General features: G+C 40.2%; 3 protein-coding genes and 2 long non-coding RNA genes across 7 annotated transcripts; 2 read left to right on the top strand and 3 right to left on the bottom strand.

Moving 5' to 3' along the window:
* Window positions 1–2313: 2313 nt before the first annotated feature.
* LOC124281708 lies at window positions 2314–7672 on the bottom strand. Its single transcript, XM_046717657.1, has 2 exons — window positions 7404–7672; window positions 2314–3273 (listed from the first exon to the last, which is right to left on the bottom strand). Exons 1-2 carry the CDS (start codon window positions 7579–7581, stop codon window positions 2564–2566), a joined length of 888 nt encoding a protein of 295 aa, XP_046573613.1. The 5' UTR covers window positions 7582–7672; the 3' UTR covers window positions 2314–2563.
* A 27738-nt stretch (window positions 7673–35410) lies between these two features.
* LOC124281710 lies at window positions 35411–47874 on the top strand. Its single transcript, XR_006899965.1, has 3 exons — window positions 35411–35555; window positions 36018–36021; window positions 47864–47874. It is a non-coding gene; the product is annotated as an uncharacterized LOC124281710 (long non-coding RNA).
* A 12894-nt stretch (window positions 47875–60768) lies between these two features.
* On the top strand, window positions 60769–90438 carry LOC124281689 (ATP-dependent translocase ABCB1-like). Of its 3 annotated transcripts, XM_046717643.1 has the most exons (27): window positions 60769–60780; window positions 66688–66690; window positions 67740–68084; window positions 69383–69525; window positions 70543–70791; window positions 71845–72016; window positions 72800–72924; window positions 74937–75108; window positions 75619–75843; window positions 76346–76471; window positions 77429–77632; window positions 78008–78178; window positions 80603–80764; window positions 81072–81099; window positions 82036–82217; window positions 82784–82933; window positions 83036–83143; window positions 84187–84264; window positions 84374–84457; window positions 84569–84769; window positions 85298–85398; window positions 86233–86373; window positions 86713–86869; window positions 87432–87629; window positions 88863–89069; window positions 89321–89467; window positions 89960–90438. In XM_046717643.1, exons 3-27 carry the CDS (start codon window positions 67866–67868, stop codon window positions 90170–90172), a joined length of 3963 nt encoding a protein of 1320 aa, XP_046573599.1. In that variant the 5' UTR covers window positions 60769–60780; window positions 66688–66690; window positions 67740–67865; the 3' UTR covers window positions 90173–90438. The 3 variants fall into 3 exon arrangements, with proteins under 3 accessions (XP_046573599.1, XP_046573597.1, XP_046573598.1); XM_046717641.1 differs by lacking the exons at window positions 60769–60780; window positions 66688–66690 and adding an exon at window positions 62346–62518; XM_046717642.1 differs by lacking the exons at window positions 60769–60780; window positions 66688–66690 and adding an exon at window positions 63782–64072.
* A 6463-nt stretch (window positions 90439–96901) lies between these two features.
* On the bottom strand, window positions 96902–134049 carry LOC124281702 (sodium- and chloride-dependent betaine transporter-like). The gene is made up of 14 exons (XM_046717653.1): window positions 133779–134049; window positions 133219–133351; window positions 130994–131060; window positions 130026–130573; window positions 129697–129798; window positions 115191–115325; window positions 112294–112397; window positions 111078–111202; window positions 110239–110351; window positions 109795–109926; window positions 109278–109377; window positions 109011–109111; window positions 106734–106907; window positions 96902–97666 (listed from the first exon to the last, which is right to left on the bottom strand). The coding sequence occupies exons 1-14, from the start codon at window positions 134030–134032 to the stop codon at window positions 97535–97537; spliced, it is 2220 nt and encodes a 739-aa protein (XP_046573609.1). The 5' UTR covers window positions 134033–134049; the 3' UTR covers window positions 96902–97534.
* A 305-nt stretch (window positions 134050–134354) lies between these two features.
* Window positions 134355–141025, bottom strand: LOC124281707. The gene is made up of 3 exons (XR_006899964.1): window positions 140918–141025; window positions 135148–135364; window positions 134355–134486 (listed from the first exon to the last, which is right to left on the bottom strand). It is a non-coding gene; the product is annotated as an uncharacterized LOC124281707 (long non-coding RNA).
* Window positions 141026–144179: the final 3154 nt, after the last annotated feature.

The following is a 144179-nucleotide window of genomic DNA, read 5'->3' as shown; positions in this document are numbered from 1 at the left end:
CAGGACCACGGGGAAAATCAACACAGAGAAGAGGATGGAGAGGAGGATATCATGAAGTCGCTCACAATGAAAGATGCCATCGGATTCATAGTGTTATAGGTAATGGAACTAAACGATCGAATGAAACAGAACTCGTACGATATTGACATGAAGAATGATGGGAAGTTTGACGATGAGGAGAGTAAAGTGTGCCTTAGAAGAGAGAAACAAATACTTGGTAAAGGCTGAAAGGGGAATAGAGAGAACACATAATGTGGAAATAAAACTAAGAGGTGATGTACAAATACTAGTACCATAGGCAGGAGATCAGGACTCTTCTGAGGGATTAAATAAAAACACCCACAGAAGAGGTATCGCATGTATAGACAGAGAAACAGAGTAGACAACATCAACTTTCAATTTAGAGATATGACAAAATCGGACACATAAGTTTTACACCCAAATAAGGAAGGTAAAGATACAGAGCTAACATTTGCTGATGTTCTTAAAACGCCAGTTAAGTTCCAAAACCTTCCAGGGAACGTCCCCCGAAGTTAGACGCAAGAGGTATGTTCTGTCTTGTGTAAGCACCGACAAATCCTTTGAAATTGTTAAGGATTCTATAGCAGCTTATGCTAAGAAGCGCGATGTTCATATCAAATCACAACCCTCCTTAAAAAGTGGGAGGGATATAACTGTAAATACACTGTTCGCATAAATGTAGACAATAGATCAGTAGAGAAAGTAGCAGAGCCCGGATTTCGGCCAAGGACTGTACCACAGACATTAATGACTCTTACTGACAAAATGACAATCGTCTTTACACTGATTCTTATGTTTAGTGTTGGTACTTGGAATACTAGAGCTGCCATGTACAATGGACAGCAACTTGACAAGCTATATGTGTAGTGTTTACTATTACGTTGTAACCTGAATGTTTTACAAACTTTCTTAACATCAGGGAAAAAACACGCCAGGCCGTTGAAATGTCATTAAGTTCTTTAATGTTCGATATATTTTGTTACAAATGGCACATTGTTTATTCAGAGTGTCAATATGGAAATCCACCTGCCACTTAATGTCAATGATTTGCACGTGCAAGTGGCTCTTTCTATGGAGTGTGGAGGGCAATACACATGCACCTGTTTGAAATCGCAGCTTAAAATGAGACGTTTTGGACACTTGCAGAACGGGGTCAGGCTATAGGCGTTCTTGGAATCTGGTCAAACTCAGCGACAGATTGCTGTCCGCTTCAGTGTGTCAGTGTGTTATATGGCAGAGATTTCAAGCCAATGGGTCCACGTATTTGGTGGGGTTTAGCAAAGGTTTTTGACGCCTATCATAGAGTGTTTGAAAGTCATTTTGCTGAAGAGAATAGGGTGGAGTAATGTAAAGAAAGCACATCGTCGAAACAATGTGTAAGGTACACGTGTTACGAAGAGTGAATGGTTGGGTTGAGAAAGACAGGACTATGAATAATGCCCTGCCTCGGGAAAACTGAAGAACTTCCAGTGCCTTAGCCCCTAGAGGTGAAACCAAATGACAATTATTAGAATGTCTGATTTTCAGTTGATCTGTCTTTTTAAGTATGTTCCCTGAAAGCAAACTGCTGATGGCTTCAAATCTTGTGATAATGATTGCAAATCGTTACTATTGTTCCGAAGTCCTCTGCTGTTCCACTGTCGTACATGGTGATAATAGTGGTTCAGCTGATAATGGTGAACGTGATGAACGTCTCCTCCCCGAAATAGTCCATATGTTTGCTTAACTGATTATTTCAACCAATGAATTGACAGGTAAGCACCTCAAGTAGTGATTACTGTATGAGGGTGACAATCGCTACATGCCATACATAGATGGTGGAGATAAGGGTTTCCCGCAGCCTTCATTCAACGTCATATTCTGTGAAATGGTTCTTTGTAAGGAAGCTTTTGTATGCAGAGCCAACCATGTGCATTGGTCCAAAATGTTTATAAAAACAAGTACCCATTTTTTTCCACTTGACATAGGAATGTATGTCAGTGGATGGAATAACTTTGCATGGTTATTTTATATGACGTTGATACAACATACAATCGGAGTAAATCTGCCCTTTGTTCGACACAAACTACCTGATAAATTCAGGTTGTTCGACGTTAAGCATAAACAAACCATGAAACGTAGAGTTGTAGATCATATCAATATGTCTCTCGTGGGAGGTACAGCTGTACAGTCACTTTTAGTGGATGAGTGGTTAATGTAGGGCCAGCCGGGATAAAACCGGACTGCCAATGTTATTCTTCCCTGTAATCTGTTACAACAAACTGTGGACATCACTGCATCGTAACAACACTATAAATTTGATATTATTTTATTACGATGAAAACTTTGGAGTACACTTCCAATGTTTACACTTGAGATTGATTTTATTACAATCGATGCAAATATATCATTTCAATTTTTTCTCACATCAGATTTGTATTTTTGTTGCGTGTGATATACGTACATTGCCTTGTACATCCCAACATTAAGGCAGAGTCCTGATGATGTAGGCTCACATCTAGAAGAGGATGGAGACACGCTTAAATATTGGAGTGGAAATGTTTCATACAACAGATAATGAAATGGCGGACAAGGAATACAAGCGTTCTAGGTTTCGGGGCACCATTTGTTTACTGTACATTTTATGAAGAGTTATAACGTTTGTCAGAGGAGCATTGCCAATACTCTCCATTGCTGGTGTATTTTCTGATATGATAAAGAGATGAACGGTGTCTTTTGGATCCAGGTGTTGCAAGAGTTGTTTCAACAGTGCCCACGCAATGATTTCGCTATCAGCATACAACGGTGCAATCTCATTGCAGTATTCCGTCTCCCGCAAACATCCGTATCCGACTACACGTCCGGTATCTGATCGAGCAATGAGAATGTTCTTTGCATGGCTGATGATCCAGTTTTTCAAGAAATAGTCCCTCTCACTTCCAGATACCTTCTCATCGTACGCACTCAGCTCCGTAAACATGGCCTCTTCATAGGGGACTGTAGTGACACCCAAGGTCGTTCCTGCTTTAGGAATGGCCCCCAAGATGACTTCCACTGGTCCACGCCTTAGGTGTACGTCATAGTAGAACGTGAAGCCATGGGTGTCGTACAGGTTTACGTAGGTGGCTGAAATGATGATGTTGGCGTCAGCCACTGCCTTGAGGGATTGCAGGTTCACATTACGTCCCACTCCTTTTCCTCTGAGGTCTTTCCTTATAAGATAGATACCACCAGCTACTGTCTCCTCGTTGAAATACACCAAAACCCTGCAACCTGTGAAACAAACACAAGGTATAGTGAGTGAGTAAAATGTAACGTCACATCGGCAACATTTCAGCCATATGATGATGAGAGTGAGTGAGTTTAATTTTACGCAGCAATATTCCATCTATATGGCGGCGGTCTGCAAATAATCGAATCTGGACCAGACAATCCAGTGATCAACAACATCAGTATCGATCTGCGCAACTGGGAACCGATGACATGTGTCAACCAAGTCAGCGAGACTGACCACCCGATCCCGTGCAGAACAATACAATATATAATAGAGTTACAGATCGCCAGCAGCTGAGGGTAGATCACCCTACCAGGGGCATATATCTTGAAAAACATGAGATTGATGTTTGGTGAAAAGTCTTTGGTTTATACATATAATACTACATGCATTTGTTTAACTACAGTCACGAGTTGCCATTAGTCTACGTAATGAACCTGATTGTCAGGCTTGCTGAGAAATCTTTGACGTTTGGTTTGACCGTTGTTTACCGCTGATGCCATTATGTTACGGGCTACGTGACCTCGGTCTTGTGATTGACAGCTTGAGCATAGTTCTACTAAATGGGATACGATGTCGTGCATCAACCGAATCTACAAGCCTGACCAACTGATTCAGTAAGTCGCCTCTTAAGTCCAGTTCTAACCCAGATCTTCACGAGGGTTGGGGGGTGGGGGGTTTACCATCGCTCTCCGTTGGAAAGGTGATGATAGTGATCGTTTTCCTGACGCCGTCATATTGCTCAATATTTCTGACTATGACGTTACAAAATACAACGTAAAGTCGCACTATGAGTTACTGACACTTTGAGTCTGATAAAGAGTAATGCCGAAACAACTCTCTGATACTTTAACCCCTGACACTTTTCAGATGGATTAACAGGCTTTCGCCCAGTTAGATTGCCTGCCATCTTCATTATTATGGACTATAAAACACAGGTTTTTATATACACGGCGGAGCCTCCTACCCCGGGAAAGACAAATGCCTGAGATACCTGGGTCCAAGGGCTGCTGGTCCACGGGGACGAAGTTGCTATGAAACCAACGCATAATTGCTAATTCCCTTCTGAAGGAAGTAAGTGAAAACGATGTTTTCAGTTTTGTGTGACTTTAAGGGGTAAATAATGTATATTTCATATGAACCCAGTTTGGCGTTGTTTGCAGTTTTCTCGCAAGAGGGTGTCGTTAGTACTATAAGCGCGAGTCTCGAGATGAAGATGTGAGAGTTGGCAAGTATGATAAGAGGGAAAGGCCTGAATATATGACTGTTTATCTCACACAGGTCAAGAAAATAAGTCAAACCCAAAATACGTGACGCCCGCTATATCTGTTAAACATTTGTAGAGCTACGGTCGTCTATGGCCATGACCGTAGGTTTAAATATATGTTTGTGCTGATTATGGTTCCTGTTTTGTCTGATCCACACCACGGATCAGGCGCGTAGCAAGCCAATTGTTTTTCGTGTAAGCCCGATAGGTTGCAAGGCTTCATATGTACATATTATTGAGGGCTTGCCCAACCTTTTAGCAACAATCATGTGTAAGCCCGGGCTGTTTTATAATGGTAGCTATGCCCCTGGTGATCGTGGATATCACGAATTGATAAATATGCAGGACCTGTATCAGTTCTGGCTTTCATCCCATGTCCAACTTCTACATTTAGTCTTTCATTAACTCCTGCTTCTGCTCTCTACCCAATAAACTTTTGTCTTTTAAAATATCAAAAGAAAGATTGTTCCTAGAAGTGTTGATGGTCTTACACACAATAGACATTAATTCTAAAACTGATGTAGGATAAATAGTGAATGCTGGTCTTACACACGAGGACTTAAGGCTAAAACTTATTTACAACAGCTGGTGCATGCTGGTCTTCCCCCAAAAGTAAATTGGCTCTTTTGTAATGATGCAGCATTTCGCCACAGACCACCTTTAACGTCTGTCAACATGTACGACACGTAGTATACACCGCATCTAGGCTACAGATAGCGGTGAAAGAAGTACACTGACCTTCCCATAATCCAAGGTTACCGTGACCTACTGACGAGATACACTTCCATAAGCAGGTGTGTACATAACATGAACAGGCAAAGTATCATGAAGATAGTTACCTAGTCTGTCTCACAGTCCCTGAACCACATTAATTTCCCTACTGCCAAGACCTCTCTGCAGTGCTAAAGCCCTAAATAAAGCAAGTCTAGATTTCCACAGGTTCAGGATCTCTGGTCTCCCTAGGGCTCCTTTTCAATATAAATGGGCTTGTTTGTTACTACCAAAATTATACATATTCAGAGACTAAGCCTTAGTCTAATAGTTACCCATTGTGTCTCCCTGAAACAACTTTTCACGTCCAAATCTAAAACCTTTTGACAAAGCGCTATTTGATACTCGACTGTCAAACCAATGCAATGACCACGAGGTCGGGTTTGGTCAGATGTTTGTTTGGTTGGTCTGTTGTTTAATGCCGCAATCAGCAATACTCTAAGTATATGGCGGCGGTCTGTAAGAACTCGAGCGTGAACCAGACACCCCAGTGGTCAACAGCATAAGCATCGATCTCATGTGACAACCAAATCAGCGAGCCTGACCACCAGATCTCGTTAGTCACCCCTTCTGGACCAATTCTAACCCGGATCTTCACAGGTATTGGTCAAAAGAGACAACGATGGCAACAGTGGTCAACTTTATGTTTGCATATCTAGTCCAAATAGCATGCCAATCGACGTATGAAATAGCTTTAGCTATGTGCAAGGAATGACTCAAGGCTTCTATCATTCTAGAATAGACATAATATACAGTGAGTAATCGAGATTGACTTGAGTCAAGTTTAATTGTTGTTCTACATTTGTTTTTACAGTTATAGGAAACGAAATCATAGTGGTGGTAGTGATTATAAGGGCTCCTGGAAGTCATTGCATGTGGTCAGTGTAGGATAAAAGACGACTCCGAGGTTTGGGTGTAGAATGTAAAACCTCAGGGGAAGGAAATTTCCTGACACTGAGGTTTTACATTCTCAACCAAAACCGAGGGGGAGTCTTTTATCAAACTTATAAACCGTCTAAGACAACAAAAATTACATATGTATTATTTTCAATTTGTGCATGTACTGAGTAGAACAACATTGATGGAACAGCCCGCAAATGATGGAACAGCCGGTGTCAACTGGGATGCGACTGGCAGCCAACACCTTGCCGCGCTCGCGCAATGGTCGTGCTCTGCACGCGCTACCCGTGTCCTGCACGTGCTCTGCCCGCTACCTGTCTTGTGAGAAACACATGGTTCATACTGACAAACAATCTCATCCTTCACAGCGACCCTTCGTAGCGTAGTGGATAAAACCGCCAAGCTAGAGAGCGATGGGTTGCGGGTTCGAAACCAGTTATCGCCACTAAATATTGGAAGTTTTCTATAATGAGATATGTTACGATCAGTCATAGCAAGACAAAGTTGTATCAGTCATAAATAATGGTCATTTCAAAATCTCATATCAGGGTATGAGGTTTTACAACGACCATTGTAAAACTTCGTACCTCGCATGAGGTTTTACAGTGATCATTGTAAAACCTCCTGCAATTGTAAAACCTCTTCCGAGGTTATTCCATAATGCGAAGCAACTGCAAAAACAATAGACAACATTGGCCATAGGTTTATAAATACAAGTAATATGTAACTGACAAAACCGATAAAACTTTGTGCAAGGTAGTTTGTACAAAAACAAAATTATACACTGATTTCACAAAAGGACATATAGCCCTTCACGCCCCCTTGCCCTAGACGACGCCATAAATTCAGATAAGTAGAGCGCGTAACAGCTGACTGTGCAGTTAGCGGTTGCCAGTTGCTTTGTTCGCCCGGGTTTTGAGGCAAGGGTAAAAATATAGCAGACTCTCACGTGCGCATTTCTTACTCACCAAGATAATCGTCTCTTCATCAATACAAGAGCACCTAAACCACTCATCAAAACTCACACACACACAAGCACGCATGTGTGCACGCACGCACACACACACACACAAGCACGCACGCACACACGCGCACACACACACACACCAACTCGTCACCAATCATGATTGCAACATACTTTCGGACCAGCAACGCTAAATGTTTGTTTCATTGCAGTCAACACAAACTTACCCAGTATTTCGCCTGAGTCGGATTCAGCTACAAACCAAGCCCTTGAATCCATATCAAACGTGCAGTACAGTAAGTCAGTTGGAATCTCCCACTCGTCTATGTTTATCAGGTTCTTTATGGCGGCAACATCAGTGCGAGTCGCCTTCCTGACAGAGTACTCCGGAACAACACCAGACATGTTGAAATGAGACGAGAAGGACTGTGATATATACAGACGAACAGAAAGCTGGACTCCGGGCGTTACAGTGAGGTGAAGCTGGCAAATTGACCTATTTTACGGCTACAGTGATCACGTGCCCTGGGAGGCGTCAAGTTCCTAGACACGATATGGGGTCACAGTCCATAATTTTGTGAAACCCTATTTAAGTCGAAGATGCTCACGGTTAACTCTAAATTGTATTTGTTCGTGTAAATATGGACAGTGCATATATAGTCCACTTTAGAATTATGGTTAAAACAACTATTTCGTGGGATTTCGGAAATATTTCTGATTGTCACCTTGGAAGTACGCTTTATAACTTAACAATTTTCCGTATCTTGGTGTTCGCGGCCAAAAGTTGGCTATTCATAAATGAAACTAAAACATTTTATCATCACTGATTTACCCAATATAACTGTGTTGAAACAAGTCCGCATTGTTCTCTTTTTTCAGAAAATCGGATAAATATTTGTTTTCATAACTATTCAAGGTATTTATCTCAGTTGTTGTTCCTTTAGTCCTCTTTCGTTTAGACAGCCTCCCTTTACTTTGAGTTAGTTCGAAGGTTGCATTGTGTACGGTGCGGCAATCTAATATTAATAATTAGGGGTGGGTATTGCAGAGAATTTTCATATTGCGATATATTGCGATACAAAAGCATATATTGCGATATGTATTGCAATATATTGCAAGATGTTTTTTCCAACAAAAAAGTACTTATAATCGAGTTAATGCTTGATTTATAAAGCAAAACCACAACAAAATCACTTTGCTTGATTAACCTTAATACAAACTTTTAATGATGACAAAGTACAAATGTAAATAATATTTAGCACAAATGAAACAAGGAAAAGAACTTAACAATCCAGTTAAATGTAATTTTCAGCCCGATCATTCCCAACCCCCTTTCCACAATCATCAAGATTTCCGAGTGTTACGAAGTTTTCCGAATGCATGTCAAAATACCGGTTTTCGATCAGCATATCGCAATACGTATCGTTTCTATGTGTGAACCGGTAAATACCAGTAAACCAATTATATGCAGCAGCCCTATTAATAATAGTGTCTTATTTACTTTTAAACGCGTCTTGATAGTACAAATGGACAAGCGGTCCCATATTCACTCTTCACACAATGAAACACATAAGCCATAAATATCAGTGAGAGTGGTCTGGGAAGTTAGATGGAAGTCAGATGAACAACCTGAAGCAATGAAATTCTCTGATCATATCTACTACAAAGGTGAGTATGATATTGGGAACAGCCACAATTAGACAATGACCTGACAAAGTGAACTCTGAGTTGAAGCACAAGGTGACAGAAATAACAAACCAACAGTGCTTTACATGCGACTGGTATTGTGTTTCCGAACTTTGTCGGAAACACAAAGTCTATTTATACTGATAATCAAGAATGAACCATTACTAAATATACACAGTGACATTTCAGTTTTCCTAACAGCGTCCGGATGAATCTAGATAAACCTGGGGCTTCCCTGTATAGCTTCAAACGTTTATGTTGTTTCACTGCTTGAACATATCCTCTATGTTGGACTTGAAGGTTGGTCCTCGTGTAGTTGTTTCACTGCTTAAACATATCCACTATGTTGGACTTGAAGGTTGGTCCTCGTGTAGTTGTTTCACTGCTTGAACATATCCACTATGTTGGACTTGAAGGTTGGTCCTCGTGTAGTTGTTTCACTGCTTGAACATATCCACTATGTTGGACTTGAAGGTTGGTCCTCGTGTAGTTGTTTCACTGCTTGAACATATCCACTGTGTTGGACTTGAAGGTTGGTCCTCGTGTAGTTGTTTCACTGCTTGAACATATCCACTATGTTGGACTTGAAGGTTGGTCTTCGAGCCAGGTGTTGCATCCTGTACTCCCTGTATCTGACATCGGCAGGGTGCTAGCCATCGGCAGGACTCAAGGCAAGATTCACACTCTGATAACGGAACAAAATCACTCGCATTGTAACTACAGGAAACAGTCCTTTTACCATCACCTACGCGGCATGATAAGCTAAAGTACAAGTGACACAGGTTCAGAGAACTACTCTAACGTGAGGGAATAAGCCAATTTTTATCAGCTCATTGTAACTGTATGGCGTCAATCATGCTCACATGTGGCAAGTATGATGTTTGCTGTAGAAGCTATTGTGAGATTAAAAGAAACCGCCATTGTCACACAGCAACCTGCATACTGGAAACTCCCAGTATATGCGTGTCTAAGAAAGACTGATTTCACCTCATCAAAGACTTTGAAAAAGAAACTTGACCTGCTAATTGAGGGTTCTACAACATGTTCGACTTCATCAAGTGCTAAACATATCAAGGAATTAAAACTTGCATCTACCGTCAATTTTGAAAATTTCCCTCACACTATTAATTTAGATAAACCATCTTGTATTGCGGTTCATGGTGATTACACTGATCAGTATGTACCTGTGCCATTACAACCACAGTTTCCTTAAGTGATCACTGAGCTGTTTGATGAAGTATGGTTGGCATCCCATGCAATGATGTTTTACTACACTGTCACAACATTATAAATCAACTAAACATTACAGCAGAGGAGGTTTCAGCAGTTGAAGCAGCAACAAGAAACCAAGCGTGTTCCCCAGTTTGGTTTCAGTTCAGGGCTGGCCGTATAACAGCATCAAAGATGAAGAGTGTCAATCGTACATCACTGCCTGACCCTTCGAGGAGTTTACTTCGCCTCATCTGTTCTCCGACTGAGGTCAAGTTTTCTAATACAGATGGGGATGTAGCCATGAAGTAACAGCTAGAGACACATATGAGAAATTGTCTTCTGAGCGTCACCATGACTTCAGTGTTGAGGAATGTGGCTTATTCCTCAGCTGTGAGTATCCACATCTTGGGGCAACTCCTGATGGTATTGCTGACTGTGGCTGTTGTGGAAGGAGCTGTCTTGATATTAAGTGTCCACTCTGTGCAAAGGATGACTTTGTTGATAATAATATAGTTTACCTAGAGGAGATTAATGGGTCACTGCAATTAAAAAGGGACAGTCAGTATTATTACCAGGTGCAAACACAGCTATTTGTAACTAATCATGATTACTGTGACTTTGTTGTTTGGACAAACAATGATATATTTGTGGAAAGAATTACACCTTGTATGGCATTCTGGAAACCAGTAGCTGATCATGCAATGCAGTTCTTCACATACGTTATTCTACCAGAGATTGTTGCACGACACTTCCTGAACACATGTGCGCAAAAAAGTGTTGATAAGGAAGTGTTTTGTACCAAAGCCAGGAAATGGTTTTGTAAACACTGTTCAACAAATGGTACACACTGTTCAGCAAATAACAGAAGAAAGAAGCGGAAACACAATAGTGAAGAGTTTCATGAACAATATCTTATCAGTGTAACTTTAGATAATGTGTCTCAAGTCTCGCTGATACCAAGCAACTTGTTCTGTGTCTGTGATGACACACCACCTCTTTATTGAACTTGTTCTCGAAATGATATTGATGTCATATTTTGTTGGCACTACACGAAGGCCAACATAGACCTAAAGCAATCACAGATAATGATTCAGCATGTTAAGAATACATTTATTACTATAACTGACAGATTGTACATTTGAACAGTAAGTCATAGTCTTGTGTATGAAATATTTTCCATTGATTTGTGACATTGGTCAAACAGTTGATGGGATAATTATGCAGCTGAATTATTGTGTGAAGCAAAACATCAGTAAAGCCAATTGAATATGATGTGATTTCACTGACAAATCATTTTGTGACATAAGATCTGCTTGAATACTGACAACACATCACAGTGTTTGAAATAGCTACTTGCCTGCTAGCCAAATCTGATGGTGAATTGGGCCAGTAATATACTGTTAAAGCTATCCCAACTGGCCAGTTGAAAATCTCAGATAATTTGTTCATTGTTTAATGCACATGAATATGATGAAGTCATTTATGAAGGTGTTAAAAGTCTGTCCTCAAAAGTTTAGTGATATTTATTATATATCACTATATAGAAAATGTTAACAGCATTGCGCAAGAGAAGTTAGGAACCATTACTTCAAAGGGTCGACAATAACCTGCCATCTGTAATTACCAAACATAACACCAAATCTGACCAATGTGCATTTTGATATTGATATTTTGCCGGTGAAGTATGATGTGGGCAAGCGCCATTTGTGCTTAACTAGCCCTCCTTGCCAGTGACTTTACAAAATTAATTCAAACTGAACACATTTATGATCATTAATGATGAAACATATGTTATATTTGGGATTACACTTTCTCAGTAAAGTACACATTTTAGTCCTTTTTTGGTTGAGTCCCATCCGGTATTCGAACCCACACCCTCAGAGTCAGGCACCTAATCGCCAGCACACAAAGTCAGACGCCTAGACCGCTCAGCGTGTGTGCTGGCGATTAGGTGCCTGACTCTGAGGGTGTGGGTTCGAATACCGGATGGGACTCAGCCCAAGAAATTACTAGAATCTGTACTTTACTGAGAAAGTGTAATCCCAAATATAACATATGTTACATTTGACCACTTTCTAAAATGGCATTGTGTATTTCATTAATGATGAAGTTATCAAATAATACCTTTTTAAAAATTGAAGTGAACAACATTGATCATGGTAATGTTAGAAACATATTATTAACCGACAATGCTGTAATCTCTATCAGATGCAAAATACAATGTGGCTCTAGTTGCCATTGAACATGTAAAGGTGGGTGTATTCCCGAATGCTAAATGTGCCAACATCAAAAACACACTTGACCTTTCATTTATGTTTTTCATCTTTTGTAAGTCTCACAAGATATAAGTAACCTTCACTCAGATGGAACAACTGATGGACACGTGTTGGTAAGTGCATAAAAAAACATGAACAAGCTTGTAAAGGAATGTATCTGTTTCATTTTTCTTTGTCATTAGGTAATAAATGGGAATAGTGCTGCTGAGTATCATGTATTTTTGACGGACACTACCAATAACTCTTTTACATGAATTCTTACATTGGCAATTTTTCTTGTTTTCTCTACTTCAGCGCCACTTAACCGTGGTTTAACTCGTGTAAATGCTGGAATCCTTAACTCCGCTCCTACAGAACCAATAATTTCTTGTATGTCACAGCCTCTGTCTGCTAATACTGCTAATTGGTAAAATCACTATTATTTGTTAAACACTTATCACTAACACGACCTCCCCATTCCTCAGAAATGTAACTTACAGAACCTTGGGGAGTGATGCCAATAAGATATTTTACAGTATTTTGATTCTTGTACGTTGACCATGTCTGGGTTCTAGCTGTCAAATTGGAAGGTCTGTCAATTAAAATCTCCAAACAACGTAACATTGATATATTTGGGATTACACTTTCTCAGTAAAGTACAGATTCTAGTACTATTGAGGGGTTGGGGGTGGGGGGTTTGAGTCCCAGATTCGAACCCACACCCTCAAACATATGTTACATTTGACCACTCCTAAAATGCCATTGTGTATTCATTAGCTTTCGGCCGTGGGAGCCGTGCCAATTAACACTTATCAGAGGGGTACACAAAGTCCGCAGTCTAGACTACCAGTTGTCCAACTTCAATTTTTGTGGAAGCCGCGGTGGCTGAGCGGTCTAGGCGTCTGACTTTGTGTGCTGGCGATTAGCTGCCTGACTTTAAGGGTGTGGGTTCGAATCCCGGATGGGACTCAAACACACACACACACACACACACACCCCAAAAAAAATAAATTAAAATAAAATATACTAGAATCTGTACATTTGACCACTTCCTAAAATGGCATTGTGTATTTCATAATCTCAAAATAGTCTATAATAACAGACACTCTGCGTAGAAAGTACCTTTTGAATACCATTGGCATTGTTTTCCATAAATCCTCTCTTTCTGGCCAGAACACAAGTTGTTTCAAGTTGATGTACAAGACATCCATAACCTGATTAAATGTCCTGGAAATTGTAGTTTTGCTGATACCAAACCTGTAACTTAGGTCAATAGTGGGTAAATTCAGTCTGAGTCTCATTAATGTAATAATTAACTTTTGAAACTTTGTCAGAGATGAATGTGAATATTCCATATGATACTAGATTGAACAATGCAATTAGTGTTACAAAAGAAGGCAGACCAGTATAATAGCGTACTTTATCATCATCACCTTCATAGTCTTCAGTAGTATCTGCTTTCATTTTATTGACTATCTTCTTAAGTAGATTATTCTCATGTTTTAAAGATTCATTTTCTGATTTAAGAATGTCGATTTCAATTTTGCAACATTTAAGTTCCTGTTCGGGTGTAAGATCATGCTGCTAATCTACTGGTTCAGTCTCTGATTCTGCCTCACAAAGTTCCTTTTCAAGATCAAACCGCAGGTTCAGGAGTCTTGATGCTTCCTTGCGCTCCTAAATGACAAAGAACACTGGTTCCTTAGCTAATTACATGTATTTCAGTTACACTCATGTAGCAATTGCGCTGAGAACATAAAAGTGTTGTTAAAACAGTTTTATCCCAGTGTTCAAAAATAAAACTTGGAAATCAAGAGGTTCTTACAATAACCCTTATATGTATGATGTAAATAATTAATGATTGAGGGGAATATGTGTGTTCAAGGAATTTCGACTACTGGGCAAATCAGAACTGCCCAAATGAACAGATAGACAGAAAATTTTATTTAATTAAGTGTCACAAGTCAGTTACATACGAAATATACATACATAAAAAAACATAAACCTGTTTACTTTACTTGCAGACGGAAGGAACGAGAATCCTTGTTGTCGTTGTCACGCTTGCCATAGCCAATTTTCAAAGTTGGTATCCAGTCGGGATGGGTGTCCTGATGCAAGGCCGAAGGAGAACCTGGAGAAAATTATTTGATTATTATTATTATCATCACAATATTACACAGTTAACTGTATGGAGGCATGCAGAGTTAAGGCATGTTCCTACTGTTTAAAATTATCAGTGACAGCCTTAAGTTAGTCAGCATGGCCTGATATGTCACGGGTCACCTGGACTATTTCAAATATTATGGCCTTATATAATACAGCGAAGCGGGTTAAAATTCGTGTATTCAATCATGTCGAAGAAGAAACGAATAAATTCGTTACGCCAAAGCTGGTTTGGAAAGACAGATATTTCCTTCTATCGGTGTCATATTACTGACAGGATAACGAGTTTGATTAGTAAAACAACCGAACCTAATTTCGTATTACGCAGAGTTACCGGCCATTCACATTGTACTTACCACCTTCAAAATGATCGCTGCACACACGCATGTATTTGGTATCCTTGAATGCAAGATCCTCCCGATTGACAGCTGCAAACCACAGACGGCGTCGTTTCTGACTGATATCTCTTGTTTTCTCATCACTATTACTGATAATGGCTGGGAATCTGTAAAATATCTTCTTGTCTAGGGTTGCACGGTTGCTACATTTAACACCGCGCACAAAATGGGCATTTCGGCATCTGGTCGAATATCGGACTTGTTTACGTTTCGCGCTTGCAAGGTTGACAACCAACATGGCGGCCGCGCACTGCATCATGGGTACTGAAACCCCTCTATACAATACTCTCGCCACTGGCCAATACGACATCGTTCTTTGTTGGTTACCTGTTCATGTTGCAGACAATACAAGAGCCGGGGTGGCAGCTCCTTATAACGGTAGGGTAGTCATGTGGTTAAAATGAAGCTTGTCACGCAGAAGACCCGGGTTCGATCCCGACATGGATACAATGTGTGAAGACCATTTCTGATGCCCCGCCATGATGTTGCTGGAATACTGCTAAAAGCGTCGTAAAACAATACTCACTCACTCACCCACATAATAAAACAGTTTATCAGTCTCTCACCTCTCAATGCCCTACAGTGATTATAAACAATGCATTGAAAATATGTTCATTCCATGACGCAAAGCAGATCGGACAAGCAAATGGGTAAAAATATACTTCTTGAATTGAAACAAAAATTAGTTTTTCGTCGACATAGCTAGTCATTTTATCCACACTTACCATGCAACAACTACATTTGGTCATTATCCTGATACTCCGACACTTATTCCACTGGCCAATGTAACGCACCTGCAATATGACAAAATATCTATCGTTTAATAGTTTATCTTGCTATTGTCTTATTTTGCAAAGTATGAATCTGTCCCCAAAGCAATACGAAATCTCTGTTGACTCCATCGATTGTGCAATTCTACTTTACCATGAGTATGTGTTAAAGAATACATTTCAAACAGGGATGTTTCATAAGCGAGTATATGTGCTGGCACAAAGCTTATATATACAAGTAGTCGTGAATCTTTGATACAGGTGGTGATAAACAGTTGTATAATGTTTCTAGACATTGAAAAACAAACTTTCACTGACACAAACAACTTTTGTGCAAGCAAGACAAAGGTGACTTTTAACTCTGGTTACATCAGCAAAACACAAGAAAGCGGGATCAAGAAACACTCTAGTTCCATCCATGGTTCATTGGAAGCTCTGACGAAATGGACCAGGCGATGTCCAATTGTCAATTAAGTCCAGATAAAACAACGACATGTGTTACCTGCTTCATCGAATTGGTCGCCATGTGCTCCCTGACAGTCATGACCATGTAGACTGGTATCGGTAGAAGGGGCAGCACTGCAAGAATCCAGCCGGTGTAGAGGCTAGCTTGGAAACTCGTACTTGCCATAGTTCGGTGGCTCGTAGCGGAGAAGTGTCAGGATGAAAGTGATCTGACAGAACACCGTAGACATATTATGCTTATACTTTTGTTGTAGTTGATGGTTTCCTATTTGCAACACTATTGAACATTACTTTGTATGCATTGGTGGAGTTTCATCGTGTCATGAAATTGATTATTTGTACTTCTCGATTTTCACAATTTGCCTGGATAAATACCATGAACAAGTAGTAGTATCAATATTGAGAACTGACGATCAATGATCTTTAAGCCTGGAGTACATACTGTCAGATTATATTGAAACGTCCAATCTTCACAGTGAAGACCAATTATCTAATGCCTATATGGGCACTGTGTTTGAAGCCTGTTTCGGTGTCCTTCGCTGATATTATTGGAATATTGCATTAATATAAAGGTGGTCTAAACCAATTATCACTCACAGTTAAGACTGCTGGTGTCATAAATACCAAGAGAACCTTGATGAGAGGTGATAGTCGTTTTCGATACATCATCTCCACGTCGTTGGTCATTTGTCTAATTCCTGGTATAAAGAAGTAAGAAGCTTAGTTTGAAATATTTTCTTCCAATATATCACGTCAAGATAATTGCATTTTCTTGTCTTGGTAGTCGGGGAACAGTGACAGATGTGGTAAAAGGCCATCATTGAGCACATACCGCTGGTATTGCGTGGTGTATACGAACCATATATGCACCCAACAGCAACCGCAACACACTCCACTTTGCAGAACACCATGGGAGCAAGAGAGGCTTCATACCAGTTCAGCAACTGGTACATGTACGGCCCTCCCTGAAATATAGCCAAGAGTGTGTGTCACTCGCGGTACTTGTTACACATGGAATATCACTTCTTTTCTTCTTAGTCATTTTATCTGGTGCTTGATCATTGTCATGGTTTTTTAACAACGCATTTAACAACACTCCAACTTAATGATGGCGGTCAGTAAATTCGCGATTCTTGACGAGACAATCCAGTGATTGATATCATGAGCATCGATCTCCGAGACTGGAGTACGATGACAGTCAACCAAATCAATGCTATTACTACTGCATCGCCTGTGTTCCTGCCACATCTGCAAATAATCGAGTCTGGACCAGACAATCCAGTGATCAACAGCATGAGCATTGATCAACGCAATTGGTATACGATGACGTGTGTCAGCCAAGTCTGCGAGCCAGTCCACCCGATCCCGATAGTCGCTTTTTACATCAAGGATTGGTTGCTGAAGACCAATTCTAACCAGGACCTTCACGGGTATGACACATAAGCAGTGATAAACGAGTGATCCAAGTTGTTGAAAACGTGTAATTGATGACTGAATGTGCAGTTGATCTGACTTTCAATGCTGTCAGCGACAAACCATGTTATAATTCGTCTTGTTACGGCGAAGTATACACTACATGTGAGCCCGAATGTTTCGAATTGCCATGATACCCTGCCTTCACCAGCCGTTCTTTCCCCATTTACTGATGTAACTTAATTTTAAAGTTAAACATTCACGATTTTAAATGTACATATCAACATATCCCATCCGCTGGACGGACTGAATATTAACTCATCTTTAACAAGTATTGAGTGCCAATTCGCATAGATATGGATATATAAGTTTATTACATTCGGTTTGCAGGAAGTTGCGTTGGAACTCTCAATAAGGCTATGAATCTTGTCCCTGCCTGACAAAATTGATTTTTGAACCTTTCCAAATAGAATATTCTTTTTACAAATTTTACTGAAAGAAAAAAAATAAGAACCATACAAATCATATTTTTGTTGTTAAAGTTCTCAATTCTTGTCTTCTACGATATGCAGGTATGTTCCACAAACACATATAACTCCATACTATAGTGTCAAATATGGGGAGACGAACTGAGCTGGAGGACTTCAGCTTAGACTTTCGGTAACATTGAGGTCTTCAAATATATGCTTTCTTGTTCTGTTAAGTTTTAACGGATTGTTGGCAGAAACAAGACACAAGAATGTATTCACACTTTGATAGTTTTTGTTTTCACAATTTGGAATTAATTGTTTGATTTAGCTATCACGAATAAAGATATCCACGCTTGCATTGGACGTAAAACGAAAAACAGTGAAGATTTTATGAATGGATCAATATAAAATTGTCGCACAAACTGCGGCATCTGACTCTCCTACCTGTCGAAACCATCTTCTCAATGTGGAAATCTGTTTTCTGTGCCATCACTCCAAGAATAGCAAACGTCACCAGGCCAGAAAATATGCTGGTTCCCTCCGATACCATGGTCAGTATGAGACAGTCTCTGTAACATTATATTATGCAGTGAGCCATTCACATGTCCATCCTCGATACCATTGCTAGAGTCGTCTTGATAGGCAAATTTCCTGATAACGATATGGTCAATAAATAATGTCATATTTTATATATAAGACAAATATTTTTTTTAAATTCACATATACGCGTTCGATATGCTTCAACTCTGTGAAGGGCGGTGTGGTAGCCTAGTGGTTAAAGCGTTAGATCGTCGCCCCCAAAACCCTGGTCCGATTCCCCACATGGTGTCCGCCGCAGTGATATTGCTCGTATAGGGCTAAAAGCGGTGTAAAACCATACTCCCTCACCTATGTGCTCACCAATCAAGGAGGCATAAAGACAAGCTGGCTTTCAAACAAATGACATCATCCTACTAACCTAAGACAAGGTCGCTGTGCCTATCACTCCCCAGCCAGGTTGTTACGACGTAAATTGTAGTAAAAACATAAATTGTAATACTTGCAGCAAATTGTAATAACACTTGACGTAAATTGTAATAAAAATTGACGTAAATTGTAATACGCAAATTGTAATAAAAATTGACGTAAATTGTAATAATTTTTGTTGCGGTAAAATGTAATAAATATTTACGTAAATTGTAATGACAGTTTCAATCGTTCGTAAATACGCGTGTGTTCGTTTTTCATTGCATTTCAAATATCATATAAGCTTGTGAGGGCGATAACTCAAGAAAGAAATGATGGATTTTGTTTAAATTTGGTAACAAGGTGTCGTGGCGAGATTCACAGACACCAGTTGAATTGAGTGGCCTTGAGATACTTTGCAAGGCCACAGCAAAAATCTGAGGAATTTGCCAATAATAAAGATTGTTAGTGCTTTAACTCAAGAAAGATATAATGGATTTTGTTCAAATTTGGTACCAAGGTGTCGTGGCGAGATTCACCGACACCAGTTGAATTTAGTGACCTTGAGATAATTTGCAAGGTCACAGCAAAAATCTTAGGGTTTTTCCAATATAAAGTTGTTAGCGCGATAACTCTAGAAAGAATTAATAGATTTTGATCCAATTTTATATCAAGGTGTATTGGCCGGATTCCCCCTACACCAGTTGATTGGGGAACTTGTGCTCATTTTGAGTTTACACCGAAAATTGTATTGTTTTGCACATGTCTAACTTTTTAGTGCGAAAACACAAGAAAGAATTAATATAGTCTGCTTAAAAGTATGTTAGGAAAATGTGTTGGGAGTATCGTCTAACGCCAGTCGAATTCAGTGATCTTCGGATAATTTTCAAGGTCACAGCGAGTATTCTTGCGATATCCCCCAAACTAATGGATGGAATTTGTTCGCTTTTTGTATCAAGGCATCCGATTACAGTTTCGGTAACGTTTAGATAATTTGCAGGGTCACGCAGGGGATTATTTCGATATTCAGATATTGACATGTGGCGGAAGTAATAGCTGTGTTTGTGACAAAGACCTTTACATTACGGATTTTCAAAATTTTGTTAGCTATTGGTTTCTATAATTTCATGTTAATTCTACCAGCTGTGAAATTATTTGTGACACATCTTAAAACTACCAGAGATTATTTGTGTTTGTTTTGAATATTAAAGTTAATTGTTTTTCATTATGGAGTTATTTTCACTGTTGACGCAAGGAAATATTTTACGAGCAACAGCTTTCAATATTTTAATGTTAATTACATTTTGAAGTTCTTCATGGCATATCCAAAAATAACAGGATATTGTTTGTTTACGCTTTGAAAAGTAGGTTTATTCTTGGTTTAAACATTTTTATTCATGAAGTTATGAATGGATTGGCCAACAAGCTCCGAGGAGCTTATTTGAAGGCCGCTCCCATAAACAAATACATGTATAAGTAAATGCAGAAACAGATGTCACATTGTTACAATTCTTACCAGCAATCAAGATAAGGATAATGCATGAATATCGATTCGTTTGTTTAGCAGTCAAAATCAAAGTATTTATGAAACATCAAATCGTTCAGATCTTATTATGTAATCATGAATAGATTTTGATAATTTGTGTGTTAACTAGGTGTTTGCACGTATCCATGTGGCCACCACCTGGTCATATACCAACGGATTCGTGGGTTCTTTTAAGTGCACAGGGTTGTGTACTGTACACTAGGGGTTGTGACAACATTGAAAGAGTCTGCACACAAAGTTGACTCCAAGGTTTCCACACCCGTGGACATGTTATCCCGGCACCTCGAAGCTCGCTGGATCACTAGCCTGGCGCATTAGCCAGCTCGCCCACCGTGCCCCTCATACTGGTCAAGGATTTGATGTGTGTCCATTAATTACAACTCGCTGGGTTCTACCATTCAAATAACTTTCAAACCACTTTAGTAGGTTACCTTGAATTCCATAGGATTTCAATTTATGCAGGATTCCTTTTTGCCAAACTTTATCAAACGCTCTGCTAACATCGCAAAATACCGCTCTTACTTCTTTTCCATTGTCTAGTGCTTCTTTAGCTTTGGAATCATATACATGTAGATAGGTTAGCTGATTAGTTGTCGAGTCGCCGGGAGTAAAAACCAGATTGGAGATTTGACAGAAGGTTATTATCTCTCAGAAAATTATATACATATCTACAGATACACTTTTCAAATACTTTAGCAATACAACTTGTTAATGCTACCGCTCTATAATAAGAACAATCGTATATATTACCTGTTTTATGGATAGGGATTACGTACGCTTCATTCCAGGTGGTGGGGAACTTAGACAGTTCTAATGACAAATTAAACAATTTAGTTAGGATCGGGGCTAGTGGGTTGGCACACGTTTTTCATACTTTGTTTCCGATTTTATCAGGGCCTGTTGTTTTAGTAGTATCTACAGATAGCAATATATTCTTAACACCCCCAATCTCAAATATTATATCTGTCAAAGTACTATCAGAACGCTCATCAAGAGGAGGGGGGTCGTCATCAGGGTCTATAACTTCAGATTAATTGGTGAAATAGATATTCATAATTTCTGTAATATCGTTTAAATCATCGTATAAAACATCATCATCAATTATTGTATGACAAATAATTCTTGCCGATGTATTTTGCAAATAATTCTTAACTGGTTTCCACCAACTTTTTGTTCCAGTTGATTCACCTATTGCGATATCAATTTTGCTTGTGTGCTGCTTGTTAGCTTTACGTACAGACGATATTACCTTATTTCTAACGGGGCACCCATGAAGGGCCACCTCCTCGTGGTGGGTGCTGGGTCACGCTAAGCGCCCTTCACCCCGTTGTGGACCCGGGGCATATTTGGTCCACCAACCCGTTTGCCGTGGGTTTGCGCCCCTGTGTCGGTGGAGGACGGGATTCTGGTGGTTGAGGGCAATAGGATCCTGGAACCGTGTTCCTGTTGCCCAACACACCACTTTGGCCCTTACTTCACCTAGACGGGTGGTAGAACTGGCCCGGTTCTACCAATCGGCTGGTCACGCCATGCCCTGTGCATAGTGAATATTTTTGCACATTTTAGTCATATTAGGGTGTTGGCTTTTTCAATTTCCAATTAACAAATTATCAATATATTACAATGCCTAGAGTCCTGTGCCAGAAGGCGGTGGCTCATGGGCCAATCTGGTGATGTTGACCTCCAAAATTCAGTATGTGTCCAATTTCTTGTCATGTGCAAGAACCAGCCTGATATTTAATTGGTATACAAATATTGCTATTTGTGTCATACTCGCTGGAGTATAACATCCCTGTATCCCTGGTGTCGGCATCTTGGAGATCCGGTGCTATTTGACATCGTCCTTGTTGACACTCCATGGTGGGTGGGGAACAGGGTGCAGAATCTTTTTTCCTTTCATCATGTCAACCCAACAAACTGGTTCAAATCGCAATGAAAAAAAGAGACGACTAGACGAACTAGATCGTTCAAATGAAACAAATCCTTCAAATGTTGATTCATGGCCTCGGTTTCTTGTGATTGAAGCTACAGACTTTCTGCCGATCAAATTAAACCCGTTTGCCATTTCCAAGGCTATTTCCGGAATTTGTGGAGAGGTACAAAATGTTACCCGTCTTCGTAGTGGATCGCTTCTCGTGGAGTGTGCACGGAGACATCAATCTCTCAATTTGTTGTCAGTCAAGATTTTTGCCAATATCGAGGTTGCTGTGTCCGTGCACAGAACGTTAAACTCTTGCCGAGGTATCATACGAGACAGGGCTCGTTGTCTCTATGATATGTCAGAAGAGGACATAGCTGCAGAGCTTGAAAATCAAAGGTGTCACGGCGGTAAAACGTTTCACTTTTAAGAAGAGGGCATCATCACCAAAACGAACACCTATCTGGTGACCTTTTCTCGATCTTCCTTCCAAACTCTATTAAAGCGGGTTATTTTAACATCGGGTGGATGTGTATGTCCCCAATCCGCTCCGATGTTACAAATGTCAACATTTCGGTCATGGCTCTCAGTCATGTCGAAACTCTGTCGTGTGTCACCGTTGTGGTGACAACCATGAAAATACCACCGACTGTCAGAAGGATTATAAATGTGTCAACTGTAACGGTCCACATTCTGCGTCATCCAAGTCCTGCCCTGTCTATCAAAGGGAGTCACAAATCATGAAGATTAAAACTGAAAAACACATCTCGTACTTTGATGCCAAAAAACTATGGAGTCATCATTCCACAGCTCCGTCAACTGTATCATACTCTGCTGCTGTCACTCGCTCTGCAGAAATGTCCTCTACTGCATGTCAGACTGACTTGACTTGGGTCAGGTCAGAAAAACCTGTTTCAGCAGTTCCACGAAGGTCCTCACTCACTGATCCTATCTCCCCAGCCACACAGTCTACTTCTGCGTCTCAGACTGTGAGTCAGCCTGAGATACAATCAAACTCAGTCAACAAACAGCCTCACTCAGCCAGTTCAGCAAAAGGAAAAGGAAAAGGAAAAAAACAACACAGAAAAGAGACACCTTCTGTCCCTTTACCTTCAGAACTTCCTCTGGAGAACCCCTTTGGACCTCTCGACATGGAGGTCACACTGTCCTCACAGGACAAGCGGAGGAATAGCTCCTCCTCCCATTCACGAGAGAGATCTCCAATTGAACCACCATCATGAGTCAATTGTCTGCTATAATTCAGTGGAATTGCAGAGGATTGAAGAATAACTTCAATGAAATACAGTTACTAATTCAAGATCTTCAACCGTCAGCATTCTGTCTACAAGAAACGTATCTCAAACATACTGATACATTTGATTTAAGGCAGTACAAGTGTCATCACTCATTTTCTCCTCCAGGAGACAAAGCAACTGGAGGTGCTACTATACTAGTAAGAAATAATGTCATTCATAGTGACGTCCACCTGAAAACTAATCTTCAAGCTGTAGCTATTCGCCTTACTTTGCAAATTGCATTTACCCTATGCTCACTGTACATTCCACCTTCATCTGCTCTTCGACAATCTGATCTTCAGAATCTATATGATCAACTACCTAAGCCCTGTATCATCATGGGCGATCTGAACAGGCACAACCCTCTGTGGGGCAGTACAAGTTACAAGCAATAAAGGTAAGGTAATTGAAGATTTTATTTCTGATAATAATTTATGTATTTTTAATGATGACTCAGCCACTTATTTACATCCAGCTACGGGAACATATTCGTCCCTGGATCTATCACTTGCTGACTCCTACTTGTATAATGAATTCGAATGGATGGTACATGATGATCTATGTGGGAGTGATCACTTCCTGCCATTCTCAAGACAATCAACCCTGGTGATGATCCACCTTTATCCAGAAGGAACTTCGCCAGGGCTGATTGGTCATTATATGAGACATTATGTGCTGATCACTTAAAACATGATGTTTTGCGAACAGCGAAGATCCGATACAGTTGTTTTCCGATTTACTCAATGACATTGCTGACCAAACTATACCTAAGTCCTCTGCAGTTCCACATATTCGCAAGCCATGGTTTGATAATGAATGTAAACAGGCCAGAAAGAGCAGGAAGAAAGCTGAAAAATATTTTCAGCGACATCCTACTGTCCATAATTTGAATAAAGTAAAAATTTTAAATGCCAAGGCTCGACGTACATTTAAACAGAATAAGCGTCAGTCTTGGAGGAAATATGTTTCTAAAATAAATTCACGCACACCGATTTCAAAGGTGTGGAACATGATCAAAGAATTAAGGGCAAAGGTTCCAAAGCTACTGTTCACCATCTGAAGGATGGTGACAATATATTAACTGGTAAGTCTGACATTGCCAATAAGCTTGGTGAAACACTCGCCAAACACTCTTCTTCGTCAAATTACGTCCCTGAATTTCAACACTATCAGAAACAACAGGAGAAGAAGAGAATAAATTTTAACTCGGACAATGGCGAAGATTATAATGAATTATTTTCATTACATGAGCTCCACACTGCCCTTGAGCAAGCTCATGACACAGCAACAGGAGCTGATAATATACACTATCAGCTCTTGAAGCATTTACCGGAATCATGTTTGGAAACTCTTCTAAATATTTTTGATACAATATGGACTTCAGGAAATTTCCACCTTCGTGGCGTAATGCCATTGTAGTCCCTATACCAAAGCCTGGCCGGGATCATACTGATCCGTCTAATTACAGACCAATCTCTTTAACGAGTTGTGTCTGTAAAACCATGGAACGAATAGTAAATAATCGATTAACATGGTATCTTGAAACCAATAATCTTATAACAAATATTCAATGTGGTTTCAGGAAAAATCGTAGTACCATTGATCATTTGGTACGATTAGAATCCTTTGTCAAAATGCAATAGTCAATAAACAACATGCAGTATCGCTATTCTTTGATCTCGAGAAAGCGTACGATACCACCTGGAAGCATGGCATTTTAAAGGATTTACATGATTTTGGTTTAAGGGGTCGTTTACCTCTTTTTATATCACAGTTTTAAAGACAGACAATTTCAAGTCCGAGTGGGTTCAACCCTGTCTGACCATTACAATCAGGATCAGGGTGTCCCACAAGGCAGTATTTTGTCTGTCACTTTATTCAACATTAAGATCAACAGTTTATCCAAGGTTTTAAACGATTCAATTGATGGATCACTTTTTGTGGATGATTTTAACATTTCTTGTCGCGGTAAGAATATGCATACTATTGAACGCCAACTGCAGTTGTGTTTAAATAAAATCAATAAATGGTGTCTTGAAAACGGCTTTAAATTTTCTAAATCAAAAACAAATTGTCTACACTTCTGTAGAAAATATAAGCCTCATAAAGACCCAGAACTGTTTTTAAATGGCACTCCCATCAAAGTTGTAAAAGAGGCCAAATTCTTGGGTCTGATTTTCGACTCTCATTTAACCTTTCTTCCGCATATTAAATCCCTAAAAACTAAATGCCTGAAGGCACTCGATTTATTGAAAGTCGTGTCTAATTCAAGGTGGGGAGGGGATCAAGCTACGCTCCTACACCTTTACAGATCACTTGTCCGCTCGAAGCTTGATTACGGCTCTATCGTATATGGTGGAGCCTGTAAAAGCAACCTCAAACTACTGGATTCTATCCATCACCAGGGTCTAAGGCTTTGTCTTGGGTCTTTCAGAACCTCTCCCATTGACAGTCTCTACGTTGAGGCCGATGAGCCATCTTTAAAACTTCGCCGTATCAAATTGTCCCTACAATATATCACAAAGTTATATTCTAATGAATCCAATCCTGCTCACACTTGCGTTTTTAATCCTCTTTATGAGGATTTGTATAATAAAAAACCTTCACTTGTCCCACCTCTTGGGATAAGAATCCAACAATATATTTCTGCTGCTGGCATTGAGTTGGAGAATATATCTCCTTCCGTCTTCTTTCTTCTCCACCTTGGCAATTGGTTAGGCCAGAAGTTGACCTAACACTCACTAAATTTAAAAATCAGAAACTAATGACTTACAATATAAACAAGAATATAATCAATTAAAAAGTAAATATAATATATATAAATCCTTATTTACAGATGGGTCCAAGGATGGTGGCGCGGTTGCTTGTGCCACTGTCATTGGAGTCCAAAACAATCTCTTCAGATTACCCACTGACAGTTCAATTTTCACAGCAGAAGCAAACGCAATACTAACAGCTCTTAAATATATTAATAAACACCGTAAATATAAACAATATATCATCTTTTCAGATTCTCTTTCGTGTCTTCAGGCTATTAAAAATCTTTCTTGCAAACATCCACTTTTATTAGAAATTATTGAATTGTATAATGAGCTTGCTACTGGCCAATGCGACATCGTCTTTTGTTGGTTACCCAGCCATGTTGGCATTTCTGGGAACACGATGGCTGATATTGCTGCTAAGGCAGCACTCAGCAAATCTGTGACACCACTTCTTATCCCATACTCTGATTATAAAGCCAACATTAGAACATACATCCGCGATCTAATGCAAAGAAGTGGGACACCCAAGTAGGTATTAATAAATTACATGCAATCAAACCCTATATCGGTTACACCTACTTGGGTTGTCAGTCCAGATTTGAAGAGGTCATCATACGACGATGTCGTATTGGCCACACAAGATATACTCATGAGTACCTATTGAAGGTGAGGATCCTCCGTTTTGTATCCCTTGTGATGAAAGAATCACGGTCAAGCATGTCCTGCTTGACTGTGTTGAATATTCCATCACAAGGGATAAATATTTAATGTCAAAACATTGAAGGATCTTTTTATAATGTTAATTATCATTTAATAGTTGAATTTTTAAAAGAATTAGATTTGTTAACTGATTTGTAAATAGATAAATATTTTATTATTGGTAATTTAAATTAGTCACTGAGATTGTTAGTGGCTGTACCCTCGAAGGGGTTGACGTAGCGTAAAATTATTGTCCTCCTGAGGAGGGTATGTAAGTCCCAAACTTTCAAAGTCAAATATAAATTATCCCTTTTTAAACGTAGTATTCTTGTTATTTTAACTGTTGGCTAATTTTTCCTACAATCGCCAGCGGCTGAAGGGATGGTGTAAATCCAGCTAGGATCCATGCAGGTAGCAAAAGTAATGTAAGTCCCCATGGTTCCTAGTATGGTGATCTACCTTCAGTTGTTGGCGATCTATAACCCATTTTACATTGTATTGTCTTCTTTAATTGGAATATTTTTAGCTTTGTTCGCTAGTTTTATATTGATATCTGTGATTATCTAGTATTTTTACTGTCCTTCGTCGGCAGGTTTTTATAATAACTATATATATTCTATTACAATGTCAAATGTTCTCGTCACGATATGGCTGAAATATTGCCGATGTGACGTTAAATAATAACTCACTCACTCAGCTCCAATGTACGAGAATGAGAAGTGATCCGCGTGGGTTCAGATATTAATTGTTTGAGTCAATATGCAGCTTTTAAGTAATAAGTTTTTTGTTTATTTTCGCTCAATAGATCTAACTTAAATCTCCTACAATGATAGTATACATATTTAAATCCACGGCATTTGCAATGCTGTTGTCAATAGGATCCCAATATACTTCACTTCTGTCTGCTCTATAGAATGTACCTATTAGATATGTTTGTTTCTTACATTTAAGTTTTATCCATATTACCTCGAGCCCAGTTATATCCAATTCATCTATTTGCATTGCACACATATTATCTTTAACATACACCGCAACCCCGCCGCCTCGGCTTTCTCTATCTTTACGAAATGGCGCATGAAAACCCGGAATATTAATTTCTTTGTTATCTATCGCCGAATGTAACCATGTTTCGGTCAGACATATTACATCATAGGGGCCCAACTCAATTTCTAATATATCAACTTTTTTCTCAAACTTCTAACATTCAGAGGCACCCATGAAGGGCCACCTCCTCGTGGTGGGTGCTGGGTAACGCTAAGCGCCCTTCAAACCCCCCCCCCCCCCCCGTTGTGGAGCCGGGGGCATATTTGGTCCACCAACCCGTTTGCCGTGGGTTGCGCCCCTGTATCGGTGGAGGGCGGGATTCTGGTGGTTGAGGGCACTGGGTCCAGGAACAGTGTCCCTTTGCCCAACACACCACTTCGGCCCTTACTTCACCTAGACAGGTGGTAGAACTGGCCCGGTTCTACCAATCGGCTGGTCACGCCAAGCCCTGTGTATAGACTATATATATATATATATGTCATTGCACGAATTTGATTTGGAATTGTTTTAATTTCGGTCTTGGCCTACTTGTTTATCTAAAACGTTTGTAATTTTGAAATATACTGTTATGAACTTTGCCTGGAGTCTTATGCCCAGAAGGCGGTGGCTCATGGGCCAATCTGGTGGAATTATTAATCTTTTAATTCTTCTGCTGGAGTATATCATCCGGGTATCCTCGGTGCTTCAAGTTGGAAATCCACTTGTTTTTAGCATTGTTCTTGTGATACTCCATGGTGGGTGGGGCGCTCGGAAGATGAAATTTTACTAATTAACCATGGCTTACCTAACCCCCCCCAAAAAGACCAAGCGTCAACTTGACACTGATCCCGTTGAAACTGACCTCAGACTGCCCAACTCAATTGATTACTGGCCACGTTTTCTTGTGCTTGAAACTATTGACAAGACACCTTTGAAGTTGAATCCTTTTGCCGTAGCTAAAGGTATACAAGGCATAGCTGGTGACGTTAAGAACATTAAACGATTACGTTCCGGTGCTCTGCTGGTTGAGTGTGCAAAGAGGCACCAAGCCACCAACCTTATGAGTATTGATTCTTTTGTCGACATTCCAGTCACGGTCTCAGCTCACAAAACACTCAACATGAGCAAAGGAATTATCAGAGATCGGGATCGATTGTTTGCTGACATGTCAGAACTTGACATCGTCTCTGAGATGAAAGATCAAGGCGTACTCTATGTCAAACGTTTCACAACCAGGAAAAACGATACTGTTATCAAAACAAATACCTACCTGTTTTCATTTTCTACACCAAATGCTCCAAAATCTCTAAAGGCAGGATATTGTAACATCAATGTTGACACGTACATTCCGAACCCTCTCAGGTGCTTCAAATGTCAAAAGTTCGGTCATGGCGTAAATCCTTGCACATTGTCTGTTGTATGTGCTCACTGTGGTGAGAAGACACATACAACAGAAGATTGTGACAGTACTGTCAAACAATGTACAAACTGTGCAGGGGACCATTCCTCTTACTCTAAAAGCTGCCCTGTTTGGAAACGTCAAATGGAGATAAATCAAATCAAATTCACCCAAAACATTAGTTTTGCAGATGCAAAGAAGTTGGTCCAAGGCAAAGAACCAACACAAAGCTATGCTTCCATTGCCAGAACGTCAGAAGCAAACTCTACAGTCACCAAATTATCTGCAAGTTGTCAGACCAACTTAACATCGGTTACAACAGATTCTCCTCAAATTTTTTCAACTGCCATATCTACTGAGACAGCTGAACCACTTCCTAGTACATCTGAAAGGCAGGCAGAGTCATCTTCAGATCACAAGTCACTCACTCAATCACGTTCACAATCTCAGTCGTCATCTGATACTCAGCAAACTGCTAAAAGCAAACATAAACAGAAGCTTGATGCTTTCAAAAAACAAAGTGGCAGAGCCCCAAAAGGTTCGGAAAATAAAATTCAGTTATATAACAAATACGGATCACTTGAGGACATGGACGTGTCCGAAAACGTCCATTCTAGGGCACATAGCTTGTCGCCCTCGAAAACAGTGCGGGGTAGATCCCCAATAAATCCCCCCAAAAGATAATGTCTTTTAATAATATTGTACAATGGAACTGCAGAGGGCTAAGGAATAATTTGAATGATTTGCAGCTATTAGTCCAAGACTTCACACCATCAGCCATTTGTCTCCAGGAGACATATTTAAAACAGACGGATACATTTGAATTACGTAATTACAATGCATACCACTCCTTTTCACCTCCAGGTGATCGGGCCACTGAAGGATCTCCGATCCTTATCAAACAAAGTGTTATCCACAGCCCTGTTATACTTACTACTTGTCTCCAGGCGGTTGCAGTACGACTGACGTTACATGTTGCGTTCACATTATGCTCATTGTACATCTCACCGTCTTCAACTCTTCGGAAGACTGACCTTCAAAATTTATATGACCAACTCCCCAAACCTTGTATCATTATGGGCCTGTTGGGTAGCCTAATGGTTAAAGCGTTGGCTCGTCACGCCGAAGACCCGGGTTCGAATCCCCACATGGGAACAATGTGTGAAGCCCATTTCTGGTGTCCCCCGCCGTGATGTTGCTGGAATATTGCTAAAAGCGGCGTAAAACCAAACTCAGTCAGTCAGTTGTATCATTATGGGAGATTTAAATGGCCACAACCCGCTCTGGGGTGGTACCACTACTAATGCTAAAGGTAAACTATTAGAAGACTTTTGTTCAGATAATGATGTATGCATATATAATGACGATTCTAGCACATATTTACATCCTGGCACAGGAACTTATTCAGCCCTTGATTTATCAATTACAGACTCAGACTTATTGAATGAATTTGAGTGGTCAGTCCACGACGACCTGTGTGGAAGTGACCATTTCCCAACAATTCTCAAACCCGTGAATCCATCTGATGTTCCTCCATCATCAAGATGGAACTTTAAGAAGGCTAACTGGCCTTTATATGAAACTTTCTGTGCTGACAAACTCAAACCTGAACTTTTTCATGATGTTCCTGATGCCATCAAATGTTTTTCAGATGAGCTCAGACACATAGCTGACAAGTGTATCCCCAAATCCTCTGCAGTTCCTCATGTACGTAAACCATGGTTTAACGCTGAATGCCTACAAGCTCTCGAGGCACGGAAGAAAGCTGAACATTATTTCCGTCGCCATCCTATGGTCCACAATTTAAACAAATTTAGAATTTTAAACGCCGAAGCACAGCGTACTTTCAAACAAAATAAACGCCAATCTTGGCGAAACTATGTCTCAAACAACAATTTGCGCACGTCAATATCAAAAGTGTGGAACATGATTCAGAAAATAAAAGGTAAGGGCTCTAAATCTAGCATTAAGCATCTAAAAAATGGAGATGAATTATTAACTGATAAATCTGACATAGCAAATAAACTTGGAGAAACTTTGGCGAAACATTCTTCCTCATCAAACTATGTACCTGAATTCCAGAAATATCAAAGACAGCAGGAAAAGAAATCTATTAATTTCAATTCAGACAATGTGGAAGACTACAATGAAACCTTTTCGATACATGAGCTTCATACTGCTCTTGACCAAGCTCACGATGCTGCTTCAGGAGCTGATGGTATACATTATCAACTCCTGAAACACTTACCTGAATCATGTTTAGAGACGCTCTTATCTATTTTTGATGTCATTTGGACATCTGGACAATTTCCTTCGTCGTGGCGCGATGCTATAATTGTGCCCATCCCTAAACCTGGACGTGATCATACTGATCCTTCCAATTATAGGCCAATTTCATTAACTAGCTGTGTTTGCAAGACCATGGAACGCATGATAAATAATCGACTTGTTTGGTACTTGGAAACCAATAACCTTATAACTAATATACAATGTGGTTTCCGTAAAAACCGTAGTACTATCGATCATTTAGTGCGCTTAGAATCTTTTGTGAAAAATGCCATAATTAATAAACAGCATGCAGTGTCGATCTATTTCGATTTAGAAAAAGCATACAACACAACATGGAAACATGGGATTTTAAAAGATTTACTTGACTTTGGATTACGAGGCCGTTTGCCTCACTTTATATCCAACTTTTTAAATGACAGGCAATTTCAAGTCCGAGTGGGTTCAACCCTGTCTGACCATTACATTCAGGATCAGGGAGTCCCACAAGGCAGTATTTTGTCTGTTACATTGTTTAGTATCAAGATTAACAGTTTATCACAGGTTTTAACTGATTCAATTGATGGATCACTTTTTGTTGATGATTTTAATATTTCTTGTGGCGGTAAGAATATGCATACTATTGAACGGCAAATGCAGCTGTGTTTAAATAAAATACATAAATGGTGTCTTGAAAACGGCTTTAAATTTTCTAAATCCAAAACTAATTGTATACATTTTGTAGAAAATATAAACCGCATAAAGACCCGGAACTGTTCCTCAATGGCACTCCCATCAAAATTGTGAAGGAGGCCAGGTTCTTGGGCTTAATTTTTGACTCGCATCTAACTTTTCTTCCCCAAATCAAGTCACTAAAAACTAAATGCTTGAAGGCGCTTGACTTGTTGAAAGTCGTTTCCAATTCTAAGTGGGGAGGGGATCAAGCTACCCTCCTACAATTATATCGATCATTGGTACGTTCCAAACTTGATTATGGCTCCATCGTTTATGGTGGAGCCTGCAACAGTAATCTCAAACTTTTAGATTCTGTCCACCACCAAGGTCTAAGACTATGTCTTGGTTCCTTTAGAACTTCACCTGTTGACATACTTTACGTCGAGGCTGATGAGCCATCTCTTACACAACGCCGTATAAAATTAACTTTACAGTATATAACAAAACTTTATTCCAATGAGTTAAACCCTGCATATAACCGTGTCTTTAATCCACTTTATGAAGATCTGTATAACAAGAAGCCTTCTCTTGTTCCGCCTCTTGGTATAAGAGTGAAACCTTTCCTTTCTGCTGCTGGCATTGAGCTAGAGCATATAGCTCCTTCTCGTTTTCTTTCTTCTCCGCCTTGGCAATTGGTTAGGCCACAAGTTGACCTAACATTAACTACATTTAACAAATCAGAAACAAATGAATTGCAGTATAAACAAGAATTTAGTCAATTAAGAAATAAATATAATACATACAAATCCTTATTTACAGATGGGTCCAAGGATGGTGGCGCAGTGGCATGTGCCACTGTCATTGGATCCCGAACAATACCTTCTAGAATACCGGATAACAGCTCTATATTTACAGCAGAAGCAAACGCCATCTTAACAGCTCTTAAATATATTAATAAACACCGTAAATATAAACAATATATCATCTTTTCAGATTCTCTTTCGTGTCTTCAGGCTATTAAAAATCTTTCTTGCAAACATCCACTTTTATTAGAAATTATTGAATTGTACAATGAACTTGCTACTGGCCAATGCGACATCGTCTTCTGTTGGTTGCCCAGCCACGTTGGCATTTCTGGGAACACGATGGCTGATATTGCTGCTAAGGCAGCCCTCAACAAATCTGTGACACCACTTCTTATTCCATACTCTGATTATAAAGCCAGCATTAGAACATACATCCGTGATCTGATGCAAAAGAAGTGGGACACCCAAGTAGGTATTAATAAATTACATGCAATAAAACCCTACATTGGTTACACCTACTTGGGTTGTCAGTCCAGATTTGAAGAGGTCATTAACAAACGATGTCGCATTGGCCATTCCAGATATACTCATGAATATTTATTGAAAGGCGAAGATCCTCCGCTTTGTATCCCTTGTGATGAAAGGATCACAGTCAAGCATGTCTTGCTTGACTGCATTGAATATTCCATCACAAGGGATATCTATTTCAAATCCAAAACTCTGAAGGATCTTTTTAATAATGTCAGTTCTCATTTAATTATTGCATTTTTAAAACAATTAGATTTGTTGACTGATTTGTAAATAGCTAAATATTTTATTGTTGGTAGTTTATATTAGTAACTGAGATTGTTAGTGGCTGTACCCTCAAAGGGGGTTGACGTAGCGTAAAATTATTGTCCTCCTGAGGGGTACGTAAGTCCCAAAACTTTCAAAGTCAATTTAAGTGTACCAGGTTTTTAATCGTAGAATATGTGTGCTTTTAATTTATGGCTAGATTTCTCTTCTGTCGCCAATGGCTGAAGGGATGGTGTAAATCCAACTAGGGTCCATGCAGGTAGCAAAAGTACTGTAAGTCCCCATGGTTCCTAGTATGGTGATCTACCTTCAGTTGTTGGCGATCTATAGCCCGTTTTTATATTGTATTGTCTTCATAAATAAAATAGTTTTACATGTTCATGCTAGTTTTAGAATCCATCTGTGATACTCTGGTTATTTTACAGTCCTTCGATGACTGATTATTTAGCAACTTTAATTTATTGTTTATATAAAACATTTCTCGTCACTATATGGCTGAAATATTGCCGATGTGACGTTAAATATTAATTCACTCACTCACTCTAACATTCAGATGAATTATTTTCAGGTCAGTATGAATAAGAGGTCCCGGGTGGGGATGCACATCGAAAATTTGGGTAATGTTTATGTCGCTTTTCTTGTTGCTCAGGGGCGGTGGGGTAGCCTAATGGTTAAAGCGTTGGCTCGTCACGCCGAAGACCCGGGTTCGAATCCCCACATGGGCACAATGTGTGAAGCCCATTTCTTGTGTCCCCCGCCGTGATGTTGCTGGAATATTGCTAAAAGCGGCGTAAAACCAAACTCAATCAGTCAGTCAGTCTTGTTGCTCATGAGGCTGAACCGTAATGGATCGCCACAATAGTTTTGCTTAGAAATGCAGTCTATTTTACCTCGTCATTTATGACGTCCGAAGACGGCTAAGTTAACACGGCTAGGTTAACATGACACGTATCGTAGACATACCTACACAATCACTTATATTATATGTGTCGTCTTATATTAAACGGCCTTGGCCTACCTCTCAACACTTTGTTATTTATTATGTGAGCTAGGTTATGTAACTCGCAAACATCAGACATACAATTTGTGCAATGTTTGTGTCGCTTTTCTTGAGGCTCATGAGGCTGAACCGTAATGCATCGCCACAATAGTTCTGCTTAAAAATGCAGTCTTTGTATCTCTAATGTTCAGCAATTAACAAAGTTGAGGTCACCCTGCCTCACCAGTGGGACACGTAACAAACTTTGTCCTTGGCCCAAAGTAATAACAGGGCCTACCGTGTAGAATCTCTCAGCAGCAGTAAAAGTGGCAGCCATAAAAGTGTCAGCCACAAAATCAGTATGACACCTTCCACCCTCCAGAAAATCTTGTCGCCTTGGAACTAGCCACAGAATGTCCAGGTTACTGACAACAAACAAGGTGAGTGAGTTAGAGGTTTGTTTTACGCCGCACTCAGCAATATTCCAGCTATATGGCGGCGGTCTGTAAATAATCGTGTCTGAACCAGACAATCCAGTAATCAACAGCATGAGCATCGATCTGCGCAATTGGGAACCGATGACATGTGTCAACCAAGTCAGCGAGCCTGACCACCCGATCCCTTTAGTCGCATCTTAGTACAAGCATAGTCGCCTATTGTGGCAAGCATGGGTTGTTGAATATATAATCTACCCCGGTATGAGGACGTGGGTGACAAGTATCCAGATTGAGATTAACCGTATAAAGTGCTTGAGAATGGTGCAAACTGTAAATTTACTGTACATAAACAAACAAAGGGGCAGGGTTCAAAGCACGAGCTTGAACATGAACCATGGAAAGTTATACATTTTTTATATACATAGTGTAACTGAAATATTACTATATTACGGTTAAAGAGAGCAGATATGTATTTCATTTAGATGAACATTTTTTTAAATATGTAGCTGATATAACAATAAGTGTGGTTAAGTATTCAGAGGAAACAGCAAAGTGTGACAATGGCGAGTGACTTCATGTAACAACCATTCTCTCTCAACTCTGATCGATATTGTCCTCCGAAGACTGACGGACTGAGTTTAGTTTTACGTCGCTTTTAGCAATATTCCAGTAATATCATGATATCATGGCGGGGGACACCAGAAATGGGCTTCACACATTGTGCCCATGTGGGGAATCGAACCCGGGTCTTCGGCGTGACGAGCCGACGCTTTAACCACTAGGCTGCCCCACCGCCCCTGTCCTCCGAAGAGGGTACTTAAGAACACATCGTTCAATGTTTGTTGATCATTGCCAGAATGTTAATCGTAGAATGTTTGTAATTTAATTTATGGCTAAATTGCTCAAAATTCGCCAACAGCTGAGGATATGATATAAATCCAGCTAGGGACCATGCAGGTAGCAAAAGTAACGGAAGTCCCCATGGTCCCTAGGATGGTGATCTACCTTCAGTTGGTGGCGATCTATAGCCCAATTTTAGAAAACAAAATTGAAACGATTTAGCATTTTACTCTGAACTCAAAGTAGTTTTATTAATGTGTGATAATCTAGTCGTTATACTGTCCTCTGCTTTAATAGTGTTATTAAAAAGTATATAATAGTCTATATACTTCTACTTAGTATATACCATTTTTGTCGTCACGATATGGCTGAAATATTGCCGATGTGACGATAAATATTAACTCACTCACTCACTCACTTAGTATATACCAGTTTTGTCGTCACGATATGGCTGAAATATTGCCGATGTGACTTAAAATTGTAACTCACTCGCTCACTTGCACATTTTGTTTCCTGAAGTTTGTGATGCATGTATTGCAGATTTTGCGTTTTTGGGAGTACCAAGATAAAAAGTCAACCAAATAGGGATCGTGAGGCTGGAACATAGCAACACAAATATGCTTGAGGTTGACAGATAAAATGTAGAAAAATAAAACATAACAACAGCTGCATTTGTATCATATTCTACTGAGGCTGACTACATTTTGAACGACCTTCGTAGATATACCCGTCAGAACACACACACACACACACACACACACACACACCGACTCCACATGCATTTAAGTGTGTTAGATATACCCGTTAGAATACCCCCTCTCTATATGTTTACATATCAAAACCTCAACAGATATTTGCCCCCAAAACATCGAGAGGATAGTTGGAGATTTTATATCGATTATATATCAGGACGAATATTATTTTCCATAAGTATATTTATCAATCTGAAGGTCGCCCAATTCAATTGGTGTCCGCACATCCTCCCAACGCACCTGGGTACTACTTTTAAGCAAAATTTGTCAATTCTTTCTTGAGTTATCGTCCTAACAAGCTTATATGATGTATGAAATGCAACGAAAAACGAACACACGCGTATTTACGAACGATTAAAACTGTTATTACAATTTACGTCAATATTTATTACATTTTACCGCAACAAAAATTATTACAATTTACGTCAATTTTATTACAACTTGCGTATTACAATTTACACCAATTTTTATTACAATTTACGTTTTTATTACAATTTACGCCAAGGGTTATTACTGCAATTATTACATTTTACGTTTTATTACAATTTACGTTGTAACACAGGTCCTAGTGAAAAAAACACCTGTAAAGACGCTTCCATCCAAACCTGAAATGGGTGGGATGAAATTTTACATCGCATCAGTAATATTACAGCCATATCGGGATGAGAACACCATGGATTATTAAATGTATGTCTACAAGGGACAATAAAACAGTAGGGTAGGTGTCACAATTGTAGGTATAAAACCAACTATACTAGCCACATAAAGAAACTGTGCATTGTCAAAATATTATCCCAGTTGATAAGTACGATAACAATGTCAAAGGTACATATAAACTTTAATGGAGGGATCATGAGACCATAACAAGTCGGGAGAATTTCAGTTGAAAAGTCAATCACAATGACGTCACGAGTCCACAAGCGAGACAGGGGTCAAACGACCATGTCACAAGCTCAAAAACGGGTATGTCCACCATCGGCAATGAGAACAGCAGTGCATCGACGACGCATAGGGCCTATCAAACTTGCAAGGAAGGCTTGTGGGATGTCACGCCAGATTCTCTCAAGTTCTGTTGCAAGGTCAAGGACGATATCTGGCGGATGAGGAAGACGGCGTAGACGTCGATCCATCTCGTCCCAAACATGCTCTATCGGGGAGAGATCCGGTGAATTTGCAAGCCAAGGCAGTAAGTCAACGTTGTGGTGTTGCAAGAAATCCATAGCAACCCTTGCCGTATGAGGGCGGGCATTGTCCTGTTGGAATGTTAACCCATGGCCATGACGTTGCAGAAAAGGAATTGCTACAGGTCGAAGAATCTGATCCCTGTAGCCCACACCAGTTAAGTTGCCCTGAACAATCACCAAAGGAGTTCTTTGGCGTGCTGTTATTCCACCCTAATCATCACGGAACCACCCCCAAAGCGATTCCTCTCCAAGACACAGGCCTGTGCATAACGTTCTCCCACGCGTCTATAGGCACCTTGACGTCCATCACTATGGGAAATGTTAAACCTGGATTCATCTGTAAAAACATTTCTCTACCAAAACAAGGGTCTGCGGACATGATTTCGGCACCACATTCGGCGAGCTTGTTGATGACGTTGTGTCAGGATAGGCTGTATGGCGGGACGTCGTGGTCTGATCCCGTGATGACGTAAACGTTGTCGAACCGTGTTGGGGTGGATACGGCGAAGTCCTTGGATGGTTCGGGCAGTCATCACTGCAGTCTGAAATCTGTGGCGAAGATGGGTCACCCTTATTCATCTGTCCTGTCTTGTTGTTGTTACACGTTGGACGTCCAGAACGTGGCCGATCGATGACGTCATTTGTGTTCTGGTAGCGTCTCACCAGTGCAGAAATGGTGTTCCGGTGGCAGTGGAAATGTGCAGCCACTTGTCGTTGAGACATTCCCCCACGGACCATCCCAATGGCCTCATGACGTTGTGCAGACGTGAGCCTAGGCATGCTATGCGTTTCAATAGTCGTTTAATATTGTGAACGATCGCAAGGGCAGGGGTTGAACCTTCCAAAGTGACAGTATTGTGTGGCATTCATTTGCTCTGTTTCTCTTTCCCGGACTGCACGTGCAACAACGTATTGCACGTCTCAAGGACGAACCCACTGACGTCACGGAACGTGACACGTGCATGCATGTTGGATACATGTCACTAATCTCTGAGTTTAAATCCTTATGTGTCTACACAGGTTTGATAAATTTGGATTTTAATTTTTTGTATGCACAGTTTCTTTATGTGCCTAGTATATATCGATATTAAAAAATAGAGCATGTTTCAACACATCATTTAGTGTACATTAAAACAAGGCTGTAGGCCACTAGCAAACAAAGTTACAAAATTGAAGTGTGTTTTGTTTTTAAGTGGTGTAATTTTAATGTATTTCGTTATATACTTTACATGATTAGCAGAACAGTGCAGTCAGTTTATATCTGATGTTCATAGAGAAAATGGAACAGTAAGAGAAATCAATGCCACATAGTCTGATGCGGAAAATGTCTCCAATATCATCTACAAAACTTTGACAGATTTTGAAATAGTTTGACAATCATCAGTGACGAACCTGTATGTCAAGTAGTACCGCACCTGTATGGCAAGTAGTAACGCACCTGTATGGCAAGTAGTAACGCACCTGTATGGCAAGTAGTAACGCACCTGTATGGCAAGTAGTAACGCACCTGTATGGCAAGTAGTAACGCACCTGTATGGCAAGGAGTAACGCACCTGTATGTCAAGTAGTACCGCACCTGTATGGCAAGACGTAACGCACTTGTATGGCAAGTAGTAATACACCTGTATGGCAAGTAGTAACGCACCTGTATGGCAAGTAGTAACTGCACCTGTATGGCAAGTAGTAACGCACCAAGTAGTAACGCACCTGCATGGCAAGTAGTAACGCACCTGTATGGCAAGTAGTAACGCACCTGTATGGCAAGTAGTAATGCACCTGTATCTCAAGTCAGTAACGCACCTGTATGTCAAGAAGTAACGCACCTGTATGTCTACACCTGTATGTAAGTAGTAACGCACCTGTATGTCAAGTAGTAACGCACCTGTATGGCGCAAGTAGTAACGCACCTGTATGGCAAGTAGTAATGCACCTGTATGGCAAGTAGTAACGCACCATGGCAAGTAGTAACGCACCTGTATGGCAAGTAGTAACGCACCTGTATGGCAAGTAGTAACGCACCTGTATGGCAAGTAGTAACGCACCTGTATGGCAAGGAGTAACGCACCTGTATGTCAAGTAGTAACGCACCTGTATGGCAAGTAGTAACGCACCTGTATGGCAAGTAGTAACGCACCTGTATGGCAAGTAGTAACGCACCTGTATGGCAAGTAGTAACGCACCTGTATGTCAAGTAGTAACGCGCTTGTATGGCAAGTAGTAACGCACCTGTATGGCAAGTCAGTAACGCACCTGTATGGCAAGTATTAACGCACCTGAAAAGTAGTAACGCACCTGTATGTCAAGTAGTAACGCACCTGTATGTCAAGTAGTAACGCACCTGTATCGCAAGTAGTAACGCACCTGTATGGCAAGTAGTAACGCACCTGTATGTCAAGTAGATGTTACGCACCTGTATGGCAAAGTAGTGACGCACCTTTAACGCACCTGTATGGCAAGTAGTAACGCACCTGTATGGCAAGTAGTAACGCACCTGTATGGCAAGTAGTAACGCACCTGTATATCTAGTTTTAACGCACCTGTATGTAACGCAAGTAGTAACGCACCTGTATGGCAAGTAGTAATACACCTGTATGGCAAGTAGTAACGCACCTGTATGGCAAGTAGTAACGCACCTGTATGGCAAGTAGTAATGCACCTGTATGGCCAGTAGTCTCACCTGTCAAGTAGTACGCCCCTGTATGTCAAGAAGTAACGCATCTGCATGGCAAGTAGTAATACACCTGTATGGCAAGTAGTAACGCACCTGTATGGCAAGTAGTAACGCACCTGTATGGCAAGTAGTAATGCACCTGTATGGCAAGTAGTAACGCACCAAGTAGTAACGCACCTGCATGGCAAGTAGTAATACACCTGTATGGCAAGTAGTAACGCACCTGTATGGCAAGTAGTAACGCACCTGTATGGCAAGTAGTAACGCACCAAGTAGTAACGCACCTGTATGGCAAGTAGTAACGCACCTGTATGGCAAGTAGTAACGCACCTGTATGGCAAGTAGTAACGCCACTGTATGGCAAGTAGTAACGCACCTGTATGGCAAGTAACGTCCCACTGTATGGCAAGTAGTAATGCACCTGTATGGCAAGTAGTAACGCACCTGTATGGCAAGTAGTAACGCACCTGTATGGCAAGTAGTAATGCACCTGTATGGCAAGTAGTAACGCACCAAGTAGTAACGCACCTGCATGGCAAGTAGTAATACACCTGTATGGCAAGTAGTAACGCACGTGTATCGCAAGTAGTAGTAACGCCACCTGTATGTCAAGTAGTAACGCACCTGTATGTCAAGATGTTACAGTACCTGTATGGCAAGAGTGAACGCACCTTTCTTGGCAAGTAGTAACGCACCTGTATGGCAAGTAGTAATACACCTGTATGGCAAGTAGTAACGCACCTGTAACGCACCTGCATGGCAAGTAGTAACGCACCTGTATGGCAAGTAGTAATGCACCCTGTATGGCAAGTCAGTAACGCACCTGTATGTCAAGTAGTAACGCATCTGTATGTCTAGTAGTAACACACTTTTAATGTCCTGTATGGCAGTAGTAACGCACCTGTATGGCAAGTAGTAATGCACCTGTATGGCAAGTAGTAACGCACCTGTATGGCAAGTAGTAACGCACCTGTATGGCAAGTAGTAACGCACCTGTATGGCAAGTAGTAATACACCTGTATGGCAAGTAGTAACGCACCTGTATGGCAAGTAGTAATGCACCAGTTTCTCAAGTCATAACGCCCTGTATGTCAAGAAGTAACGCACCTGTATGGCGTCTAGTAGTAACACACCACCATGGCATGTCCAGTAGTAACGCACCTGTATGGCAAGTAGTAACGCACCTGTATGGCAAGTAACGCACCTGTATGGCAAGTAACGCACCTGTATGGCAAGTAGTAACGCACCTGTATGGCAAGTAGTCCGCACCTGTATGTCAAGTAGTAACGCACCTGTATGGCAAGTAGTAACGCACCTGTATGGCAAGTAGTAACGCACCTGTATGGCAAGTAGTAACGCACCTGTATGGCAAGTAGTAACGCACCTGTATATCAAGTAGTAACGCACCTGTATGGCAAGTAGTAACGCACCTGTATGGCAAGTAGTAACGCACCTGTATGTCAAGTAGTAACGCACCTGTATGGCAAGTAGTAATACACCTGTATGGCAAGTAGTAACGCACCTGTATGGCAAGTAGTAACGCACCTGTATGGCAAGTAGTAACGCACCAAGTAGTAACGCACCTGCATGGCAAGTAGTAACGCACCTGTATGGCAAGTAGTAACGCACCTGTATGGCAAGTAGTAACGCACCTGTATGGCAAGTAGTAACGCACCTGTATGTCAAGTAGTAACGCACCTGTATGGCAAGTAGTAACGCACCTGTATGTCAAGTAGTAACACCACTGTATGGCAAGTAGTAACGCACCTGTATGGCAAGTAGTCCCACTGTATGTCAAGTAGTAACGCGCTTGTATGGCAAGAAGTAACGCACCTGTATGTCAATCAGTAACGCACGTGTATGGCAAGTAGTAACGCCGCTGTATGAAAAGTAGTAACGCACCTGTATGTCAAGTAGTAACGCACCTGTATGTCAATCAGTAACGCACGTGTATCGCAAGTAGTAACGCCACTGTATGTCAAGTAGTAACGCACCTGTATGTCAAGATGTTACACACCTGTATGGCAAAGAGTGACGCACCTTTCTGTCAAGTAGTAACGCACCTGTATGGCAAGAAGTAACGCACCTGTATGGCAAGTAGTAACGCACCTGTATGTCTAGTATTAACGCACCTGTATGGCAAGTAGTAACGCACCTGTATGGCAAGTAGTAATACACCTGTATGGCAAGTAGTAACGCACCTGTATATCAAGTAGTAACGCATCTGTATGTCTAGTAGTAACACACTTTTATGTCTAGTAGTAACGCACCTGTATGGCAAGTAGTAACGCACTTTTATGTCTAGTAGTAACGCACCTGTATGGCAAGTAGTAACGCACCTGTATGGCAAGTAGTAACGCACCTGTATGGCAAGTAGTAACGCACCTGTATGGCAAGTAGTAACGCACCTGTATGGCAAGTAGTAATACATCTGTATGGCAAGTAGTAACGCACCTGTATGGCAAGTAGTAATGCACCAGTTTCTCAAGTCATAACGCACCTGTATGTCAAGTAGTAACGCATCTGTATGTCTAGTAGTAACACACTTTTATGTCTAGTAGTAACGCACCTGTATGGCAAGTAGTAATGCACCTGTATGGCAAGTAGTAACGCCACTGTATTTCAAGTAGTAACGCACCTGTATGGCAAGTAGTCCCACTGTATGTCAAGTAGTAACGCGCTTGTATGGCAAGAAGTAACGCACCTGTATGGCAAGTAGTAACACACCTGTATGGCAACTAGTAACGCACATGTATGTCAAGTAGTAGCGCACCTGTATATCTAGTTTTAACGCACCTGTATGGCAAGTAGTAACGCACCTGTATGGCAAGTAGTAACGCACCTGTATGTCAAGTAACGCACGTGTATGGCACACCTGTATGGCAAGTAGTAACGCACCTGTATGGCAAGTAGTAACGCACCTGTATGGCAAGTAGTAATGCACCAGTTTCTCAAGTCATAACGCCCATGTATGTCAAGAAGTAACGCATCTGTATGTCTAGTAGTAACACACTTTTATGTCTAGTAGTAACGCACCTGTATGGCAAGTAGTAACGCACCTGTATGGCAAGTAGTAACGCACCTGTATGGCAAGTAGTAACGCACCTGTATGTCAAGTAGTAACACCACCTGTATGGCAAGTAGTAACGCACCTGTATGGCAAGTAGTCCCACTGTATGTCAAGTAGTAACGCGCTTGTATGGCAAGAAGTAACGCACCTGTATGTCAATCAGTAACGCACGTGTATGGCAAGTAGTAACGCCGCTGTATGAAAGTAGTAACGCACCTGTATGTCAAGTAGTAACGCACCTGTATGTCAATCAGTAACGCACGTGTATCGCAAGTAGTAACGCCACTGTATGTCAAGTAGTAACGCACCTGTATGGCAAGATGTTACGCACCTGTATGGCAAAGTGACGCACCTTTCTGTCAAGTAGTAACGCACCTGTATGGCAAGAAGTAACGCACCTGTATGGCAAGTAGTAACGCACCTGTATATCTAGTTTTAACGCACCTGTATGGCAAGTAGTAACGCACCTGTATGGCAAGTAGTAATACACCTGTATGGCAAGTAGTAACGCACCTGTATATCAAGTAGTAACGCACCTGTATGGCAAGTAGTAATGCACCAGTTTCTCAAGTCATAACGCCCCTGTATGTCAAGTAGTAACGCATCTGTATGTCTAGTAGTAACACACTTTTATGTCTAGTAGTAACGCACCTGTATGGCAAGTAGTAATGCACCTGTATGGCAAGTAGTAACGCACCTGTATGGCAAGTAGTAACGCACCTGTATGGCAAGTAGTAACGCACCTGTATGGCAAGTAGTAATACATCTGTATGGCAAGTAGTAACGCACCTGTATGGCAAGAAGTAACGCACCAGTTTCTCAAGTCGTAACACACCTGTATGGCAACTAGTAACGCACATGTATGTCAAGTAGTAGCGCACCTGTATATCTAGTTTTAACGCACCTGTATGGCAAGTAGTAACGCACCTGTATGGCAAGTAGTAACGCACCTGTATGTCAATCAGTAACGCACGTGTATGGCAAGTAGTAACGCCACTGTATGACAAGTAGTAACGCACCTGTATGTCAAGTAGTAACGCACCTGTATGTCAATCAGTAACGCACGTGTATGGCAAGTAGTAACGCCACTGTATGTCAAGTAGTAACGCACCTGTATGTCAAGATGTTACGCACCTGTATGTCAAGTAGTTGTGTGAAGTCGGGGACGAGGAAGTATAGAAGGCCGTCTGTGGCTCCAGGGTTTAGCAATGTCGTGATGAAGATAGCGCAGTGACATACACAACCTAGTTTCAAAGAATACTTTATAGCGTATCCTGAAAACGTTTCAAAACAATAGCCATACGTCTTTAAATATGTATCGGACATATACCTTTCTAGCTGATCATATAGTTTCCCCAGACTAGTGGAGTCCTACAGTTCTGCGTTGTCTTACCTTGCCCGCGGACCTAATTCCATGGGTCAGACATAGAAAGATCAGCACATATGATGCAAAGAGGCACCCAACTATATGCCACTGTACAGACCCCACGTCATCCAACCCGGTCGAGATACTCAGTACATCATACCTGAAAATAGAAATGCTTTGCCATAGGAAAACGAAACTGCAATTCCGACTATATCATAGGATTGCGTTTATGCGTCACGTACCTGGCCTTAATCACAAGGCCTGAAGCTTTTCATACATACTGAGTCAACTGCAAAGAAACGTTTCGGCTCTGTGCAGTTAGGATGTTTAGACAACTTCCAACAGTAGTCTGGATTCAAGAACGGAGACAGGTCTCTTTCAGTACATGCTACAATGACAATAGTCTAAAGTTTGGAATACTACAGCACAGAACCGACTCAATAGGAATTAACAAAACCAGCATGATGGTAGACATAAAATATATTAACAAGAGCAATTGATGAAGCCAGTTGAGTCGGAAGAAATTAAACGTAATAGTATACATGATAATATACATGATAGTTCATAAAATAAATAACCAACTGTGTCTGAAGTGCATTGAATTTCTAATGCCTCTGGCTTCACGTTGTCAGCGATGTGCACTGTCGGGGATGCTCGCTCGCTCACTCATCAGGCATATACCGTTGATTTTGATTATAAAGGACATGCAAATGTAATAATATTACATAGGAAGTTAAACTGGTTGAGTTCTTGTATTCAAATGAATGTCTGGATGACATATTCTGAAAAGTAATTAAAATGGTATTTTGGTTAGACCGTTCACGAGGGGTTTATGTAAGGTTCTGAGTCGGATTCCGTTGGTTGTATTGCTTGTTATAATTTGTCATCATAATGTCTACACATAATATCCACCATACTAAGGTCCACACACCTGTAACGTGTATGTTTGGTCTCCTGGGTCTGGGATTAACAGGGCTTCTCTTGTTGGGATAACACATCCTTTCAATGCAGAACAATTCTTGTTAGACGTTAGGTGTGTTTACAATCACTGACTTGCATTCATTTACACGACGTTTAGCAAGAATGGTGCTTACCCTTTCAGTTAGAAATTAGTCATCAACAGAGCATACCCAGTGATGTCCGTGTCGTTATAAATGTACTCTATATAATTGAGAGTGGGGTGGCCCAAATACAGTATGCAAGCCTGGAGAGTGTTTTCAGTTAGAAGAATGTCATCAACAGAGCATACCCAGTGATGTCCGTGTCGTCATAAATATACTACATATAACTGAGAGTGGAGTGACACAAATACAGTATGCAAGCCTGGAGGGTGTTTTCAGTTAGAAGAATGTCATCAACAGAGCATACCCAGTGATGTCCGTGTCGTCATACATATACTACATATAACTGAGAGTGGAGTGACACAAATACAGTATGCAAGCCTGGAGAGTGTTTTCAGTTAGAAGAATGTCATCAACAGAGCATACCCAGTGATGTCCGTGTCGTCATAAATATACTACATATAACTGAGAGTGGAGTGACACAAATACAGTATGCAAGCCTGGAGAGTGTTTTCAGTTAGAAGTATGTCATCAACAGAGCATACCCAGTGATGTCCGTGTCGTCACAACTATACCACATATAACTGAGAGTGGAGTGACACAAATACAGTATGCAAGCCTGGAGAGTGTTTTGAAGAATGTACAATGCACGATGCTCATTCAGTCGCCATAATACGTAGCGGTTGTTACTCTCTTACTGCCAACACTCCTCAGACGTCGAGTGAGCGAGCGTGACATTTTCCCAACGCTGTGGGACAGGGACGGTTATGTTAACAGTCGGGGTAGTTTCGTTGTTGCTCCTGTGGGTGACGTTCCTCAAGTCTTCCACACACAGGTCGGTGTTCCAGTCGTTGCCACAGGTTGTCCAAGGCAGGACGCTGGAGCAGGACTTCACCATGTAGTAGATGGGCCAGGCCAGATACAGGTTGTAATAAGGCATAGAGAGGAATGTAAGTACTACACAACCAGTACCAATCTCTGTGGAAGACATGGAGACATCTTCACTTCCATAACTCACAAATTTAGTCTGATTGATTTGAATACAACGGTAAAAAGATGTACATTATATTACTTCAAAACATTTAGTATTCCTGAACAATTTGGTTGAAAATATAAACATCCAACTTTGTTCCAAACCTGTATTTTACAAAGCATCCGTTGGGCTTTGAATAAGAAACATCAAAGCGTGAAAACCTTTCCCTGATCATAGGACGTCTGTGGTCGACGCCATCTGTACGATTCCGACTGTATCAAGAGTATTGGGTGATCAGCTGATCAAAGGTGGAATAAAGTAAAAGGAACACCCGAGCAAGGAAAGGATTAGTGTTTATTTACAAAACATCTACATGCTGAGTCCATGGCTGAAGCAGTCGCTGCAGGAGAAGCGGAACACAAATCGTGGGTACAGATGTTGTAACAGGTTAGGTGTGGGGGACGTGGTCGTCAGCATATTTGATTTCCCATCCCAACCGTCATGATCAGTTTCATAGAGATATTGCAAATAAAAACGTATTTCAAAGAAAGCTCTCACTGATAAGACATGTCAATGGGCATATGCTTGATAAATGCTTTAACGCTTGTCAGATTTGACAGTATATCGATTCTTACAAATTCTAGCTTTTAATTAACCTAATTCAAAAGATAATTACAATAAGCGTATGCGGAACGAATAACGCTGCTAGGGGTCTTATGCCCAAACGCGGTAACTAACGTGTATGGACCGGACTCATTATACTCTACAAACAAAAAGCATGGTAACACCCTTAAAATTTGATAGTCATATAGAAACTATGAGGTAAATGCAACTTTTCGAGTGCTTAATGTCGTGTCGGTATTGTGGGATGCGGAATATTTCGTTCCACTTATGAGTATGTGTTTTGTATTAGATGACCGGATGTAATAAATGGAGCATGGGGTGGAGAAACCTAAACTGTTGTGTGGTAAATTGAAGATTGCAGTTGTAACTGAATTGTCATGCTGCAAAATAACATTGGCGACGAGGATAATAAACGCACGAGGAAGCCGTAAAAGGGTAAATTTCAACTTTGTTCAGTGAGAAAATGGCAGAATTTAGCGATGTTCGTGCGATGCCTTCATTCGACCTCTCTGGTGATGCTAGCGCAGTGAGTATCCTTTGGAAAGCTTGGATAGAAGAGTTTGAGGCATACGCTCACAGAAAACATTATTTGTTGAGGTGGGAAAAGCACATAATCAGGCACAAAGGCGTGCACTACTGTTGTATATAGCCGGAGCTGGACTTAGGGGTGTTTTTAAGACGTTGCACGATCGGGGGTCGTCTCAAGAATATTTCAAGGCCACAAAGGATTTGAATGATCATCTAACTGTCAAACCTAATGTGACGTACCAACACCATATTTTCAGGAAAATGAAGCAGAGTGATGAAACTGTGTCACAGTATGTAACAAGGTCACGTGAGGCGTCTGAAGGCTGTGAATATACTGATGTTGAAAACCAGATTCGTGATCAGGTGGTTGGAAATTGTAAGTCGGACCATTTGAGACGGAAGTTTCTGGAAAAAGGAGATGACCTTTCATTGAAATCAATGTTGAAAATGTCTGCAACATTTGAAGCTGTCGAGGAACAGATGAAAGATATGAACTTTAAAGGGGTCCTGCATGGACCCTAGCCGGATTGGTGTCCTCCCTTAAGAACTGGGTCTCCTCGTTTTGCCACCACCCTATTGTTAAGGGTGGCGAAGCAGTCATGCGTGTTGATTGGAAGAACAAAAGCAGGTAACATTATCGTGATTTTGACATGACCCCTGTGCTTGTATAAACAAAGTAACTGGTAATCCTTTTCAGGGTGGTGGCAAAACGAGGATAAGCCGATAAGAACTACATCCCATAAGAACTACAGCTTAAAACAACACATGTTATGGTCCATTGCCCAGATTAACTACAGGTTGTCACCTGCGTCTGCTTAATGGATTTGCCCAACACAACACAAAACAAATAAAACATATGTTTTGGCTGCGGCAGTTCATGTTGGTGTTGACAGTAAATAGTTTGCCTTCACAAAATGTAAATTTGCAGTCTTCAGTAATGTTTGAACAAGTTCCGCATTTGTTACACTGACTGATAAACCTTTTTTCATAGTATCACTTTAATACAAAATTGGATGATTTTCTTTTATAATGGGCATAATTGTACAGTTATTAGTATTGTAGGTACAAACAAATGGAAGAATGTTCATCTCTGTATTTGTTTCTTTTGTTTAAGTGTCTCTTGGGACTTTTACTGCTTTATGAACAGTATTTTCAACTCCCTAAGAAGATATGTGTTAAATATCTATTACATATTACCTATTGTCACTAACTGTAACATCATGTGCATGATGACGACATAGCTACTACCGTTATGCGTCGCCTATGACGACACTTACTTTTCATTGTAGGCACCCGTGAAGAACCGTTGACCAGCAAAGAAATGGCGATTTAACAAGTAAAGAAAAAAGCAAGCAAAAAAGGCGAGGGCACAACAAAATTTAGAGATCGCTTCTCCTACAACAACTCAGATATTCATAATACATTTGATCCTCTGGATGTTTTTGCAAGATCTTGTGCAGATAAAATCTGGAGTTTTATATATAGATGTATAGATAGTTCATCTATAGATAGGCTTAAATATTTAGTGTGATAATTTAGTGTCACTTTCATCCTCAGTGTGCAATCTGATCCATGTAGAACTAGTTTAGCCCAGTTTCAGTAGCCAGCTGCATCGAGGTCCTGGGTTGCAGTCTATAACAATACTATTTTAACTTAAAAACTCATTCGTTTTATGCCTTTACTACAATATACCTTTACCTTTACTCCAATGTACTAAGCTAAGTCATATGACTTTGACTCCAAAACCAATGCCCTGACTGAGATCAGACAGAGTTTAGGCCAGGCCCAGTCATTGACACACTACCCGGATACTTATACAGATACTGATTCACACACATTCTCTATCTTCACTTGGAACTGCCAATCTCTCAAACGCCATCTAGAGAATAAACACTTAGAACATGTATTATCACTATACTCGGTGGTAGGATTATGTAAAACATGGTTGTATTCTTTACAGGACTATAGTACATTTCTCTTAGACACACATCAACTGTTTGCTACTTGCAGAGACAAACTAAAGCATGGAGGAGTTGGTGTGTATGTTGATAAACGTTTGTGTTGTACAAGAATACTCTCACATATTCAAAATGCTGTCTACATACTGTTTGATAAGAAAGTCTTTGGTTTTTCTAGAGATCTTGTGATTGGAGTGTTGTATATTTCACCAGAATATTAACAGTATTATGTTGGAAAAGAAAGTGACAGTCTAGATACATTAGATGAATGTCTTCATGATATCCAATCTTGTTATGATTCTGACATTATACTCACAGGTGACTTTAACTCCAGAACAGGTACCAATATTGTAAATCAATACAAGGAAATAGGCCAAATCCAGAATAAAGCAGGAAGCTTTTTCCTTGGAGTTAGAAAAAACACATCAACTATAGCTGTGAGAGGTGATTTGGGTTGGAGAAGCTCTGACTCGAAAATAAAGACTGAAGTAATCCGCCATTATCACAAAATAGTAACGGCCGAACCGGATTCATTAAGTCCAGCTCTTCATAGATGGTCAGTGCGGAGATAATCATCCTGGGATTACAGAACCCAAGACTTCATTAAAAAACTCGACATACATGGAAAGGAAAATATTAATGTGTTTTGCTTAAATATTAACAGAACTGAACTACTACAAACAGCCCTTGACATTTTAGACCAAAGAGACAGTGATCAGTGGCTCCACGATTTGTTCAATGACCATAACAGATCCAATGGGAACAAACTCAGAACATATAGACTCTATAAACAAGAAATATGTGTCTGTCACTACACAAGAATAAACATAACTAGACAGCAAAGAAGCCTGCTTGCTTCGTTTCGTAGTGGAAGCCTGCCCCTCAATATTGAGAAAGGACGGTATACCAAGCCTGTGACCCCCCTTCAAAATAGACGGTGTACACTGTGTGACGGCCACGCAGTAGAAGATGAGGTGCACTTCATGATGGAGTGTAGCTTCTACTCCGACATCAGAACGAGACTTTTTTATAAATGTAACCAACTAAACTCAAGCTTTATGGACCTTATTTATGTGTGATAAGTTTTGCTGGTTGTTGTCAAATGATGATATGTATGTATGTATGTATGTATGTATGTATGTATGTATGTATGTATGTATGTATGTATGTATGTATGTATGTATGTATGTATGTATGTATGTATGTTATATGTATGTATGTATGTATACGTATGTATGTATGTGTATGTATGTATGTATGTATGTATGTATGTATGTATGTATGTATGTATGTATGTATGTATGTATGTATGTATGTATGTATGTATGTATGTATGCATGTATGTATGTATGTATGTATGTATGTATGTATGTATGTATGTATGTATGTATGTATGTATGTATGTATGTATGCATGCATGGATGCATGCATGCATGCATGCATGCATGCATGCATGGATGGATGTGTGTGTGTGTGTGTGTGTGTGTGCGCGTGCGTGCATGTATGTATGTGTGCGTGTGTGTGCGTGTTGTTTGTGTTTATGTATGTAAGTGTCTATGTATGCATGTGTCTATGTATGTATTTAGGTATGTATACGTCTATGTATGGATGAATTTATGAATGAAAGTATCTTTGTAGTTATCTATGTTTGTACGCATCGATGCTAGTATTTAAATATGTACCTATGCATGTATCTAAGTGTGTATATATGTCAACAATCTTTTCATATTTTTTTTAACGCTTTTTAAATATTGCTGATATTCTTTTTTAAGGTGTCATTTCGGCCTCTCGAGGCCTGGTGTTTGCATGTTATATGCTGTACTATGCTGTCCCATCATTTATAACACATGACACTATAATAAACTACTACTATTATTATTATTGTATTATTGATGACAGTGCTGATTATCTCCCAGGTGGTGAGTGGTATGACACTGATGATGTACACGTCAATAGGAACAACAGAGATTCAGAGGTCAATAATTTTGGTAGACGTTTGTTAGATATCTGTATATCTCACTCCTTGCATATTGTCAACGGGAGATATCAAGGGGATCATTTTGGTGATTTTACTTGTGTTTCAAATAATAGTCAAAGTGTTGTAGATTATCTAATTGCTAGTTCACCTCTATTTTCTGCTATCGATTATTTCAAGGTTGGGGAACTAGATGAGTCTGATCATTTCCCAATTATATGTGAGTTTATAACAAAATGTGCAACTCTTACTGGACATGAAGACTGCTCAGAGAGCACGACACCTTATAACTGATTCAAATGGGACACAAGATATTTGGACAATTTTCAGAGATTAATCAGAGATGACACGGCAACCGAAATGATTAGAAACATTGTAAATCAAGTTGATATGGACATAGATAAGGTTGTACACATGATAAATCAGTTTTACAGTAGAGCCGCTGTAAGCACGAGCAGACGACAGTCGTCACGTGACCAGCACAGACGGACTCAACCTCCATGGTGGGATATTGACTGTGAGAAAGCTAAACGAGACAAATATCGTGCTCTGGATTAATTCAGGATAACTAACAGTCAGCAGGATATACAAGAATATAAAGGATTAAAATCGACTTTCAGAGATATTTGCAAAAACAAAAAAGAAGAACACGAAAGGAGTATGTCAAATAATCTTATGTCAATTAAACACAGTAATGGCGACCTTTGGAAGGAACTCAAGAAATTGAAAACTTCAAAATCTACCAACACAATAGGTGCAAATGAGTGGCTGAAATACTTTGAGAATTTACTGAACAATGAACAGAAAGATACATCAATGGAAGATACAGTTAATGATTTCTTATCCCTACATGATGACCAGTGTATGAACTGTGATGATGGAACACCGCATTGCCTTAATGCGCCTGTAACTTTAACTGAGGTAACAAGAACAATTAGTGAACTAAAGCAGAACAAGTCGCCTGGTTGTGATGGTATACCTTCGGAAATACGGAGACACTCTTCTGATGTGATAGCGCCTGTACTTTTACGACTCTTCAACAAAATTCTTGGATCAGGAAATTTCCCCGACGAGTGGTGTGGAGCCATAATATGTCCCCTCCATAAGAGCGGATCACAAACAGATGTGAATAACTACAGAGGGATTTCACTTTTATCAGTCATCGGTAAAGTTTTCACAAAAATATTAAATCAAAGATTACAGTTATGGACATCTGATAATAGTATTATACATGAAAACCAAGCCGGATTTACGAAGGGGTACACAACGGTGGACAATATATTCATTCTGCATGGAATGATCAGAAAATATCTATCAAAATCGGGTGGCCGTTTCTATTGCTTTTTCATATACTTTTCGAAAGCCTTCGACAACGTAATTCATTCGAATCTCTGGTACCGACTCACCAACTATAACATGCATGGGAATATTCTGACAGTCCTGCGAAGCATGTATTCCAAACTAAAGTCATGTGTCAGAACTTCATGTGAACTAACAGAATTCTTCCAGTGTTTTCGAGGAACAAGACAGGGATGTGTGTTAAGCCCGCTGATTTTCACCTTATATATCAATGAACTTATAACAGAAATGACGATATCAGATTGTAAAGGTATTTATATTTCCGAAGACGCTCCAAATGTGTATTCTCTCTTATATGCTGATGACGTGGCTAACTCAACAGATACAGTAGGGAGACTACAAAAACATATTGATGTTCTTAGTACCTTCTGTGACAAATGGGGTCTCGCTCTAAACAAAAATAAATCGCAGATTGTAGTTTTTCAAAACGGAGGATACCTGTGCAACTACGAAAGGTGGTTTTATAAAGGATCGCAGATTAAGGTGGTGTCATACTATAAATATCTCGGACTCGAGCTACAACAACTTTAGCTCAGCAAGCCGAGAAAGTGTGTCAGGTAATCTACAAACTACATTATATGTGTGGTGGACTGCCGATTAATGTAGCTGCAAACCTATTCGACAGAATGGCTTTACCAATCTTGACATATGGAGCTGATATCTGGGGTTTTCAACATATTCAACACATAGAAAAAGTTCAGCTGAAATATTTCAAAAACATTATATATGTACCTAAAAATGCAAGCAATGCTGCCGTTCTGGGAGATTGTGGAAGACATACTGTTTTCGTCACACATGTAATGAAGTTACTCACATACTGGACCAAACTTCTTTTGATGGACAATCGCCGACTTCCAAAGCAGACCTTTATGTGATGTTATATGGGTTGGACAGTGTAAATCGTATATCATGGGCTTCAAAGGTTAAACAGATATTATTTCAATATGGATTTGGATACACATGGATCATGCAGGACTTCGGAAATAAAACACTCTTTCTATCAGAAATAAAACAACGTATCGTCGACGTAGATATTCAACAATGGCAAGCAGACATTAAAAACATCTTAAGAATATACCGTCAAGCTTTATCAAGATTTAGATGCGGATGCCACAATTTAAGGATTGAACTTGGACGAAGAATCGGAATAGATGTAGACAGCAGATTATGTACACACTGCAGCCGCTACGGAATACATGTAGTTGAAAATGAATTTCATTTCTTACTTGTATGCAAAGCTTTTTCAAATTTACTAAAATCATATATTCACCCTGCATACCATGAACATCCCTCTGTTGCAGCATTTGTCAATCTTATCAATGTCCCCAAACATTGCTAAATCTAAGTAAGTATGTATTCTTAGCATTTAAACTTTACCCATCGGTACACCAATAATGTTATTATCATGCATTGTGTATTACTGTAGTACCTTGTGAAATTTATTCATCGTTTATATATTGATGTATAACAAATATGTGTACATGCCGTTAATGCACGTCCTATGGGCCTGTGGCCTTTGACTTGAATGAATAAACATATTATCTTTCATATACTAAGCTTGGCTTGTTTTTTTCCTAACATATGAATACAAGAACATTCACTAATTACAACATACCCTTCATTCTTGTCCTTTACTTTCTGGTTATTAGATTACCTTTGCAGCAACATAATTACTGGTCAATAGGAGTTTAAGCATGTAGTTCTTCTGGGAGAGCTCATTACATACCATGGGAATGCCTCTACTCAGATAATTAATCCCTAATTAATCCCTGTAGTTAATTTGGGATGTAGTTCAAATGGGATGTAGTTCTTATGGGAGTAAACCGCCGGATTTACACCATCCCTTCAGCTACTACGAACTTAAGCTGGAGTACTAACTCTACTCTATCTTTACAGAATATTATCAGATCAAAGCTTGATAATGCCTGTAAATCATATATCCCAGAGCTTGACACCATTCACCATCAAGGTCTCAGATTCTGTCTGGGCGCATTTAGAACTCCCCTGTTGAAAGCCTTTATGTTGAAGCTAATGAGATAAAACTGTCACCACAATATGTTATTAAACTCCAATCCACTCCATCCAATCATGCATTTAACGCTGTTTTGACCCCCTTTATCAGGATTTGGATGATATGAAACCTCACTTAATTGCTCCACTTAGAGGCCGAATTCAAGACCGTATAGCAGAAGCAAACATAAATTTATGTGCATTTGCCGACTTCAAACTACATGGGGTGCCACAGTGGCAATCAATACAGCTTGATATAAATTTGGGATTAACCACATTGAAAAAGGCCGATACAAACCCCTTATCGTATCAATAATCTTTCCTGGAAATTAAGGATCAAAGAATGGCGACATGGTGTGAGCTGCAGCTGCTAGTCATCCATCACTTCGATTAACAAATGAAGTTCCATTTTCACGGCATAGGCAAATGCTATTCTGTAATGTCTACAAGGTATTAAATGCTCTGAGGGAAGCAGATTCATAATATTTTCAGATACTTTGTCATGCGTGCTTAACAATGATCAACCTGATCATCCCTTCTCAATTAGAATTTTGAGATATCATTTAAAGTTATCTGTGGCTGACATTGATAACCTGTTTTGTTGGATAACAAGTCATGATGGCATTCAGAGAAATTCTAAGGCAGATTCTGTGGCTAAATCTGCTCTCTATAGGTCGATGGCGAGCAGTACTGTCCCTTACACTATCCTAAAACCGGCTATTGTCAAATCCATGTGGCAGCAAAGATGGAACAAGCAAGTATCAAATAGGCTTCATGCCATACAACCCATGATAGACTATCGTGCCCTTTCTGATCTAAATCGTCAAGATGAAGTGGTGATCTGAAAGTGTCACATTGGATACTCTTATTCTACTCATTTTGTTGTTTTAAAGGGAGAGGGTCCCAATCGGGGTACAGTCCTTTGACTGTCTAGCACCTTTTTGATGCATTGTGTTTGCGTTTAGCTCACTCGTCAACGATTTGATACTGTTCAAACTATTTCTTAACTTTTCAATACCGTTTCTAAGCATATAATTTTAGCGTATTTAAGAGAAATTAAAATATATATGAAGATGTGGAGTTTTGGAATTCTGAATGTCAGTTGTTGTGTTCTGTGATGAACCGCAGTCTTAGTTATCTTCCTCATCATTCTTGAACCGTGAAGACCCCGGGTTAGAATTGGTCTTCAGCGACCCATTCTTGTTGTAAAAAGGCGACTATCGGGATCGGATGGACTGGCTCTCAGGCTTGGTTGACACATGTCATCGTATCCCATTTGCGTAGATCGATGCTGATGCTGTTTTATTACTGGATTGTCTGGTCCACACTCGATTATTTACAGACCGCAACCATATAGCTGGAACAATGCTGAGTGCGGCGTAAAACTAAACTCACTCACTCCTAAAAACTGGCACCACACCTGCGACACTTTTATGCGGAACTTCGCACAATAACGGTCAGGCGAATCGACAAAATTAATTTATGCTACTCATACTGTTCAAAAAGTGCATGTCCAAACTTGAACCACCCGAGTTCTGCTTTCTACCAGCTTCCCCGCAAGGCTGTCACTGCTGGTGATCCATCCACTTTAAAAACGCTTGGACACAATATTGTTCCAGATGATGAAAATAATTTCCAAGCAATCCCAAGGAATTTACACAAATCATTACGTTAGGCCAGCACTGTGACTCTTTTGTCGCATACCGGGGAAGATACACGTTAAATGGTGATCGAAACTCGCCGGTTATAAAAATCAACAGTTCTTGATGAGTTACGATACTGATTCGTCAATCGATGAGAAAAAAGTATCTATTCTTCGATTCGGCTGGGTTCAGATTCGACAGTCAGTATTTTCCTCCACGGTCACTTCAAATTTCAATCTTTCTCGAAATGTAAACGCCGCCTCTCGTGCCAACCCAGCCGCTTTCCAAATTTCAAACTGGTGCGAAAACTGTCATCAACTACTTCCAAGAACAATACGTAGGTCAGACGATTCCATTATAGAGTTTGCCAGGGGAGTACAGTACCACGGCACATAAAACAAAAGACTGGTTTCGGTCGAGTGTGGGTGGGCTTATAAAAAAAAACAAAGTCTCAGGTGTTACATTAATGCATTGAATAAATAACTGTTTGTTTTCTTTGGACAGAATATTTTTGATGTTGCAATATTTAAAAGAAATCACATACGAAGAGCACCTACCACTCACTTCACCGACCAGTTCAATTCACCTCTCGTGCAATGCCGGATTACTCATTGTCTTCCGCGGAACGAAGAAGTTCGATTGTAAATCGTTCATGGTAGAATGGAGATAAACATACTGTGTTTGAACGTTCGGTTTCAAATGAAATTTAGGGACTATCAATTCGATCTAACATGCATCTAATGTTCAAACACAGTACGTTTATCTCCTACATATATGTTTATAAAACATGACATTTTACAGAAGTTGGCATAAAAAAGGAAGCAACTGTTCTTCCCTCCCAACTGATCTGCTTGATCATGTAACATAAACCCAATCATTTACTCCAATCTAACGTAGATGGTAGACGTGTTCCGCTTGGCGACAGACCTAGATTCAACATCGTGGTTAATCTGGGATTCCTGGAACAAACAGGGGCCGCTACTCTGCACAACTAATTGGGCTCATACGACACCACACGAACATCTATTTACCCTGGCCGTCCCTTCACTTGTCAGGACCTCCTGCGGGAAACTCCGTAAGATGAGGCGGGTTGTATTTGAGCGGTGCAGTATTATTATATTATTAGCTTGGGTTATTTGGACTGTAAATACCTCACGAGTCAGTATCTGGGACGAAGCGTATTTGCGTTCTCGGGTGGTTGCACGCTGTAACCTACATATAGAAATCTTCTATCATATGACAATACCTTTAAATGCTCTTCTCATATCCATATTGCTATTCATCCGTTGACTAAATGAGCCGCTAAGCAGTAATTATATGATAAAGGCGGCCAGGCGTAGCGACATACCCGAGACACAACGTGGTTGTTGACGACCTCAATGTCACCATGTCTGGATATCGCGCAGCTCCTTCCCGCAGACGGGATACACCAAAGCTTAAAGTTCATTAACTGGAACGCTTAGCCATGTCACGCCTTTCCTTCAACGTGTTACCCATCCGATTATATTCCGACCGGGTTTGTAGTGTAAGTCCCTAAAGTCCCTAACATGTTAATCTACCTAGTTCGTTATCTATCTATAGCCCAAGTTTCATATTGTATAGTCCCAAATAGTCATATAAGTTAAATGCTAGTTTTAATATCTCAAATTGTGATATTCTCGTTGTTTTACTGTCTTTTGTTGACAGGTTTTCTCTAATAGCATCTATTGTTAACACATGACCTGTTTTAGTCACGATATGGCTTAAATATTGGCGATGTGACTATAATTTCGAACTCACTCACTCACTCCCTCCGATCGGATTTCTAAAATATTTAGAAAAACCAACACAGAGAAAATGCAACTGTTATATTTACAAATGGTAATTAGTTTCAGGAAAGCAACCGCCACTGTTATGGTTTCCCGGTTTATTTATTCATGGTGTTCGTTGCCATATATTGCTGGTATATTGATCAAACCCGCGTAAAACAACACTCTCTTACTCAGTCTTGTGCCACCGCTGGTGTTTTTCTAAACTTAACTGATGTAGATAGTGAGTGTGTGAGTTTTGCTTTACGCCGCTTTTATTCCAGCAATATAACGACGAGGAACATCAGAAATGGGCTTCAGACACTGTGCCCATGTGGGGAATCGAACCCTGGTCTCCGGTGTGACGAGCGAACGCTTTAACCACTCGGCTACCCCACCGCCCCTGATGTAGATTGAACTATAGTCGTAAGTACACAACAAATGATGCGGTGGAACACATAGCAGCTGAGGTAGGATGATGACGCAGGTAATCCATACTACCGTTACTCCTGATTCCTCTATCCCGTCATCTAGTTCACGTCATGTAAAACGTGTTGTTTCCCGTATTGTACTGACTAACATACATGTTCTCACTCCACTCAATGACAAGGAGTGATTTTTATAAATCATCCTCTATAAAGGAATATAATAATTAGTCTTCATTTAATTATTGTATTTGTTAACAGAAATTTAATTAATTCATAAATTGTCATGTTAGTTTACATATGTATACTCTTCAAGAAAAGAAACTTGACATGCTGTTTGGGAGTATATTTACGGAGGGCATATAACTGATTCAAGCATGACATCATTGCTCAATTACAGTAAAATCATCAAATTCTAAAACTTGATTATCCAGGAAGTGTTTGGTAAAACCACAAATGGCTATAAAGCCACTTGGTCAGAGTAAAATGTCAGTATGTGGTGTGACCACTACGAGCGTCGATAACAGCTTGGCAGCCTTGTCCCATAGATGAATGGAAATACCGAATACCGTCAAGTGAGGAATGTTTTGATACGCAAGCGTCGATCAAGAGTATACCATAGATGTTCAATGGGGTACAACTAGGGTGATCGAGAAGGCCATTGTAACACCTGAACGTTGTTTTGCTGGAGGAAGTCCCGGCAAACACGTGCAACGTGAGGTCGAGCATTGTCATGCTGGACAGATCCACCGTTGACGTTGATGAAGGGAACGACGAGAAGTTGCAAAATCTTGTCTCTATAGCGAACCCCATTCAATGCCATGTGCACAAGAGCTGTCCGGCCATTATGATGGATACCTGCCCAAACCATGACATTTGCACCACCAAATATATCGACCTGCTGTACACAGGTATCGGCGTAACGTTCGTTCCGACGTCTGTACGCACCTGAACGTCCATCAGCAGGTCTGAGAAGAAATCGAGGGTCATCTGAGAACAAACGTTTCCGCGTCTACACAGTTGTAGACGTTCAGCCTGGTGACGTTGTGTCAAGACGTCCCATCCAACTGGTTTTCTGGCAAAACGTCCGGCTTCCGGTAGCCGATTGCGCACTGTCTTTATGGGAGCTTTGAGGCAGTCCAGGGATTTTAGTTGTTGCAGATGTTGCGGCCGTGGTGCGAGAACGAACATGTCTCAACTGCATGTACCGATCCTGGGCGGCGTTGGTAACTCTAGGTCAACGTGACCTGGGTCTGTCATTAACTCTCCCAGTATTGTTGTATCGGGTCCATAGGTTTGAGATGGTTTTGCGATGTCCCTCCTTGTAAACGGCCGATGGCGTTGTGTCGTTGAGCTTCTGTCAGTATCGGCATGTTGTTGTCGTCTATAGTGGCTTAAAGCAATGCATGTGGAGTACCGTGGATGTGGCGTCTTAAAGCCTTCAGTCGTAGGTTTCAGCTCGGGATGATGCACAATTTCATGATGCGCGTGCATTTCATGTAGGGTGCGTTTTAGCTATTCACTACAAACGTGAGTGGAACGTTGCCTTTTTTGTTCAAAGTTTCTTCAACGCTTTGTCGTCGGCAATCATTCCTCCACATGTTGGGATTCAGCATGGATTGGTTTGTGTCAAATATTTTCCTACAATGGTACATCAGCCTATATCTTTCAAAGAATATCATATTCAAACACCGTTTTAATATTATTTGTACAATTTAGCAACGTCAACATTGCAACGAAATCAACATGTCAAATGTCCAAATTGAGGAGGGACAGAGAAAAAGCTCTCAGCGTAATGGACGATGGGCACACACATCTAAATCCGTTCAAGTTCAATGACACGCCACATAAATAGTGTGACTAAACACACCCTGCTTCAAGAAAAGCAACAACTCTCCGGCGCATAGAAAAAGTCGCTCATACTGTAAATGTAGCAGCAGTACACATCTGTGTAAAACATAAGAACTGACATTAGTATCTCCTTTGTATTTAAACATAAATCGACAGTTTCTGTTCACCAACTAAAGCAGGACAGTATGAGTTACCAGCATCATTCATTGCACGTTACCGACATCCAGACTTTGAGTTACCGACATCCTCGCGCGATTTTAAAAATGCTTGTTTTTCAACACTTAGACATTAATAAGCAAATTCCGTGCATTCGATGTCTTCACACCATCAATGTTTATCAGTGTGCTAAATAATGTTGATTGTACACACGTGGAAGACTGCTAATTCGAGGGGAATAATCGCCAAGCGATCTTACCTGCCCCCATGTTGGGATGCTGGTAACGTGTAGCATCATCACCTTAGGTACAGTGAAATTGGGTTCTCTCATCCGTTCGTTAATTCACAACAGTTCGTATATTAATATATTGTAAATTAATCATGATGAAACAGACATATTCATCTTCGTTGTATGTTCCGTACGTGTAACTGATCCTGGTTCAACTAAATACATTAGTGTAAATAATGTGGTATTGACGTTTTGTTAAAATAACCAAGCTGAACTTGCTGGGTCACTGCAGGGGTTAAAAAGTGGGACGATCACCCCGAGCTGGAAACTCAATCAGTTGTCTGGTCTGCTTGCATTTCAACCTTCACGCAACGTTTGCCCATGCGCAAAGTTACACTTATATGACACTGCCTGAACATTATAATAGCATGTGTTTACCTAGGTAGAACACACAACACGTGCGGACATCACACAACGACTATGGTCATCATCAGTTGACGCACTGTGAGTAATACTATTCTTATATTTTATACCATAATAACCAAGATGGCGGTCAATAGGAAACATGGCAGTATGATCTTAGGGATTACAACTTCTTGTTTTATATTATGGCGCTGTGAAGTTGTCATCCATAAAAGTATAATGTCTTTGTTGTCACTCCTGACCTACATAAATCAGACAGGCGAGTTAGAACGTTTACCTGTATGGGCGTTGGTACATGAAAGACATTCCGCCGTTGTATACATAGGAATATATTGTTGTACATGAAATGTGTGTAACATAATACCTATTCGTAACTTATGTTAGAATTCTATGTTAAGTTATTATAATATGTGTACTATGTGCTTTGTTGTGTCTTTCTATATGAAGTTATGCTTACACAATTCCACAATATACAGAAATAAATGAAAATTGATTAACAGATTAATGAACTACGTTCATTATATATGCCCCCATGAATTATTGATTTAATGTCCATTTTAATAAATTAGAATAATAAGCATACAATCTAGGTCGTTTAAACAGAATGTAGTAGTATATATAGCATGGAATAACTGTTAAAACCAAGTATTAGACGAAGTATTTGTGCTCTGCACAACATCCTATACAAGAGGGACGGTGGGGTAGCCTAGTGGTTAAAGCGTTCCCTCATCACGCCGAAGACCCGGGTTCGATTCGCCAAATGGGTCCAATGTGTGGAGCCCATTTCTGGTGTCCCCCGTCGTGATATTGTTGGAATTATACACAGTTGATATACCGAACTGACCGTTATAGCTAACTCACATTGTGGTTCGGTGTATCCCCTGTCTACGACAATATCTATATTTGTATGCAAACTAGCAACCACATGTCACTGTCTTCAGCCTATCACAACATGCCTCTGTGTATGATTTCAATCTGTTTATCGTATATATATTGATTGTATCAGTATGCTGTAAATTGTTTATATGACATAAAAGTGGAGGAAACACTTAGGATACCATGTCTATCCCGTTCTATAACTTGGCAAACATGTGTTCGTCATATACCCCGGGGCACCTGAACAGCAGCATACCCGACCTCTTAAATATGCGGGTCAGTAGACCCTTAACACGTAATTGTCAAACAACACATGCCGTCAACAGACAATACATCCCATGAATACATACAGATCCACCCCTAAGGCTGGTGTCGTATCAGGGGCCTCGGTACGCTTGGTCGACTATCCAGCACAATGAAGATCACGTACAACCACGGAGGCCCAGGCACACTGAATACATTCAGTTTCAATGTTACACAGGAGATTTACACAGGACATTGCCTCGCACCATGACCAGCCGCCCTTGAAGCAATACAGAGATATATAATACGGTGCAAGTTGTGATATTTCAAGATGTCAGTCCCGAAGTACTATCCTACTATCCCTGACGTAACCTAGATATCCTATGGGAAACGGACCTATGCCTAGCCATGTATATTTTGTGAAGTTTACCCCCTTTTGTTCGGAGTAAACGTGTGTGTACCCATCACCTGCAGCAACATTCCCCTCTCGAGGATGGCCAGTCTCTCTACAACATTGTAAGTATGTCATGATAGAGAAGATATTCAACACGTTTTATACCGTGAAACATCATGTGTCGAATTCCGATGCAACGAGTATCCAACTTTATGACGCCAGCAAATGTAATTGATCATGTTGGACTATGGAAGCTGAATTACACCCTTTATCTGTTCAGTCAACGTGTTTGTGCGGGATGTTGCTAGACAAGTCACCTGTCTGGAAAACATAGGATCTTTTATGTTATCACATGGATATACATGCGCAGTCACAAGTGACAATGTCAAAAGTGCAGTCAGGGTATACGAGCTAAACCTGTACTTTAACATTGAACTTGTTAAACGTAAAATGTCTTCGGGCATATTCAAAGACTGATTTTTAATAAAACTACCTAAGGCTGGTGGTCCGAGACTTCATGTATAGCGCGTTTCATAATGTACCGAAAAAGCAGAAATCCAATCACCGTCCGCTACTGGAGGACAATAAAATGGTTTCGGTAAATTCAAAATCAAACCAATAAAAATACAAGCAAAAGAATGTTTTCCGGCACGTATTTTACGATATATTTTTCTGTATTTCTTCACTAAATTTACGCCATTTTATTATGTTATTGCACCTAATAGGGCCATATTGATATGTTTATTTGCCCAAACATCATCGTACGCAGTGCTTGCGCTTCACTGTCTTGCTTGGCAAGTGTAAGGATCTATATTTAACGTCGCATCATAACAGAATAATAAAAATCGAAACTGTCATCTATACAGGTGCCTTGCGTCTGTCACGCTTCACGTCTAACTGTTCTTCAGTTCATAATACGTGCGGGTATTTCATAAACATTATGATATAACAAACTTTCTTTAGTGAAAAAGTACTTTTATGACTTTTTCAGTGTCTAATAAATAGAGGTTAAACGACCTTCCGTGTAATACCATTTTAAAATCTTTCACGGGTTTAATAAAAATGGTATTTCACGGAAGCGAGTTTGGTATTCTGTTTATTACTCTCCAACATGAACTGCTAGAAACTGCCTACAGTGTGATTACTTTCCGTGAATGAAGCAATGTCTAACAATTTCATACTTTGAAGTTTACAGATTCCCAGATTGGTTGAGAGAGCGGTCATGTGATCTAAATGTCAAGGTTCATTTCTCTTAACCCTTCAAATCGTTCATGCATATGTAAACATGGTTCATACATGTGTCAACGTTCTAGAGCCGATCTAGGTAATGTGAACGGTTTCAAGGAACCCCAATGGCAATGATCTTGCTGCACGTGGTGATGCCAATTTCGCGACCAAACCTGTTTCAAGTCACCCCAATTTTGGCTGTCACTTTTTCACTACCAAACGAGCTTCCAATTGCCGAACATTGTTCCTTTTCACAAGAATCTAAACTCTCGCAGTTTGCGGGTTCATCTGGCGGTGTTCTGCCCCGTGGTCTGTTTAACAAGTGCTCAATAAATTTCACAATAAACAATCACAAAAAAACAGAATACAACAACGAGATCAGCTTCCTATTCGCCACGTAAACTCGCTCGTTCACAGGAGTTTCAACAAGGCTTTGACATCGTTCATTGTCAGTGCAAACACACAAACTGACATTCAGTTATAAAGCCATTGCGACAGATGTATTAGCACTGGGAAGTCATAACCGTAAACCATTATGGCGTCATAGTGCACGCCCGGCATCACTTGATGTTAGAGTCCTCCTGAGAGGGTACGTAAGTCCCAAAATGTTCAAAGTCAATATAAACTTGCCAGGATTTTTAAACGTAGCATTCTTGTCATTTTAATTTTGGCTAACATTTCTTACAATCGCCAGCAGCTGAAGGGATGGTGTAAATCCAACTAGGGTCCATGCAGGTAGCCAAGGTACTGTAAATCCCCATGGTCCCTGGTATGGTGATCTACCTTCTGTTGTTGGCGATCTATAGTCTGTTTATATTGTATTGTCCAAATAGTGCTATTAGTTTCAACTCTCCACACTAGTGGGGCGGTGGGGTAGCCTAGTGGTTAAAGCGTTCGCTCGTCACGCCGAAAGCCCGGGTTCGAATCCCCACATGGGTACAATGTGTGAAGCCCATTTCTGGTGTCCCCCACCGTGATGTTGCTGGAGTATTGCTAAAAGCGGCGTAAAACCAAACTCAGTCAGTCTCCACACTAGTTTTAGTTGTAATTGTGATATTCTAGTTGTTTTACTGTCCTTCGTCGACAGGTTTTTATAACATACATATATTCCATTTCAATGTCAAATGTTCTCATTTCAATTTTTATTGTATAAATTGTTTTCGTCACGATATGGCTGAAATATTGCCGATGTAACGTTAAATAATAACTCACTCACTCACTCACTTGATGTTAGACATTTGCGGAAACAACTTTCTAAATAATGTCTGGGAATACTATAAACATCATTGCATACATTGTTTGACCAGAGATCTTGGTATTCGTGTGATATCGAATAATGCCACATATATGGCCGGCATGTTAACTGGGGAAGACATCTGCCGAAACCATTCAACGGTGCATTAAAGAGAGATATATTGCTGGGTCCAGTAAATGTACCACCAAATCCATGTCTCAAAGATTAACCATAATCCTTAGATACTATCAAGGAAGGCTTTCGAGATATTCACAGAAGGTATTTGGAATGAGTGGAATTAACACCATGTGGGTTTTCAAAGACTCAAAGGACTTCATGACTTCTTTAATATCTAACAAACTGACCGAGTTCCATTCTGTCAAATCATTTAATTTTTCAACGTTGTATTCCACTATGCCACAAGAAAAACTTAAGGAAAAGCTTCCTTCCTTGATCCATGGTGTGCATTGTGTGGCCTAATAAATAACCTGACCTCTCGTCACGCGGAAGACCCACATGGGTACAACATGTAATAACCATATTGCTAGAATATTACTAAAAGCGGCGCAAAGGTATACTCACTCATTCACTGAACGCCTCAAACGTTTGCATCTTTGAGTATTGAGATTGTGTTTTGCTTATTTTTTTGTTTGCACATAGCAATATCCCATCTCTAGTCTGTTAATATTCGAGTCTGGACCCCACAACCCATTAATTGACATCATGATCATCGATCTACTCAACCGGGGTACGGTAACATGCATCTAAGTCAGCTAGTCTGACCATCTGATTCCGTTAGTCGCTTCTTATGACTGCAAATTCTGACAAATATGAAGGATTTATATATATATACCTCACGCATAAATGTCGCTTTCTGATTGGCTGAGCGCTCTTCTATTATTTTTCAATGTACCCCGCTGTCAATGGCAACTAATTTGGTACTTACTTCGTGGTAGTGATTCTTTATCTCAAATTACACTGAATCACGTTGGATGGACGGCAATTACCGATGTTTTGCGAATGCAAATCGATGAAAGGGAGATAACTCTAAATCTGTTTTTCTTGTCAGCAAAATCTAGCGATGGCTACAAAAACTGATTTGTACCCATGCTTCAAACAATTCAAAATTAACATTAATGTGTTCGGGCTCAGAGAACATAAACAAACATCGAGGGTACATCAACCCATGTCCCCCTCGTGACCAGTGAACAACTTATAATGAATTCCTACGATATTGTTTGATGATAAGTATACTTAATGGGAACCTTCATTAACGACTTCTCCATCTTCACTGTCAGTCGTTACTGCACATGCATATATGTTTTCAGGTATCAAAACAATGGACGAAACATAGTTATTGTGATCATCAAATGAAACATATTTAATCATTCTAATTTGGATGAAAGTCGTTACCTGTCTGACATTTACCGACGAGTTGATCAACAATAAACACAATGCCGTTTAATTCTAAATCCCAACAACCACAACTACGCTCGTTCAAACACAACGACAGCGAGTCTAACGGTGTCGCTGCAGTGTACGTTATATCTGGTGACACCGACAAGGCGACACCTAGTGACGGAAATCTACAAATACAGGATGCCGTGGATACTTCCAAAGATGACAAATCAAAGGACAGTGATGAGGATAAGAAAGTCACTTTACTCCAGTTGGTGAGTAGATCTTGTTTCCAATATATTACTGTGTGTATTTTCTTCTTATTGTTGGTTTGTTGCTTAGAGACGCACTCAGCAATAATAATATTCCGAAATCATGTAGAGATACAATAACAATTATGAAACATAACCATGTTAATTTGAAGTTTGGGCAAATTCTCAGGATAATCATTTCCCTAAGTCTTGTTTTAACATTGATGTCCCTTATAAGAGTATCTTCACAAACTACAGAACATGTACCAAGGACACAAAGTTTCTGGACATTCAGCATAGATTCATTTATAACTGTGTGTTTACGAAAAAAGAATTGCTAAGAGTGAATTTGATAGACTCCTTTTGTCTGAACCTGAGAGTATAATGGATGTCATTGATATACATGTGTGACAGTTTTGGAAAAAAACTTGAAACTGTACCTACATAGAACATGTAATCTTGATGTAAACTTTTCAGTTTTTGAGACACTGTTGGGTATTGATACTGGACATACGTTTCTGAATCATATTCTTCTAGCAGAGCATGTAAGCTTGATGTAAACGTTTCAGTTTTTGAGACACTGTTAGGTATTGATACTCGATGTAAACGTTTCAGTTTTTGAGACACTGTTAGGTATTGATACTGAACATACGTTTCTGAATCATATTCTTCTAGCAGAGCATGCAATCTCGATGTAAACCTTTCAGTTGTTGAGACACTGTTGGGTATTGATACTGGACATACGTTTCTGACTCATATTATTCTAGCAGCTAAACGATGCATGTATATTACTGGTATAAAACGATCTATTGAACATTGAACGTTTTGTGAACATTCTCAATGACATTATATCTATTGAAGAATGCATCTCCAAATATACCAGCAGAGTCAAGAAAATTGAAAGCAAATGTCCTAAACAATTGTTACAATAATCTGTCATGGAATTTATGTAAACCGTTAAAATAGCTGAAATGATAAAATCATATTGAAAAAAACAACAACTAACCAAACAACCATACTCACTTTCTTTTGCATGTAAGTATAGTTCGTCCAATGTTCATCAGATGGACTGACCTGATATGCTACTGCATGTGACTGACATTTCCTCTGCAGCCATTGGAGGTGGCAAGGTCCGATATTTGCGGTTCCAATCCCCACTGTTGTCTAATAGTGATAGTGACACAAACCCTGGTTTGTCAACATGTGTCCGAATTTCCAGTCCCAACATTCTGAACACAACTGAGTCATTATGTTAACGATACCATGTAATAATCAGTTGACTGTATGCCAGTCAGATCATACTGTCTTCACATTGCCTTCAGTTCCGCTTCGCTGATAAAAAAGACGCTTTGTTGATGCTCGTGGGAACGTTGACGGCAGTGGGGTCAGGCATCTTGCTCCCGTTAAATCTCATCTTCTATGGAAGAGTCATCAGTCTCTTTGTAGGCGGCAGAAGTTCAAACAAGTGAGTTTTAACACATTAACTCCCCATCAGAGGTTTAGACTCACTAGTGTAAATGTAGCCACTTTCTTCAGTCAACTGTTCTGAATTAGATTTTGTAAAATAATCCATACAGTTTAAAGATACTGTTTATACATGTGCTGATGTATTGTAAAACAAATTCGTGACGTTGAAAAGTTTATTGTCATGTGTTCAATTAATGATGAAACTCGGTGATCAATGGTGATTTTTTTACCAAAACTTTACACCAAAACGCAGCTGTTCAGCACTTTGATACATGATCCTCGTGCAACTAATCTGCATAAGGTTTGCACATGCTTCCCCCAAGTTAGTGGAGACATTCATCTTCGTTGTAACCGAATGTACATACATAAGTTATAGTGATTGATTTGAGCGAGTCTAAACTTTTGAGTAGTATATTACTACATTTCCAGTCAATCCAGGACATCGCATAAGCTCACAAAGCACAATCAGTTGCAGAAGTACATCTATAGTCCGAAGTCATAAGTCTATTCTAATCCAATAAAGAGACCGTTATATTCAGACTGGCTGACGATAGAAAGGGTGGGCTTGAGATACTATAGCACACTGAACTGCCATTAATCTCGCACTGTTCTAACAGTTGTCTGTGTTCCTGGTTATAAAGGCAATCTGTGAAGAACTTAGAATAATGGTTTTCAGAAGAATGTATTTGCGTACATATTTAGGGTTTCTGGAGTTGCGCGGATTAACAGATAATTCATAAATAACACGAACATTTCAAGCCCTCAAGGGGTCATGAGGTTGCAAATTCAATTCGTACCTCATTTTAATGAACGAATCCATTTTACAGGATTACCCAGCTACAGGTTTCCTGTTACAAATTGTCGCAGGACGGAGTGATGATTAAATGAACATAATCACATTTAACAACAGTTCGTTTAATGTTTAGTGGCACTGAAAACCTCGCTATGCCCTGCTTGCCATCATCAATGTACTGAAATATATGTCACTAAATGTTTGACATGGACTCGGTTTCAGCATAACTGGCACAAATGTGACAAATCCGTATGCAAGTTTATATGAACAGACCTCGGAAATCGCCATTGTATTTTGTATAATTGGCGTGATGGCTTTGGTAACGGGTTACCTAGCAGTGGCCATGTGGTCATGGACTTCAGAACGTCAGATTCGACAAGTCAGGATCCACTTCTATCGATCTGTGATGAAACAAGACATCGCCTGGTTTGACGGTCACAAGAGTGGCGAGTTGACTACAAGGTTCTCAGAGTAAGTTTTCTTCCATTGAGTAAGTGGCGGAAGAATTGGGTTTGACATTACTGAAGTTATATCACAGTTTTGTATGGAAGGTTAGAACGGACATCTATCAAATTGGTGCAACTTGGTTTACTCTATTGTCAATCTTTTCAGAATAATTTCAGCAAACGTTTTGTTTTGTAAATGTGCTAATTATTTCAATGCTATTCTCACATACAACAAATGTATTGCGTTGTTAGAATGAAATGGGAAAAGATGCACAGGAATTGCCACACAAACAATTGAAACTGAGACGCTACGATTTCGTTTTCAAACGTTGTCTACAATAAATGTGTTTACTTTAAAACTTGGAAGTAGATAAATAGAAATAAATTGGCTTCATTATTAATATATTATATCCACAACACGAAAAACCTCGAGATGACATCATTTCAATCCTACAATAATCGAAGATTAAGACATATGTTTGGAGGCAAACACAACGTGCGATTGTTCGAAAGTGTGCACGACAATATAAAACCTCTCCTTGTGTTTATTTTCGACTGACTCTGTACTATGTTTTTTCTCATAATGACCCCCAATCCAGGGAGGCGCTCTCTAAATCTGAAATAGGAATCTAAATGCTGATGTTTGTTTTTGTTGTTAGTTGCTGTTTATTTGTTTTGTTTTGTGTTTCATTGATGTATGAATGTATGCTTACTGAATATACGTGGTAATTAATGACATCATTTCTTTATTCGTTGGACCGTGAGACCAGGTGTTTCAGTTTGGTTTATTGATAACACAGTACAACGTAGGATGACAAATGTTTCGCATTAGTTTGTTGATAACACATTACATCGTAGGATGACAGGTGTTTCGCATTGGGTTTTTTTATGATGCAGTTCATCTTATAAAGACAAGTGTTTCGCATTGGCGTATTTGAAAACACAGTACATCCTATGATGACAAGTGTTTCGCATTCGTACATTTGATAACAAAGTACATCGTATGATGACAAGTGTTTCGATTTAGTTTATTGATGCTCCAGTCCACCATATGATGACACGTGCTTTCAATCTTCAGGGATATGCTGCAGATCCATGATGGGATGGGGGACAAACTGGCTGTGTTCCTCCAGTGGATGTTTACCTGGCTGGCGTCTGTCATCATATCCATTGCTCTGAACTGGAAGCTTGCACTCGTCGCCCTGTCATTTAGTCCCTTCATTGTGCTCATATCTGGAATCCTCATTGGAGTAAGTCGGTAATTAACTGCATGTCTACCTTACCATATCGATTAGGAAAGGAAATATGGCGAAGAGTTCAACGTCTACGGCAGCGACGAAATTTGATCCACTTTGGATGAAAATGTCATAAAGTACATAATCCAAATTACTTGTCAGTTACAACGTCAGTTTGGTGCTTAACGCCGCACTCAGCAATATTCCAGCTTTATGGCCGCGGTCTGTACAGAATCGTGAATGGACCAAACAATCCAGTGATCAACAAAATGAACATCAATCACCTGGGATACTATGACATGTGTCAACCAAGTCAGCGATCCCGTTAGTTGCCTATTGCAAGTATGGTTTTTCCACGGATATCTTTCGATAGTCGTCCTACTTGCTTTGTGAAATCTATCTTGTAAGTTACGTTTCAATACAGAAATACTGATCATGCGTTAATAAAAAATGTATCAAGGTGTGTTGTCTGCTTGTGTAACATATTTGTCTCTCTTTCCTGTTCCTTGCACCCGGCGCCATAAGTCCCCTTGATCCCCAGAAAGGTGGTCTAGCTTTGGTTCCTAGCCAAGTTTTACTTGATGCTAAGTGCTCGGAAACTAGTTGTTGTGATACTGAAATGGTATTTTGTATACATGAACTGTGATACTAAGCCTACTCTTTTAGTGTCATTTGTCGACAGACCCTAAATATGATTAGCTTGTTCTCATGGCGATACGGTTGCAATATTGCCGATGCGACGTAAAATTTTAACTCGCTTACTCATTCATTGCACCCGTGGTATTTTAACTTTTACAGTATGCTCGGAATGTGACGAAGCAGGAAGCGATGAAGTACGCTAAAGCAGGTGCAGTGGCGCAGGAAGTGTTCAGTTCAATACGGACAGTACACGCGTTCCAGGGACAGGAGAAAGCGTGCAGCAGGTGCGTGACAAGCGTTCATCTTCGTATTGCTATGTGTATTTAAATATGATACTTATCAAGCCAAAACATTGATTAAACAACAGTCTCGTATCCTGCTGACTGGGTTCCGTCCTATTTCGCAACTTAGTACAATAACCAGTCCAGAATTTTGAGACCAATTCATTCAACTGGATACATACATATTAATCAGTATTATTTGATACATCTAACCACTTGTATATTGCAACACCACGCTCCTTCTAATCCTTGCAAACACGTCATGCAGCGTGCTCTGTCGTACAGCGTGCTCTGACAAACGGAAATTTGGAAATCGTGGAACTCTCAAAACGAGTCTATTTCATCAAAATGGCCAGTTTGAATGCATCCATTCCCTTAACCCACAGACTTCACGGCCACATGTACATGTCATTTATTATTATTTTGAGTTCGATCCTAGGATAACTCGGCACTGTCTAAATAGCGAAAAATAATCATGCTTGTGATAGTATCGAAATTCCGCAGTAACTAATAAAACGCGACAATGTGACAACGCGACAATGTGACATTTTGATGAAATGTCGCGTTGTCGCATTGTCGCGTGTCGCGCTTTGTTAAAATATTGAGTATACTATGTACAATAACGTATTGACTACAAACGCGACAACGCGACACTGCAACAACGCACCATTTTGATAAAATGTCGCGTTGTCGCATTGTTGCGTTGTCGCCCTTTCGTTTTTAAAATGAAGTCTGTTTGCGCACGGAAAATAAAATTATGATGGAATGCGCATGCGTGTGTATGCCGCCATGGTCACCCATTCGAGGACTTCACCTGATGTTTATGCCGATGTGTCAGCTTGATTGGTGACATGTCCAAAGTGATGAATGTGTATGGTCATGGTTTTCTTGTGCGACTAAGAGACGCAACCCTGCACAGCATATTGCCCCGCTTAGATTGACAGGGCCACCATGTGCCGTCATTAATATGAACAGTAGTGCTAATAACTTGTCTTGCTGCTAAAACACACTTGATTTGCTAAATACATTTACAATATCTGAAATAATTTTCAAAGCAACAATGAAAGATTTGCATTAAGTTCAAGAAAAGCAGCCCCCCTTGAATTCTGAAATAGAGTATTACTTTTTCTGCGCATGCGTAGACTAATTGACTTTCTACACATGCGCACCGGTAATGGAAAAGGGCGACAATGCAACATAGTCAATATGTCGCGTTGTCGTATTGTCGCGCATTTTTAGGCTTTTTTAACACATCTTAGATGGGGCGATAATGCGACATATTTTGACCTTGAAAATTGTCGCAATGTCCCATTGTCGCCCTTTGGAGGAATAGAAAAATATTATTCAAAAAGGCGACATGGCGACAATGCGACAAATGGCCGAAATGTCACGTTTGTTGCTTTGTCGCAATATCGCGCTTTGGTTAATTTTGCCTCATTTTGCTTGTTTTTGAGAGGTCGACAACGCGACAATGGGACAACGCGACAATGTCCCTTCTAGGATTCCATAGCTTAGGGGCCTCTTATAACAAGCATGGGTTGAACAAGATCAATTCTAGCCAGTCCTTCGCAGGTTCATCAGCTGTAATAAACAGGGACAACGTGCGGAGAAAACTTTGGCTAATAGTCTCGTACATGTTGCAAATGTGCTCCTATGTAGGTTAGACACCTACGGCTTTGTCTACGTGAACAGAAACATAATAGAACGGCAATGTTTCATTTATGGAGGGATGCAGTTTGTGAACCAATATGTGTCTTTGACTGCATTCATGTTATTTAGTTTCTTTCTCAAAGGTAGGGGCACTGATTGCCCACTCGTGCCTTACGAGTTGCACAGACGATCGTGCTTTGCTTAGCTCCATTTCTGTTTGTGGGCACCATGACCATGATCGAGGGTTTCGCCAAAGTAGTCGGCAACCTGCTTTACTCTGGTCCTTCCCCCAACACGCCGTTACTGGAATATTGATCTGATCCGTGTTAAACCCCACTCACTCACTCACTCTCACTCTTTCAAAGGTACGATGTCAACCTCGCTGAGGCGAAAAGCATGGCAGCTAAAAAGGGCCTGGCTGTTGGACTGACGGCGAGTGGCTTCTGGATAATCGTCTTCCTCGACTTTGCTATATCCTTTTGGTATGGCGTGTATCTCCTCCAGAATGAAGCCTTGGACCCCGGTGTTATACTACCCGTACGTATATCCACATAGCTGTAGCATTATATGGAACGCATAGTTGGCATTTCTTTGATAGGACATGCATCAATGACTCAATCTGTGCTAGGTTGTGTTTGATGGTATTCTTCGATGGAAGAAAATGGAGTCTCCTATCACGTTCGTTGTCAATAAAACAGTACCCCTCTTGTCCCTAACCCCACTGTATATTCTAGAAACATGTCAGAGAAACATTAAAACTGTTAATACATTAACGTGTTTTGATCGATCTGAAAGCCTGATGATCACTTACTTTGATGTTTGTTAGCCACTACCATATCCATACGACTCCAGAAGAGTTTACTGTGAAAGAGGGTTGTGATAATGGTTAATAACTTCTGATGGCAAGAGGGCATGGTTCCAGCATCCTGGAAGAAATCCCCAATACAACTCTTCAGATATAAAGCTCAGAGAAAAGCTTTATGTCCACGTAGGAAAAATTGAAATTATGTATGTGAATGAAATTGTGCAAACTCTTAAACGTTGCAGATATTAATAAACGTCATGATTGGATCAACGTCTCTGGGCATGGCTTTCCCTTACTTGGAGAACTTATCCACCTCCTTCGGGGCGGCTGGGAAGATCTTCACCATCATAGACCATGTGCCTACTATAGACAGTTCATCGGACGAGGGGCTTCAACCGCAAGAAGTTCTGGGAGACATAGAGTTCCGGGATGTGGGTTTCACATACCCCATGAGGCCAGACACTCAGGTATCTTAATATTGCAGTCATGCGTGTTCAGTTGACCTCGACCTGAGTCAATTAATCGTGAAGTTTTGATTTCATCCCTTTTCTGAAACTCGCAATTGACTGTGTACCATCAATCTATCAGTAAACACTCTCTATATCATCTCTTTTACTTTATCATCTCTTTATCATCTCTTTTACTTTTGGATTCTAAAAGGAAATCATATGATATTGTCAGCGTTCTTAATTGTTTGATCGGCAATAATTGTTTGGTTTGCGTTCCAGAAGTTCGTTTAGCTTTCATAATGATAATGTTTAACCAGAAAAAAAAGATAATCCAATATTGACTGACATTATGTTATCATTCAGCTGGATTATGCATTGTTGCACGACACACACACAAACAACACATAAAGGACAGTTCGTTAAAAAATATCAGATGCAACCATTTGTGCAAATTTAATAGAAAACAACAAATTGTGATTCATAGTCAAATATTAACATTATTTTGTTCCCTATTGCACAGATTCTCAATGGATTTAACCTGAAGGTACCCAAGGGAAAGGTAGTCGCTCTTGTTGGGCCAAGTGGGTGTGGCAAGAGCACGACCATACAGCTGCTACAGCGCTTTTACGACCCTAAGGATGGCCAGGTGACACCCTTACCAATATCCATAACTTAACAAGCACAGTGAACACCGTTTGTAACTCCGCTTGGAACTAACTGAGGACACAACGGACTGGTTTTGGGTTCAGGCCAGTTGCTGTATATTTTAGCCAAAATACATTTAATATATTATAACAAACTCAACTTAGTGGGTCCTGTGACTGAGGGATACTGCATATCATCGCTAAACACAACACATATTGATATCGTCTAGTCAGAGTGAATGTATCTTCCTTGTAGAAGAAAACTATCATCTTCGTAGATGAAAGAATCCTCGTCGTAGATAAACGTACCTTCTGCGAAGAGATTAGTATCATCTACGAAGTGAGTGAGTGAGTTAAAATTTAAAGTCACTTTGGCAATATTTCAGCCATATCGTGACTGAAACAGGTTATAGATTAACAATAAGTAAAGATAGATTATAAAATCCTGTCAACAAAGGACAGTAAAACAACTAGAACATCACAGATATAAAAAACTAGCAATTAAATCTAAAACATTTTTACTATAGAGGACAACACAATATAAAAATAGGCTATAGATCGCCAACAACTGAGGGTAGATCACCATACCAGGGTCTCATGTACGAAGAGTTTAGTATTATCTACACAGATCGTAGCTGGATCGGACTGTGGCATTAATATGCATCACTTCCTGGACTTCGACTACTTCCATGCTTGTAATAGGCGACCGTTAGTAACGTAATGGGGTCGGGTGGTCAAGCTATCTCAGTTGGTTGACACAATCATGTCATCGTATCCCAGTTTCGTAGATCGATGATCCTGCTGTTGATCACTGGATTGTCCGGTCCAGACTCGATTACTTACAGACCACCGCCATGCAGCTTGGATATTGCGGGGTGTGGCTATATACAACCCAAGCAAACAAAGACTGCTTACGATACCATGTATTCAATTTATAATTCATGTCCGCTGGAACCTAGATTCTGCTCGATGGCGTTGACGTCCGGAACCTCAATATTGGCTGGCTACGTCAACACATCGGCATTGTGAGTCAAGAGCCCGTGCTGTTTGCAACCACTATTGCTGACAACATCCGCTACGGCAACGTGGGCATTGACAGGGCTGGCATAGAGAAGGCGGCCCGAGAAGCCAACGCTCACGACTTTATAACACAGTTACCGCAGGTAAATAACATGAGACTTTCGATCTTGACTTCTTGTAAATACAAAATAATATTCTTCACAATTGGATCTGACCCACAAAAATTGGAAAAGTTACCAAAACCTATCGCGGTTAAACACAATCGGTGAATCATAGCACAGTAAGAGTCCAAACCACAAATATGTACGTATGTCAAATACATATTCATTTCATTTATTGTTTGTTTCACCGTTTAACGTGAATTTATTATAATTTTCTTTCCAAATAGTTCAATTGGCCATAGTTATCAAAAACTACATTATTGAAGCAGTTTACCATTACAGCACAAATGTGTGAAATTAAATGTTCAAAACTGTTAATGTCAAAAGAAGTAATAAAATCTAAATATATGTTTTCAGGGGTATGACACTATTGTTGGAGACCAAGGGGGACAACTCTCTGGTGGACAGAAACAACGGGTAGCAATTGCTCGGGCTTTGGTTCGTAACCCCAAGATTCTGCTGCTAGATGAGGCAACCTCCGCCCTGGACCACGAGAGTGAAGCCATTGTGCAAAGTGCCCTTGAGCAGGTGCGTGTCTGCTGTGTATGGCAGTCAAAATCTTATGTTTTTAGCTTTAAAAAAATATAGGCATGAAACAGCTCTCTAAAGCACGCGTGACCTTACTACAACTTGAGTCACGATGAAGAACAACTCCGAGAAGGTTAGTGTTTGCTTAATGTATCCAGTATGGAATTGGAGAGAGTTTACTTTCACTGGGGTCATGATCAAGAGAATAGTTTTACATGTTCATGCTAGTTTTAGACTCCATCTGTGATACTCTAGATATTTTACAGTCCTTCGATGACTGATTTTTAGCACCTAAAATTTATTGTTTATGTAAAACATTTCTCGTCACTATATGGCTTAAATATTGCTGAGGTGACGTTCAATTTTAACTCACTCACTCACTCATGATCAAGAGCGCTTATGAGATGTCGTGAGTTACAACATTTTTTACGACGGTGCAGACCAGAAGATACATGAGAGCTGAATACAGCATACATGTAGGTCATGGTGCACTGAGGTCAATAAATCAGTTTAGGTCATGACACCGTGCACTCACGAGAAGTCATGACACCGTGCACTCACGAGAAGTCATGACACCGTGCACTCACGAGAAGTCATGACACCGTGCACTCACGAGAAGTCATGACACAGATAACACAGAGTATTCAAGTCAGTGGGAGACTACGTGTCCGAGCGACGGGACTGCGGTGTCAGTGTAAAAATCTATAGTACACCTGAGTGAGCCTGACAAATTGTGATATTTAGCCAAATTCAACAAGGCCAGTGTCGTTCAATTACCCCTTTTGAATCACATTACATATACCATTTGTCAACATTGGGCGTTGATTTGGCGGTTAGTTTTCAAAGTCCCGTGTCTCAAACAGTTTCAGTAAGCCCAACGTCCACTGTGTGTACATGTATGTGCTACTTAGCATTAGGTTTTGCGGAAGTTACATTAATTTTCACTTCCATCACAATACTGGTCAGCAGTGAGAGCGACACGTCCACAGAGAGTGCTACAATGTTTCTGAATTCGATGTCGGTGACAAGACCACGTCGTGACAACATGTCAACTTTTCATATAATGGGTTCTGTAAAACCTTCGCGGACTGATGTTTCAGGATTGTATTCTGTTTTATTTCTCCTTTGATAAACAAGACTGGTGTTACCTAACTATGTACACTGAAAGCAAGAGCCCCTGGATGTTGAGTACAGGTGTGTAGCCCATTTCTGGTGTCCCCCGTCGTGATATTGCTAGAATATTGATAAGAGCGGCGTAAAACCATACTTGCTCACTGGATGTTGCAAAGTCTATATGGGTATTTAACGGTCACCACTCTGACAATTTAATTATATCAACGGTAAGTCAATGCAGGCGGAAATAGAATCGAATTGAAATATGTATTGGCAACATAGAGTATTCCCAGAAATTATTGAGAAGTTGTTAAATTAATATGTTGAGATATGATTCTCTTACAGTCTAAGTGTCTTTTCAGTACTTTGTGAGACCTCCTTGCCTTGCAATACACGACTGAATGCGCCCATTTACACTACCGATCCAAGTTTGTTGGAAATCTTGTGACAACGCATCCCAATATTCGACCACTTCTCAATATACCCCATATCCTCAATATTTATAAGTCCTTTTTGGTTTATTCTGTCCTTCATTAGTCTCCACACATTCTCAATGGGGTTACGATCTAGGCTGTAGCTAGGCCAGTCTAAAACTTGAACATTTTCGTCCGACAACCACTGTTTTGTGTAGCCCGCAGTGTGTTTGGGGTCGTGATCGTGCTGGAAAATCCAGTTATCCTCATACAGTGTTCGGGCTGTTGGAAAGAGGTGACCATTTAAGATGTCAACATATTGTTCCTTCGTCGAATTTCCAGTGAAAATACACAACGGCGGTATCCCACCCACATGTGACATTTCGGGCTATGTTTTGGGCGTTGGTAGATAGCTTTCACGGGTTCTCTTGTCTACATTTTCACACAGTTCGGAAAAAGCCGGACAGAACTTCATCAGAAAAGAAAACACTATCCCAATCTTGGTTTTCGTGAGCCAGTTTAAACGTCTTTTTGTGCATCTTTCATCAATGGTGAGGGAATTCCGCGTTTTTTCACCCAGTTAAGTCTTTGTAATTCTTGTCTAAGAGTTCCATTACATACCTGAGGACTTCCTCTATTAATCATCTCATTTCTGACGCTTTTGTAACGGTAGAACGCTCGAATCAGAAAACGACCATACGGTAATATAGATATAGTAATAGTTACTAATAGTTAGCGTTCTTACTTGATTTGTGAAAATTGCCATTCGTAGTTCCGGAAAAAGTGATGTGTCTTTTGTTTTATACAAATACGCAGTACTAACTACACTGAGCGCCATTTCATATATGTATTAATAATGTGTAATAATCGTACATATATATGTGTCTTCCCGTTTCAGGCCGAACGAGGGCGCACAACAATTGTGATAGCTCACCGTCTGTCGACCGTCAAAAACGCTGACGTAATAGCGTCCATTTGTCATGGTCAGGTGGTAGAACAAGGAACTCATGACCAACTGATCGCAAATGGCGGACTGTATTCACGACTAGTGGCACTGCAAGTACGTTTCCTTTCAACAAGATTTATAACATAACGGCTGTTTTGTTGCTTAACTCTGCACTCAGCAATATTCCAGCTATATGGCGGCGGTCTGGACACTACAATCTAGTGATCAACATCATGAACATCTATTTAAGCATTTGGGATACGATTGGGGATCTTCACGGGTCTTCATGACGTCAGGATGTATATGACCACCATAATGCAAATATACCGGATAAACAATATATGCGACTTCGTAGGTCATAGAAAAAGTTGAAGAATATCAAACGGACGCCATTGTTAATTGAACATATCTTTGTTTACAGGCGAAGGCGGCAGAGTCTGCAGATGTGGGTACGTAGTGTAAAGTGAGTGAGTGAGTGAGTTGTTTCTTTTGCTACTATCATGTTTTTGAGAAATATCAATGAGTTTAGACTGTGGTTTGAGTCATGGTGTAGCCTTAAGTGTTTCACCACTTTGATGAAATCACACGTGTATGGTGCTGGGAAACATAAAAACGATATCAGGGGATTTCTGAACAGTATCACAAGAGTATCACGCAGTGGTTATAACTGCTCACGTAGCATTGTGGTGTTGAAGACAATGGGGCCAAAACGGATTAAAGTATTTGACGGTGCATACAAATTGTTATGGCCAGGGGTCAGTGAACATTGGGATTTTACCAAACCACGTTAGTAATTCACTGTTTAGAATGAGTGACCGGCGTTCAAGACATCCCGACTTGCGTTGCTCCCCTCGGCCATTTGACAATCTGTCGGTCGCGTGTTTGATCACCGGTTTATTCTCAGATTATTAGTGTTCTTGATGGATTATCTTATAATTTAGTATCACGTAAAAGCTACAGTATGAATGATTTGGATGATTGGTATATTTTACGCCGCACTCAGCAATATTCCAGTTATATGCGGCGGTCTTTAAATGATCCAGACTGGACCAGACAATCCAGTGATTAATAGCATGAGCATCAATCTACGCAATCGGAACACGATGGCATGTGTCAACCGAATCAGTGAGCCTGACCACCTGATCCCGTTAGTAGCCTCTTAAGACAAACATGGGTTACTGAAGACCAATTCTAATCCGGATCTTCACGCGTCCAGTATGAATGAAGAAAGGGTTGACTTATGTACTTCATATTGGGAACGATGACAAGGAGGTGTTAAGCTACAGATATTATAACTTATTGAACACTGAAGGCATTGCAAGAAACGGTAGTATCGCTTGCAAGCAGCTGTATTGTCACACTACAATTCTCCAACTGTGTTACAGATATGGCTGATGTTGACATCGTGGATGATTCTGATGGGAGTGATGAGGAAGATTCCATCCTAGATCCCACCTTTGAGAGGACGTTGTCCAATGGGAAAGACCATCTCCATGTCAGACTGAGATCTGGCTCCGGACGCAAAATGAAAAACCCTGATACAGAAGAGCATGCAGAGACAGTTGAGGTAAGGTGCTAAGTTCTGGAACGGTTCTCCATCAGCATTGACACGGAACTCTTCCTCCACACAATCGTCACGAGTATCATGTCGAGAGCATACACATGGCTAGACGGGATCAAGGTCGCGCTTTGGGGTTTCGGGTTAGGAAAGAACTCCAGCCAACTATGATGGCCGTACGCGGCGACCAACTTGAGTCGATGACAAAACAACGGTGGTCGTGCTCTGGCTCACACTCTATAGGGGGTGTTCCAGATACATCCAGTTTACTAAACCTATTCAACTAAATGATGATATTTCTGCACCTGCTTCTTTCTACAAACCTATCTGTCTCCGACGGTGTGGATCAGTGCTGTTAATGTCAATGACTGGAATGTCAACTTCCATTATTTGCACCCCGTTTGGCGGAGTGTGGCGTTGCACAAGCCTGATCACACAATCACACCAGCCACCTGAACCCAACGGTGACACTGATTATATTTATATATTAGATATAAAAATCATACCTCACCCCTACTATGGGCAGTCGTGGTCGAATCATGCCGATAATGATGAAAACATACATCTATTTGCAGGAAGATGAATCCATGTCAACAGTGAGTTTCAAGAGGATACTTCGTCTCAACGCTCCAGAATGGTTATTCCTGCTGTTTGGCAGCCTTGGTGCACTTGTGTCTGGTCTGCTGATGCCAGTGTTTGCCTTCATGATATCAGAGTTTATTCGAGTAAGATATGAACATAACAATTCCTTTTCTTCTGATGAGAGTCAGTTTTCTGCTACAATGGTATTCACTACACCTACACAATCTGTTCTCTTTTTCACATAGATCTTTGGAATGAGTGATTCTCCCGAAGAACAGATGCATCAGACTGTAATCATGTGTTGTGTAATGGGTGGGTTAGGATTCATCAACGCTGTCGCAAGGTTGTTGCAGGTGAGTACCACCTCACCTGCCCAGAACTATTATAGTTGAATGACGATGACGCAAGACTTTCATTACATTTTTCTCTACGATGCGGAATTTCAGACAAATCTGATTTATGCAATGCAGTAAAACATTTTTTATGGTTTTTAGCTTTTGTTGAATCACGCGACCAAAACATTTGACAAGTGCATTATAAGGCCATGTTGAAAAGATAGTCGACGTTCAGTGTCGCTGCGTACTTTGAGTTGTCTCGTGTATCAGTGGGCCTCGTGGGGCTTGATATGGAGTCGTCGTGAACGTGGACAAGGAAGAGAAACTACGTTGCGTTACTGCACTGTACAGCTACATGCCAGAGTGTACAGCGTACAGTGTACCCAGGTTATCGGGTGTGAACCCTTTCACCACTAGGCTAACCCACCGCCCAAGGGCAGCAACGTCCGCAGCGGATAACTTTATGGCTGCTGTCACGGCCAGCAACGTCCGCAACGGATACCTTTGGGGCTGCTGTCACGGGCAGCAACGTCCGCAACGGATAACTTTATGGCTGCTGTCACGGCCAGCAACGTCCGCAACGATAACGTTAGGGCTGCTGTCACGGGCAGCAACGTCCGCAACGGATAACTTTATGGCTGCTGTCACGGCCAGCAACGTCCGCAACGGGTAACTTTAGGGCTGCTGTCACGGCCAGCAACGTCCGCAGCGGATAACTTTAGGGCTGCTGTCACGGGCACAGTGGCAGGAATATCGTTGGGAATACGATGACTCGTGTTATAATCAGCATCATCTTCCCCTATTCCTTCCCAGGTACTGACTTTCAATAATTCGACAAATTTAAAGAAGCTGTTTCACCGATTGATGTTATTGGTGAACAGTAATGAAAGACTGAGGATACATACGATCACTGGGGAGGTAATTTGAACCGCGTCGAATAGCAATATAACGTAACTGGAAAAGATTACTTTTCGCAGCGTGAAGTTCTTCTGTCTTGTAGGGAATGGGCAGTTGTAACGATGAACTATGTATGTAATATCTGTGCATGATACTATTTTCAGGCATACTGCTTCTCCAAGTCTGGCGCTGGCCTAACTGCCCGTGTTCGAAGTGTAGCCTTTGCGTCCATAGTGAACCAGGTACGACCCTAAGCTATTATGGTGTTGTTATATAGTGGACGGTGGGTAGAATTATGCGTCCGCTTGTCCTTCAATTATGTGTGATAACTGTTTTATTGTTCCCAAACAGGACATGGACTTCTTCGATGACCGGAAGAATCAAGTAGGTTATCTTACCACGCGACTGGCAGCAGATGCACAGGTTCTTCAGTCGGTGAGTACATAGAGTTTCTTCAGATATATCCAAATGACTTTAAAACGTCGTCTGTATATAATATTATTGAATTTGTACTGGCTTATGGAAACGGTTTTGTTTCTTAACCAGACTACATCTCAGGTCGGATCCATTCTGGAAGCTCTGGGAACCGTGAGTGCTGCCCTGGTCGTCGCCTTCATATATGGCTGGAAGCTGGCTCTCACTATTCTGTGTTTTATGCCGATAATGATTGGAGCCGGCATCATTCAAGGACGGATATTTAAGGGATTCTCCAAAGCTGACAAGGAATTTGTAGAGCAGGCTGGAAAGGTAAGGACGGCATCAAACCTTCGAGACGTCATGGCGACTCTCGTTTATAATTGTAGCTATTTGTGGGACAGGTATATGATCTCACATACTTGGAGACATGAGGATTTCCGCTGTTTTTCGACTACTTTTTCAAGTGCAAATCTGAATAGATTTTGCATTTGGTGCAGCGGTGGTGCATGATACGTCTGGTTGTTCGAAAAAACCTCTAAGGCTTGTATTTGAAAGTGATTCTGAAACACGTTCGGAATCGAACAATCGAGAATATGGATTTGGGAAATCTTTTTGTCGCTTTAATTGGAAACGCTTTTTGACGTTTTTCAGCATTATATTCAACAACATTGTATATTCTGCAGTTTGTAGTGGGGATTGGGGAGGGGGCGTTGGAATGTTTGACATCGTGTGAAAGAAAAACAAATGTATATCTTGAAGTTGTGACAGAAATATATACTGTACTTTGACATAGATCGCAGTTCAAAACCATACTTTAAAGGTAATAGCTGTTCACCGTGGTATATGATTGTGTTCCAGATCTGCTCGGAAACGACTGCCAACATTCGCACTGTAGCATCTCTTAACACGGAGAAGGTCTTTGTAGACAAATATGAAGACATTATTACCCAAATATGCAAGTAGGTACACTTCATGTAAGAATATCCATCACTGATTGGTTCACGTCACCGTGAACAAATTACCATGTATGCCCGATGCACGCCGTACACAGCCCAAGCGGGGTAGAAATCTTTGATAGGGAGAGCAAATAATTTTTACCTCGCCACATGGAAAAAGCATGAATCCACGACAGTCAGTGAACCGTGAACCAGTGGTTCGGATCGACTCGTCAGTACAATGTTAGTAAATATATGACTGAATTGCAGTTTGTTTTAATGTTATATTTACATAACGAGAGATCTAAACATTCGGTAAGATAAATTCGTTGTAGCATGATGATGATTCCTTAGCACAATGCTTCAACTTATAATATTACATGGCACCTTATTATCAATTTCTTTATGTAACACAATTGCTTGTTAAAAGGAGAAGTATTTGGAGTGACGGGAGAACCATTTTGCTCTGCCAAAGTCAAGTTTCCCATGAACTTCCCCAAGTGTGTTGATAGGTGATTTGTGATGAAAGCATTCAAGCTGAAAACATCGATCAAAATAGTACGTTAGTCTTTACTAAGCCTTTCTGAAGAATAGGTGTTTTGGGATGTCTGTTGTTTTCTGTTTCGTTGTGTCTTCAAATATTCATATAGCCTCATGTCACCTTGTCAAGACCAGACAATCCTGTGATTGATACTGAGACCATCGACGAGCATATTAGGGTAGAAGCAGATCACCATTTGCAGTCAACTGACGGGCCAATATATTTAGTCACATTCCACCAAATCATTCTTAAACAAGGGTGTTTATGGGGCATAAATGACCGTTCCATTTATGTGCAATGTTTCGTTTTTCTTCTAGTGCTGGTGTGAAGAGGTCCCACATCCGAGGATTTGCCCACGGGTTCTCCCAGTGCATTTTATATTTCGCTTATGCAGCAGCATTTACCTATGGATCGTATCTGGTACAGACTGGGGAAATGCAGTTTTTCGAAGTATTCAGGTAGGAACGAACAATCTATTTGCCTGTTTATTGGAACTCATTTCTTGTATGTACAGACCACCCACATAACACGTGACAGTTTCAGACTTCTTTGTCTTCTTAGGTTTCATTCCCCAAAAGGTTTCCGTTTTGGCGCCCCAATCTTGATATAGATAGAGTGTTGGTAATCATGGCGTGGATCTATACTGAGTCGGTTCCAAATTTGATAAGGACGCATTTTTTTCATATACCATTCACATCGCTCTACATTTACAGGATCCAATCCGACATTTCAGGTTTTGAAAATATATATACAGAATGGCCACGTTGTACCATGGTGCGCCAATGATATCTTTGCAGAGTTTTCGCATCAATTGTGTTTGGGGGTCAACAGAGTGGAAGAGCTACTTCTTCCTCTAACGATTATGCGAAAGGCAAGATGGCGGCAGGGCGTCTGTTTGCAGTCATCGATAGAACACCGGAGATAAGCACAGAGACTTCGAAAGGAAAGACGCTTGTAAGATGACTTGCACACTCTGACACAAGCAGATAGAAAACAGAGTTTCAAACAGAATATAAACAACAGCGTTATAAAAACATCTTATATTGGATTTATGCTCAGACAATTCACAACATTTAACGATAACCTTGTAGATAAAGCATATCCTCAGATCAACTCAGCAGGTCAGGCTTTACTTACGTGAAGGAAGATCTCGGGAACCGGTCACGTACGACTTCGCTTGAACTGTCAACCACATACACATCTCCAACACGTTCCACCGTAATACTAACCAATGCTTGTCGTAAGAGGCGACTAACGGGATCGGGTGTTCAGGGTCGCTGACTTTGGTGACACAAGTCATGGTAGGTAACCCAATTGCGTAGGTCGATGCTCAAGCTGTTGATGACTGGATTATCTTGTCCAGACTCGATTATTTTACAGACCGCCGCAATATTGCTGAAATACTGCTGAGTGCGGCGTTAAACAACAAACCAACAAAACATAGGTTAATATTGTCTGTTTGATTGGACGTTTTCAATGGTCCGATTCATACCAATACCATATTTGGTTTGTGTAGGATCACTACAGTGGGGCAATCACTTTAACCAACGTACACTTCCGCTACAAATCTCGGCCGAATGTGACTGTGCTGAAAGGTCTGAGTTTCGATGTCCAGCCCGGAGAGACTCTAGCCCTGGTGGGCAGCAGTGGCTGTGGCAAGAGTACCACCATACAACTCATCGAGCGCTTCTATAACATCGAAAATGGAGCGATGGTCAGTTGGGGCGGAGTGGGGAGGAGGGTGTTTGATGTGGGCTGTGGTGGATATAGCAGGGATGGGAATTGGGAATAAGGGTGTTCATAGTGTAAGATCACTATGTCTGTTTTAATATGGCGTGGCAGTTGGGTGTGAGAGTGCAAACTGCAATAATAAAATGTTCGTTGTTTCCTGCATTCTGATTAGCTGAACTGGTCACATGTTATTGCATTCATTTCCCAACGAATGGTAACAATTAAGCCACGTTTTGGCAACATTCCTGCATCTTCATTATCGTCCACACCACCATTTGCTCGATACGTTCAGAGCCTGAAAGCATTTTTTTCGCTCATCTGGCGTTCCATTCTCAGGAACAGATGTTCAAACAACTGCCTCCTCGTGATTTATTTGTTCCGGCCCGAAACGTTCGACTTTTGTTGTTCACGTCTATTGCCTTAACTGACACATTTTATGGAATTTGTTTTCATGTTAATCTCCTTTGACTTACGAATTTGTCTCAAGTTATGTGCATAGAGCAAAATATCACCTGAGTCCCGTCACGGTCCACTGAGTATTCCATGGCCTTGGATGCTTATCAATCTCGTCACGTTCGTCTGCTTTTTTTGTGTATCGTTGTTATTTAATCTATTCTAAGATACCGCATTTCATTGTCGAATTTAACTTTGTTATTATCGGTTGCACGGAATTATACAATTTGCACATCGGCTTTTAATCTATACATCTAAGTACCGAACCCAAAAATATAAGTCACTGATTGAATAATGGAAAGAGTACACATGTACTAATTTGGTGGAACCCAGGAACACGGGTGTCATGCTGAAAAGATATGGCTTCTACTCTGCGAGAAACGACGCCTTTGAGTGCAACATTGGTGTCAAATGTCTTGGAATTAGTGGGTGGGCGTGTCATGATGTAGGTGAGGAAAGTGTACGAGCAACTAGGGCGTTCTCAGAGTGATGTTGCATTGTCAGTAACAGAGGTAATTATATATGTATATTACTGTAGTGCCGACAGTTATTAAGTAGGTATATCAGGTTTGTCAGATCATAAGGGGGTTGAGCATACACATCACAGCCGTAGAATCTTTGAGGTTAGGAAATGTTAGGAATGTAGTTGATACATTGCGATACTGATGGGGATGACGACCGGAGTATCAGGGAGGGCAGTTGAGCAGTAAATGTATTTAAAAGTTGTAACTGGGGTTATTACAATTTGTGCTATTTTTTTCAGATAGCAGACAAATCCCCGATCCCCAGTCTAGATCTCAAGTGGTGGCGATCACAGTTAGCGCTTGTATCACAGGAACCTATTCTTTTCGACTGCAGCATAGCAGAGAACATCGCCTACGGTGACAACTCCCGTGCGGTGTCTATGGACGAGATTATAGCATCAGCCAGAATGTCAAACATCCATTCCTTTATCGCATCTTTACCTCTGGTACGTTGTTGTCGGAAAGAATCAGAGATCAGTTTTATTAACTTGTGCTCTGAATTATTTTCACGTCATACGTATCCTTCCTGTATATCAAGAAGCCTTCGGTCTATCATACAAGGAGCTCTCTCGCTTTTTCTACATTACATACCTAGAGGGTCCTAAATATGGATATTTCTGGGATAACAAAACATAGCATATAGTTATTGAATGACATGTAAATATTAATGTTTTAAAAATACCATACTTTGTTCCAGGCGTATGACACTAACGTTGGAAGCAAAGGGACGCAACTCTCTGGTGGACAGAAACAAAGGGTAGCCATTGCTCGGGCTCTTGTCCGGAATCCCAAGGTGCTTCTTCTGGACGAGGCTACATCTGCCCTGGACACTGAGAGCGAGAAGGTGAGTGGGTTCAAGTGGTGACTCCTAATTCAGTATAATTCATAGGTTTCATAAAGGTTGTCTCCCCATAGACTTTTGACATTTTTTTAAATAGAAACACCCTTAAGGAATATTTATGACACATGCCAGTAAAACAATAGTTTTGGGATGTTCTACTTATGGCAGATATGTTTTATCTGTACTCAGCTATAAGACGACAAATGTACGAGTCTTGGGTGGCCCAAGTATCTGAAAAACTGCAGTTGGTTGTGTCAGAATCCTTCGCTTCACAATCATTACGTTCCTTGCTTTTTCTCCTCATATTCATAATCGTGAGTTCTCCCGAATGGTAAACTTCTAGGAACTGTAGAATAAGCATGGGTGGATGGGTAACAAGAACAAAACATTAATAACCTCCCAAACAATAAATGTCTTACACACCTGTCACGCGTTTAAATAGAACCACTAGTCCTTTTTTGTGGAGTTATTCGTTTTTTTCTTTGTTCCAATTAGATTGTCCAGGAGGCATTGGACAGGGCCCGAGCAGGTCGGACATGCATTGTCATCGCCCACAGACTGTCCACTGTCCAGAACGCGGACAAGATCGCGGTCGTGAAACAAGGGGAGATAATCGAAGTGGGAACACACACATATCTGTTAGCATTGAAAGGAGCATATTACAATCTTGTCCAGGCTCAAAATAGGAAGAAGAAAAATTCAGAGTAACGTCGTGTACAGATCCGGAGGTTACAGTCATTGTCGTTCCCGAAGACGACAATCCATACAGTTGACCACCATCTAACTTCACCAGGATGTGGGGACATGGCGACCAAACCATTATTCACAAACTAACTAACTAACTAACTCTCTAAATGGACGTTAAATTACATTACTTCTCTTTCCGAGTTTATTGAGCGCATTGTCATAATCCATTCATCAGTCAGGCATATGTCATGTACGTTGAAGAGAACGGATCAAACCCTATCGCCTTACATGATGTCACAATACTGGTAACAGTTTTCTGAACGAACATGGACATTCTGGGTAATGGAATAGAAAGTTGCAGACACTTGGTATACAGGCTGTTGCATGAGTATGTATATTATTCAGAGGACCCTCACATTTTGTGTATCATACTGGGTTTGATTAGGCTCCAGTTTTTCGTGAAACGCGCACAATATGTGCTGTTGCACTGTTATACACGTGAGTGAGCGAGTTTAATTTTACGCCGCGTTTATCAATATTCCAGCAATATCACGGCGTCCGAGAAGCCCAATCCTATAAACAGATAATCTGTATAAGGTATTCTTTTTATTTTACCGGTCTGTACTCGAATTTAGTCCTAAATAGGCTTCTTTGGGTTACAGCTGTTACCTATTATATATACAACCAGCAATATGAATAGCTTTAACATTGTGTCAGTTGAAGGCATCACTGTCATGACATCCATGTTAGTAATGATACTGTATGCTTACTCAGGCACGTGCGCGCATACATATTCATATACACCAATGCACGCACACAAAAGACACACGCTTGTGTGTATTTTCGTGCATATGCACACATATTTGCGCACACACGCGCACAGATACACACATGCACATGGTGTCCCTATTAAGCGTGTACATTTTACTCAGTCAACTCTGCGCCGCATCTCGTGGTACAAACTTCTGTACCTACAGACCATCTGATATTCTCGAGCACAGTGGGGACTTCGTGTTTGTACAGTCAGCGTATCAGACCACACAGAACACATACATGAGAACAAACCGATTTGTTATCACACCTTACCTCTATATCCTCGAGGGGTTTAACGTGTGATCCACATGTGGACATGTTTTAACTGGGATAAGTTTATGCTCGTGGACTGAAGCAGCGAAGTTTTCAAAGGAGACCGAATTCCAAATGAGCATATCACTCTCCGTGCAACAAAATCAGTAACTCGCTATCGTGTGACGTCATGTTTAGGTCATTACATGATTGTCTAACCCGTGAACATCCGGGTTCGAATGGGTCTTCAGTAACTCATGCTTGTCATGCGACTACGGGATCGGGTGGTCAGGCTCGCTGACATGGTTGACTCATGTCATCGCATCCGAATCACCTAGATCGATGCTCATGTTGTTGATCACTGGATTGTCTGATCCAGGCTCGATTATTTACAGACCGGTGACATATAGCTGGAATATTGCTGGGAGCGGTGTCTAACAACAAACCAACCCATAGACTTGATTACCTGGTTTGTTTACATGCCCCTGTCGAAGGGCAGATACATTGCCGCAGTGTTATCCGTTTGCACACATCCTGCGTTAACATGCAGATGGCGTGAGTGGTGGGTGCTGATGGTAAAACAGGGCAGGGCTTCCCTTGTCACGAATAACTGGGGTCTGATATTCACGGTTCTTTATTTGCCTTGCACGAACAAAGGGTTTCGCTCACGACGTTGAGTGAGTATGGTTTTAAGCCACTGTTAGCAATATTTCCAGCAACATCACGACGGGGGATACCAGAAATGGGCTTCACACTTAAGTACTTATGCGGGGAATCGAACCTGGATCGTCGGCGTGACAAGCCAACGCATTAACCACTGGGCTACCCCATCGCCCCCTCAAGACGCTGAAGTCCTAATTGAGCAAGCATGCAGGTTCACGTACATGCATATCTTGTATCTACATGAGTTGTTTTTTTACTTTTTTTTTTATAATGTTTGAATACCGGTTATATACTTTTTGTAGTGACATGTTTACACTTTGTTAAGGTATATGTTTGAAAAAATAAAAAGAAGTCATCTTCGGTTTGGTTCATATAATTATTCATGTTCCTGGTACACAGCACTGGTGTATAGGACGTCGTAATTCACTAGAAACACAGCCTCGTTGTGAGATCATTTCCTGTTACCTGCATATATAGAACCCACAGGGCTCTGTGCTGGGACATTCCTCCACTGTCACAGTTGACTTCGGAGTACCGCAGGGCTCTGTGCTGGGACCGTTACTTTTCACCCTGTATACCAGGCAGCTGGAGCAGGTTATCAGCTATCACCAGGTACTGCATCATCTATATGCTGACGACACCCAGATGGTTGACAGCTTTCTCCCAGCCAGTGACACATCACCATTGTCCAATCTTGAGGACTGCTGCTCTTCAGTAAAGTCATGGATGAATGACAACATGCCTAAACTAAATGAGGACAAGACAGAGGCTATGCTTGTAGGCCCTAAAGCCCGTGTGTCAAAGGTGAACATCAGCCATCTCACTATTGGGGAAACAGAGATTTACTTCTCAACTTCTGTAAAAGATCTAGGAGTATACTTACAGTCAGACCTTTCAATGGAAAGACAAGTATCGGAGATCTGCAAGTCATGTTATCATCATATCCGGACCATCGGAAAAATACGCCATCTACTGACTGAATGTTCTACAGCTGCCCTTGTTCGTTCCCTCATTCTTTCCAGAATAGACTATTGTAATAGCTTGCTTTTAAACATCCCACAAGAGCTCTTGAACCGTCTGCAACGCATAGAAAATGCGGCACGTATTGTGAGCAAAGCACCAAAATTCTCAAGCATGACCCCTATTCTAAAACAGTTACACTGGTTGCCCATAAGAGCTAGAGTGAACTTTAAAGTTTTAACCCTTGTCTACCAGTGCATACTAGGCACTGCTCCGGCCTATCTCAAAGAACTGTTCAAACCATATCTTCCATGCAGACAGCTTCGCTCCAGTGACAAAAACTTACTTCACATTCAAAAATGGAAGTTGAAATCCTATGGTTTTCGTTCCTTTCAAGTGGCGGCCGCGATGAACTGGAATGAGCTACCAGCTCACCTTAGAACAAGCCCAACAGTCACATGTTTCAAAGCAAACCTAAAGACATACCTTTTCTCTATGTTTTACAAGTGACTCCTAAATTCTATCTTGTCTGCGCTATGAGCATGCTGTCGGTGTGGATTTAGCGCAATACAAATGGACTAATTATTATTATTATTAACCACAGTCAACTTCAGTTTTCAAAGGGACGGGGACTACAAAATCTCCTTTATTTTGTACACTGTGAGTGAATGAGTGAGTGACCCGGGTCTTCGGCGTGACTAGCGCACGCTTCAAGAACTAGGCTACCCAACCACCCATTCACACTGTTAACAACGTATAACATACCACTAAACATTGCAAAATTGGACGAACAATTTTGTACGTGTTTCGCATTCCAATCTCAAGTGGTATCGCCCGAAACGATGTGATTGGTGGTAGAACCGTCAATAGCTAACAAACACCAGGTTCAGTAAAACAATTAACGTTTGTTTTTTCCACTGCATTAATCACCAATAATTAACTGATAAATTGGAAAACATATATCAAATGACTTTAAAAACCTTGGTTCACATTTAAAAATTCCACCGTAGACCCTTTCCCCACCCCAATAATGGTAGCGACCTCATGACCTTGACCTCTCATCGGAAGTTTACCTTGATGTCGCACCTTGGAAAATTAGGAAAGATTCGACAGGAGAGCCTCCGGCAGTTTGTGCAAGTTTAACCTGATTGTATGACTTAAATAGAGTCTTTGACATCTAATTATTGGTAACTTGCAAAATGTAAGAGTAAAGGCTCTTTTCCTGTGTTGTATGAATTCAGATTTTTGTGCCCTGTAAACGTGACGATTCCGTGCACTGTGATGGCTCCTACAGACCCATGTGTGTACTTTGTGCACAAATTCGATTCTACAGATATTATTTTCAACATTGTGGAAAGTGTGTTGTGACCTTGTGGCTTCACAGTGTAGTGGATTCAAACTGAATGACATGTTCGCTGTTGACAAAGAGCCGGGCTTGGGGTGATATGGAACAGGTCATGGGGGTGTACCTCTGGCATAAATACGTTCAGGTAATTATTAATACTTCAGCAGATCACTTTAGATCAAGCAGTTTATGGATAAGAAGGGTCGCGACAAGACTAAATCATGTTTTCAACGATAATATGTATCTGAGAAACAAATATGTTAGGCTAAACAGAACGGTTTCATTTGACATAACAAAGAATCAACGTAAACATATGTTTGTCTTGCTGAATATATATTTGAGAGAAGACGATGTTTTGAACTTGTTCGACTGAATATTTGTGATTTACGCGTGGAATGAGTCGAGCCCATCATCGCCAAATCCAGTTTAAAGACATGTGTCATTTCCGACGGCATAATCGCCATCATCCATTGATGTATCAGTACAGTCCGTTAGGGTTTAAATGAGAACGATTAAATTAAATAACTCGAAATAGGTATAAATAAGTGCACAAAACATGAATAAGACACACGGCCCTGAAACCTCTGTACCCAACACGATCTGACATCTAACGTTTCATGATCGATCATGGAAAAAGTTGTTCAAAAAAGCTATCATGATGATGTAATATTGTCCTATTTTCACTTTTCACACTGAGGGGTGACAAACGGCTGGTGGAACAGCGCCGACACGTACTTCACGTGCAACTCATCAGAGCCAGGTTTGACTGACTGACTGACTGAGTTTGGTTTTACGCCGCTTTTAGCAATATTCCAGCAATATCACGGCGGGGGACACTAGAAATGGGCTTAAAACATTGTGCCCATGTGGGGAATCGAACCCGTGTCTTCGGCGTGACGAGCCAACGCTTTAACCACTAGGCTACCCCACCGCCCCAGGTTTGACTGCCAACATGTGATACTAAGCCGATGTTAAACAGTTGATTGTGAAGGTGTATGATTATTTTAAACTACAAGAAGAGAGGGGGGAAACCATTCTATGCCATTAATAAATATCTAAAGAGAGGTGGTTCTAAAGCTCTTGGTATACCCTGAACGATACTAAATAATGTCGTATCTTAATCCTATCGAGTTCATATGGGCATTGTCAAAGGTGACGTTGAACGTCAAAACACAACGTTCAGACTACGAGACGTTGAAACACTTATACATGAATCCCTCAGCCGAGTAACAGTCGATATCTGGAAGCGATGGGTGGCCAAAGTGGTAGACCGAAGATACTGGTTATGTGATGGCCTGCTTCAAGCTACTGTTCCTCCCATAATGGTGACAGTAGGTAACATCACAGGCGATTCTGATTACGAAACTGATAACATGATGATAGTTTCTTGAACTTTTTCCGTAATCGATCATGAAACGTCAGATCCTGTTGGGTACAGAGGTTTCAGGACCATGTGTCTTATTTATGTTTTGTGCAATTATACCTATGTAACGGTCGATGCGGTGGCTGGAGAGGTATGTACTACGACATTGTGGGTATGTGGATCTGTCTCTTCCAGCCACAGCAACACACAGTTTTAACTAGTAAATAATTTCACTAGTCATAAATGTTACCAACTATAAATTTATTATATACAATAGCAAACTTCTAATCAATCGTTAATCGAAGAATTTCTGATCTCCGTTATTTCTATTGTGACGTGAATCCTAGATACGAAATCTTCTTAACACCTCGTTATGACGTCACAACATGGCGGCGCCCATGTCGAGACGTAGCTTACCTGAGGCAGCACAAATCAACACCAAAGTCGCTAAATATATTACGCCACATCAGGTAGACCGATGGAACGAGGTGAAGAGAAGGCTTGGATCTGTTTTACATACTAATTCCAACGGTATGAGCTCTCGTAATCCTAATATCACGGTAAACTATATGTTACAGTGCACTGGCACGGAACAACACTAATATGGACAGTGTAACAGATACCGCGGGAATTAGTATACCCAAAATACGTCGTAAACAGTAAACATATTTATATAGGGTAATTATTATCGATTACCCTGTACATTAACCTATTTCGAGTTAATCAATCATTCATTGTTTTCATTTGAAACCAAACGGACTGTACCGATACATCAATAGACCACGGACTGTAGTTTGTGTGGTGTCCGCCATGTTGGTGGTCAGACGAAATACAGTCCATTACCGTAAACATATATAATGGATTTCTATGGCGCCTAATATCCAACTCAAGCTGTTCTATGGCGAATCACAAAGCCTAACTGGAATAAGCTTCCAAAAAGAGCTAGGTTTTTAGTTGTCTGCGGAAAGAGTCAGTTGTTTCTGCACATCTTATTTTCAGTGGAATAGTGTTCCAGAGCATTGGGGCAAAGACAGAAAAGGCGTGGCTGGCTTGTTTTGTCCTGGTTTTGGGGACGATGAGTTGGCCTTTGTTCTCCGACCGTAGACTCCGTGCAGGTGTGTAGAGACTAATCAAGTCTTTTAGATACACGGGGAAATCTGGATCATTCACTGCTCCATATGTCAGAACCAGTGTCTTAAACTTTATCCTTTGTTCAACAGGTAGCCAGCGAAGTTGATTCAGGACAGGTGTGATGTGGTCCTTTGGTTTGGTCCTGAAGATCACTTTTGTCGATCTATTTTAAACCATGTGTAATTGCTCGCGGTAAATCAGAGACCTGTAGAACGTGATTATGTACCTCTGGAGGACTTTAATTAACCAATCACAATCCAGTATTAATTTTACTGAAGTCATGGTAGAATATGTTATAACAGTTTGATTACTTGATTTATTTACCTGTTGTAATGTAAACTTTAAGACATGCCACAGTCACTCTACTGGACACCTGTGGATATCAATGTCCGTCTATCAGTCAATGTTTCGATCTCGTAAAAACGGGCCCGATAGTTATTGTTATCTTGAAGTCTTGATATCGGATTCCACCAGTATATCTCAATTATAAAATGCGTGTATGTTTTAGCAAGAATAAAGGGATATATCGGATTCAACACTAATGTCAACTACAAACTTAAGTAAATTAAATTTCTCACACAGGTAACCTATCAGTATTCCTGTTATAAAGGAGATCATTCATTTTTTAATCAATAATACTAAAGAATACAATGTCAGATTAATAACTTGAATAAGTTTGTGCTTCCAATAAATCGCACGAACACACACACACATACTTACATGAACAATTAGTTATAAACGTATGTAGGTATAACAGACCTGTAGATCGACGGGATGTAAACTATCTATATGGTGTGAGGTCTAATGAACTACCTAGTGGACTAATATGCTTTTAGGTTAGAACTTTCATGGCCGGTTACTTAAACACGTCACAGATGTTGTCCTTGAAGGTGTGTCTTTGTGTCTGTTGATTTATCATGTGGGCCTCCTTGTAGTTGGCATTTGCAGGGCACCAATCCTTATCAGGCTGCAAGGCCAGTTTCACACTCTGAAAAAATGAACCAGCGTAAACAAGTTTGCTTGTATCTCAACGTATAGCGTTTTTGTGAGGAAATACAGAAGTTACGGCTGATAATAAATGGGTTAATGGTAGGGAACCCCAACGAAAAGATTCCATCTGAATCCATCCCAGGACTGTCATCAGTAATTACAGGTAATGTGTACATCTCGGACAATTCACGCTCAGATTACTGTCTAAATGTTTGTAAAGTGCTTCACAAAGGTTGGCCCAGGCATATTCAGTCAGATCTTGTCTCCGATTTCATATTTATTGTTTTCATTGAGACTATGCTTGTGTGGCAGAGTCAACTGTGTGTTATTTATAGTTTGGTGAATAAACATGTACATCTTTTACAGTTGGTTGTCATATTTTGATGGGATATACAATATCATTAAATAAACTAAATCTAACCATTTTATCAATTATTTGATAAGACTTCTGCCCGTATCCCCCTAGATTATAACGATGAGGAAATATTTCTTTGAGTGGCACTTTTAGAAGTTGGATATGTCTTTCAGTATGTTCAGATACAATTAAAGAAACATGTTAAAACCCATCCTTATCAGATGAGGAATATATATATATATTCAGGTGATATGATTTGACTAGAAGGAAACGGAATGGGCGGAAGTATTTCCCTACTTATTTGCATGGTTTTCTCACTCCAGTCCATCCGAAAACGTGTTCCTTGCTTAGGCGTGTGTTTAGGTTCAATTGTTCTGCGTTTAACCACACCTGGCATCAGGTATTTAAAAGGTTAATTTCATCTAGTCTCCTGGTCAGTATTCTATGTGGTTGTCATCGCGCATGTTGTGGTGTTGATATTCTTTAGGATCGAGATCATGGTGATCTGGACTGTGTTTCATATACAGGTTATATCTGAGGTTAGTAATCTGTAGTGTGTGTGTGTGTGTGTGTGTGTGTGTGTGTGTGTGTGTGTGTGTGTGTGTGTGTGTGTGTGTGTGTGTGTGTGTGTGTGTGTGTGTGTGTGTGTGTGTGTGTGTGTGTGCTTTTGTGTGTGTATTTAATAGAGTTATGTTATTGCTATTATTGTAGATTACAACTCGCATTAGAGTGAGTTATAATACTGTTTTAGGTTAAGGTTCCAATTCACAGTACAGTGAGTTTAATGTTTAAGGTTACGTTCTGACTCACAGTACAGTGAGTTGTGTGAGTGCTATATTATATAATTATATGCATTATTATATTACATAATAATTATACTTATATTTCATCTAGGTATAATATTATGCAATAATCTTACTTTCCATATTCTTATTATATTAAAGCATTATTGCTACTATCACTATTATCCCTAACAAAGTGAGTGAGTGAAGTTTACATCGCATCGGCAATATAACAGCCATATAGCGATGAAAATTTTTTTGCAAGGTAATCTTAATCTCTCGACAAAGGACAGTAAAACCAACTAGACTATCACAGATATATATTTAAAACTAGTTATTAAATTTTAAATACTATAACTATAGAGGACGATACAATATAAAAAGAACAGGCTATACATCGCCAACAACTGAAGGTAGATCACCATACTAGGGACCATGGGGACTGACAGTACCTTTGCTACCTGCATGGACCCTAGTTGGATTTACACCATCCCTTCAGCCGTTGGCGATTGAAGGAAATATGTAGCCAACTTTAAAATAACAAAAATACTACGTTTCAAAAATCTAATCAGTTTAAATGTAACTTTGAAAGTTTTGGGACTCACGTACTCTCTCAGGAGGACAATAATTTTACAATACTTCAACCCCCTTTGAGGGTACAGCCACGAACAATCTCAGTTACTAATCTAAAATACCAATAATAAAATATTTATGTATTTACAAACTATTCATCAAAATTTATATAATAATATTAATTCTATTTCTATTCAAATTCAATAATTAAATGGAAATTAACAGTACTAAAAGATCCTTAACCGTTTTTAAATTGAAATACTTAGCCTTTGTGATGGAAATATCAATACAGTCAAGCAGGACATGCTTCATGGTGATTCTTTCATCACAAGGTATACAAAACGGAGGATCCTCACCTTTTAACAAGTATTCATGAGTATATCTTATGTGGCCAATGCATCATCGTCGCATGATGACCTCTTCAAATCTGGACTGACAACCCAAGTAGGTATAACCAATATAAGGCTTTATTTCATGTACTTTATTAATACCTACTTGAGTGCCCCACTTCTCCTGCATCAGACAACGGATGTACCATCTAATGGAAGCTTTGCAATCGCAGTATGAAATGAGAAGTGGTGTCACAGATGTGTTGAGTGCTGCCTTAGCAGCAAAATCGCCCATAGTGTTACCAGAGATTCCAACATGGTTGGGTAACCAACAGAGGACGATGTCATATTGGCCAGTAGCAAGCTCATTATATGATTCTATTATTTCTAAAAAAAGTGGATGTTTGCAAGAAAGAATTTTAATAGCCTGAAGCCACGAAAGGGAGTCTGAAAATATTATATATTGTATATATTTAGGGTGTTTTTTAATATATTTAAGCGCTGTAAATATGGGGTTAGCTTCTGCTGTGAAAATAGAGCTGTTATTTGGTAATCTAGAAGAGACTGTTCTGGAGCCAATGACAGTGGCACAAGCAACTGCGCCACCATCCTTGGACACATCTGTAAATAAGGATTTGTATGTATTATATTTACTTTTTAATTGATTAAATTCTTGTCTGTATAGTTATTCATTAGTTTCAGATTTTTTAAATGTTGCTAGTGTTAGATCAACCTCTGGCCTCACCAATTGCCAAGGAGGAGAAGAAAGAAGACGGGAAGGAGATATATTTCATAGCTCAATGCCAGCAGAAAGGAAAGGTTTGACTCTTAGTCCCAGAGGCGGAACAAGAGAGGACTTTTTGTTGTACAGATCCTCATAAAGAGGGTTGAAAACACAGCTACACGCAGGGTTATACTCGTTAGAATAAAGTTTTGTTACATACTGCAAGGATAATTTTATACGCCGTTGTGTATGAGATGGCTCATCGGCCTCAACACAGAGACTGTCAACAAGAGAAGTTCTAAAGGATCCAAGACATAGTCTTAGACCTTGATGGTGGACAGAATCAAGAATTTTAAGATTACTTTTGCAGGCACCACCATATACGATGGAGCCGCAAACAAGTTCGAACGGACCAGTGATCGATATTGATGTAGGAGGGTAGCTTGATCCCCTCCCCACTTAGAACTGGAAACGACTTTTAACAAGTCAGGCGCCTTCAGGCATTTATTTTTTAAATATTTGATATGCGGAAGAAAAGTTAAATGGGAGTCGAAAATTAGGCCCAAGAACTTGGCCTCCTTTACAACTTTGATGGGAGTGCCATTTAAAGATAGTTCTGGGTACTTATGGGGACTTATATGTTCTACAGAAATGTATGCAATTAGTTTTTGATTTAGAAAATTTAAAGCCGCTTCAAGACACCATTTATTTATTTTGTTTAAACACAACTGTAGTTGCCATTCAATAGTATGCATATTCTTTCCGCGACAACAAATATTAAAATCATCCACAAACAGTGATCAATCGATTGAATCGTTTAAAACCTTGGATAAACTGTTGATCTTGACGCTACATAAAGTGACAGACAAAATACTGCCTTGTGGGACACCCTGATCCTGATTGTAATGATCAGACAGGGTAGAACCCGCTCGGACTTGAAATTACTTCGATTTTTCCTGAAACCACATTGAATATTTGTAATAAGGTTATTTGTTTCAAGATACCATGTTAATCTATTATTTACCATTCATTCCATGGTTTTACAGGCACAGCTCGTTAAAGAGATTGGTATGTAGTTAGACGGATCAGTATGATCCCGGCCAGGTTTTGGAATGGGGACTACAATGGCATTACGCCATGAAGTTGAGAAATTCCCTGTAGTCCATATCATATCAAATATATTTAGCAGAGTTTCCAAACATGATTCGGGCAAATGCTTCAGGAGCTGATAGTGGATATCATCAGCCCCTGTGGCTATATCATGAGCTTGCTCAAGGGCGGTATGTAGCTCATGAAGTTCAAATAATTCATTATAATCTTCACCACTGTCTGAGTTAAAATTGATTTTTCTTCTTTTCCTGCTGTTTCTGATGCTTTTGAAACTCAGGGACATAATTTGATGATGAAGAATTCTTGGCAAGAGTTTCGCCAATTGTATTTGCTATTTCAGCTTTATTAGTTAATAATTCAGCGTTTAAAATTCCCGCCTGCCCGACCGTCCGGAACGGTCTATTTTCATCTCGGACGGTCAAATTTAAAAAGTAGCCTGTCCGGTGGTCTGGTAGATATTTTTACACATAAGAGTAAATATTTCATAATATCAGACGGGTTCTCGTGTCGTCAGTTTGAGCTCGAGGTGTTTAAGGTATTATGAAAAAAATCTAAACTACATACGATTGTACAGTTTATGTTACGATAACCAATCATAACAAATGTACTTTCAGTTTACCTAAACTCGGTGCATTGCCTGTTAGTGCTATGTAGTTAATTGCGATGCCTACAAACAGTGAATGGAGCTTGCGCGAGTTGGAAATGGCAGTCACAGTTTGTTATTGTTAAAAACCTGACAGGCAAGTTTGTATCCGGACTGGTAATATTTTAAAATTACTAGTCGGGATGTCTGGCTTGGAATTTTGGGAGTTTTAAACACTATTATCACCATCCTTTAGATGGTGTACAGTAGGTTTAGAACCTTTGCCCTTTATTCTTTGGACCATGTTCCACACCTTTGACATAGGTGTACGTGAATGTATTTTGGAAACATAGTTCCTCCAAGACTGACACTTATTTTGTTTAAATGCGCGTCGAGCCTTGGCATTTGAAATTTTAACGTTGTCTAAATTATGTACTGTAGGATGTTTGCGAAAATATTTTTCCGCTTTCTTCCTGCTCTTTCTGGCCTGTTTACATTCATTATTAAACCATGGTTTACGAATTTGTGGAACTGCAGAGGACTTGGGTATGCTTTGGTCAGCAATGTCATTGAGTATATCTGTATAGGATCTTCACTGTTCGCAAAAACAGCATGTTTTAATGATCAATCAGCCCTGGCGAAGTTCCTTCTTGATAAAGGTGGATCATCACCAGGGTTGATGTTTGAGTGAATGGGTGGGAAATGATCACTCCCACAAACAGCCCGTTTGAGTCAGAAACGGACCGATGAATTGCAAATTTCATCATTGTACAAAATTGCCACATGAATATAAATAGTACACATGTTTATCATTTACTAATACCCAACAGCTTTCTTATATTTGGAAATTTTCCGGACTCCACCAAAAAAAGTTCTTTAAGAAACTATCATTAAAATTTTGACACGGTTCACTATTTGTTACGAGGGAGGAGTGCAGAGAAAGGGACAGCCAGGTGTTAGAGAAGCACGTGCACAAGTGCCCACCAAGTTATTGATTCATTATCCTGTGCTGTGCCGTCTCCATCCTTTCTCGCACACCTAGCTGTCCCTTTCTCTTCACTCCTCCCTCGTAACAAATAGTGAACCGTGTCAAAATTTTAATGATAGTTTCTTAAAGAACTTTTTTGGTGGAGTCCGGAAAATTTCCAAATATAAGAAAGCTGTTGGGTATTAGTAAATGATAAACATGTGTACTATTTATATTTATGTGGCAATTTTGTACAATGATAAAATTTGCAATTCATCGGTCCGTTTCTGACTCAAACGGACTGTAGGTCATCATGGACCATCCATTCAAATTCATTATATAAGTTGGAGTCGGCAAGTGATGGATCCAGGGAAGAATATGTTCCCATAGGTGGATGTAAATAAGTGATTCTGAAGGTGTGAGTTCGAATCCCGGATGGGGCTCAACTCAAAAAAGTGCTAGAATGTGTACTTCACTAAGAAAGTGTAATCCCAAATATGACATATGTTACATCTGACCACTTTCTAAATGGCATAATGTAATCATGGCTTTCTGCCTTGGGAGCCGTGCCAATTAAGTGAGTTAAAATTTATAGTCACATCGGCAATATTTCAGCCATATTGTGACCCGTGCCAATTAGCACTTATCAGAGGGGTACACAAAGTCTGCAGTCGCGTTGGCGGAGCGGGTTAGGCGGCTGACTTTGTGTGCTGGCGATTAGGTGCCTGACTCTGAGGGTGTTAGTTCGAATCCCGGATGGGGCTCAACTACAAAAGTACTAGAATTTGTACTTCACTAAGAAAGTGCAATCCCAAATATGACATATGTGAAAATGCATAAATTATGATCGGAAATGAATTCCTCAAGGATTTTCCCTTTATTATTAGTATGGACACTTCCCAAAAAGGGATTGTGTCCATTCAGGTCGCCTATGATAACACATGGCTTTGGAAGCTGATCATAGAGATTTTGAAGATCCGATTGTCGAATATTAGACGAAGGAGGAATATACAAGCTGCACAGGGTCAATGCAACGTCCTGAGTTAAACGAACAGCAACAGTCTGAAGATTTGTATTACGTGGGACAGGGCTATGTATGACACCCTGCCGCACCAAAATTGAAGCACCTCCTGTTGCTCTATTTCCTGGAGGAGATAAAAGGAGTGGTAATCACTGTACTGTCGTAAATCAAAATTATTTGTATTTTTAGATACGTCTCTTTCAGACATAATGCTGACGGTTGAACATCTTGAATTAGTAACTGTATTTCGTTAAAGTTATTTTTAAGTCCTCTGCAGTTCCACTGAATTATATTGGCCAATTGAGGCATGGTGCCTCAATTGGCGATCGTTCTCGTGAATGGGAGGAGGAACTATTCCTCCGCCTGTCCAGTGGGGACAGAATGACCTCCATATCCATAGGTCCAAATGAATTTTGGAAAGGAACCTCTGAAGATCAAGAGTCAGTAGATGGCAAGTTTCCACTTAATTTTCTATCTTTCTTCTTTTTGGATTGCTCGGCGACTGGCTGTGAAGTGGCTCGTTGTAAAACCGTCGATTGCGATGTCGAGCTGAATTTCTGCCTGAGACCCAGATGTCGATAGAGTGATTAGGGCAGAAGGTTTTTAGGATGGGGAAGTGTCTTTTTGGATGAAAAGACAGGTTTATCTGACTTGACCCATGTCAAGTCAGTCTGGCATGCAGCTGAGGATATTGCTACAGAGCGGGTGACTGCAGCAGAATATGTGATATTTGACGGGGTTGAAGATTGATTTGAGTAAAGGTTTTTGGCTTCAAGATAGGAATGTTTTTTTTCACATTTATTTTAATTATATTTGATTCCCTTTGATATACAGGGCATGACCTAGATGAAGCAGGATGTGCCCCGTTGCAGTTAATACATTTGAGATCATTCTCACAGTCTGTGCCGTCATGGTGATCTCAACAGCGATGACACACTGCAGAATTTCGGCATGAGTTCGAACCATGACCAAAATGTTGACATTTGTAACACCGAAGTGGATTGGGGACATACACATCCACTCCGATGTTAACATAACCTGCTTTTATTGATTGAGGTAGAGATGATCTAGCATATGTTAGGAGAGACGTATTGGTTTTAGTTATGATCCCATCCTTTTTAATGGTGAAACGCTTCAAAGTTGTAACAGGCTGATCTTCAATCTCTGTAGCAATTTCCTCTTCGCTCATATCGTAGAGACAGTGTGTCTTGTCACAGCAACCTCTATATTGACAAATGTTTGACAGACATAAGATTTAGAGACTGCTGTCTCCGTGCGCACTCCACCAGAAGTCAACCACTACGGAGACAGGTGACATTTTTCACTTCCCCACAAATCCCATAGATAGCCTTCGACACAGCAAATGGATTTAATGTAATTGGTAGATAGTCTGAAGCCTCGATCACTAGGAATCTAGGCCAGGAATCAACGTAAGCAGAGTTAGTATCAGATGGACGACCTAGATCGTCCAGGCGTCGCTTTTTTTCATTTCGAATGGAACCAGCTTGTTGGTGAGTCATGATGAAAGGAAAAAGATTCACCACCCCTGCTCCCCACCCACCATGGAGTGTCAACAAGGACGGCGTCAATATGCATCGGATTTCCAAGACGTTGACACCAGGGATACAGGGGTGGTATACTCCAAAGAATATGACATGAATAGCTGCATTTATCTACCAACTTAATGCCAGACTGGTTCGGCCCTTGACAAGAAATAGGAGACATACATTATTCAGAGGTCAACATCACCAGATTGGCCCATGAGCCACCGCCTTCTGGCATAGGACTCTAGGCAATTTAAAGTTATCAATAAATTAAACATTGCAAATCAAAATTTCCAAGACCCAATCATAATTTATTGGGCAAATATAATCACCATGCACAGGGCTTGGCGTGACCAGCCGATTGATAGAACCGGGCCAGTTCAAAGAAACACGGTTTCAGGCTCCCAATGCCCTCAACCACCAGAATCCCGTCCTCCACCGACACAGGGGCGCAACCTTCGGCAAACAAGTTGGTGGAACAAATATACCCCCGGGTCCACACGGGGGTTGAAGAGCAACATATATACATGTACGTGTGTGGTTAAGTTAATTAGGTTTTTATGCAATAATGTTAAGTAAATCTATATATATCACATTGCATATCCATTATATGTAACTAACGTCTAAAGTATATCTATAGCATGTGCCAATTATTGATTGTAGGCTTACATTGTTATTCTATCATGTTTCAGGCTCGTTTCTTTATTGCATACATTGTAAGTCTATCGCCTCCCACCCAGTGGCTTTGTGGTTCAGACGTAATCCCGCTCTAACACTTATACAAAACAGATAGGCATATTTCGGGATAAGGATAGTGCCCATCATCTCGAATGTAAAGTGATAAATAGTGTGACTGTGTAAATAAAGCTCGACGCATTGCTTACTGCGGTAGTCCCAAGGTACAAAATGGGGTTTCAGCTGACTCAGATGTTAGGTCATCTGAGCAAAAGGCAAGTCAGTCCAAGCAAATGCGGAGTCTATTCAAAACATTCAACTGTGGGATCAACATTTGACATCGGCAACACGCCATGTAATTCACTTATCCATTGGTGCTATTAAAGTAAAACCACATTGTACCTTCTTCAGAGAACCCGTCGCCCTATGTTTTCTGACAGTAATGATCATGACGACCGGTAGAGGGAGAAGAGGCATCACGGCGAAACACCAACCGATTATATTGGCATAGCTGGGAAACACGTACTTGCCATAGGTCGGTGCCTGGTAGCTGATAGTTGTAAGGGTGAAAACTATCTGAAACATAGATACCAAATTCAGTCTGGGTGCAATGGTATTGTGTGACGTAATTTATAATCTTATATAAACCTTTTTGTGAGCACTTGTCATCAGGGTAAATGACTATCACAGATATGGTTTAAAACCAGCACGTGGGCATAAAGTTATACCTTCACACTGAACATTAAAATAGAAAAAAAGACCACAGATACCCAAAAGTCAATCACCTTTTTGGGGTCCAGGGGGACGCTTACCATTATGCTTTGCATGGATTTACATCATCCCTCTAGCAGCTGGTGATTATTAACAAATTTAGCTGAAGGAAAATATTCTTCGTTTGCAACTTGGCAAAGATCAACACACTGCGAATGATGTGGTCCTATATTCCCTAAGCCAAAATATATTTCACAATTTGAACCGCGTTTGAAGGTACAGCCACTAACAAACATAGCTGTTTATTATTAGACCAAATATATAATTAATCTAATCATTGCAAAACATAAACATATCAATAAAATACATTTCAATAAAATGTTAGTTAAATACAAGGATACTTTAATGATCAAACAGTGAAATAGTTATCCCTCAACATGGGCCTATAGATACAATAAAGCAAAGCATGCTTGACCGTGATTCTTTCATCCGAAGGGAAGCAAAACGAATGATATTCACCATTTTATAAATGTGTATAAATGCTGCTGCCAGTACTGCATCAAGTGCAACGCATGGTAACCTCTTCAAATTTGGACTGATAACCCCAGAAGGTGTAACCGATAGTTGCTTTAATGTCACATAATTTATTCATACCACCTTGAGTATTTGCATTTAATCACGGGTAATCAGTAGAACCTGGTAGCTGGTACCCATAAATGTCGCAAAGGGAACGTAAAATCTCGAAAGCCAGCCTGCAAGATCTTCTGGGGAAAACACTCACTTGAGCCTTCAGGTCAACAAATGCAACTGAGGGGATTTGAATGTGTCACCGTTCAACGTCCTACCCATAATCGAATTAGGCAATTCTTTTAGCTATGTTTTATGTCAAAATAACGATATATATTTTTCAAGAGTTTTTGGACAATTTAGGGAGTAGTTATATCACAATACCTCAATCCTTCCACGTGTTATGATTGGTTTGTCGTATTTTTGCACATAACATTCATCGATAGGGGGACAAGTCTTGTTTTACGTCACGTAAAGGGCGAGTGGTGACGAATGGGAGCGTCCATTAAATTCCTTGTACAGGTTTAAGTCTGCACGTGACAGACCGAGGTCAGAATGTGTTCCAGCAGGTCGATATATGTAAATCATCATTAAACAACGTAAAATATTATCAGAAATAAAATATTCAATAACTTCCCCTTATTGTTCGTGCGTGTATCTCTCCATAGATGGCTATGTCCATTTGCATATGAAAGTGGAATATACAAAGACCACAACTCTAACATATAATGCAAGGTAAGACAAACAGCAACGACTTTAGGAATAGTATTTAGATGTACACTGCTGTGAATGACGCTAACCAAGTAGCGCCCCCAGACACTGTACTTGTTTTTAAGACCCATGACCATCCGAGAAATAATTCACTTTAGCAGCCCAAGCTTCCGGTAACAGTTGACAAACGAGATCGGGTGGCTACGATCAGTGCCTTTGCAATGCTGTACACACAAGGATTTTTCCGTTTTCGAACAACCTTTGTTGGCATTTATTTTCTGTGTTTATTCCATGTAACTTTCCCCAATATCTTGCATTATACAGTCTATGGAGAGTTTCAGCGGAAAAAACAACATAATTGTTCCATGGTGTTCACTTTTAAAAAACTAAATTAGATGTAATGTTTTGATATGAATCCTTTAAATTTGGTTGTCTGCTTTATGAGCTTGTTCAAAATCATCCTTTATTTCCGTACACCTGTATCATAGCTTTCTCGAGAAGAATACCCCAAATTGGTAAATGTGTAAATTCCATTTATGGTGTTCCTACCGTGATATAGCTGGAATATTGCTCAGTGTGGCGTTAAACGACATTCATTCACTCATGTTTTGGAAAGAGCTGTGGGCTTTAGTATGGTGCCATTCACCAATACAAAAGAAAATCAAGACTTCTCTAAAATAATTTTCTTACCAACAAGATTGCCGGAGTAACAAACGCCAAGAGAACCTTAACTGCCGGTGAAAGATGTTTTCCAGTCATCATCTCCACGTCACTGCTGAATCGTTTTGCCCCTGAAACAAACATATATTCACCTTGACACATTATGTTTACATAGGCTATACATCTTCCCAGCTCCAACATGATATGTACCTTTACATTGATTTCTCAGAGATGTTGTAAGTAACGAGTTTGCACTTTGAAATAGAGACTTTATAGGCTGAAGCTGTATATACCAACCATATATCCACATGACGGCAACACACTCCAGTGTGCAAAACACCATAGGTCCCAGCGAAGCTACATACCAGTCTACCAGCTGGAACATGTACGGGCCTCCCTGCAATACAGAGAAGATGGACTACCATCGCAAACACTGATACCACTGCCACGATGCCAACAGCAACATTACGCTACAATTGGTACCACTGTTGTATCTAACACCTAAGTCTTCTGTTCTGTTACTACTGTTACTTCTATTACTAATGACTATTTTTTATTATTTTGTTTTGTTTGCTGCTGCTGGGAGTGGTATCCAATGGTTACCGTTCCACTACAATACACTAACACTTGCACTTTTGTAAACTCCTTGAACGTGTAAAGTAAAGTGTGCCAGCCACGGTGGTGGTATTCCTAATACGTGGACATTGACATTTGGTTGTGATTAATAACACTACTACTGACAGTTTCATTTCATGTTATGTATCCCCCACATCCCTGGTCCGATTTGTAAAAATGAGTGTTGTATAAAGATCACCTGCGTGCAGAAGACGATTCCAAAAAGAAAGAGTATCAGGCAACATCCTCCTGTTACAAGCAGCCTCCTCTTTCCTAGCTGCCGTGGATACTCATCTACCAGAGCAGTTATGACTACTTCCATCCCCAGGAACTGGAGCAAGTAAAATGTCGGAATTATCGTAATGGAGAGACTGCTGAATGCAGTGTACTTTACATTTTAGTAAGCATATTTATGTTTCTCTTAGAAAGAGGTTGTGTTCTTCATATTTGATCAATCCGGTATTCTACAGTACGAACTGAACTAATTACATGATTTGCACTCAGAAGATATGGTTACACTCTGCGTTTACTACAAAGTTACTTCATAAACGTGAATCGAAAATATGTGGCAACGGTCAGTGAAGTAAACAGTTTTAAAATGCAATCTCGGCCCTGTGATTACGTTGAATACTTGAATACGTACCTGCGAATCCAAACCAACCATCAGCAACATCAGAAAGAACAAGAACGACCACAGCTGAGGAAGAGGAAGTTGGGCCAGAGCTTCTGGATACGTTACAAATCCTAAACCTGGACCTACAAGAATAACATCTATCATATTCATGCACATAATTACATGTCTCACAATGTCGAACAGGTGTGTTTGCTGAGGGTATTTGCTAGCAAACAACTTGCAAGTGGATAGAATCAGTTTCTTAACTAACGCCTTATCCTTTTAAGGTTATGTACCCCAGCGTCAGAGTAATGGCAGCTTGGCTCCTTTGACTATACATTTTCACCAGCGGAAAAATCGGCGTATTCACTCCTAATGCATGGCATAGACTGAGACTTTCCAAAAGAAAATCGTTTAAAGGAAAGACTACCCTGCTCTCAAACATTCAACAATTGTGAAACTGATCATCTCCTTTTAGCTGAAATTTTGTAATGCAATTTGAACATATACGTGGCTTATTGGCATTCTAGTTTGTTGAATACCAGTCACGCTGGTATTAGGGCGAATTGGAAAAATTATATTTTGAACAGTACCTTTTCATACTAAAACTACCCTAAAACTTGCTATTTGGCAATACGTCTGACATATGTAGCGGCAACGATGGCATCAACAAGTATCTAATACACCACGTGCCATGCAACTTCTGCTCGGGAAGTTTTTGTCGTTTTGTACTGTTTAATACGATAAAGGACAAGGGTTGTTTTTGTTTTGGGTTCATAATTTGTCTGGTCTGCATGGACTAAGAATGTGTCCCAATGCTATCATTGCAGTGACTAACTGACCTTATAACATGACTACGAAGCCCCTACCTGTTGAAACTACCTTTGCAATAGGAACACCAATTTTCTGTGCCATCGACCCGAGAACAGCAAATGTTACCAGGCCAGAAAAGATGCTGGTTCCCTCTGATATTATGGACAATATCAAGCAATCTCTGTAAATATAAATAATGAATCAAAATATAAATAAAATATATTATTGGGCAAACTGTGTGACTTGGGTTACGCCCCTTTGTCTGTGGAAGACGGGTGTTTGAGGGTACTGATTCCAGGACTAGCATTCCTTTACCGAGTGCACCACTTTGACCCTTACTTCACCTAGAATAGTGGTAGAATGGGCTCGGTTTTACCAATAGGCTGGTCATGATAAGCCCTGTGTAGTGTATTTTACACACATTTCTTAAAATGATCTATTTTGGGGTGTTATTATGTTAGTAGAAGATAAGAGGTAGTTAACATTCTGTCTCAAGGAGACCTATCTTATACTAACTGACAATTTCTATTTTCGTCAGTACAGTTGCTACCAGATACTTTCTCCATCAGGGATTAAAGCTACTGGTGGATCGTCATTTCTCTGTAGACAGCCCTACCTCACTTCATACCAGTCTTCGGGCTGTCGCAGTTCTGATAAGTACTTTGTGTTTACTGTGCGCTCTTCAGCAAACTGGGGCGGTGGGGTAGTCTAGTGGTTAAAGCGTTGGCTCGTCACGCCGAAGACCCGTGTTCGAATCCCCACATGTGTACATTGAGTGAAGCCCATTTCTGGTGTCCCCCGCGGTGATATTGCTGGAATATTGCTAGAAGCAGCGTTAAATAAAACTCAGTGAGTCAGTCAGTCTTCAGCAAACTGATCTTCAAGCGCGCTTTATGACTATCTTCCGAAATCATCAGATTTCGCTAATAAGCAATATTACTAGCATTGCTACCTGAGTGATCAAATTAGCAACTGAGAATTTAGTGGCTGTTATCCACAAATGGGATTGAAAGTAGTGTAAACTTATTGTCCCCTCAGAGAGTACGTAAGTTCCAAACATTTAAAATAAATTGAGGTCTGCCTCATCGTAGGATATTTGGTATTTTCAGCCATTACTAAGTACAAAATGCCAACAGCTTAGGGGATGGTGTAAATCCACGATGTGGCTGAAATACTGACTAAAACTCTTAATTCACTGATGATGTAACTGACAAATGTTTGTAGTGGTAGGAAATAGAATTCATTTACTCTCTCACACACTCCAATATTCACCTGAGACATGGTCGACGGAACGTTTTGTAGCTTGCTGCTGTTCCAACTGACCCGTAGCCAGGTCCAAGCGAGTAGAACACCTGCAGACACGCTTCTATCCATACCTAAACAAAATATCACCCATTCATGACCAACTACATTTTCCTTGGGGGAGAAGGGAGATAAACTAGCTGTGAAACTCCACAGCTAACTCCCAAAACTCCATTAGAAAATCGCAAATGCAGACTTTGTATCAGTAACTGTCGAGGACGAGGATCATTTTCTTGTTGAATGTAGTTTTTATAAAGAAATCAGATATGAGCTCTTTAATTAACTCGACATATATGATAGGTCGTTCAATGCCTTATCCTCAGTTGATAAAGCTATTTACGTATTAACCAACGAACGCCATATAGTATCCATAGCCGCACCGGTTTTTACCATGTTTCCCTATAGGAATGTCCACAGATGAGCGACTTAATATTATCTCACTGGGTCGCACTGTAGTTTATGTATATTTTACCTTTTGTTATATTTTAGATGCTTTAACCGTTTAATATATCACTTTTATGTACGCCATGTCCTATATGTATTTAGTGTCTGATAGATCAATGTTGGCCTTACACTTTTATGAAGAATGACACTTTAATAAAATATTGTTCTTCTTTCCTTCATACATACAATACGATATAGATAATAATTATGTTGGATGGTGAGGATGACATTATTAATAAGTTAACAGTTGCTTCTTACACGGAATGCTTCATACACATATATACCTAGAGCGCGTTAAGTAGTAATATTTTCTGAGGATAATAACTGTACACATTTATAAACTGAATATTTTTACAGTAATATTTATTAAATGAATAGATCTTTGGTGAGTATAGGATGGACACTTGAGTAAAAAGTGAAATTCGTCTTCTATGTCGTTAAGATTACAGTTAGTACACATCATTTCATCCCTTGGGATTTTATTACTACCCTGTCAACCAGTTTCAATTAATAATGTATGTGCTGATAATCTTAATTTATATAATGCAGACCAGTGGTTACAATTTAAAACATTAACTAAATACATTTGTTGGGAATCAACAATACTAACCTTATATAAACAATATCATTCTTGCTGGAAAAAGATATATAAACCTATCTAGTATAAATGACAGAAAACCGACTCTAGACAATTTCCTAAATGGGCTAAGAAATCCTATATCCATCGAAAGAAGCATAGCCAGGAAAAACAACAACATGGCAAAGCTCCAGAGGAAATGACCCAAAGAATTGAATTTATAGCCTCTATGCCTGCCCTTACGGGTGTACTATGGACTACTTATTGTATTTATTATGCCATACTATATTGTGAATTATACCAGCAGATCCACTCAAATGTGCCACACTTATACGTTTTTGTATATGCTCCACTGAAGTGAATAAAAATATTTTAAAAAACAAAACTAAATACATTTCAAAGCCAAATTTCACCTTAAATTGTTTGAATAACATGTAAGAATAGAATTCCTCATTTCCTGGTACCAATAAGTAATACATTTATCTTGTAGTCGTTGTTTTATAAAGACATGAAAACTGGAACATTTACCTCCAAGGGAGACAGTCATGCATAACAAAAACCGTTGCTCATTAAGATATATTTTACTTAAGAATACCAGCCAGATCGTTCATCTAAAATCGAATACATTTCCTTCATAATGCCATTCTCTGATTGTACAACCTTAAACCAACACTTTATCATCTGTAATTCCCGCTGTATGCCAAGTAGGAATCTTCCGAGTTCACCGTGCACTAATAAATTACTTGTACTACTGTTAACACCGAGAATATTTTGACAAAATCTACAAAGTCTTTCAATACATTCTGCCTGTTTCCATCCCCAAATGGATTAGTATTAACTAGTGGTGGTCCGATTAATTGAAATAATCGATGATTGGTCGCAGTGCCTAAACGACCAAGCAATCGATTGTGTTTTCTCATAATCGAACACAACCGATTTTGGAACACTTGTTTGCATCAACAATATTTTACACAAGGTTGGTTTTGTCTGTGTCATTAAATTTACATTTCATAAGCTCTACAAGCTCGTTCCAAGTGATGATTGAATTTATCTTAAAGAATCCAGGAATTCTGTGTTCTTAACATACTAATCATCCTTTAAATATGTGAAATTTGCCAATAGATTTTGTGCAATTTGCAAAAGACCCAAATTAATACATGTTTTTTCTTTATCTTTTGTGTGTGCATTAACAAAGATAACAGGAACATTTGATAAATGACGCAAACCAATTATTGTCGATGATTGATCGGTTGTAATGAACCAATCATCAATTACGAGATTTTAACCAATTCCAAACACTAGTATTAACAATGTATATACAAGCACAGGGGTGGTGTCAAAACCTCACTAACTGGTGAACATATATTTCACTTTGCAATTGATCTCATGACATGAAATATGTTAACTAAATCGGTGAATATGAAAATAATCAAATGAAAGAATTAGTATAATGTAATTGTTCAAGTGGTGATTACTATATCAATCGGTGATAACTATATCAATCGGTGATTACTATATCAAGATTTGACATCACAAACAACTCGTGATGGCGATTTCGACTTCTGAAAGAAACCGTAGTGTTTGGATCTATTTCATATTGACACTACAACTGTACTGCTATTCATTTTGTTCTGTTTACATTCAATTTTGTTTCTCCATTGTTATTACTCTGCACGGCATTGTATTGATTGGTATGCATAGTTAATATCATGACATAATTGTTAATATTTTAAAGATTCACATCAAACAAATTGGACTTGTTATATAGTGAAAACGTGAACTACAGGAGTAAATGTTTGAATCAATTCAAGAAGTGTCATCATCATCACCATTATCATCTTCCTACCTGTAAGTCGAGTAGTTTTGCGAAGTCAGGTACGACGTAGAAAATTATTCCATCAAGAGCACCTGGTTGAAACAGCGTCACTATGAAGATGGAGATGAGAAGAACGTACGGCAGAAGCGCGGTCACATACACAACCTGTTGTTGGGAAAATATAATCTAATAACACAACTTCGAACGTTTAGAACATCTCCTATTCATAGCTTGTATGTGGAGGCATGTGAACCACCCCAAAACCGTCTGCATGTATCCTTACAACATGTCACAGAATTAAGTTTTCATCCAGCTTTGAGTGCGTGACGTGATCACCCTTATGAAACTATTTACAATAAGACATCAACTCTTATTCCACCATTTGGAATAAGGATCAAATCTGTTCTCATCCAACCTTTGTCATCGCCTCCTCGGCAAATGGTAAAGCTGGAGGTAGGTCTTACTTTTATAATACATAAGATAACAAAAACCAACCATCTAAGAAACCAACAAGAATACCATCAGTTAAGAAATAGTTAGGGCACTTAAACCCAAGATGCTAACGCATTCTTTAAAGCCACTGTCATTGGATCTAAATCAATAGACAGACCAAATATACAAATCTAATCATATTTTCATACTCACTCCATGGCTCCAGGATTTTAAAATCATGTCATGTAAACATTCACTTTTTATCAAAATAATTGAATGACTTAATGATCTTGCTATTTTGGTGGTGTTTTTTTGTTATCTTATTTTAACAGTTTCCTAACATTATTGTCCCCTGTGAAGGTTTGTAAGGTTTTAATTGTAGCATAAAAATCGTAAAACGTTTGTGACAAATGCGTGCTTGACGACTCATTTGACGTGTGCTGGCAATCAGGTGCCTGATTCTGAGAGTGTGGGTTCAAGTCCCCCATGGGACTCAACCCAACAAAAGTACTAGATCCTGTACTTTACTGAGAAAGTGTAATCCCAAATCTAAACATATGTTAGACTCATTTGACTTCACTATTATTATATAGCAACAGAGAGAGCAATTCCCTTTCCACGACAGATCCTACTAGAAATACGGTGTTTGTCCATTCCTATTGATTATAAATACTGACGATCTTTCTGAAGCGAATGTGGTGAGTTTATTTATAACATACAAAGGTACTGGTATCCATGAAGCTATTCATATGAAATACATTGCATTATATGCAGCAAAGGAGAAAATGATGCAATACATATCTGAATATTGCGTTCATTTCAAACAAGCGAACACTTCAACGCTAACGTCATATTTCAACATCCTTTTCGTCAATACAGACAAACTTTATGGATAACAACTTATTTATTACGAGTGTGCGACGTTTCGATACAGATTCTTGTACCGTTGTCGAGCAGGAATGTTAACATGAAGTGGAGGCAAAGTATATATACTGAGTGTAACAACAAAAGGAAGAGAACAAGATAATTAACAGAATTGGCTATGCATTATGCTGATAAAGCCAGTAGGTAGACACAAGGTGGAAGGCGTGTAACTAGGAGTAGATGTTTTTACAGTTGATTGGGGCTTGGTGGAGTGCATTATCAGAGGTTAGAATGTAATATCCTTGATCTCGTTGTTTGAGAGGCATTTTAGAAGTTGTAAAGATGAAGGAAAACAAAGTTCAATGGATAGTCAACTTCTTTATTGCCGACCTTTCGGCGTAGGTACTAACATCGTTATCAAGCACTTTTATCACGCTTCATGGCGGTGTTAGTACCTTCGCCCAAACGTCGCACTCGTTGCAATAAAGATGTTGACTATCAATAGAACTTGGTTTTCCTTCATCCTTGATCTCGAATGATGGTGGGCTTTTGACGTCTGATGTGAATGGCTCCGGTGAGTTTCACTTAACGCAAACTCACCGAAGCCATTCCCAGCTTCTAAAAGGCCACTCAAAGAAGTCAGCTTCATTTCATCTACACACTTTGTTTCATTGACAAATACCAGTTGTAACCAAATGCAACAGGTATGAGCAATTCATTGTTGTGTGTGTCCCAGCTGTGTGAAAATTATGCGGTGTCACTGGCGTCTCAAAAATAGGCCTACGAGAAATTGTATATACACTATCTGATATGGCGGAAAGCTCACGTCGTTCTTGCGTATTATCCGAAACATTCCAAGCATCTCTGAGTTCATCGGCCAGAATGACTTAAACATATTTATATCCAATGAAAGGAACCGGACTGGAAAACAAGCATAAGCTTATAATGAATACCGCTACGGGATACAATGGAAGGAAGAGTAAACATGTCATGATGAGCGAGTGAGTTAAGAATTAACGTCACATCGGCAATATTTCAGGCATATCGTGACGAGAACATATTTGACATTAAAATGGAACATGTGTATAAACCTGTCGTCAAAGGACAGTAAAACAACTAGAATATCACAATTAAACTTAATACTAATAATAGGGCTTTGAGTGAATTGAGCACTTGTTGTGAAGACATCAAGGCGTGGATGCATTACAACAAACTAAAACTGAATAGTGACAAGACGGAATGCATTGTCATAGGGCCACAGAAAAGGAGATCACAGTGTGGTCTTACATGTTTTAGGTTTGATAATACAAACATCCAAATCGCTGACAAGGTCAAAGACCTTGGTGTGATTATCGACTCAGATGTGTCACTGGATGATCACGTTTCCCATCTAGTCCAGAGCTGCTTTGCTCAGTTGCGTACTATTGGACATATCCGACCATATCTCACCACCGAACCTGCCGCCACTCTTGTCCTGTCTCTAGTTATGAGCAGGATTGATTACTGTAACTCTCTTCTCGCTGGTGCCACTAAGACACAGATAAGGAAACTGCAGCGTGTGCAAAACGCTGCTGCACGTATAGTGACCCAGTCACGTAAATCTGATGACGCTCTGAAACTCCTACATTCTTTACACTGGCTGCCCATTGACTATAGGATTCAATTCAAGCTTCTGTGCCTCACTTTCCACTGTCTGTCTGGATCTGCCCCTTCGTATCTGGCCCAGTCCCTCACACAGCACCGACCATGTCGCTCTCTCCGTTCACAGGATAAACGTTTCCTCGTTATCCCCACTGTGAGGACTTCTACGTATGGTGAAAGGTCCTTTTCGTATGCAGCCTCTACAGCCTGGAATCAACTACCTCAATATCTACGTGACTGTACAGAACGTTCTAATTTAAAATCTTTACTAAAGACGCACTTTTTCAGATTAGCTTATGAGTGTAAACTATAATTCATTGCATTGTTTCCATGTATCGCTCTAATCTTTTATTCTCTCCTATAGTCTGTTTGTATGTACTTCTATGTCTTGCGCTTTGAGCATGTTGTACATGGAAAACAGCGCATTACAAGCATGCTATTATTATTATTTATATTAATACTAGCTTGGAAAGTTAAAACTAATAGCACTATTTGGACAATACAATATAAAAACAGGCTATACATCGCCAACAACTGAAGGTAGATGGGTACAACCATGGGGACTTACAGTACCTTTGCTACCGGCATGGACCCTAGTTGGATTTACACCATCCTTTCAGCTGCTGGCGATTGTAAGAAATGTTAGCCAAAATTAAAATAACAAGAATACTAGGTTTAAAAATCCTGGTAAGTTTAAATTGACTTTGAACATTTTTGGACTTACGTAGCCTCTCAGGGGGACAATAATTATACCCCCGCTACGAAGTAACGGGGGTATATAGCGTTCATTCTGTCCGTCCGTCCGTCCGTCCGTCCGTCTGTCCGTCCGTCCGTCCGTCCCGAAACTTTGTCCGGAGCATATCTCTTAAAGTTTACATGCTGGGTTCACCAAACTTCACACACATAGTAATCATTACCCATTTATGTGCCTTTTGCTATTTTAAAGTTTTTTCAGAATTTAGTTTTTTTGCTGTTTCCATGGAAACATGATTTAGGCTGTGACTATGAGGATGTCATCTTGTCCGGAGCAGATCTTCCAAACTATACATGCTAGCTTCATCAAACTTGGTACACATATCAAGCATGATCCCTAGATGTGCCTTTTGGGGTTTAGATCCAGATATGAATTGTATTTTTTGCTGTTTCCATGGAAACACGACTTAGTGCCAAATGTGTTTGATTATTTTGTCCAGAGCATATCTCTTAAAGTTTACATGCTAGGTTCACCAAACTTCACACACATGTTAATCATTACCCATTGATGTGCCTTTTGCTATTTTAAAGTTTTTTCAGAATTTAGTTTTTTTGCTGTTTCCATGGAAACACGACTTAGGCTGTGACTATGAGGATGTCATCTTGTCCGGAGCAGATCTTCCAAACTATACATGCTAGCTTCATCAAACTTGGTACACATATCAAGCATGATCCCTAGATGTGCCTTTTGGGGTTTACATCCAGATATGAATTGTATTTTTTGCTGTTTCCATGGAAACATGACTTAGTGCCAAATGTGTTTGATTATTTTGTCCAGAGCATATCTCTTAAAGTTTACATGCTAGGTTCATGCTAGGTACATGCAAAATGTATTTGATGGTGACCTGACCACGGCATATCATCGCAACTATACATGCTAGGTTCACCAAACTTAATACACAAGTTAATCATGACCCACAGATATGCCATGTGCTAAAAAATAGCAATCTTCATCTACGTCCATTGTGTGCAACATGAGACAGTCAAGTTCAATTACATGTCAGGTTTCCACGGAAAACACAAAAAAATCTAGTTTCCATAAATTATTACCGTAATCAGTACATGCCCAAACTATTATCTAACATTTATATAAAGTTTAGTAGAGTCAAAGAGAAAGTCTTGTGAGCTGCTGATCCTTGTCACATTACATATATCAATATCAGTCATTTCCATGTCCCAAAGTGGGAAGCGGGGGTATGTGAGCTTTGCTCACTTCTACACTTGTTTTACAATACTTCAACCCCCCTTGAGGGTACAGCCACTAACAATCTGAGGTATTAATTAAAACTTCCACTCATAAAATATTTATCTATTTACAAATCAGTTAACAAATCTATTTCTTTTAAAAATACAACAATTAAATGAAAACTTATATTATTTAAAAGATCCTTCATAGTTCGTGATTTGAAATAGTTATCCCTTGTGATGGAATATTCAAAACAGTCAAGCAGGACATGCTTGACCGTGATTCTTTCATCACAAGGGATACAAAACGGAGGATCTTCACCTTTCAATAGGAACTCATGAGTATATCTTGTGTGGCCAATACGACATCGTTGTATGATGACCTCTTCAAATCGGGACTGACAACCCAAGTAGGTGTAACCGATAGTTGCTTTTATTGCATGTCATTTATTGATACCTACCTGGGTGTCCCACTTCTTTTGCATCAGATCACGGATGTCAGTTCTAATGCTAGCTTTGTGATCAGAGTATGGAATAAGAAGTGGTGTCACAGATTTGTTGAGTGTTGCCTTGGCAGCAAAATGCCAAGACATTTCCGGAAATGCCAACTTGGCCGGGTATCCAACAGAAGACGAAGTCGTATTGGCCAGTAGCAAGATCATTATATAATTCAATAATTTCGATTAAAAGTGGATGTTTGCGAGAAAGATTTTTGATAGCCTGAAGGGAAGAAAGAGAATCGGAGTATTGTTTATATTTAAAGTGTTTATTAATATATTTTAAGGCTGTTAATATTGCGTTAGCTTCCGCTTTGAAAATAGAGCTGTTATCAGGTAATCTAAAAGATATGGTTTTGGAGCCAATGGCAATGGCACAAGCTACTGCGCTACCATCATCGGACCCATCTGTAAATAAGAATTTGTATGTATTATATTTATTTTTTAATTTTATACTGTAATTCATTCGTTTCTGACTTTTTAAATGTGGTTAATGTTAGGTCAACGTGTGGCCTAACCAATTGCCAAGGAGGAGAAGAAAGCAAACGAGAAGGAGAGATATTTTTTAGCTGAATGCCAGCAGCAGAAAGGCAAGGTTTGACTCTTAGTCCCAGAGGCGGAACAAGAGAAGACTTTTTATTGTATAGATCCTCTAAAGGAGGATTAAAAACACAGTTAAATGCAGGATTTGCCGCATTAGAATATAGTATTGTTACATACTGCAAGGATAATTTTATACGGCGTTGTATAAGAGATGGCTCATCGGCCTCGACGGTAGAGACTGTCAACAGGAGAGGTTCTAAAGGACCCAAGACAAAGCCTTAGACCTTGGTGGTGGACAGAATCTAATAGTTTTAGGTTGCTCTTCCAGGCTGCACCATAAACGATGGAACCATAATCAAGTTTGGAACGTACCAGTGATCGATATTGATGTAGGAGGGTAGCTTGGTCGCCTCCCCGATTTTCAACAAGTCAAGTGCCTTCAGGCATTTAGTTTTAAGGGATTTAATGTGTGGTAGAAACGTTAAGTGTGAGTAAATAATAATACCCAAGAACTTGGCCTCCTTTACAACGTTGATGGGTGTGCCATTCAGAGCTAGTTCAGGGTCTTTATGCGGTTTGTATTTACGGCAGAAATGTATACAATTAGTTTTGGATTTAGAAAATTTAAAGCCGTTTTCAAGACACCATTTATGTATTTTGTTTAAACACAACTGCAGTTGCCGTTCAATAGTATGCATATTTTTACCATGACAAGAAATATATTTAAATCATCCACAAAACATGATCCATCGATTGAATCATTTAAAATCTTGGATAAACTGTTGATCTTGATACTTAATAAAGTCACAGACAAAATACTGCCTTGTGGAACACCCTGATCCTGATTGTAGTGATCAGACAGGAGAGTTTCACCCAGTTTATTCGCAATATCTGATGTATTGGTAAGTAATTGATCTCCATGTTTAAGATGATGGACACTAGATTTAGTACGTTTACCTATACTTGTCTGGACCATGTTCCATACCTTGGAGTATTTATTTTGGATACATAATTTTGCCAAGATTCCGTTTAAAGGTACGCCACGCTTTAGCATTTAACATTTTAAATTATTCACCATGGGATACTCGGATGATATACTTCAGCAGAAACATTTAAAGATTAATGATTCCACCAGATTGGCCCATGAGCCACCGCCTTCTGGGTATAGTACTCTAGGCAAATTACAAAAGTGAAATATTTTCAAATTCAATACATAAACATAAGCCAAGTTTTTTCACAAAACATTTTCCAAAGTGTCTAAAACTTGTGTATCAAAATATACATACACAGGGCTTGGCATGACCAGCCGATTTATTGAATCGGGCCCATCAACCACCCGTCTAGGTGAAGTAAGGGGCGAAGTGGTGTGTTGGGCAAAGGAACACTGTTCTTGGAACCAGTGCCCTCAACCACCAGACTCCCTTCCTCCACCGACACAGGGGCACAACCCACGGCAAACGGGTTGCCCAATTCGGTGCTGGGACCAGCAATAGAGGGCTGTGGACCACTATGACCCCGGGTCCACAACGGGGGTTTGAAGAGCTCTTAGCGTTACCCAGCACCCACCACGAGGAGCTGGCTCTTCACGGGTGCCCATGTCATGATGAATGTACAATGTGAATGATATATAAATGTTGCAAAAACGAGAAATAACGCCAATCATTGTTAAATAGTATATGTCATATAAACAAATTATTTGGATCAAGTCTTCCTGTTAAAGTTATAAACGAGTGCACTGAAATTAAAAGTTCTTTGTTTACTATTGAGGAACAGCTTTGGTTTCCAAACAAAATTTATTGTAGGTCAAATCCTTTAGTATAAAAATACATAACTTGAGATTATGTTGGAGATATAAATCTTTCATATTTGTGCGCATTAAGGTCACTACATTCAAGTCGGAGACGAGAATGTATGATTTGACAAAATCTGCTATGGAAATTTAAGTCAAAAATGACTGTAGATATTAGAATCGTTTAAAATTACATTTTTGAATCTCGATTTTTTTATTCCCTATGTTCGGCTGGTAATGAATTCCATAATTTAACATTATCTGGAAGGGAGGACCTCGCATAATTTACAGATTTACAGTTTATAGTCTGAAGATTTGATAACGATATTTGAGACTTCTTAGACAATTCACCATTGGTGCAACGTTTTTAACACAGTCGTTAATGTGTTCATATCATGTGTTACGAGAGAGTGTTTTTTGTAATTTGTATTATCATTGATTAGGTGATAAATATTATGGGTCACAATGTTTAAAGTTTTGAGTGTAGGTTGTGTGTCACATCTTGCATCATGTATGTTCAATGGCACTAGTATTTTTAGCGGTAAGCCTTTTTTATAGCGCTCCAGAGTTGCCTCCCTTGGCTTTATTTTGTCTTGACTTCCGGTCGTATGTTCGAGAAAATCGCCTAATGTTCAGAGTGGATAAAGATGCAGCCTATCTTTACTGGAATGCTCGAGAACTGTGTAAGAGCTATATAAAGGCAGATTGTTGTGTTGTGCAAATGCATTAACCGTAACACATGAGCAATCATGCTGAAGTATAAGACTTAAATGTTTATGGCTTTGAACGGAATTAATGACATTACCATTCATGGTTAGATTCGGCATTGAAGTTTGTTGCAATTTACGAGTATCATATTGACTCTGTCTTATTGGAATTAAAAGATACGTGCCATTTTTCTGCCCATTCGGCAAGTCGCTGTAAATCATCGTTCATTACAATAGCATTTACCTCGGGATCATCAATGATCGCATTTAAAAAAGTATCATCCGCAAAACGGCGTATATTAATATCTATACCTTTTACTATATTATTTATGCAAACAATAAACAAGAGCGGACCCAATACTGAACCCTGGGGTACTCCAGCAAAAACAGCTTTACTATCAGATCTAAATCCATTAATTACGACACGTTGTTCTCTATTTTCAAGATAATCTCAAACCATTTTAACAAATTACACTTTATACCATATCTTTTTTATTTGTAAATGATACCCTTGTGCCAAACCCTGTCGAATGCTTTGCTTACATCACAAAATACTGCTCTTATTGTTTTTTTCCTTTATCTACTGCACCGGCAATTAAATCAAATAAATACGTTAGTTGATTAACAGTAAAATCTCCTGGTTTGAATCCGGATTAGAGATTAGAAACTATGTCGTATCTCTAAAATAATTGAAGACGTGTTTGAAAACGCACTTTTCAAAAATGTTTGCCAGACAACCTGCTCACATGAGTGCAACGGGTCTATAATTGGAACAGTCATTAATACTACCTTGTTTTGAATAGGGACGACAGAGGCGTCCTTCAAAACTTGAGGAAAGGTATTTTCAGAAAGGGATTAGTTAAAGACATCTGATAGAGGCGCAGCCAAAAATCACGTGTTCGTTTTCAAAAACTTATTCCTAACTCCGTCTGGGCCTATTGCTTTTGTAGTATCTACAGAAGAATGAATATCATAAACTTCGTTTGGGTTCAGATAAACGTCACATAACGAATTATCAGTATACGAAACAATCTCTTCAATATTCCTGTCTGTATAACTAACCTTTGTTTGATTTGTGAAATATTTATTCATTATATTTGCAATTTCAGTGCTTTCGTCATAAAGTTGATCATTTTGTAATACTGGAGGAAAGGAGCTTAATGAATTTTTTTCTGTTGTATAAGTTTTAATCAGACGCCAGCAGACTTTGGTTCTTGTCATTAATTAATTTATTAATTGTATCTAATTGTTTAGCCGTTCTGACGGATGATATAGCTTTATTTCTATAAAGTCTGAATTTAGTCCAATCGGAAACTAAGTTGCACGGTTTAGCAATCTTGTGTAAGCGATTCCGTTTTCAGATCAAACTCCGGCTTTCATTGTTCGTCCATAGCACATCTTCTGGCCTGTTAGTGACAATTTTGTTAGGCACGTGTTTGTTACATAGATTGATTATGGTATTGTTTACTTCATCAGCTACTTGATTTTTGTCAGGAGAAGAAAGATGTAATTTTGAGTAAAATTGATATTTAATACTTATCCTGACTCTTGTATTTTTGCTTGTCTCCTTCCTCTTGCGAACCTTAGTGGAACACTTGAATCCCCTTTTTGAAGCTCCCTTAAAAAAAGCGGACGTAAAATCACTACACACCAAGAGTTATCTCCCTTCCAGTTTTGGCGGGAGACGGCGCCACCTGTCTCCCAGCCCCTCACTCTCTCCGTATTTCAAGCCCGACACTTAGATTTGCTGGGAAATCCAAAGTGCCTTGAGGGGAGGTTGGGAGGTCTTACCTCATGAGTCAGCATAAGTATAAAATATCAGTTTTACTCAGAAAATGACATATTTTCCTTATCCTGACTCATGTATTTTTTCTTGTAGAATCCCAAGGATTTGGTGGTGGGTCAAGCAACTTCTGGATTCCAAGCTTGGTGATTTACGTCCTGCATACACCCCTATGGAAACTTCATGGTAGGACTGTTAATTACTGCTAGGTTCTGCTGCTGCTGCCCTTGCATCCAGTTTTCTCTGATGGGGGGACCACAATTTGTCAACTTGTGGTCCTTACTTCTGTTAACATTATCTGTGGATTTGAGCAACTCCATCTCTTGATGCATGCATCAAGTGGAGAAGCGACCCTTCTTATGTACGAGTACGTCCTTACAAGTACAGGGTCTATCACTCATGCTAGTCTGTCTTAGACGTGCACATGGACTCTAAAGCTCTAACTCCACAGAGTGTTGGCTTTTGCAAGTAACGTGATAAAAGGGCGAGACTCTGTCTCCGCGCCTTTGTGGAACTGTCAGTTGTTGAGCAACTCCATCTCTTGATGCATGCATCAAGTGGAGAAGCGACCCTTCTTATGTACGAGTATGTCCTTACAAGTGCAGGGTCTATCACTCATGTTTGTCTGTCTTAGACGTGCACATGGATTCTAAAGCTCTAACTCCTCAGAGTGTTGGCGTTTGCAAGTCACGTGATAAAAGGGCGAGACTCTGTCTCAGCGCCTTTGAGGAACTGTCAGTTGTTGTGCTACAACAAGCAGCCCGAAATGGTGAATACCGGAGACGTCCTCGGTGGCAATGTCTCTCAAGTAGTAGTTGGCAAACACCATGTTTGATTTCCAGAAGCAGCCCTCCATTATCGTATTGATGGAGCAGTTTCCATGTAGAGCGAGTGTTGACGCCAGCGCTCTAACTTCATGTGGATTGGAGGCTTGTGGAGGATCAAGTCCTGCTGCTTTATAGGCCCTTAGTATGACAGTTCTCATCCATATTGATATCGTTGTGCGAGAGACCTCTGTCGGTGTCTCTGCCGATATAGGGATGAAAAGGCGTTTGAATTTTCGTCTCCTGGTCTTAGACCTTTGTAGGTAGACTTTTAATGCTCTTACTGGGCACAAGGATAGGTCCTGTGTATCCTGTGGCCCAAGGACTGATGATAATGCTGGGATGTGGAATTGTCTATCAGGTTGACCTGGTAGTTGATTCTTTGATATAAAATCCCATCTTAGTCCCATATGTACGATGTTGCGATCCACATCAAATCGTGTCCTTTCAAAGTCCGAAGCATGTATTTCCGACATCCTTGATGCTGTTGCCAAGGCAATCAGGAACAGAGTTTTTTGTGTCAAGAAATCATAAGATGTCATATCTAATGGTTCATATGCGTCACTGGTGAGACGCTGTAGAACTATATTAAGGTCCCAGACTGCAACTTTAAATCTTTGTTGTTGGTCCTCCAACTTAAAAGATCGTAGTAAGGCCAGTAACTCCGGTACCTTAGTCAGGTTTACACTCGTCCTCATACACAGGTATGTTGAGAGCGTTGACCCTTTTAACCGCTTCGTTTGTCTTAGATGACAAAGATAGTCTGCCACTTGAGGGTGTGTTGCTTTCATGGCTGTAAAGCCGTTCCTCAAAGCATAGGTCTCAAAGTTACGCCACTTGTCGTCATACAAGTTGATTTGCGTAAAGCTAGCGTGACTGCTTTCACTGCTCTGGCGGAATATCCTCTCTTATTCAAGCACGCCTTAATACGGTCCATGCGTGTAGGCGGAACACTTTGGGGTTCCCGTGTGCTTGCTTGGTGTGCGGATGTACTAGCAAGTTCGTCCATTCTGGTAGTTGCAGTTGCGGAGGTCCTCGTTCTTGTATGAGAACGGGAAACCACATTCTCGCTGGCCAATAAGGCGCCACCAAAATCAGTTGCAGGTTCCTCGTCTGCATGATTTTCTGCAACACTTGCGGTATTAGAGCTAGAGGTGGGAACGCATAAGCATTTAGTCCTTCCCAAGAGATGCTCAGGGCATATGTTGCCCATGCTCGTGTATCTGGTATTGGAGATACGAATGTTGCCAGTTGATTGTTGAATCTTGTGGCGAACAAATCTATGAGCGGAGGTCCGATCTGTTGTTTGATCTGTTTGAAGATCTGTGGATGTAACATCCATTCTGTTGGGGATGGTTGTGTTGGACGAGATAGGGCGTCTGCTATCACATTCTTTGCTCCTGGAATGTGGCATGCTTTTGTGTAGATGTTCAGATTGTCCAATATGCTGAACAGATGAAAGCAGAGGTCCAGAAGGTTCGCCAACCTTGTTGATCTATGTCCGTATGGATCATCAAATAAGCATTTCTTAGAATGCTGGTCCAGTGAAGTATGGCGTTTATTACAGCTTTCATCTCTAGCATGTTGATGTGCAGACTTTCTTCCTGTAACGTCCATTTCCCAGCTGACACCTCATTGTCAAGGTGCGCTCTCCATCCCTGAAGGGATACATCTACGTAGAGATGAATGTTGCACTCCGGCTGTGCTAATTAGGTCTCTCCGCAAACATTCGATCTCAAAGTCCACCATAGTAGATATGGTTTTAGTCTGTCCGGAAGTCCGAAGGGGTCCCGATCGTCCCGATGGCCATTCACGAAGACTTGGTGTGGCATAAATGCAGTCTCCTTCTGCAAGTCATGTGCTGACGTGAGAGGACTGAGTAGGCTCTGCCAACTTCGTAGTGATAACAGAGAGAGTACTGCTTGAGATACAATGGCTTGTATCTAGATCCAACGATCCAACTACCGTGGAACCCTTGCCATGTCCGTAAGGGAAGTGAAACAACGTCCGAATCTGTGACTGCCATCGTTGTGAAGTCTATATAAAGTAGACTGGCTGCCGCAACCAAAAGTCCATCAAACGTATGTTGCTGCAATTCGCCTGATGAACAGTCTTCAATGCTGACAGGGAAGGTCTCTAACCCCGTGAAGACAGTCGAATCACGCAGTTCCCGGCTAACTGGACTGTAATTGAGGCCTACCTCCCATGCTGAAAGGTTGTTGTCACTTGTAAACAATTTCCTGACACGTGAGCTACGTCTGACTTCTGCGCAGGGCGTTGTCTCTCATGGACCAATCAAAATGAAGCCTTTAGTTTCCCGCGATGTGACGTCACCGGTGTAGCAGGAAAAAGATCATTGTAGAATCTTGTGCAGTCGTTGATATCTTATCCATACTCGGCCTTGTCCGTAGCCTTCCGGAGTTACACGAGTGACCACGTGTATAGAGGGTTGAATGGTAAAGGCGCGAAGAATTTCGCCGTGTAATACCGATGTAGGTAGACCGTCTTCCTGAGTGCTGTGACTGTTACTTCAGTCCTGAAGATAATGCAGTCGTTCTCTTATACAGATGATCAGCTGAAGTCCCCACCACCTCAGCGCTGCCATCTGTAGACTGCATTCATCTGTCTCAATGAAGCGTCGTAAAATACCCTCTTTGTGTTGAACACACAGGTCCTTGTAGAGTTGATGCTCAACTTTAGTGTAAGTTCTACAAAGGGAGTCGTTGATGATTTTGTAGTTTACATCAATCTCTGGAGCCTTCATGAAGGGTCCCATGTGAAGTAGTGGGAACTCCCTGCCTTGGACGTCGGGAATATGTTGACTTCAGATACATCTCTACCTTTCGTGAAGGTGTAGGTTGTTAGCACCAAGGAGTGCTTGCGTGCAGTTAGTCCCGCTATTATCTTCTGATGTAGATATATCTATCTTAAGATTCTTAACGATGTGAATCACGTTCTGGATTCAGTCTGAAGATCTGCCTGAAGATCTTAGCAGGTGATGAATTCGGACAAGAGTACTCCTCTTGAACTTCAACACGTATCCCTCTGTCTTCGCGCAGGCGAAGATTTCTTCCTCCATGCTTAAGAGTTCCTTCGCATAGGCTCACAATGAAGATCAAGGTCTGAGGGTGAAGTGGGATGGTCCAAGGACATCAATATTAATCCTCAAAACTGCAGAGCATAACTGTCAAGTGCGTGATTCTTCACACATTCCTTCATGCAGGTTACTTCCCGCAGCTTCGTCCTTCACGCAGGCTTGCGCGAACCGTCCATCAGGTCCTTCATGTGCTGCATAAAAATGCCCGTGTTGAAGGTCTGCGACGACTGCAGATGTAGTGACTCTCTCGTCCGTGATGTCTGCGTTGAAGGAACCTCTTTTTCATGTTCAGATGAAAGTCGTCCTGCGTGGAGGTGAGCGTCTACGTTTCCGGGGCTGCTTTTGTGAAGGTAAAATATTCCTGTGCGGTGAATCCCGTGATGACTTGCGTGGTGATGGTGACATCCTTGATCTATCCAACGACTTTCGCGCAGGTGAGAGATCTAGTTGAAGGTCTGAGTCCTGAGACGTCTCTCTGTATCTTCTTGGAGGTGTAAGCTTCTTCCTCTGTGATGTAGGTGGCCTGCGTGAAGGCTCTTCATTAGCCTCATCATCAGATGATGATCTATTCCGGTCAGATGAATGTCCCATCCTTCGCGCAGGTTCGTTGACGTCATGCAGGGTAGGTCTGCTCTTAATCCTAGAGCTAGAACCTCTTGTAGATATCTCAGATGTACCACCGGTGCAGGGTCCTTCACGCAGCACTGGTCCCTCTTATCGGTTGATGACTTGAGCATGAAAGGCGCCTACCTGACCATCATGCAAGGTCCTTTCCTGCGCGAAGCGCTTCTCCATCAGGACCATCATCTGTTGGGAGAATTGCTCTATGAAGGTCCCGGGGTTGAATGTCTGCGATGATTGTAGAGATGACACATCTGATAGGGTAGCGATATGGTCCAGGGATCGCTGTACCTCATGGGTACCTGCTGCCAGTGTAGAGGGTAACTCAGACTGCGTTGATAATGTTGCTGACGTTACCTTTGCTGAGGCCTGCGTCTTCTTCTTATGCAGAATCTCTGGGATGGGGATAGGCGTTTCTTCATATAAGCCTATTTCTTCCATCGGGACGATCTCGGTCGAGAACGTTCTAGTAGTCTGCGATGAGACCCCAGTAGATCTCGTTGAAGCCCTAGTAGTATATGGCTTTTTCTGCGACGAAGATGACCTCTTCTTCTTCTTCGTATGGGTTGAGGAGTTGTCCGACGTAGAAGATCTTTTCTTCGACGTAATGGCGGACTTCACCCCACGCCCATCTTCCGAAGACGCCTCCGGCAGGTCACTGGATGGTAGTATGTCGTCTGACAATGACAAACAGCTCTTTAGGGACTCAGCCGGTTTAAACAGACTTGTAACAGCTGTCTGGATTTATCCTTAGCACGTCTAAGTACAGAAAATTAATAATTATTAAATTCCAAATTTGTTAAATGTTGACACAATTTACAGCGAGAGCTGGAAGTACATGTTGTTGTGCAACTATGGCACAATAAATGTGGGTCTGAGGCAGAGAACCTTAACCTGCAACGAAAACAGGTTTTCATAAAATGTAAACAAACTGAACAATCATGTGGAAAAGCGAATAAACAGTTAAATTTGCTAATAAATTTCAAACCATAATGTAGAAGGATACTCCCTGAAACCTTATAAAAGTAACTTATAGGGTAATAACTAAGTTAGAAAAGGATATAGTGCCGTGTTGGAGACCCAGGTGCTCTCCGAACCGTCCACTAGGGCGAAGAAGGAGAGTGTGAGGGGCTGGGAGACAGGTGGCGCCGTCTCCCGCCAAAACTGGAAGGGAGATAACTCTTGGTGAGTAGTGATTTTACGTCCGCTTTTTTGAATGGAGCTTCAAAAAAGGGATTCAAGTGTTCCACTAAGGTTCGCAAGAGGAAGGAGACAAGCAAAAATACATGAGTCAGGATAAGGAAAAATTATTGTATTCCAATCAAAAGAACTAAGTTCATCAGGAAGGGCTTCAATGTCGGTTTAACTATAATCATAGATTTTTCTTTTATAAGTAACTGTTTTAGGGTTTTTTCCTTCAAAGCAACATGCACAGGACAGTGAACACTTCATATTGGATCAAGTACATCGGATTCTTGTACAGTAGCAACATGTGAAACAAAGATAAGATCAATCAAAGTACTAGAGGTAGGATCGGTTATGATTTGAGATAATCCATTTACTAGTATCAATTTGATTTGATCAACTCTGCTAAGTTGTGGTAAGAACATCTTCATTAAAATCACCAGTCAAGATCAACACTGTTACCAACAATTTTTTTTATTAAATTACCTGCCCTATAAAATGTCCCAATAAGATCATTTCGTTTCTTACATCTTATTTTAACCCATATTGTTTTAAGGACAGGCAAGTCTAAATCATTCGTACATTCGAAAGACAAGTAGTTTTTAATATATACTGCTACACCTCCACCCTACTCTGTCTGTGTTTTCCTAATGGTAAATGGAAACCTGGAATTTTTTATATCAATGCTGTCTATACCATGGTGCAACCATGATTCTGTGATACAAATGACATCATATGAGTCCAATTCAGCCTGGAGTATATCTAACTTATCTCAAAGACTCAGTACGTTTAAATGTATTATCTTAAGATCAGTGTTTCGCAATGGTCCGGGATTTGGGTGAACATTATCACAGATCAAAAGAAGAAGAATGATAATCAGAAAAAATTGTTTGGTATAAAGACATACTATTGAGAATTGATGATACTGTTATCTAAATTTACAGGCAGATTTGCTATGAATACGACAAACAAATGAGCCCACCGCTTGTCTATATTGCAAAATATCAAATTTTCGAAAATGGAAACACAAGTGTTATGTTGGGTGGGCTTATACAATGATATACAGTGACAAATTAAACACTGTGTATATAAAATACACGTATGGCGTCAAGTTATTTGGCGTAAGGAAAAAAGTTGATACACATAATACAAAACATTTTAATTTCTGAAATGCAATGTAGTTCCTTGTGTTAAGAAACAAGTTATGACAATAGTTATAATAAACTAACAGCAAAAGAATAAGAGTACCACAAAATGAAAGTTCCATCTGCAGTAAAAGAGGAAATGTCACGGTGGACAATATGTCACTCGGACATAACTGAGACGCAGGGCAATCTGACCTACATTTTAATAACGTACGTGCTGCAGCATCTATCACTCGGTGGCATGTTGTGGAAAGTGGAAGGCAAAGCAGGGTTGGTGTTAATAGGAAAATGTAATGTTTCTTATTGGGTTTATACAGTGAATATAGTTACAGTTGGAATCTATATGACATGGGAGAATAATTTTATATGATTTATTGTAGAGCACAAAATGTATTTATCCAGTTGGATCAACATAGAGTGTGCTAATGTGTAGATTGAATACATGAACTTCCAATATCTTCATACACACCCAAGTTGTATAAACTATGTCCTGATTGAATGAACAAAATGTGAATATGTACATCTGGAGTAACACAAAATATATACATGTCCATGTTGAATAGACACGAAAGGTAAATATGTCCATGTTTGTTAAATATAAGGTGTGTTTATGTTTATATTAAATAAGCACAAACGTTGAATATTTTCGTACACATACACACACTGTGTGTAGTTTCGCTCTGAATAACGCACGTGCTGCACGAACATCTATCGCGTGGTGGCATCGGCCAGACTGAGCAGGTGTGGTCTGATAATGTGTGCGACACCAACGTCCAGTACTAAGACTGGATGGTGGTGGTGTACACTGTGTGTGTAAATAGTGTGTAGGCTATTTGAAGATAACTGACACCTTTTCAGAAATGAACAGAAATAATTTATTCATTACATGTGAATATAAAAATGCCTGCATGCGTAAATAATTGTTTAATGGAACTATATCAAACCTGTCATTATGTTTTGTTAGTTATTTTCTACTACATCGGTCAACTTACTTTGCCTGAAGACTTGACCCCACGGACAAGACACAGGAAGACGATAGCAATTGACCCAAACAGACATCCGACTATGTGCCACTGCACACCCCCGACATCCTCTAATCCGGACGAGACACTCTGTACATTGTACCTGCAAGGCAAGTAAACAGTGAAACTCTTGAACACACTTTCCACGATATGAGGCACAGGGTTTAGTACTGTTCTCGGTCAAGTAATGTCTATGCAGATTCCGAGCCCCATACCGATTGTTGTGACAACCAGTGTATTTCCAAGCTTGGCAATCGAAAGAATATGGAAAATGTACGAATGTACCTCAGATTTTCGACATTTCAAACGAATGTCTATTTAATGAAAGCGGAACACTATCATTACAAGACAAGATCGTTCATATTCATGTTTCAGAAATGTAACAGATTCATTTCTTGAAGCAGAGGTTAATGGGCTTTTCTTGTTCCAACCACTAACCTTCATATGCATTCTATACGTGTATCCACATGGATATTACTTGTACATACGACTCCTTGTCTGGATGCAATGCATCATGGTTGATATCTTACTGCCAAAATTCCTCTGCTGGTGTGTGAGCCAAAGTCACATTTTCCCACAACTCAGCTGTTGTGATTGTATCGGATGCATTGTCTGACAGAGCCGTCACATTAGTTGTGTATGCTGTAGTCACAGTTTCCACACACAGGCCGGTGTTCCAGCTGTTGCCACAGGTTGTCCAGGGCAGGACGCTGGAGCAGGATTTCACCATGTAGTAGATGGGCCAGGCCAGATACAGGTTGTAATATGACGAGAAGGCGGACATAAGTACAACACCCCCAACACCAACCCCTGCTCATCGGAAAAACACATACATATTTAATAATCAACACTTTAATGTTATTAATGATGAAGGGTAGGTGACTGTTGTATTAAAACAGGATGACATATGTACACAGTGAACACACACAAAAAATCCAAAAACATTCAAAATAGTTTCAAATATTTCATCCAACATCATTCACAAAACATTCACACATCTCCTCAATATTGTAATAGTGTAAGTATTGTATAACATGTTGTATAACATACAATACACTCTACGCTCATTATGTATATTTATATTATGTAAAGTAATATACACTGGCCTTTAAACAGAGGGCAAAAGCTCCAGACTTGCTGCGAGGCCTTTCCCGAGAACTGAGAAATTGATGACTCCAGGAAGAACATTGGAAACCCGGTGATCAGAAGACAAAGGATGAAAGGTAACAAGAACGCTCCTGAAAGTATACCACTGTGTTCCATTTAGACAACTCTTGGCTCAAGCTTGGGAACTTATATATAACAGGGAGAAAATAAGGAATGCTTTTTGCGAATAGTAGGTCAGATTAAAGCAATGTGAAATATTTATATTATTGTATATATTGAAGTGGCCATGGATAGAGAAAGTTATTTCTATTTAATCAAACCATCGAAAAATCGTGAACTCGCATTTCACCCAACCCCTACCCCCAACATCAAATGGTGGCATTTGAGCACTTGGTTCTATAGCTGCTTTCAGAATTCAAGGTGTAGACTGTGATATTGCAGTGACACACAAATGGTGTCACGTTAAGTGAAGCGATAACAAAGGTCATCCTATTACATCTCATTTCCATCAACAGTCAGTTTATGGCAAAATGTACAAACACTCGTGATTATTCACTAGATCTCAAATTCTAATGGTCATAGTTAACACAAACAACGCTGATGTTACGGATGTACTCATATATAGATTTCCTTTGCACCATCATTCATATGACCTTATCTCGCTTTTAAGTGCATTAATTAGGGCTTTGGGATTGAGTTGAATGCACTTTCTGCGATATGTAGTCGTTGGCAGTACTCATAGTCATATTATAGGATAGGTTTTAGTATTGGTTAAAACTACAGGTTTTTTACCTCCACCGTTCCTGCTGCAGATGTATGGGAACCTCAACAGGTTACCTAATCCAACACAGTAGCCCACCATAGTCAGCATGTAATCTAGATGTCTACTCCATGACTGTCTTTGATGTACAGCTTCATGTCTCTCCCCATCAGAATGCATCTGAGTCATAGGGAATGCGTGATGGGATTCATCTGTCTCGTTGTTGGCCATGATAAGGTTTTGAATGCTCTGAAACCATACACGTTCTATGAGATCACAGAAATGATATATTCAGACATTCGTAGATTTGAAAACCTTTTCGGGGCGGTGGGGTAGCCTAATTGTTAAAGCGTTGGCTCGTCCCACCGAAGACCCGGGTTCGAATCCCCACATGGGCACAATGTGTGAAGCCCATTTCTGGTGTCCCCGCCGTTATGTTGCTTGAATATTGCTAAAAGTGGCGTAAAACCAAACTCAGTTTTAAAACGTTTTGGATGTGTGGTAAAACGGGTTTTTTAGCTTGTGCGATTGTCAGTACATACGTGTACTTATGAGAGTTGCAGCTCGTATATGTTCCAGTTGCGGTAGTGAGTACTTTGGATGTGTCCTAGGTCAGTCACTCAGTCCGTCCGTCAGTCAGTCCGTCAGTCAGTCCATCAGTCCGTCTGTTGTGGTTAAGTCGCCACATGTTTTAGTTTACAGTCAGAGCGTCTACTAGGAGCGCTCAGATAGGATAGGCCTCAGACAATCGCTGATAGCCTTACTTTTCGCATCCGGGTGTTCACTAGCGGGTGGACTATGTTTGTTTAATAACATAGTTTTAGACAGTTTGGGAGCTAATTAAGACCAGACAGGGTGGATGGATTCATCTTTGTCGGCATGGTGACTCCATGCATCTCGTTTATTTATAGAGAACAGTAGCAGTTAGGAACAAATAGGAATTTAGGTAGAAATCCCTTGTAGGTTGCTAATGGTGCGGTCCCAGTGGCGACCTCGGGAGCCCGATCGACTCGACCCCGCAAACTACTCGACCTGTCTCGACCTGGGGGGTATCTCGACCTCAAAACGACCCCATAACGACCTCGTAAGGACCTTTACGACCTTAGGTCGATTTTAGTTTGACTTCAGTCGACCTATCTCGACTCAGGTCGGCCAAGTTGAGAAGACCTATACTCGACCAGCTAGACCTTTATATCGAGCTTATTTCGAGTTAATTTCGTCCTAAGTCGATCGGCCCGACCTCTACGCGACCTGTGTTCAACCGGAGCGACTGGTTCATTTTTCTGCCGAGTAGACCCTTGGTTTCTAAATTGTATAAATTACAGGTTGCATTTTCACTAGGTACCCATTCAATTAGAGGACTGCAAAGTAGTAACATCACCATCAGGAACCTTGACGTAAACCCGGTGAGCCCCGAGAAGCGAAGACTGCTTACCATTTGGGTGCAGATAGCCTGGCACCTGCTTGACCTGGTGGATGACCTGGAGAATGCCAACCATCCTCCAAAGCCAAAGCCTCAGCCGTAAGCACATCAATCCCATCCTTGACGCCTTCAAAGCTGAGTATCGGTCAGATGAGTGGGATCAGAGCAAATGGAATACTGTAGCCCGTGCTTTCAAGGAAAGGTGGTAATTTTCATATTGCACCGGTGCGTTTGATGGCAAGCACATACGCCTCCCAAAAGCGGGTCCCTCTTCTACTACTACGAGAACTTCTTCTCTATCGTCTTGCTGGCACTCGCGGATGCCGACTACAAGTCCCCGTGGGTCAACGTCGGGGCCAAAGGATCAGTTTCAGATGCTGATGATCTTCAACCATTCACGAGATCGGATGGAGGGCGATGACCTTGTATTCCCCGTATGATGTGCCATACTTCATCATCGGCGACGATGCCTTTCCACTCCGCCCCTGGATGATGAAGTCCTTTTCCATGCGTCAGATGGACCCCGATCAGCAGATCTTCAACTACAGGTAATTATTCTTTTCCATAAATACCTAAATCAAATTATATCTTTGGGTGTATGCAATATTATATCAGAGGTTTTGAATTTTGAATGCATTTGACTTAGAAATGTTTAAGTTGTGACTTTTGCAGACTGTCTCGGGCCAGACGAGTGGTGGAGAATACCTTCGGGATTCTGGCTGTGAGGTTCCATGCTCCCTACATCTAGCACTGCAGACAGAGAGCTGCACAAATAACCCTGGCCTTCGTCACTTTATACAACATGCTGAGAACGAGGAACAGTCAGATGAACCTCATAGACTAGGGGAATGAGGACTGTTTACTCACCCAAGGCGAGTGGCGCTCCTGCACACATCTACTTGATGGGGATCGAGGGTACGAGGGAACCAGGGTACGAGGAACGTTACCCCACTAGATGGCGCCAAACCAAAGAAACTATTTGAAGGACTATTTCATGGGCCCAGGAGATGTTCATTAGCAAGAGAAGATGATATCCAAATGACTTTAAAATGTACTCTATTATTTAGGACTACTTCATTTACAAAGGAACTCTTGTTTGTTTTGTTTTTTAAACTATTTACAATTGGTAAATGCGAAAAAAACATAATGAAAACGAACTATATACATGATGAACAAAACAAACTTTATTACAATCGTACAAGATGTATTTACATTTACACTTAGCAATGGATGGAAAATATAAAAAAATATCAGATGAAAAAAAAGCTTATAAATCTTTAATTGGAAACTCATTTAAATAATCTGAAAGTAACATTTCACATCAGTATAAAGTGCTCATGACAATATATAAGTATCAAGTTCTGCTTCTCAGTTTCACTGTCCTTGCTGAGAGTCCTGAACATGTGACTGATCCTCTGAGGTGTGTGTAGGGTCCAAGATACCGCTTGGCAGGTACAGAGAAATACCTGCTGCAGCACTGGAGTCAAAGCTGGGAATATTACCAGCCGGGGCGGTGGGGTAGCCTAGTGGTTAAAGCGTTGGCTCGTGACGCCGAAGACCCGGGTTTGAATCCCCACAAGGGTACAATGTGTGAAGCCCATTTCTGGTGTTCCCCGCCGTGATGTTGCTGGGATATTGCTAAAAGCGGCATAAAACCAAACTCAAGTCAGTCAGTCAGATACCAGATACCGTGTTGAAGAGGGTGGTGTGCTAAGGGTGGACCTCTGGGTGGCAGCCGGTTGGTGTGGAGGTGATGTGCTACCTACCATTGGCTGCCGTTTGGCTTTTATGAAGCATTTGGGAAGATGGCGACCATTTATGCGGTCGGCGCGGACTCGATTAGGTCGAGTTGATGTCGAGATAGGTTGACTTCAGGTCGAGTTGCTCGACTCCAGGTTGAATCCAAGTCGAGTCCAGTTCGAGTTGGTCGACTCAAGGTCGAGTCGAGGCCGAGTACAGATCGACTCTAAGACGAACACAGATCGGCATGTCAGGCCTGCTCGACCTTTAACTCGACCAACTCGACCTAATGTCGACCTAAACTCGACCTTTTTTTCGACCTACCTCAACCTGGTCTCGACCCAATCTCAGACCGAAGGTCCAGGAGGAAGTCGGGGAAAATTTTTGACATGTCAAAAATTTTCCAAAACTTGGTAGACCTGATTGGATCTGACTCGACCTGACTCGACCTAACTCGTTCTGAAACTCGACCCCAAACTCGACGTTCAGGTCGAGAAGGTCGAGTAGCGTAAGGTCGGCACTGGGACCGCACCATTAGCAAGATATTGTTGGATTTAGGGAGGTTTTCATGCACCTTTTTGTTTTATCGTATTGCAATACTATTACTGCAGAACCTAGTCAAGTTGGCATTAGTTGTGACACCGTTTATACCATTTGTGAGATGTTGTTGCACATTGTTGTTTTGAGGCAGTGAGAAGTTTACTGCAGAATCTAGTCGAGTTGGCATCAGATGTGACACAGCTTATAGCATTTGTGATCCTCCCAGTTTCTTGTTATATAGCAGTGTAATACGTTTACTGCAGAACCTAGTCAAGTTGATACCAGATGTGAGAAGTTTATCTTGACTCTTGTTACACATTGTGATCTTTTTTGCTCTTGTGAATGTATTACAGTACTCTAACCAAATGAAACCATGTCCGTCCAGAATGGTGTGAAAGCGTGAGCATTAGATGACGGACAAGTGCTTAATTTATATTTTGTTATCATAATAAATATACATAGGTTAACTATACCGTCTTGAATTGTCGTTCATCCCGCAACATACAATGGAAAGAACCTGGGCCAGTAGAACGAGTTTGGCCGTTAATGTCACCATGACATCTCATATAACAATACACAACGCAAAGTCCATCATCATACAGCCAGACACGTCCTATTACAGATGTTATAGCAGAGGCTGTTGTACATTTATCTTTTGTAGTCAGCTCACTCACTCCCACTCCCACTTGATAAATATAAATCTTTTTGGTCACTCTTGGAAATTTCCCAAATTACCCGAAAGCTATTGAACCATCCTGAACACACTTGTGATTGAGCCCCTTGAACATGGAACTGTTGGACTCAGCTACCTCAGTAGTCACTTGCTTTGTTTAACATGTTCTAGCTGTAGAAATGCAGAGCAGAGTAATTATCCACGTTGCCGGATTCCGTGAGTGAGTGAATTTTGTTTTACACCGCTTGTAGTAATATTCCAGTATTATTATGGCGGGGGACACCACAAACGGGCTTCACACGTTGAACCTATGTGGGGAATCAAACCCGGGTGTTCGGCGTGATGAGCTAACGCTTCAACCACTGGGCTACTAGACCGTCCCCGTCAGTGACCGAGCACGGACAATGCACTCCATATATTTGCCTTTTAAGACGGACAACGATAGATAGGGAAAAGGTTGCGCGCAAACTGCAACTATATGTAAATTAAGAGCACATCTGCATGACGCACACGATAGGTTGCCGCCTGTAAATCTGGTGTATATCCAGGATCGGCATGCAGCATGGATTATATGTGAACCTGTCAACTGAACATGTCATAACAATGGCTATTTTCCCCGCGGTTTCAAAATGCAATATAGACCAGCCAGATGTTGAACAAGTGAGAATTATGGACGCCAGTTCTCCTATCGAATGGTATTGCAGCATGTGGTATGTTTAAGAACGAACACCATGAAACAGTTCGAAACATCGTGTTAAGGTGATTATGATCTGTGTGTGTAGGTAACATGAGATGACAATCAACTGTGTACAGATGACTCCACTCTTTGTCACTGTACTATTTACAGGACTATACAAGTTTTTAAATGGAATTTAAAGTGCGTATTTTGCTTTATCTCAAAACTTAAAACGGAAGTACTTTCAGAGTGCACATTTGTACTGGTCCTCGAAACAATACTAGTAATATCTACAACAACCATGTTTAGAGGCCACGTGGTTTTAATAATTACGATGAATGAGCAAGGAATTTGTGTGTTCCTGTCTGTTAACATTTTTCTGCTATAACACAACTGGGGACTGTCAATTACCCGCGTCGGTCTGCTTTTCGACCAGGCACAGCTTTTGTTGACTTGTAATTACCAACGTCTGACAGCAAACCCAGCTATTTGAACTTGTGGCTAACAAAAAGGTAGACGTATACGACGTCTCTTAATTCACCCAGAAATGAAACCGGCTACACGATAATATATATTTGGAGATGTGTTTGGCTTCTCACTGGCTGTCAATACATAAAATGTCATTACATCTTGTAATAGAGTCCCTCTTAAATACAAACGTGAATAGTAAACAAACACAGGTTTAGGTACATTTTCTGTCTGTACTTTGGTGTGATTATAATTCTGAAGCACAAAACTAAGGACACTAACCTTTAATTGCTGCTTCACCTGCTGGTATCCCGGTTGTTATTGCGTGACTGGTTTTAGTGAACTCTCATTGTCAGCGGTATAAAAACGTGACTGGGCATGATCTACATGGGAACGTAAATTATGCTGGCTACCAGCGAGATGTATTGACTGAATACACGCAGTGTTACAGTCTGACTGCAGTTATATTTTTTTCTATTTAGCATACCAATCCCTTATGCCCTGATCATTAGCTTTTAACCATTAAATATATCATCGTATTTAATAATACCATAAGAACGGTCTATAGGTCGCCAACAACTGAAGGTAGGTCACCATACTAGGGACCATGGGGACTTACAGAAGTTTTACTACCTTCATAGACCCCAACTATATTCTATTCACACTTTTCTGAGGATCACATTATGGATTAAACAGAAAACTATAATGTGGGGTCAAATTGGATTTACATATCTGAGCCTATTGTAAGCATGGGTCCTAGGTTTCAGTGTGTCATTTCATCTTGTGGATCCATACCTGCTATTGACAGGTGTTCGGTACTTGTCAGTGACTCGTTTCATGATTTGCAAAACGGTTGACTGGTGCCATGAAAACCATTATTATGGCTACTCATGTATCAAGTGCATATGGTTAGATTAAAGTGAATGTTTGCCTAAAGAAGGGTTACCATATTATTATTTATTCAGTTTAAATGGATACAATTTCAAATTATAAATCTTCGTTTAAGTAAAGTTGTGATTTTTTGTGATTCTTAGCAAAGTGTGAGTAGTATATATTTCCAACATTCCTTAAGCCGTTGGCGATTGTACTCCAACCAGCCAAACATAAAAAGAACAAATTCTGCAACACGGACGATTACAACTACTTAAAATAAGACAGACAGACAGAATTTATTCAATTTTTAAGGCCTCAGGCCAATACAACATACATAAGAGTTTGGGTAAATATTTATGCATGCATTATAACAGTTACATTGAAAAATATTAATAATGTGGTGTTAATTGTGTAGCTTTAAGACATTAGTGAGATATTTTCCGATTTGTTTAATAGTCTTTATGTTTTCGGTAGACATCAGGTTTATGAAGTGGTTGAGTGTCGGTGGATAGCTGTTATGAGGGAAGGAGAGTTGTCGTTCTTGGCTGTACTTGTCACAGACCATCATTACATGATATTCATCCTCAATAAGAGATATATTATTAGTATAGCAATAGGTGCACAGTCTTTCTTCACGTGGGGTATTGGAGTGTCGCCCAGTTTCTATGGCTAGTCTGAAGTTGTTGCATCTAAATCTTGCAATGGCTATTTTATAGTATAATGGTATTTCAGGTGAAAGCAGATATTTTTCAGCATTCAGTAGTGACTTGTACTGTGAGTAATAATTGCATTTGGAAGATTCTGAAAGAGATAAGTGCCAGTTCTGAGTCAGACAGTCTTGTAATCTTTGTTTAAAACTATACATAAAAGCTTTTGTATCCCCAATGCCCTGGCTTATCCACACAAAGCCAAATCCATATTGAAAGAGTAGAGCCCTGATGTGAGTAGCCCATGTCATCTTTCCACAATCATCCAAGGACTTGAGCATGAGATATGCTTGCTGTGGTTGTCTGGTACTCTCCATATGAATAAGCCTGCACCAGTAGCTGACTGCTCTACACATGTAGTAATACTGCAGTGGGGTTCTGCCACACTCACCCAGGACCATGTTGTTATTAGTGTTCTTGTTCAGCCTCAGATATTTTCTACAGAATTTGAGTTGAACCTGTTCAATGACTTTACAATGGTTAGATCCCCATATTTCCGCACCATAGCATAACATAGGAGTTATCATACTATCAAATATTCTAAACAGTTCCTTTAAGTCTAAATATCCACAAGTTTGCTGAAATCTGTTGAGTGAGAATAGAGCTTTAGTGGCTTGTGCTGCTTGGCATAGCTGAGTTTTTGTCCATGATAATTTCGGTGTGAACAATGTTCCAAGATATTTATGAACATTTACAGTTTTGATTTGTTGACCTTTGAAATACCACTTTTCATAGTTTCTGAGAGGGCCTCCTTTCCTGAAAACAATTATCTTTGTCTTGTTCAGGTTTAACTTCATTCCTGTGGCATCACAAAATTCTTCAACTACATATATTTTGTTTTGTAACTGATTGGCAGAATCTGAAACAGCTGAAACATCATCTGCATACATGAGGCCAACAATATCCGGAGAGTCAGTTCTTAAGAATATACCTCTTCCACCGGTTTCTTCCATTCTTGTAATAAGCTGATTAATGAAGATTATGAATATCTGTGGGCTTACTATACATCCTTGTCGGGTTCCAACATTGCAATTAAAATAATTTGAAAGACCGTGGTCAGTCCTGATGCAAGCCGATAGGTTAGAATACATTGATACAATAAAGTTTAAAAAATCACCCTTAATTAATTCCAATTTGTTGAAGACTTCGGAACAGGACATCATGGTTTACACAGTCAAATGCCTTGGAGAAATCGATAAAGAGGCAGTAAAGTCTACCTCTCTTCTTCACAAGATATTTCTGAATCATGGCTTGCAGTGTAAATATATGATCTATGGTGGAATATGTGGGCCTAAATCCAGCTTGAGACTCAGATATAATGTTACTGTCATCACACCACTGTTTGAGCCTGTTATTTATCACACTTGTCAGAACTTTGCACAATGAATCAATGAGAGATATTCCCCTATAGTTATTGGGGTCAGTTAGACTTCCAGATTTATGGAGAGGACATATAACACTCTTTCCCAGGCTGGTGGAAATGACTTGTTAGTAAACATTTTATTGAATAGTTTTGTCAGCATTGGTGTTATATAATCTCTTGTTGATATGAAGAATTCATTCACTATTCCATCAGGTCCAGGTGATTTATTGTGTTTCAGATTCTTAATACATTTATGGATCTAATCCTCTGTAAAAGGTCTGTTCAAATCTTCATTACATATTTCACAGGATTCCCATGAAACATCTGACTGCTCATTGTGAGTGTTAGCAGTATTTTCAGGTATGTAAATGTTCAATAAATCATGAAAATGATCAAACCACTGTTTTGTAGGAATATGTTGAGTTGTAGTGTTTACAGTCTTATGTTTCTTCAATAATTTCCAGAATTGCTTTGGCTTAGATTTTGCTTCTGAAAGTAAATTTCTCTGCTTCTCAAAATAACCTGATTTTTTGTTTGCATATAACTGTTTAAACTGTTTTCTTTTCATTCTGTAGATGTTGATATCATGTCCACAGTCTCT

This window comes from Haliotis rubra, unplaced genomic scaffold (assembly GCF_003918875.1).
Source record: "Haliotis rubra isolate DU_JTF1 unplaced genomic scaffold, ASM391887v1 Scf288, whole genome shotgun sequence".
NCBI classification, from domain to species: Eukaryota; Metazoa; Mollusca; class Gastropoda; order Lepetellida; family Haliotidae; genus Haliotis; species Haliotis rubra.
This window is presented reverse-complemented; position numbering and strand designations above follow the sequence as displayed.

What these genes read in the sequence shown, in the direction of transcription:
- LOC124281702 (XM_046717653.1), bottom strand. Translation starts at nt 134,032, where the DNA reads ATGTCCGCCTTCTCGTCATATTACAACCTGTATCTGGCCTGGCCCATC. An exon ending in TGCAAAGGTAGTTTCAACAG is followed by an intron (nt 110,352 to 111,077) that starts GTAGGGGCTTCG and finishes TTATTCTTGTAG; the next exon opens with GTCCAGGTTTAGGATTTGTA. An exon ending in GAATCGTCTTCTGCACGCAG is followed by an intron (nt 109,378 to 109,794) that starts GTGATCTTTATA and finishes TCTGTATTGCAG; the next exon opens with GGAGGCCCGTACATGTTCCA.
- LOC124281689 (XM_046717643.1), top strand. Translation starts at nt 67,866, where the DNA reads ATGCCGTTTAATTCTAAATCCCAACAACCACAACTACGCTCGTTCAAA. An exon ending in TGCAAAGTGCCCTTGAGCAG is followed by an intron (nt 78,179 to 80,602) that starts GTGCGTGTCTGC and finishes TTCCCGTTTCAG; the next exon opens with GCCGAACGAGGGCGCACAAC. An exon ending in TTATCGCATCTTTACCTCTG is followed by an intron (nt 89,070 to 89,320) that starts GTACGTTGTTGT and finishes ACTTTGTTCCAG; the next exon opens with GCGTATGACACTAACGTTGG.
- LOC124281708 (XM_046717657.1), bottom strand. Translation starts at nt 7,581, where the DNA reads ATGTCTGGTGTTGTTCCGGAGTACTCTGTCAGGAAGGCGACTCGCACT. An exon ending in CGACTCAGGCGAAATACTGG is followed by an intron (nt 3,274 to 7,403) that starts GTAAGTTTGTGT and finishes TTTGTTTCACAG; the next exon opens with GTTGCAGGGTTTTGGTGTAT.